This window comes from Dendropsophus ebraccatus, chromosome 8 (assembly GCF_027789765.1).
Source record: "Dendropsophus ebraccatus isolate aDenEbr1 chromosome 8, aDenEbr1.pat, whole genome shotgun sequence".
Classification (NCBI taxonomy): Eukaryota; Metazoa; Chordata; class Amphibia; order Anura; family Hylidae; genus Dendropsophus; species Dendropsophus ebraccatus.
This window is the reverse complement of record NC_091461.1, coordinates 46,803,167-46,930,801: the sequence shown is the minus strand read 5'-3', so window position 1 is coordinate 46,930,801 and position 127,635 is coordinate 46,803,167. Positions and strand designations below refer to the sequence as shown.

At 45.0% G+C, this 127,635-nt stretch overlaps 2 protein-coding genes across 4 annotated transcripts; one reads left to right on the top strand and one right to left on the bottom strand.

The window, feature by feature from the left end:
• The first annotated feature begins 50,090 nt into the window (after positions 1-50,090).
• CISD1 (CDGSH iron sulfur domain 1) lies at positions 50,091-57,696 on the top strand. Its single transcript, XM_069979078.1, has 3 exons — positions 50,091-50,243; positions 56,313-56,515; positions 57,303-57,696. The coding sequence occupies exons 1-3, from the start codon at positions 50,219-50,221 to the stop codon at positions 57,390-57,392; spliced, it is 318 nt and encodes a 105-aa protein (XP_069835179.1). The 5' UTR covers positions 50,091-50,218; the 3' UTR covers positions 57,393-57,696.
• Positions 57,697-80,991: 23,295 nt separating this feature from the next.
• Positions 80,992-104,464, bottom strand: UBE2D1 (ubiquitin conjugating enzyme E2 D1). Of its 3 annotated transcripts, none has more exons than XM_069980317.1 (8): positions 104,221-104,464; positions 90,976-91,039; positions 90,850-90,881; positions 86,685-86,762; positions 85,087-85,192; positions 83,557-83,650; positions 81,346-81,441; positions 80,992-81,157 (listed from the first exon to the last, which is right to left on the bottom strand). In XM_069980317.1, the coding sequence occupies exons 1-8, from the start codon at positions 104,242-104,244 to the stop codon at positions 81,109-81,111; spliced, it is 543 nt and encodes a 180-aa protein (XP_069836418.1). In that variant the 5' UTR covers positions 104,245-104,464; the 3' UTR covers positions 80,992-81,108. The 3 variants fall into 3 exon arrangements, with proteins under 3 accessions (XP_069836418.1, XP_069836419.1, XP_069836420.1); XM_069980318.1 differs by lacking the exon at positions 104,221-104,464 and adding an exon at positions 103,713-103,758; XM_069980319.1 differs by lacking the exon at positions 81,346-81,441 and having other exon boundaries at positions 104,221-104,456.
• Positions 104,465-127,635: the final 23,171 nt, after the last annotated feature.

Genomic DNA, 127,635 nt, shown 5'->3' with positions numbered 1-127,635 from the left:
GTACAGCAGAAGACATTATATACCTAGTGACTTCACTGGACATGACACCAAACAGCAGAATTGCTGTTACAGTTTGGTGTCCTATGGGTGGAAAAAGGGGAAGGAGGTTGCCGGAAAAGTGCATAACCCAAGAAATTTGTCTGGCAGGTTGTGAAGAGGTTATGAATTGTAGCTGCAATAAATCATCATGGTGGTCTGGGCCAGTTGGAGAAGAAAAAGGAAATGGACACCTTTAACCCCTTAGGGACCAAGCCTATTTGGGCCTTAATGACCAGGCTCATTTTTCAAAATCTGACCTGTCTCACTTTATGCGCTTATAGCTCAGTGATGCTTTAGCGATTCTGAGATTGTTTTTTTGTAACATATGGTACTTTATGTTAGTGGCAAAATTTGGTCACTGTCTTGTGATTTTTTTGTGAAAAACATCAAAATATCATGAAAAATTAGAAAAATGTGCACTTTACAACCTTTAAAATTCTTTGCTTCTAGAAAAAAGAAAGTCACATGACAAAAATTAGTTTGTAAGTCACATTATGAATATGTCCTCTTTATTCTGGCTTCATTTCGTAAACATATTTCAATTTTTAAGGGTGTTACGGGGCTTAGAAATGTATCAGCAAATTTTTTTAGGCACAAATTCTTTTTTTAAGTTGATTTAGGAGGCTTGTATACTGGAAACCCCCATAAGTGACCCCATTTTGGAAACTAGACACCTTAAAGAATGAATCTAGGGGTATAATGAGCATTTTAACCCTACAGGGGCTGGAGGAAAGTATTCACAATTAGGCCGGAAAAAAATGGAAAATAGAAATTTTACAATAATATATTTGTTAAGATTAAAGTATCTCATTTTCATAAGCAACATGAGAGAAAATGCACCCCAAATTTTGTAACGCAGGTTCTCCTGAGTACAATGGTACCCAATATGTGGGCATAAACCACTGTATGGGCACACAGCGGGGCTCAGAAGGGAAGGAGCGACAATTAGCATTTTCAGTTCAGATTTTGCTGAAGAATTTTCTGAGCGCCAGGTGCGTTTGCAGAGCCCCTGTAGTGTCAGCAGAATAACCCCCCCCCCCCAAAAGTCACCCCATTTAGGAAAGTACACCCCTCAAATAATTCATCTTGGGGTGTGGTGACCATTTTGACCCCACAGGTATTGGAGGAAAGTATTCAAAAGAAGACAGTAAAAATGAAAAAATAGAATTTTCCCAATAATATGTTCCTTTAGTTTGAAATTTCTCAATTTCACGAGGAACAGGGGAAAAAACTCACCCCAATATAAGTAACGCAGGTTCTCCTGAGTAGAATGGTACCCCATATGTGGGCATAAACCACTGTGTGGGCACACAGCCGGCCTCAGAAGGAAGGGAGTGCCAATTAGCATTTTCAGTGCATGATTTTTCTGAAGAAGTTTCTGAGCGCCAGGTGCGTTTGCAGAGCCCCTGTAGTGTCAGCAGAATAAAGCCCCCCAAAAGTCACCCCATTTAGGAAAGTACACCTCTCAAAGAATTCATCTTGGGGTGTGGTGACCATTTTTACCCCACAGGTATTGGAGGAAAGTATTCAAAACTAAACCATAAAAATAAAAAAATTGAATTTTTCCAATAACATGTTTAGTTTGAAATTTCTCAATTTCACGAGGAACAGGGGAGAAAACTCACCCCAATATATGTAACGCAGGTTCTCCTGAGTAGAACGGTACCCCATACGTGGGCATAAACCACTGTATGGGCACAGAGCAGGGCTCAGAAGGGAAGGAGTGTCATTTTAGTTACAGGCAATATGTGGGTGTTTACTGGCTATCTGGGGTGGTAATGGACAATCTCAGGGTGTTTACTGGCTATCTGAGGTTGCAAAAGGGAATCTGGTGTGGTTATGGGCAATCTGGGGTGGTTACGAGCAGTCTGTGCCAATCTGGGTAGGTTATGGGCAATCTGGGGTGGTTACGGGCAATCTGGGGGTGTTTATTGGCTATATGGGGGGGTACGGGCAATCTGGGGGTCTTTACTGGCTATCTGGGGTGGTTACGGGCAATCTGGGGGTGTTTACTGGCTATCTAGGGGTGTTTACTGGCTATCTGGGAGTGTTCACTGGCTATCTGGGGTGGTGACGTGCAATCTGGTGGTGTTCACTGGTGATCTGGGGTGGCGAACGGCAATCTGGGGTGGCGATGGTCAATCTGGGGTGGCGTCAGGCAATCTGGGGTGGCGATGGGCTGTCTGCGATGGTTATGGGCAATCTGTGGTGGTTACGGGCTGTCTGCGATGGTTACGGGCTGTCAGGGGGGGTTACGGGCAATCTCGGGGGATTACGGGCAATCTAGGGTGGTTACAGGCAATCTGGGTGGTTACAGGCAATCTAGGGAGGTGACAGGCAATCTGGGGTGGTTACATGTAATCTGGAGTGGTTACAGCTTATCCGGGGCGGCTTTTGACTTTGGTGACAGGGGTAAAAAAGTGTCGGCACCATTTGGAACAAGCGATCAGCGGTATATAGTATATACCGCTGATCGCTTGTACTGGGACCACACACCGGTTGTTCTCCGATCATTGCCCCATGCTCTCTGCCACCTCCGGTGGTGGAGAGAATGGAGCTTTGATCATTTTTAGGAATCCATCACTGTGAACAGAGTCTGTTCACAGTGATGGCGGCGGCCATCTTGGATCAGATGGGTGCCCTGGGAGGGGAAGGTCAGTGACCAGGTCACTAGGGTTAATTCTGAGGACAAGGGGGGGACATGTTTTCATCTCCTCTCACTGTGGATTCACTGTGAGAAGAGATGAAAGCGTTCAGCTGCGCTGGCAATGCCTGTTACCGGTGGCCGCCGTTATACTGGTAATAACGGCGATTGCCAGTGAGGGGACTGGCCGGGACTGACCCCACATTCTACCCCAACCCCTCAGCTACCTCCGATAGCTGAGAGGAGGGGGCTGCAGGCATTACCGGCACTGCTGCACTATTCTGCGCCATCGCCATAAAGAGCTGAGGGCAGCAGAATAGAGCCCATTAGTGATCGCCGTAAAAATCCGTATCGGCGGTCACTAATAACATAATACATGTATTCTCTGGGTCGCTACGGTTACGGCGATACCACATTTGTGTAGGTTTTTTTTAACTATTACCGCTTTGGCGCAATAGAAACTATCTTCCTAGCAAAAACCCACAAAAACTGTCGCCACATTGCAAGATCCATAGCGTTCTTATCTTTTGCGCGACAGAGCTGGTTTTGGGCTAATTTTTTGTGGGAAGATCTGTAGTTTCTATTGATACCAAGTTTTATATGTATATGACTTTTTAATCTCTTTTATAACGTATTTTCTAAAGCAGATTGATAAAATACAGCTATTCTGGTACTGTTTTTTTATTTATTTTTTTACAGCGTGTGTCGTGCGGTGTAATTATTGATATAGTTTTATAGATTGGGTCGTTACGGACGTAACAATACCAAATATGTGTATGATTTGTGTTTTTGATCACTTTTATGTCACATTTTATTGTGTATGGGGAATGTAATGCATCTTTATTATTGGGGGGGGCTGGGGGGGCTGTGTTGTGTGCACACTTTTTTCACTTTTTTTTTAATTTTACACTAGTGTACATTACTGTACACTAGTGTAAAATACTTTGGTCACTGATACAATACATTGCAGTACCTGATGTACTGCAATGTATTGTATCATGCCTCATGCTGACTGGCAATAGCCACGGCCACCCCTGTCAGCATGAGGCATCTCCATGGTGACCCCGGGGACCTTCATTAGGACCCCGGGATCACCATGGAGACATGGGAGGACCGGACGGCATCGCGGGACATCGCGATCGCGTAAGTGACCTGCGGCGCCGACCGGGACACACCGGCACCCGTTAGATGCCGCTGTCATGGTTTGACAGCGGCATTTAACGGGTTATTTACAGGAGGGTGTCAGCGGTCACACTGACCGCTGATCCCCCGTCCTGCAGCCGCCGCCGGGCGGTAATTTATTCCGATGCGCCCGCCATTAAAAGGCGTACGCATCGGAATAAAGCTTATTAGTGGCCGTCGTGAATATGCGTGCGGCGGTCACTAAGGGGTTAATCAAAGAAGACGTCACCTGTGAGAGTCACTGAATGAGGTTTTTGTATTTAGCAGAACATTATCTGCGGGGAAGGGGGGGGCTGCTTTATCAAGATTCCAAAATACTGAAAATGCACCACTACACCAGATTCATTCTACAACTTCACCTGTGATACATTCAGGAAAACATTTTAACCATTGGGTGACATCAACCCTTGCTGCTATCTCAGTCATGCTGCTTTCAGCAGAGGAACATGATGGGAAATTTCAGCTTATGAGTATGTATTGCTGGAGGTCTTATGCCAAAGAACTTACTGACAGGTTCCCTTTAAACTGAATACTAAATGTATGCCCTCTAGTGGTGACTAGAAACAGCCAGAATTTTAAAATTCAACGCTATGGGGCTAATTTACTCATGTTTTTTACCGTTTAGTGTTCCAGCATATTTACTAGAGGTGTAATTTTGCAACCCATCATTTTTCTCCAAAAACCCTTTAAAACATCACACAACCAACAGAATTATTAAGTAAACTGTCATTTTTTTTATAGGTTTTCTATTATAAATATCAGCCACTTCTAGTGTAGCGGGATGGTCAGGTTTTAGTTTTGCCATGTGAAAAACCCTCTAGAATAACTAGAGCCCCTATTACACAGGGCGATCAGCGAGCAAGCGAGCACCGTCACTTCAGGTCAGCGCTTGCTTGCTCCCTGTTCCCCGCTCGCTACCGGGCGGGAGCTGTGGGGGGGCTCCCTGGATGATCTTTACATCATGCGGGGAGCCCCTAGGCGATAGCACCGGTCTGCTACCACCACTCGTATGGCACAGAACGACGGCAGCAGTTCGTTGCTGTCGTAGTCATTTGTCTTTCAACATGTTGAAAGACAACAAAAAACAACGATCAGCCGACATTGTGAATGTTGGCTGATCGTTGCCTTTTTTATACCAAGCGATTGTCGGCCGCAATCGACAATAATCGACCAAATACGGCCAATAATTGCTTTGTGTAATAGGGCCTTAAGGGCAATGAGACTAGTGAATTTGCTGTGAAAAACACAGACACAACCAACAGCAAAACAGCTTAAAAATGATGGATGGTTAGTAAATGAGGTCCAATATCTTTGCAGAAGATGTGCGTCAGCTCAGACCACTATAAAGATATATCAAAGCATTAACCAGCTCACAATGTTGGACCTAAACTTGTCATATTGTTAAATAGGTGGACATATATTATACTGGGATATTCCTTCAGCACCCTCACTTAAGACCGACGACAACCATGTATCCGCACATGTACCCACCATCTGTCATTCACCGGTGAGGGGGAATAGGATATGATGATGGCACAATCCCCATATGAATATGACAGTCTCATAGTTTTGTAGCTTGAGCTTATTAACAATGTTACCATGAATCCACTGTATTCTTCTTAGTTTATATTGGCCACATAGCGCAGTATTGTTCTGTGATGCTTAGTAGGAACTCCTTAAACAAGAATCACGGTGTAATCAGGTGAACAAACACTGTAAGTCCTCTATGTTCCGGGCCTCACTGCTTGTAAAGAAGCTTATCTGTGCATTTCTTACTTTCAGCAGAAGGAATTTAAAAAAAACATTTGGAGGAACTATAAAACCACAAAAACGATGTAAATGAACTATAAATGACAAAAAAACCTGCCTAATACAGTAACTAAGATACTACAAACCTGACATGAAAAAATAATTGCATATCTCATAAAGGTTTATAACAAAGTAACTTCACAGGGCAAGGAATTGTTATTCAAAGTTGCCGAGTAGTTGCTATGAATATTAAATCCTTCCAAAATACCTGTAACCCAGGAACACACACAAGGATGGAAAAAAAACTACCTATCTTTGTTTGTTTTGTATATAAGATGGATAGTCAAAATAATAAATTTATTGTTCCTTTTTTTTTTTATCTTGTGACCTTGGACCCCTTCCGAATGGTTGGTTCACATAACTTACATTCCTATTTTATGACATTGCTGCTGTTTATACCTGATTGCCTTTGGAGTGTGCCTACCCGGTTTGTCGTTCCTCCTCTGTCTGTCCATAAAAGTTTATATAAATAAAGAATTTATAAAAAAAAAAAAATAATAATAAGCAGATGGATAGGGCTCAAAGGCTGTGTATTCTAGGCATCAATAGGGGGATTATTCTAGGTCCATGGGGGTATTTATCAGCATATAGGCTCCTATCAGCAGGAGCAAGCACGCAGACCTGTCAGATCAGTACTTGCTTTCTCCTTGTTCTCCGCGCACAGCCGGCGCGATTACATGTGCCGACAGCGAGCAGGCAAGAGCAATGGGGCCGCGGGGAGCTGCGGGAGGAGCTCATAGGAGATAGTGGAATTTAGCGTCTCTATGTTACCTTGTAATGTTGGAAATCATGCACCCAACTTTCCCCAAGTTCTGAATTATCCCTGGTTGTGTGAGATATATTCTTATGTATATTATTTATCATTCTTCTGTCTTCTATTGCAGAGATATAAAGAAAGAAAACATCATGCTGCATAAAGAAGGACTCATACGCATCGTTGACCTGGGACTCGCCCAAGATGGGGGTCACCTCCTCCAACAAGACCAACGGAGTGACGGGAACGTTTGTAGACATGGCCCCAGAGGTGCTTTGGAGGATGGATTATGACAAAGCCGTGGACTGGTGGAGACTGGGGATTGTTGTATAAATACACATACTATACACAGTAAAAGCCATCATGTAGCCACAACAGGTAAAGGTGACCGATCACTCTTATGTGTTGCAGGATCAGCCCGTGACCACTGCCCAGAGCGCTGTGCCCCCTGACCCATGCCTCTGCTGCTCTATAAGACCTCTGCTCGTCTACAACATCCTCTCTACCATCTGTATGCTGAGAATTTCTATTAAGTTGCTGCCCTGGACAACATCTTGGCATCTGGTAATATCTGGCTGGCATCAAACATCGCTGCCTCCCAAAGACCCTCGGCATCCCAGGAGCGGCCTGTGCTGGATTTGCCTGCGGTGAGTTCTATTATCCTTGGATTCCCTGACATCTAGTAACATCTCAGCACAGGCCAGGTAAGTAACACACCACACACACTAGGATCACACACATGTAGGTAGATAGCGGTAGTATGTACACACACATTCATACACACAGACATTCTAATCGCTACATTTGGGGTTGGGAAGGAATTTTTCCCCTTATTCCTCAGGAGGGTTTTTGCCTTCCTTAGGGCCCTATTCCACCGGACAATTATCGTTTGCATAATCGTTAACGATTTCAAACGACCGCTATTGCGAAAGACCTGAAAACGTTCACTCATTTCCATGGAACGATAATCGATACTTATGATCGTAATTGCGATAGTTTTTCTTCGCTATTTATTCGCTATTGCGTTCGTATCTATTGCGAATGACCGAACGATGTCTTATTCAATGCGAACGATCTGCGAACATTTTGCGAACGAGCAACGATAAAATTAGGTCCAGGTCTTATAAAGCGATCAATGATTTCTTGTTCGGTCATTAATCGTTAACTGCATTTCAAACGAACGATTATCGTTTAGATTCAAACGATTTAACGATAATCTGAACGATAATCGTCCGGTGGAATAGGGCCCTTAGGATCAACTTCAGCCCTTAATAGGGTTAGTGTGATTATCCCCCAAATAGCATCATAGATAAATAGGCTTAGATAACACATAGATAAGTCATTCACACTACATGGATTCCCCTTTAATTTTATATAAATAAAATGATTTTTTTCCTCGATTTACATCATTGTGCCTGTGTCTTTATTTTTATTGGATGATCATATAACATAATTAAAGATGAGCGAAGCGAATCTGACGAATTCCGATTTGCAGCGAGTCGGGCGTTTAATTCGCCTCACTGCGGTTCACAAATTCGCCAGATTTGCTTTGCAAATTCGCTAAACATGGCAGCCGCAATAGCAACCGCACATGTTAGCTTATACTGACCCATTTGCGAACGTTGCGCAGTTGTGTACATCATGAGATAAACAGTCGTGTGTTTGAAAATGATTGTAATAACCATTCCAATCATTGAACAAATTGTATCAGCGAACATGAACAATTTGCAGAATTTTTGTACGAACATACAAACATTTACAAACATGTTTGCTTTCCACTATTTTTAATGAAATTCTTTTGTGTGCAATTTAGTAAAAATATTCACAAATTCGGACGAATACTCGCGAACTTTGCAAAACGAATTTCCAAATGATTCGCTCTGCTCTAAACGTAATAAATGCAAATGCATAATATACATTGGTATCTGGAAACTCTCCCAGTTTGATCGGGAAGGAATCAGTTAATGGAGTCGGCAGGTCTCATAGAAGCTTCATAGCAAAGGATCAGAGGATCAGACGCTGCTCAGTTCTTCCCTAGAAATGGGCAGGGGGAGTTGTCTGTACAGTAGAACAGTGACTAGGACATAGTAGTAGTAGTAGTATGTTCAGGTGACTGAAAGGGGGAGGTGGTGCAGCTCACAGGTCTAAGTGTAAATGACTGAGGTTAAAATATAGTCTGCCCCTACCTATAGTGGCATATAAGTACCAAGAAGTGTAAACAAAAATTATATAGTCCTCTAAGTCACAGCAGCCCTATGTGATAGTATTGAAACATAATAAAATAACAATATAAAGTGCTGATTTAATTAGAATATATAAATTAACATATAATAAATAAATAAAAGGACAAAGATACTAGTAAAAGTGCCGCCAGGCCCTGGTGGGAAAATAAATAAATATTTGGATAAATGAGTAAAGGTACCAGGTCTGTAATGGGTGATGTCCGAGCAGCAATAGGCAGAGTAGCTATAGATATAATAGGCAGCTATGTGCTACGGAGTTTGCTGGTTACAGTAGTTCAGGTGCAATCACGTAGTTGTGGCGGTTTGTGCTCCCCAAGGTAGCAACCTTGTATCAATCAGCAACAATAAAAGTTATGCTGGATAAACAGATAGCAATCCATAGATAGTCTATAAACAACAGTAGAAAATCACAAACTAGATATTTATCAGAATTCTTAGTGACAAGCTGCTGCCAAAAAACTGCTCTGGAGACATGAGTAGGTGAGTATCTGCAGTATGTTTGTCAGTATACTGGTACTGAAATGGCTGGGATTGCTGGGATCTGTAGTGTGTTTGTCAGTATACCAGCACTAGAATGACTGGGATTGCTGGGATCTGTAGTTCTATACAGTGCCAGTCCAGGTACATTCTACAGACACATGCTTATTTGTATAGGGTGGAGGTTGTGTAGTAGTTTACGTCTGGTGTCTGTGACACCTTTCACCCGTCCCGATGGAGATACAGCAGCAGAAGCGATCAGGGCCAGCCTGTGGCAATGCGTCCTTGTGTAGTGGCCGGAGCAGATCACACACTCTGAGCGGCCGTGCTCTGGATGCTCTCACCGTCCTCTTGCTGTAAGTGTCTGATGCAGCAATATTCAGGTATAACCAGCAGTTTGTTTGGAGAAAATGGCATATGTTGAATGGGGCCCCAATAGTTAAATGGTGTACAGGACTTGCTCTTACACATGTGTGGGAGCATAATGTTTAGCCATACGCGTTTCAGAGTGTCAGGTTCACTCCTTCATTAGTGCCGACCAAATTCTCTAATTTGTCTTTACTCTGATATGGTTTAAGAGCTAACAAAATGAAGCCTTAAGGCTTCTATAAGACACATATTTTGCTTGCATATTTTAGGGGCTTAAAAAGTGGCACAAAAAACAGCTAAAAACTACCAGCAGTTTTTTTTTTTTGGTGTTTTATTTCTGAAAACAATACTGGTGTTTTCTCATTTTATTGTAAATTGGTATAGGCATTTTTTTTTGCCTTTTTTTCCTGTTAACTTTTTTTTAAATTAAAAAGTATGTGATTCTTTGATCATGTTATTCCAGGATTTAAAATTTAAGAAAAAATGTCGGCAGCCCCATAGACTAAGGGCCCTATTCCACAGGAGCGATAATCGTCCGAATCGGCCCCGTTCGGCCCGATTCGGCCGATTTTCGCTCCAGCGCATCGCTACGGTTCAATAGCGGTGCGCGGCAGCGACCAATGATTTCAGCAGAACCATACATTACCTGTCCGGGCGCAGGTCTTCTTCTCCCGGTCCCGCGCGGCAGCATCGGCTTCGAAGCGGGGCTGTCTGAACTTACAGACCGCTCAACCAATCACTGGCCGGAAACGCCGCTTCCAGTGATTGGCTGAGCGGTCTGTCAGTTCAGACAGCTCCGCTCCGAAGCCGATGCTGCCGCGCGGGACCGGGAGAAGAAGACCTGCGCCCGGACAGGTAATGTATGAAACAAGGGCTGCAAGGACATCAGTAACAATGTCCTTGCAGCCCTTGTTTCACGATCATCGGGGCCGTGGAATAGGCCCAGTAAACGTTTACATTGTTGCTTGGCCCGTGGAATAGGGCCCCTAGAATGAGCTGTCTAGACTGAGATCGATGCACGGTGCACTACTCCCAGCTCGTCCTCCTGATCAGAGGGAATTTCAGCAGTGGGGATCCCAGTGACATGTCAAAAGCTACGTGATGGTGTTCAGAGAAGGGTCATGCCATGACCACACTCTGAACGGTACGGTTCCCGGCAGCTAGGGTGGGCCGTTCGCTGCGCCTGGCTTAATAACTATTTAAATGCCGCTGTCAAAACTGGCATTTAAATGGCTTACTAACCACATCCATGGTGGTCTAGTGGTGGTCCACTTGAAATTCCTCGGTATTCGGTTGTCTGAACATACCCTTATAGAAAACAATATTAGAATTTAAAAAAAAAAATTCCGCTTTTCAGATTGATATAATTGTCATTTTTACAGTCTGTAAATCCAACCTAGCACCATAAAGGACTTCTGTGACTACTTAGTGGACAGTAATGTAAGGCTTTGCCTAGGCTTCTAAAACTGACCACATACAAATGATAGCTGATGCACTATTATTGAGGCAGCTTGATCCAGATTTCATCTGGATATAGGAAATACTCAGATTTAATTGCTACTGAGAAGCAGGTGCAGAATAAGCTGTCGGAGCAGCATTAAACCAACAAAGGCTTCCATGCAGAGAACTAAACAGATCCGCTAGGAATTGAATTTATGTGGAAGGACTAGGGCAAAGTATCAGGTTGAGCCTGCATTAATGTTTTACACAAGGTGACAGGCCTGGTTCTCTAATAGTAAGAACACTTAACCCTTTAAATAAGCCGTCTGCAGTGCCCTAAATTATTCCTCATATTTGTTATTCGCATTATCCAAATTTCCATAAGAGCTCTCTTCTTCATACAAGATACAGATAGATGTAAATGCGTCTGTGTAATTTCTATCCTGAAAAAAGTTTATTGATTAGAACCAATGTGTTGCATAAAATAAAATACACTGTTAGGCCATGTTTACACAACGTAAGTAAAGTATTAATCACGGCCTCTGTTGCCAATTTGCAACACGGCCGTGATTAATACTTAACTTACATTGTGCTGCAGCTAGAGGGAATCCCGGTCGGAGTGTATAAACATAGTATACGCTCCGGTCGGGATCACTAGCGGCTATGCAAAAAACTGTCAGTTTTTTGCAGCTGTTGCTATTCAGTGAATAGCGGCCGCAGAGAACCTGTTACTTGACGCAATGGAGCATGCGGTTCCGGCCACGCGGTCCATTGTGTGCAGCGGGGAATTTGGATGCAGGCACACTCTGATGCCCCTGCATCCGAATTCATTAGTAGTGAAGATCATCCGGCCGGTACTGCAGTGATCTTCAGTAACACTGGCCATTCTGTGATCCGGCTGGGTCACAGAACAGCCGGTGTTATACATAATGTGAACATGGCCTTAACTATTAAAAGTCTATCTGATTTGATCAGCTTATTTGGAGATTTGACCATCTGCATTACTGATAACTGCAAAGCTATGGTCATTGTCCTAGCCATATTGGATTTTTCCTTCATGTCATATCCAGCTGTTAACAGTGTCCAGGTCTATTGGATACAATAGCCATGGTCACCTATAGTTGGCATTTGGGATATTTCTTATATAAACGCCTGGGTGACTTATTACACAGCTGGGTTTTGTCATGCTGTCATTGTAAGCAAAGGTTTAAGCTGTAGCGATGCTAACAACTCACTTCAAGGGGGGTGGTCGGAAGATATAACTGAGGGACGAACAACTGTTCGGCCATCAGTTTTAAAAGCTGTAAGGCCCACTTATGACGAATGCTTATCTCTGATCTGCAGACTTTGGATGCAATTTACAGTCCACATCTGACATCTTTGAGCGGGCTTCTTAGGGTCATTTTAGATGTGGCTACTTGTCAGCCGTGGGGCAGCAAGATTAGCATTTGTTTACAGTGCCTTTACATGGCACAACAAATCAAGGGACCCGCGCGGCAAAAACAATCTTTGTATCGTTCGCTGACAGCACAGATATGTATATACAGTCTCTGTGCTGCCAGTTTAACCCCTTAAGGTCAAAGTCTATTTTGGTTTTTGCGCTTTTGCTTATTCCATCTTAAGTTTAAAAGTCCATAGCGCTTGCATTTTTTCACCTAGAGACGTATATGAGCGCTTATTTTTTGCGAAACCAATTGTACTTTGCAATGACAGGCATTATTTTTCCATAACATATGCTGCGAAACCGGAAAAAAATCATTTGCGCTGTCAAATTGAAAAAAAAAACGAATTTGTTTTGATTTCGGGGAGTTTTGCATTTACGCCGTCCGTCCTATGGTAAAACTGACTTGTTATGCATGTTCCTCAAGTCGTTACGATTACTATGATATATAACATGTATAACTTATATTGTATCGGATGGCCTGTAAAAAATTCAAACCATTGTTAACAAATATAACAAATTCCTTAAAATCGCTCCATTCCCATGCTTATAGCGCTTTTATCCTTTGGTCTATGGGGCTGTGTGAGGTGTCAGTTTTTGCGCCATGATGTGTTCTTTCTATCGGTACCTTGATTGCGCATATACGACTTTTTGATCGATTTTTATTACATTTTTTCTGGATTTGATGCGACCAAAAATGCGCAATTTTGCACTTTGGAATTTTTTTGCGCTGACGCCGTTTACCGTGCGAGATCAGGAATGTGGTTAATTAATAGTTCGGGCGATTACGCTCGCGGCGATACTAAATATGTTTATTTATTTATTTATTTATTAATTTATATTTATAAAATGGGAAAAGGGGGGTGATTTGGACTTTTATTAGGGGAGGGGATTTTTTATTAATAAAAACACTTTTTTACTTTTTTTTTTACTGTAACTAGAAGCCCCCCTGGGGGACTTGTATATAGACAGCACTGATCTCTCATAGAGATCAATGCTGTGTATATACACAGCAAAGATCGATTAGATCGGTCATAGATTACTATGGCCTGCTGCAGGCCATAGCAATCTATTGCCGAGCCGGGATCAGCGCGACACGGGCAGAAGAACGGATCTCCCCCCCACGATCGCATCGTGGGGGGGAGATCCGTCCCACTAGACACCAGGGACGTGAGGTCTGAAGCCTCTAAGTGCAGCTGTCAGGTTTGACAGCTGCACTTAGAGGCTTAATTAGCCGGCGCTGCAACCGGACCCGCGCCGGCTAATAGAGGCACTGCCCGGCTGCACGTGTCAGCCGGGATCAGCGCCGTTCAGAGCGGGGTCCCGGCGGGACCCCGCTCTGAACACCCCGAGCGGCACCATGACGTATCAGATACGTCATGGGTCGCTAAGGGGTTAAAGGGGTATTCCACTCAAACACAACATTTCATATGTTGCTGCCCATGGTGAGACTAATAATTCATACCATACTTGTTATTATCTTTTCAGTCTTTTTCCCCAAGTTCTGAGCTGCTGCTTTCTGCTGAAGACACAAAAAACTGTGTGAGCTTTTATCTCCGTCTCCTCCTCCTACCCCTTCCTTACTTGTAAAGTCCCTGCACCTGCAGGCTGTATCTGCAACTTTTTAGCTTCTTTGTAATGCTGGGAGGGCTAATCTGAGGTCAAGTTGCTGATGAACTTATTGTGGTGAATCCTCCTGGCATTACAAAGTTGCAGATAAGGACTTGTTTACATCAGCCTCTCCAAAGGGAGGGGGGAGGAGGAGGTTAAGAGCAGAAAAGCAGGATGCTCAAAACTTGGGAAAGGAGATTTAATAGATAATTACAAGTATGGAATGAATTTTGTCAGATCACAAGCAGCACAGATTTAAGTATAAACTGTTGCCTGTAATCTTTAGGCTATGTTCACACAACGTAAAAATAAGGGCAAAATACGGCCGTATTTGGATAAATACGGCCAGAAATAATGATCGTGTTTTTTTATTTGTGGACCTATTTACCCAAATATGGCCGTATTTCGTCATTGTTTTTAAGTTGTGTGAACACAGCCTTTAAGTGACAGCATTTGTGCGTATATATATATATATATATATATATATATATATATATATATATATACTGTATATGTTACATTCTGTAACAGTAAATTCCTTCTGGTAATAACACTGTAATCTGCACTGTGCTGCCTTTATGTCTGATAATAATTCCCCCATATAAATTAAATGAATATGACCAGAGCTCTTATAATTCCATCAGACCCCTAATCTGAGTAAACTTCCCTTTTTAAAGGACATTTCTATACCAAATAGGGCAGCATTTTAGATAGGCAAACATTTTACTTGCAGACCAAATTGTTGATGTTCCTGATTAATACAATGTAACACATTCATATACAAGAGGAGTGATGGGCTGTTTACATTTTATATATACATTTGGAACATGCTGCATTACTTCCCCTACATCCTGCTTAAGCGGAGGAAGAAGTATATATTTCAACAGACATCTCGCATTAACTATTTGTTGTCATTGAGATTATATAGTTTTACATAATGGCCACAGATCCTGAAAGTCCACAGATTTAGCGCCCTATTACACAGAAAGATTATTGTGCCATAAATCGCTGTATTGTTTGAATTTAAGGGATAATCTTTCTGTGTGTATGGCTGCAATAATTAAACAATCCATTGTGCCATTGATCCCATCTTTTGAGCTGACCATAAAATGATTGTTAATCGTCTGCTAATCATTCAGTGTATGCACACATCGTTCATTCGTAATTATGATCGTTCATATATTAGAATGTATGAATGATCATAATTATGATCATAACTAATGACTATTGTTCTGTGTATTATGGCGAATGATTCCCAAAAGCTTTATCGTTAATTGGTGGAAAGGAAAATCCATTAATCTAATAGAACCCTAAGAAAGGCCGTAATAGATTTTACTAGGCAAAGGTGCTTCTGTCAGGCTGGGGCCCAGAGAAACAGGACAAGTGATGCCCTATCGCTAGCACCCGCCCCGCTGTCCCTTCCTTTAAGAGTTGTCGGCTCCCCAACCTGAAGACTGACCACTATGCTGATATAAGTGGAACACAAGATGAAGACAAGACAATAACACACAGTAATAGAATAGTCCACTAGCCAAGTCAAAACCTAAACAGTAGTCTCAGTACCAAGTCAGAAGAAGAAAGGGGTAGTCAGAAAGCCAAGCCAAAAGATCAGGAAACCAGAAATACCACAATCAGGATACAAATGCTAGCTTAGTCACACTCAAAAGAGGCTCTATTGCAGGCAACTAGTCATGATGGGGCTAGTTGGGGTTGATGGGGTTAAAAGGAGGCCGGAGTCCCAGCCCCAGAACATGATTGGGGCGGAGACTCCAGCCCCCAGCTACAGTACCAAGCTGACTGGCAGTGCTGTCTGTCAGTCAGTGCAACAATCATTACCCACACCTGGGCCATCCAGCCGTGGCGAGAGACACTAGGGCCGCCGCCGATGTACCCCTAGCAACCGGCCAGCGGTGCGCTCCAGCAGTGTCAGGAACCATCTATACCACCATATAGAAACCATCTATATCAAACAAAATAGCTAAAAAAATAGCCTGTGTACACACTCAGGCCCGGATTGGTAATCTGGCAAACCGGGCAAATGCCCGCTGGGCTGCCAGGATTACCAATCCAGGGGCCGCCGGTCCTGGCCCCCATGTGCACCGGCCATCAGCAGTGGCTGCTAGAATAGCGCAGCCGGCCGCTGCGCTATTCATTCAGCCTCTGCAGAGGGCCGGTGCCCTGGCCCTTTAACTGTGAGCATTCAAGATGAACGCTCACAGTTTGCAGCGGCCGCGCTCTGACTGACAGAGCCAGGGAGCCATTGGCCCCCGGCCCTGCCAGTCACTCTTGTGGCATGTGCCCCCCGGGCCGGTCTTCGCGGCTGAAAGTTGTCAGGGCTGGCCCGGGGCCGCAAACGTGCAGCGCGCAGGCACGTCTGCAGGCACCTCTGCCAGGCCCCCAGCGGCTGACGTCACTTCCCTGACGTGCCGATGAGGGCCTGTGAGGAGAGACGCCGCCGCGCTGCAGCATAGAGAAGAAGTTGCAGACTGAAGATCCGGGACCAGGAGGAAGAAGCTGCTGGGAGCGAGGTGAGGTGAGAATGTTCTTTTTTTTTTTTAACCCCTTCACATGTGGCCATATGGGGGGGGTCTCTAAAGGGGGGCTATTCTATATGGGGGATGGCTGTCTGGGGCTTTACAGGGGCTATTCTCTATGAGGGGATGCAAGGGGGCTATTATTTATGCGGGGATGCAGGGGGGGGGGTGGCCGTCTGGGGCTTTACAGGGGGGCTATTCTATATGGGGGGGATGCAGGGGGGCTACTCTCAATGAGGGGATGCAGGGGGGCTATTATATATGGGGGGATGCAGGGGGGGCTATTCCATATGGGGGGATGCAGGGGGGCTATTCTATATGGCAGGATGTACAGCAGGGGGGCTATTCTATATGGGGGGATGCGGGGGGGGGCTATTTTATATGGGGGGATGCAGGGGGGCTATTCCATATGGGGGGATGCGGGGGGGGCTATTATATATGGGGGATGCAGGGGGGCTATTATATATGGGGGGGTGCATGGGGGCTATTATATATGGGGGGTGCAGGGGGGACTATTCTATATGGGGGTGCGGGGGGGTATTTTATATGGGGGGTGCAGGGGGGCTATTCTATATGGGGGGATGCAGGGGGGGCTATTATATATGGGGGGATGCAGGGGGGGCTATTCTATATGGAGGGATGCAGGGGGGGCTATTCTATATAGGGGGATGTGCAGCGGGGGGCTATTCTATTTGGGGGGATGTATAGATGAGGATGTTGCTGGAGCAAGAAGCCTAAAATGTCTGTCTGACAGATCCCGTGGAGAGGAGTCCTGGCCATTTATGATGGCCGGAGCCAGATGGAGAATAAAAGGAAAAGTGGACGTCTCTTCATGCAGAGAAGACGCCTACTGTGAGTCACAGGATGTAACTGCACTACTATCACTTACAAAGTCTGCAGAACCTTTATACAGCTGAGATCTACCTCTATATCGGGGTGTCAAACTCAAGCCCTCCAGGTGTTGCAAAACTACAATTCCCTACATGCTTTAGCTGTCCAGGCATGCTGGGATTTGTAGTGTTCTAACAGCTGGAGGGCCGGAGTGTGACACCTGTGTTCTATGGTCACTACTGTGGTAGAATATTGGTCTTTATATAGTGGCTATTATTTGATGACAGTATAGTGGTATTGTCCAGTCACACTATGGTGGGAGTAGTGGGCATGGTGTGATGGTATAGTGGTATTATCCAGTCACCGTATGCTGAGGGTAGGGGGCATGGTGCGATGGTATTACTCGTCCTGTGTATTCTGGTATTATTGGTAATATTAGTGTTGTACATAGTGGATTGTATTCAGTTACAGTGTAGCGGTATTAGTCATTATGTGGTGATAATGGCAATGCTCATGGTGTGGTGATATTATTTGTTGCTTATATACTGGTAGTATTGGTAATATTGGTGGGTTTGCTTAGTAACAGTATGACAGCAACGTGTACAGTGTGTTGATATTTGCTTACTGGTGTTATTAAAGGACAACTCCGGCGGGACCCCCCCCCCCCCAAAAAAAAAACACAGACACACACAGACACCATACTCACCATCCCTCCGGTGACGATCGCTACTCCATTCGCCTGCCGTCTGCCTCACCGTCACCTGCGTCCGCCTTCCAGCGATGTCTCTTGCTTCCGGGTCCATGAGAGAGAAAAGGCTGCCAGTGCGCTTGCGCACCGGCAGCCTTTTCATTGGCTGGAGCGCATCACATGGCTTCCAGCAAGCTCAGACAATCAGGGCTGAGCAAGCTGGAAGCCATGTGATGCGCTCCAGCCAATGAAAAGGCTGCTGATGCGCATGTGCACCAGCAGCCTTTTCTCTCCCATTCACTCTCAATGAAGACGCCGAAGAGGAAGAAGACCCGGACCGCCCCCAGCTGTGACGTCACCCGTCACCAGATGCCGCCCGGGAGAAGAGGACCGTGACGACCGTAATAGGTAATGTATACATTCTTTAACTTCCGGGGTGGGGGGTCGGGAGTCGGAAAGTGGGGGAAGGGGGCCAGACCGGGTATTTAACCACATTACAAAGTTATATAACTTTGTAATGTGTGTTAAATAAGCCAAAAATAATTTTCGCCGGAGTTGTCCTTTAACTATGAGAGTATCATGCACAGAAAATTCTTACCTATGTTTCCAATATGTATCCTAAAATTTGTCCTAGATAGATAGATAGATAGATAGGAGATAGATAGATATCCAGTAGGAAATGGCTATCTAGCAGCTTATTATGTAGCTTTGATTACGCATGAGATCACATCCAGCAGACACATTTTAATAATTAAAACCTTACTACTTATACCACCATTATATGGGGTGCAGACATAGTCAGGATAAAAGGGATTTAAAAAATATAGTAACTTTTGTCCAAAAACAGCACCACCCCTGTCTTCAGGTTATGTGAGGTATTACAACTTGGCTCCATTCACTTCAATGGAACTGAGCTGCAATACTTTACACAAACTGAAGAAGAGTGTGGCACTGTTTCTGGAAGAAAGTGGCCATGTTTTTCTCCTTTAAAGGGAATCTGTGAGGTCCATACCAGGTCTAGGGCTGTAGATCTCAGCAGACAGGTGTGAACTTTAGTCCAGTGTAAACTTTTATAATTGTCCTTTTCATTACTAACTAAAGTTTCACAACAGCAGCCGCAGCAGCAGCACCCTATACGTCCATCAGTCAGGGCAGGCAGGGGCGGGGCAGAAGGTGCTGCTGTGGCTCCGCCTCTGTGACACTTCAGCTGGTAATGAAAAGAATGATTATAAAGGTTTACACTGGACTAAAGGTCAGGTCCCCGATCTGTACGCTGGGATCTACAGCTGTGTACCTGGTATAGACCCCACAGGTTCCCTTTAACGGCTAAATGAAGCAGAATTTGCTACAGCGCGTATTTTACATGGCTATCCATGATATGGTATGTGGGCTGCTGGGGTTTGATTGCCAGGGCTGATTTTAAGTCCCAGTCTGGCCCTGTACACACTCATTCATTGAAAAGAATAATCTGTGCTGATCAATCCCCATCACGGATTCGTAACTACTACGCATGTGGGTATGTTGCCAAAGAAGTCAATGGGTCCACAATCAGAAAACATTATATTTTATGTTTTGCAAAGAATTTATTCAACTTGAAATATTGTCCAAGTCTCCACACATGATTCATCAATGTGACTCCATAGCATAAGTAATCAGGATATAAAGTACATTCCTACAGGTCCACTAAGAATCCAGACATTTCTGTCCCAATGGACCCTCATTGGTGAGGTATACTAGGATGCGCAAGAAATGATAGGTAGTGTAGGGAAAAGGCATTAATGTTCTCTATTCTGTGTGGATAGAGAATAGAAACAAAACATAACAAAACCTAAAAAAAATGTGTTTTCTGATTTCATGTAATATTTAAAGGGTACCTATCATTTAAACAAACAAATCATAGCGACATGTCAAAAGTTTGTATCGGTCGAGGTTTGGGTAAAATAGCTAAAGCTAATAGCTAAAATAGCAGTCAGTGCATTTATAATGGAGCCCTATGGAACATCTGGTACAGCGACTGCTATTTTAGCTGTCAGACGAAGATGCAGAGCATGTGCTGCTGTCCGCATTAGCCCCTTAATTTTAGCGATAAGCGGGAGTTATCTGGGTAGGTAAAGTACATGTTAAATTATTTCCCCTCCTGGAGACAAACAATTCATTCCATACTTGTCAATACCTTATCAATCTCCTTCCTCTGCTGCTTTCTGCTTGACATAGAAAACTGTGTGTGAGCTGTTCTCCCCCCCCCCCCCCCTTCCCCCTTCTGAGACGGCTGATGTAAGCACAGCTCCATGGCCAGCTGTATCTGCACTCTGTAATGACAGGAGCATTAAAGTGTTACTGTCATTTGTTAAACCGTTTCAATATATATATCATAGAGAAATGTCAAAAGTCTTGATCGGTCTGGTTTTCAGTGTTCAGACCTGTACCAATCGGGAGAGCGACTGGGGAGAAGACTGTGCTGCAGTCTTCTCCCTGCTTACTCTCCCAATAAGTTTGTGTCAGAACACTTAGCCCTTGACCCATCAAAACTTTTGACATGTTTCTGTGACATGTCAAAAGTTTTTACAAACGATAGGTACACTTTAATCTGAGGTCAGTCTGTTGTAGACCTCACTTTGATTAACCCTCCAGGCATCACAGAGTACAGATACAGCTGGGCAGGGAGCTGTCTTTTCATGAGCTGCCTCGGATGGGAGGCAGGAGGAAGGGAGACAGAGTGACCAGCTCACATACAGTTTTCTATCTCTTAAGCACAAAGCAGCAGGCTCAGAACTGGGGGAAGGAAACTCATAGGGTTAAGGAACAAATTGTTAGTCTCCAGGACGGCTGATGATTCCATATGTATTTTACTTAACCATATAACCCCTTTAAGTCCTTGACCCACCACCTTTGCCTCATTACCAGTGGCATAGCAACCACGGTCGCAGCGGTCGCCGCCGCGACTGGGCCGCTACCCTGCGGGCCCCCCCTTGCCACCGCACAGCCCCCCTCCCATTCCCCCTTGTGACCGCAAGCAGTTTTGCTTGCAATCACAAGATGGAGGCTGGGACGGCCCCCGGCTGACGCTCCCGTCTTTGTCTGCTCCCGTCCCCGGCAGCACATATTTCAGTGATCTCTGTGCGCGCGGAGGAAGTACTTCCAGCCAGGGTGCGTCGATAATAAGCGCCCCGGTGCCAGAAGTAACATCCCCGGCGCGCACAGAGATCACTGATGTATGTGCTGCCGGGGATGGGAGCGGACAGAGCCTGGAGCTGCACGTCAGATGACAGATAGACCGGACTGCAGGAGGAGAGAGACACAGCGGGGGAGCGAGTTGTCAGGTGAGTTGTGTTGTTTTTTTGTTTTTTTTCACAGACATGGGGGACCATGGGGGATACATGGGGGGGCCATCTATAAGGGGGATACATAGGGGGGACCATCTATAAGGGGGATACAGGGGGGGGACCATCTATAAGGGGGATACAGGGGGGAGATACCATCTATAAGGGGGATACGGGGGGACCATCTATAAGGGGAATACAGGGGGGGACACTTTATAAGGGGGATACATGGGGGGGACATCTATAAGGGGGATACATGGGGGGACATCTATAAGGGGGATACAGGGGGGACCATCTAAAAGGGGGATACAGGGGGGACCATCGATAAGGGGGATACATGGGGGACCATCTATAAGGGGGATACAGGGGGGAACATCTATAAGGGGATACATGGGGGGACCATCTATAAGGTGGATACAGGGGGGGACCATCTATAAGGGGGATACAGGGGGGAGAGACCATCTATAAGGGAATACATGGGGGGGGACCATCTATAAAGGGGATACATGGGGGGGACCATCTATAAGGGGGATACGGGGGCCATCTATAAGGGGAATACAGGGGGGACCATCTATAAAGGGGATACATGGGGGGGACCATCTATAAGGGGGATACGGGGGCCATCTATAAGGGGAATACAGGGGGGGGACCATCTATAAGGGGGATTCATGGGGGGACATCTATAAGGGGGATACAGGGGGGGCCATCTATAAGGGGGATACAGGGGGGTCCATCTATAAGGGGGATACAGGGGGGACCATCTATAAGGGGGATACAGGGGGGAGAGACCATCTATAAGGGGGATACAGGGGGGGACCATCTATAAGGGGAATACAGGGGGGGAACCATCTATAAGGGGGATACAGGGGGCCATCTATAAGGCGGATACAGGGGGGAGAGACCATCTATAAGGGGGATACATGGGGGAGACCATCTGTAAGGGGGATACATGGGGGGGACCATCTATAGGGGGATACATGGGGGGGACCATCTATAAGGGGGATACAGGGGGGAGAGACCATCTATAAGGGGGATACAAGGGGGGGACCATCTATAAGGGGGATACATGGGGGGACCATCTATAAGGGGGATAACATGGGGGGCATCTATAAGGGAGATAACATGGGGGCCATCTATAGGGGGTGATAACATGGTGGGCCATCTATCTGGGTGACAACACAGGGGGGCATCTATAAGGGGACTACACGGGGGGTGTATGCAATAGAGCATGTACTATAGTGGACCACACAGAGCGGGCATATACTAGGGGGGGTCACATAGAGTCAGCCTACCCACTAAATGAGGGTGTAAAGGGGCCAAGATATGCAGTGTGTATAGAGATGAGGATGGTGCTGGAGTGAGGAGTCTAATATGTCTGTCTGGCAGATTCTGTGGATTCCTGGCTCTGAGAAGTTTTCATGACGGCCCAGGACAGATGGAGAAGAAGAAAAGGGAAGAACTCCGATCAGAGAAGACGTCCCCTGTGAGTCATTAAATATATCTGCACTGTGATGTATATGGAGTAGAGAACCTGTGTGTAGCTGCGTCCACCTCTATATGACTGGATAAGGTGATAGTGATCTGTGTACAGTGGATTATTCAGTAGCAGCAGTGACATTAGTCAGTATGTGGTGGTGTTATTTGTTACTTGTAATCTGGTACTGTGTTTTATTGGATTTAGTATACTGGATTTGGTCAGTAACAATATGGTGATGATAGTAGTGGTTGTGGTGTGATGGTTATATTTCCCCCTTGTGTACTGGTATTATTGGCAATATTGGTCTCAGTATTCAGGGTTTGGTAAGTGACAGTATGGCGGTAATATGTATGGTGACAATATTTTCTATATACTGGTATTATTGGTAATATCAGTCTTGAGATATATATATATATATATATATATATATATATATATATATATATACACAAATAGCATCGCTTGGCTGAGGAAGGGGGGGTCCAAGTTGACCTCTTGCACCAGGGCCCAGGAGACATTAGCTACGCCCCTGCTCACTATGTTAGTATTTGTGTGTGTGTGGAGACATATTCCTTTGATCAGTATTTTACTGCCTGCAATTATGAATTTGTAACAGTATAGTACACTTTAATTTCAATGGATCCTCCGTATGGACACATTCTGTATGGTTGCTGTCGCCACCAACAGAAGTTTATATATAAACAAAAGAGTACACATTTATTTATATTAAGTTATAAAATAAAAAAAAAGTTTACTCTGTGGAGTACCCCTCTAAACAGTTTTTTCCCTTGATAGACTTTTGCCACACATCCAAAAAGAGTCATGTTACTTTTCGTGAGCCAGAAATAGTAGAGCAGGCCATGCATGTGGGAAGACTGTAATATGTTCTGTAGGTACGTGATAAATGTTTTGGATTAGCCTTATAGGACTGACAATGTTTTCTCATTTATGGGTAAAATGACCATTATGAACAGTAACAAAAAAGTAATAGGGGTCTTGTCTACACAAAATGTCCAAACACACTTAGCTGATATTAACTGCTTGGAGGTCACAATGTTACTGTGATGTTTCTTCTCCAAAGAGAAGTTTTAATAAACCATCTAACATTAACCCTACAGTCACAAATCACACAATAGCTGCTACTTTATCTCATACTTCATCTACATTTTCCTACATGTCATGATGCTTTTTTTTCAGATCTTGTAACACAATTAGACAAAGGCAACCTAGGTGATGACCAGTTGCCTTACTGGAAGCTAGGGTGGCTTTAAATGGGCCCAGCCAGCAGAAAAAAAAACCATTTGATATGTCATAGAGACATATCAAAAGTTTTTATCAGGAGAACATGAAGGGAGAATTGCACGCTTATTGCATTCTCTTCCTTCTCTGTGTCATGTGACTGAGATGCCTGCTTAATGTAATTCTATGGGGCCATCCTGCTCACAAAGCGAGGACCACTTGGGAGCGTACTGTAGCTCTCTCCCTGCTGATTAGTTGGGGTGTAAACACTCAGACCCCAACCAATAAAAACTCTTGGCAGGTCTCTGTGATATGGAGTGAAGAAGGTCCAACAGCATCCATAGAGCGGATTCACAGGTTTATTTACATAATCCAGTACAGTAAATGCAAAGTTTTGACCCTACATAAGTCTTTGTCATCTTTGACAAGCTAGAGCCCGTCACACTTTTAGTTCAGTGTGCCGGGCTCTGGTGAAGAATGAAGACGTCTGTGGTGAGTATTTACACTCCCCCATTCCTCCCCAGCACTGCTTCCATCTGAGCAAGGAAGCGGGGCACTTAACCCCCTTTGTTGCTGGGATGGGTAATGTGTAAGATCAATCTGGCCCCCATGAAGTGAGATGCAGTACATCCTCACTTAACTTTCAAGAAGAACTCTGAGCTTTCTGATTAACCTGTTCATGTGCTGAGGTTACTAAAGAGACTATGATAATATGTTCTGAGACTGCTAATGTGCCCTTCCAATCCCCCACTAACTGTTATAATGAGGTTAATTTACAGTAACACTATACTGGAAATAGTTTCAGGAGTTTAAAGGGGTATTAGACTAAGAAATCTATAAAAATAAGAGAAAACTAATTTTCCTTCCCCAATGCCATCTACGTACTGTTGTGATGACTTATGGTCCTTGCCACAAACAGTTGCTTTCTGGCTCCTGTGACATGTAGTACCTTCATATACTGCCTGCTCAGCCAATCACTGACTGAGATGGGTCACAGCTGCCACCAGTAATTGTCATGTGGGGTTTAAGAGCTCCCTGTACTGGGTGGGAGCGCAAGTGGAGGAGGGGCATGGTCTGCATAGCGGGGTCTACAGCACTGTACTCTGACCCAGGAAGTCTCCCTCACCTTCCAAATCATAGCAGATCTACTTCAGGCTGGGGTTTACATCAGGGGACAGGACTGTGGGGGGGAGGGGGTAATCTCTTCATAGCTGTAACCCCTCTCTGCCTGGACAGAGAGTACTGCTATACTGTGCCCACATCTACCCTGCTCATTCCTTTATGCTCCCTGCAGTCTCTGTCAGCCCTTGTGTTTCCCATCCTCTCTATTACTGTACAGTAACTTATAATATCGCATATTCTGCTGTTTCTGAATGTTTGTTTCATTTGTTTTACATGTTATTCAGAATAATAAATTATTATTTTTAGATTGTAGAACCAATTGTCTACATTTCTATGATTTCTTATAGGAAAAATTGCTTTGGTTTAAGAGTGGATTTGGATTACAAGCACGGTCCCGGAACAAATTATGCTCGTTATCCAAGGCACCACTGTATATATATTTATAGAGACATTAGGATATGCCTATGATGTGGATGCATGTAATACAGCATTCTACAGCATTCGTCTTGGTTATTTGTTTGTAAATATTTCTTGTATGAATACACTGGGATAACAATAATCTAGTTTTTCTCTGTAGCTTCTCTATAACTGAAGCTGGTTTTAGTTTTTAAGCGTTTGTCTTTTTTTAGCCTTTTAAGGTTTTCAGTGCTGAGAGAAGTAGCTAGATTAATTTATTACCATGTATCATCTGACAAGTCCCATGTCTTGTGCCAAAACTCTTCATTGAAGAATATAAACAGTGGAGCTTCTGAAGTGACCTGTACAGTTTTCAATCCTTCATGTTCAAATTAGAATTTGTTTTCACTCTTTAGAATGGAAAGGATTACATTTTTAACAAAAGCTTCCTTACCATAGCCACTCAGATTCCTTATCCTTACCATGAAGGATTTTTTTTACTTACCACAATACAGGTGTGGCAGCTTAGAAGAAGTGCAGATGGAAGGATGCCTGTGGAGATGCTAAGGTTTTTCGAACACCTTCAGGATCACTATGAGGGATTCTTGCAGTCCTTGAGCTGGCACGGTGAAAGGGAGGTTGCACTTACCTGAGGGTAGTATCTGTAGATCCCCTAGGGCACTCCCTGTGGCCGATGGTGTTTGGGGTTCCCTTGGTGGTTGTGTACTGTAGATTCCCCATGCTAACCTCCTCCTTATTATGTCACAGGACTACTGTGAAGAGCTGGGTAGCAGCAGGTACAGACCTCCAGAAATGCTGTGTTATGCCTGGGGTGGTAACAGGCTGGCATTATTAGGCTTAGGAAGACCAATGTAAATGGCTCTTCCCATCCTGGTAAGGGCAGACTGTCACTACTTGTTTGTGGCTGGTTATGGATAATAGAGGGGCACCTATTTTTCTTTCATAAATAAAAATCAATTTAAAGGAAAAGCGTCAGTAGCATTGGCTTGCTGTTCTGTAGTAATAGTAAGCTTCTGGAATGTGAGTGGGTCTAGCCTTGGGAGTCTATTGACAGTAAAATAGAGTTCCATAAAGCATCCCTAGCTTACTATCCCTATTGTATATCCCACTCTAATAGTGTAGGTCATCATGGAAAAGGTCTGACATAAGTGGAATTATCATAATGAGGTATACTCAGTCCGAGTGCCTTGGGTATCGCAAACCGTAAATATGGCCTGATCACACCATAGCAGAAAATGCTACCAATATGTGCACAAGACCCTAGGGCAGCTGAACAAGCTAACATGGTGATCTTGTCTACCATCCCTATCCTGCAGATTCACCTTACCACATTAGTTTCCCTGATGTTAAAGCTCCTTAGAGCCCCCCCTTCACTGTAAGATTACTGGAGTGGACTGCATCTCAATGTATTAAAAGTGATTTTGGAATTGTGATGATAAGCTGTATGTCTGGTATCAGGGAGCTCACTAGGTATCTTATTCTCTATATAAGCACAGTGGCGTAGCCACCGTGGTCGCGGGGGTCGCCGCCGCGACCGGGCCCGCCACAAGGGGGGCCCGCTGGGCCCCCCGATCAATCACTCTTGTGACCGCAAGCATTGTTTTGCTTGCGGTCACAAGAGTCGGGCTCCGTCTTACCCCCGGCAGCGCGCGCATCCCAGAACTCCCTGCGCGCCTTGGGCCCTGACTTCGGGTTCCGGCGCGCAGGGAGTTCTGGGATGCGCGCGCTGCCGGGGATAAGACGCGACACCCCCGGCAGCCGCGCAGCAGTCGGGGACAGACCAGGAGGAGTGAGAATCAACGTGGGAGCGCGATGTCAGGTGAGTTAAGTTCTGTTTTTTTCATGTTTTTTTTATCAGCCTGTACGGGTGGGGGGAAAGGAGGGGGGCATCTATGAGGGTGGGGGGAAAGGAGGGGGCCATCTATGAGGGTGGGGGGAAAGGAGGGGGCCATCTATGAGGGTGGGGGGAAAGGAGGGGGCCATCTATGAGGGTGGGGGGAAAGGAGGGGGCCATCTATGAGGGTGGGGGGAAGGAGGGGGCCATCTATGAGGGTGGGGGGAAAGGAGGGGGGCATCTATGATGGTGGGGGGAAAGGAGGGGGGCATCTATGATGGTGGGGGGAAAGGAGGGGGCCATCTATGAGGGTGGGGGGAAAGGAGGGGGGCATCTATGAGGGTGGGGGGAAAGGAGGGGGGCATCTATGAGGGTGGGGGGAAAGAGGGGGCCATCTATGAGGGTGGGGGGAAAGGAGGGGGGCATCTATGAGGGTGGGGGGAAGAGGGGGCCATTTATGAGGGTGGGGGGAAAGAGGGGGGCCATCTATGAGGGTGGGGGGAAGGAGGGGGCCATCTATGAGGGTGGGGGGAAGGAGGGGGCCATCTATGAGGGTGGGGGGAAGGAGGGGCCATCTATGAGGGTGGGGGGAAAGAGGGGCCATCTATGAGGGTGGGGGGAAAGAGGGGGGCATCTATGAGGGTGGGGGGGGGAAGGGGACCATCTATAAGGGAGGGAGGAAGGGGACCATCTATAAGGGAGGGAGGAAGGGGACCATCTATAAGGGAGGGGGGAAAGGGGACCATCTATAAGGGAGGGGGGGAAGGGGACCATCTATAAGGGAGGGGGGGAAGGGGACCATCTATAAGGGAGGGAGGAAGGGGACCATCTATAAAGGGGGGGAAAGGGGACCATCTATAAGGGAGGGGGGGAAGGGGACCATCTATAAGGGAGGGGGGAAGGGGACCATCTATAAGGGAGGGGGGGGAAGGGGACCATCTATAAGGGAGGGGGGGAAGGGGACCATCTATAAGGGAGGGGGGGAAGGGGACCATCTATAAGGGAGGGGGGGGGGAAGGGGACCATCTATAAGGGAGGGGGGGGGGTGAAGGGGACCATCTATAAGGGAGGGGGGGGGGAAGGGGACCATCTATAAGGGAGGGGGGGGGGGAAGGGGACCATCTATAAGGGAGGGGGGGGGGGAAGGGGACCATCTATAAGGGAGGGGGGGGGAAGGGGACCATCTATAAGGGAGGGTGGGGGGAGAGGGGGCCATCTATAAGGGAGGGTGGGGGGAGAGGGGACCATCCATAAGGGAGGGTGAGGAGAGGGGGGCCATCTATAAGGGAGGGGGTATAGGGGGCCATCTATAAGGGAGGGGGTAGAGGGGGCCATCTATAAGGGAGGGGGTAGAGGGGGCCATCTATAAGGGAGGGGGGCAACATAGGGGGAGAGGGAATACACAGAGGGGGGCATATATTATTAGGAGGTCACATAGAGTCAGGGCTACCCACTAAATGAGGGTGTAAAGGGGACAGTACAGATGTGCAGTACAGAGAGATGGAGATGGTGTCAGAGTGAGGAGACTAATATGTCTGTCTGGCAGATTCTGTGGATTCGTGGCTTGGAGAAGTTCTCATAACGGCCCAGGACGGATGGAGAAGATGATGAAAAGGAAAGAACTCCGATCAGAAAAGACGTCTCCTGTGAGTCACCTGATATAACTGCACAGTAATGTATATGGTGTATAGAGCCTGTGTAGAGCTGGGGCCACCTCTATATGACTGGATGAGGTGATTTAGTATACTGGATTTGGTCAGTAACAATATGGTGGTGATGGTTGTGGTGTGGCGGTAATGTTTCCTCCCTATATACTGGTATTACTGGTAATATTGGTCTCAGTATACAGGATTTGGTCGGTAACAGTATGGCGGTAATAGGTAATATCTGTCTTGGTGTGTGTGTGTGTGTGTATATATATATATATATATATATATATATATATATATATATATATATACATACAGTGGTACCTTGGTTTAAGAGTAACTTCGTTTAAGAGCGTTTTGGTTTAAGAGCTCACAGTTTTTCAAAATTGTGACTTGGTTTAAGAACATTGCTTTGGTTTAAGAACTTCCTGTATCGGGTGGGAGCGCGAGTGGAGAAGGGGCATGGCCTGCATAGCGGGGTCTACAGCACTGTACTCTAAACACCTTCCAAATCATAGCAGATCCCCTTCAGGCTGGGGCTTACATCAGGGGACAGGACTGTGGGGGGAATCTCTCCATAGCTGTAACCCCTCTCTCCCCGGACAGAGAGCGCTGCATGTATGTGCCCACATCTGCCCTGCTCATTCCTTCCTGCTCCCTGCAGTCTCTGTCAGCCCTTGTGTTTCCCATCCTCTCCATTACTGTACAGTACAGAATAATAAATATATTTGGGGTGCGGAACCAATTGTCTGCATTTACATGATTTCTTATAGGAAAATTTGCTTTGGTTTAAGAGTGTATTTGGATTACAAGCACGGTCCTGGAACGAATTATGCTCATAATCCAAGGCACCACTGTGTGTGTATATATATATATATATATATATATATATATATATATATATATATATATATATACACAAACACACACAACAATAGCATCACTTGGTCGTGAAAGGAGGGGGGGGGGGGGCCCAAGTTGGCCTCTCGCACCAGGGCCCAGGAGACATTAGCTACGCCCCTGTATAAGCAGTAAGAGTCCTTCCAGGCTTGAGTTATGTTCTCAATAAAAAGAGAGAAGCTCTTTAAAGGGGTTCAGTTCTTCTTTATGGGCAGCAAATGAGTTGGGATGCAACTACTAATATGCCATCAATTTGGATTTTGGCTTCCTATACCAATGCTATAAGTTACAGGAGACAGCACCGCAGACATAGGAGAGCACATCCCATTCTGGGGCTTCTTTACATGAACGCTTTTTCTGCTTGCTTGCCAGCTGCTTGTTCCTTCCTAAATGATTTCTAATGATTGCTGAGTAGGTGATCATTAGAAATCATTATGTGTGACAGTACATCACACTTGCATTCAGTTACCTTCATTTTTCAGAAATACTTTATATATTACTGTGAACACCTAGTAACCATGTGATGTCATGTCCCTCAGCAATCAGCCCCTATATGTTTTTAGCAGTATAGGGTTAGGTGCACTAATATTATATTGTGATTCATTTTGGAATAGGAAAATCTGTATTAAATTTGCACATCATATATTTGCCCATATATCATCCATATGGCTAATACTGTAATCTGCTGTTCTGCAATCCAGTGTATTGCTTTGCCACTTCTGTGGTGCTGATAGAGTGCCAAAAAAATACAGTGGTGCCTTGGATTACGAGCGTAATTTGTTCCGGGACCGCGCTTGTAATCCAAATCCACTCTTAAACCAAAGCAAATTTTCTCATAAGAAATCACTGAAAAGCAGACAATTGGTTCCACACCCCAAAAATAATGATTCTGAATAACATGTAGAACAGATGAAACAAACAATGAGAAGCAGCTGAATATGTGACATTATAAGTTACTGTACAGTATAGCAATCAGCATGTGGAGTATAATGTATAGTAAGTGCATAAACCTGAAAAACAGCAGCAGCTTGTAAATACAGGATGGAACTGCATAATACATAATTCCCATAATGCAGTAACATAGTACAACAGGCTAGAATAGAGAAGCAGGGATGCTGTCAGAGGTCTGTGTGGTCACATGACTGCAATGAGTGTATAGCTGAGAGTAAGTGCAGGCACATTATAGCAGCAGTGTGTATAGCTGAGTGTAAGTGCAGGCACATTATAGCAGCAGTGTGTATAGCTAAGTGTGAGTGCAGGCACATTATAGCAGCAGTGTGTATAGCTGAGAGTAAGTGCAGGCACATTATAGCAGCAGTGTGTATAGCTAAGTGTAAGTGTAGGCACATTATAGCAGCAGTGTGTATAGCTAAGTGTGAGTGCAGGTACATTATAGCAGCTGTGTGTATAGCTGAGAGTAAGTGCAGGCACATTATAGCAGCAGTGTGTATAGCTGAGTGTAAGTGCAGGCACATTAAAGCAGCAGTGTGTATAGCTAAGTGTGAGTGCAGGCACATTATAGCAGCAGTGTGTATAGCTGAGAGTAAGTGCAGGCACATTATAGCAGCAGTGTGTATAGCTGAGAGTAAGTGCAGGCACATTATAGCAGCAGTGTGTATAGCTGAGTGTAAGTGCAGGCACATTATAGCAGGAATGGAGAGGATAGGAAACACAAGAGCTGACAAAGACTGCAGGGAGCATAAAGGAATGAGCAGGACAGATGTGGGCACATAAATACATAACTCTCTGTCCGGGGAGAGAGGGGTTACAGCTATGAAGAGATTGCCTCCACAGTCCTGTCCCCTAATGAAAACCCCAGCCTAAAGTGGATCTGGTATGATTTAGGTGAGGGAGACTTCGTGGGTCAGAGTACAGTGCTGTAGACCCAGCTATGCAGGCTATGCCCCTTCCCTACTTCCGCTTCCACCCAGCACAGGGAGCTCTTAAACCAAAGCAATGCGCCTTAACCAAGTTACAACTTTGAAAAACTGTGAGCTCTTCTTGCAAAACGCTCTCAATCCAAGTTACTCTTGAACCAAAGTACTACTGTACTTTGAGGAGCAGGGTCTCCTGTCTCTCTCATGTACACTAAGCAGTAAGGCTTACATTGCCTGGATGCTCAGTTGACATTCTTAGAACGGTAGCAAAGCACCTGGCCCAGCACATGTGTCAGCCCACCCAAAGGTATGTTACCAGTGCTCTGAACAGATGTTAATGGAGCTCAATATGCATCACCAGTCAGTACCTCCAGGAGTCCAAGCTCCTGTATGAATCCACATTGGTCATTGAATCTAAACTGAATCTGATGTCCAATGCAAGCAAATCTTTGGCCCACTCATCTCTGTTGCTGGCAGACAAAGTCAACCCTTCCCTTTTATTGCAAACAATTAATTTACGGGAGGCACAAGGGCTGTGCAAACCCTAACAAATATGCAATCATTTTGAAGTTGTTCTTCCACAACTATTGATAGAACTCGATCAATGGCACCAAAATAGGTTTGATAAATGTCAGCTCATGTCTGACACCTAGTGATCATAGTTGATATAGACTTGGAAAACTGACATTTCATGAATAATAATTCCTTAAGAGGTACAATAGGCATGCTGATGTACTTTGGAACTGTAGTAACAAAACTTTTTCTGACCAATTGTGGACATGTTACATACCCCTATGTTACTAATTTGATATATCCTTGGGAGACCAGCTTTTTTTATACTTTTACTATATGAATAGAAGGCCAAATTGTGACCACCCCTCTAAAATAATATAATAATTCAGTGGAGATGTTTGTTTACTGCGAGCTTAAGGTATAAAGTGCATTTGGATTGGAGAAATATGTACTCTACTATTGTATTTTCTATTGTGCTGTGTGTACTTTTTAAAGGAGAATTGTGTCCAAAATGAAAAGTCCGTTATAGGCAGCGCGGTGTAGGATCATAATAAAGAATATATACTTAACAGTCCTTGTGCCCCTGCATTGCTGCATCACAGCTCACACCCCCCACCAGCCTGCTCCTGCAATGTCACAACCAAGTCAGGAATGCCTGCTCAGCCAGTCAGTGACTGGGAAGGGACACCGTTGCCGTCACTTACTGGCTGAGGTTGTGACAACACCGCAACCCAGGAGAAACTGGAGCCCCGCAGCAGTCAGTGAGCTTGTGTATGGGGCTGCGGGGGCATGGGGAGGGCCGGGCCGGTTTTAGACAAAATGTGGCCCTGGGCAAAACTAAAGTGGGGCCCCAAAAATACATATGTACATCCAGCAGGTATTGTGCATAGTGTGCAGCAGCATATCCCCAGGCGCAAATTTTTATGCAAAAAATTGCACGTTAAATTAAGTTTGCCTGCATTATGCAATTTTCACTCAACAGGCGAAAGAAATAACAAAATTTGCTCATTCCTGTGCAATTAAGTGAGTGCATGCAACTTAATAATACAATGACCCATTGCTCCCCCCACCCACCCACATGTATATATGCAGGCCCGGATTGGTAATCTGGCAAAGCGGGCACATGCCCGCTGGGCTGCCAGTATTACCAATCCGGGGGCCGCCGTTCCTGGCCCCCATGTGCGCCGGCCCTCAGCAGTGGCTGCAAGAATAGCGCAGCCGGTCGCTGCGCTATTCATTCAGCCTCTGCAGAGAGCCGGCGCCCTGGCCCTTTAACTGTGAGCGTTCAAGATGAACGCTCACAGCTTGCAGCGGCCGCACTCTGCCTCTGACTGACAGAGCCAGGGAGCCATTGGCTCCCGGCCCTGCCAGTCACTCCTGTGGCCGGCCAGTCTTCCTAGCTGGAAGGTGTCAGGGCCGGCCCGGGGCTGCAGACGTGCCGCGCGCAGGCACGTCTGCAGGCACCTCTAACAGGACCCCAGCGGCTGACATCACTTCCCTGACGCGCCGCTGAGGACCTGTGAGAAGAGACGCCGCCGACGCGCTGCAGCAGGGAGAAGAGGCTGCAGACTAAAGATCCGGGACCGGAAGGAAGAAGCTGCCGGGAGCGAGGTGACAGGTGAGAATGTGTGGGTTTTTTTTTTAACCCCTTAACATGTGGTCATGGTGGGGGGGGGGGCACAAGGGGGGGGGGTATTCTATATTGGGGGGGATGCACAGGGGGGGGCTATTCTATATTGGGGGGAGGCACAGGGGGGCTATTCTATATTGGGGGGAGGCACAGGGGGAGGCTATTCTATATTGGGGGGAGGCACAGGGGGGGACTATTCTATATTGGGGGGAGGCACAGGGGGAGGCTATTCTATATTGGGGGGAGGCACAGGGGGGACTATTCTATATTGGGGGGAGGCACAGGGGGAGGCTATTCTATATTGGGGGAGGCACAGAGGGAGGCTATTCTATATTGGGGGGATGCACAGGGTGGGCTTTTCTATATTGGGGGAGAGGCACAGGGGGGGGCTATTCTATATTGGGGGGGGATGCACAGGGGGGGCTATTCTATATTGGGGGGAGGCACAGGGGGGACTATTCTATATTGGGGGGAGGCACAGGGGGAGGCTATTCTATATGGGAGGATGCACAGGGGAGGCTATTCTATATTGGGGGGATGCACGGGGGGGCTATTCTATATGGGAGGATGCACAGGGGAGGCTATTCTATATTGGGGGGATGCACGGGGGGGGGCTATTCTATATGGGAGGATGCACAGGGGAGGCTATTCTATATTGGGGGGATGCAGGGGGGGGCTATTCTATATTGGGGGGATGCACGGGGGGGCTATTCTATATTGGGGATGCACAGGGGAGGCTATTCTATATTGGGGGGATGCGGGGGAGGATATTCTATATTGGGGGGGATGCACAGGGGAGGCTATTCTATATTGGGGGATGCACAGGGGGGCTACTCTATATTGGGGGATGCACAGGGTGGCTACTCTATATTGGGGGATGCACGGGGGGGGCTATTCTATATGGGGGATGCACGGGGGGCTATTCTATATGGGGGATGCATGGGGGGGCTATTCTATATGGGGGGATGCAGGGGGGGCTATTCTATATGGGAGGATGCACAGGGGGGCTATTCTATATGGGGGGATGCTCAGGGGGCTATTCTATATGGGGGGATGTTCAGGGGGGCTAATCTATATTGGGGGATGCAGGGGGGCTATTCTATATTGGGGGATACACGGGGGGGCTATTCTATATGGGGGGATGTACAGCAGGGGGGCTATTCTATATGGAGAGATGTGCAGCGGGGGAGGGGAGGCTATTATATATGGAGGGATGTATAGATGAGGATGTATAGAGGAAGATGTTGCTGGAGCATGAAGCCTAAAATGTCTGTCTGACAGATCCCGTGGAGAGGAGTCCTGGCCAGAGAAGCCTTCATGATGGCCGGAGCCAGATGGAGAAGAAAAGGAAAAGTGGACGTCTCTTCATGCAGAGAAGACGCCTACTGTGAGTGACAGGATGTAACTGCACTATAATCACCTGTAAGGTCTGCAGAACCTTTACACAGCTGGGATCTACATCTGTATCAGGGTGTCAAATTCAGGCCCTCCAGGTGTTGCAAAACTACAATTCCCATCATGCTTTAGCTGTCCAGTCATGATGGGATCTGTAGTTTTGTAACAGCTGGAGGGCCGGAGTGTGACACCTGTGTTCTCTGGTCACTGCTTTGGGAGAATATTGGTCTTTATATAGCGGCTGTTATTTGGTGGATAGTGGTATCCAGTCCCCGTATGCTGAGGAGGTAGTGGGCATGGTGTGATGGTATAGTGGTATTATCCAGTCACCGTATGCTGAGAGTAGTGGGCATGGTGTGATGGTATAGTGGTATTATCCAGTCACCGTATGCTGAGAGTAGTGGGCATGGTGTGATGGTATAGTGGTATTATCCAGTCACCGTATGCTGAGAGTAGTGGGCATGGTGTGATGGTATTACTCGTCCTGTGTATTCTGGTATTATTGGTAATATTAGTGTTGTACATAGTGGATTGTATTCAGTCACAGTGTAGCGGTATTAGTCACTATGTGGTGATAATGGCCGTGCTCATGGTGTGGTGATATTATTTGTTACTTATATACTGGTAGTATAGGAAATATTGGTGGGTTTGCTTAGTGACAGTATGGCAGTAACGTGTACAGTATGGTGATAATATTTGCTTACTGGTGTTATTAACTATGAGAGTATCATGCACAGAAAGTTCTAGATAGATAGGAGATAGATAGATAGATAGATAGATAGATAGATAGATAGATAGATAGATGGGCAATAGATAGATAGATAGATAGATAGATAGATAGATAGATAGATAGATAGGAAATAGATAGGAGATAGATAGGAGATAGATAGATAGATAGATAGATAGATAGATAGATAGATAGATAGATAGATAGATAGGAAATAGGAGATAGATAGATAGATAGATAGATAGATAGATAGATAGGAAATAGGAGATAGATAGATAGATAGATAGATAGATAGATAGATAGATAGATAGATAGATAGGAGATAGATAGGAGATAGATAGATAGATAGATAGATAGATAGATAGATAGATAGATAGGAGATAGATAGGAGATAGATAGATAGATAGATAGATAGATAGATAGATAGATAGATAGATAGATAGATAGATAGATATCCAGTAGGAAATATCTATCTACCAGCTTATTATGTAGCTTTGATTACACATGAGATCACAACCAGCAGACACATTTTAATAATTAAAACCTTACTACTTATACCGCCATTATATGGAGACATAGTCAGGATAAAAGGATTAAAAAAAATATAGTAACTTTTGTCCAAAAACAGCACCACCCCTGTCTTCAGGTTGTGTGAGGTATTACAACTTGGCTCCATTCACTTCAATGGAACTGAGCTGCAATACCTCACTCAAACTGAGGTATGGCACTGTTTCTGGAAGAAAGTGGCCATGTTTTTCTCCTTTAAAGGGAATCTGTGATGTCCATACCAGGTCTAGGGCTGTAGATCTCAGCAGACAGGTGTGAGGGAGATATCACTGACAGGACCTTTAATCCAGTGTAAACTTTTATAATTGTCCTTTTCATTACCAACTAAAGTTTCACAACAGCAGCCGCAGCAGCAGCACCCTATACGTCCATCAGTCAGAGCAGGAAGGGGCGGGGCAGAAGGTGCTGCTGTTGCTCCACATCTGTGACACTTCAGCTGGTAATGGAAAGAATGATTATAAAGGTTTACAATGGACTAAAGGTCAGGTCCCTGACCTGTACGCTGGGATCTACAGCTGTGTACCTGGTATAGACCCCACAGGTTCCCTTTAAGGGCACGTTCATACCTAATCCAATGCAGATTTGATGCTTCTGATTTAATCAGTTGAAATGAATGCATAAATATGCCGCATCAAATCCACAGCAGATTATGTTATAGCATTATTTTTAGGTGCTGATGGTGGGTTTCACATGTTTAAAGGGAACTAATAAGCCCGTTTGAGCGGATATGACTTTTATTCCCCGGCTCGTGACTAGATACAAGCGGGGAAGTAGTCATGGTGGTCGGCTCCCCGCTCGTATCTAGTCACTGCACTCTGCCTGTCAGCGCGCTCAGAGGGGATGATTGACAGGCAGAGAGGTCCGTTACTGGCCTCTCTGCCTGTCAATCATCCCGCCGAGCGCGCTGACAGGCAGAGCGCAGTGACTAGATACAAGCGGGGAGCCGACCACCATGACTACTTCCCCGCTTGTATCTAGTCACAAGCCGGGGAATAAAAGTCATTTTCTCCGTTATAAAGCACCTGCTGCGGCCGTGGTCGTTACTTGTCGCTGCCGCTCCAGGTGCTTTATACAATGCTCCAGGGAACTGATCGGTTGATTGTTTCCCTTTAAGGGAGTAGTGGGGGACATGGCTAAATGAAGCAGAATTGATATACCATGATATGGTATGTGGGCTGCTGGGGTTTGATTGCCAGGGCTGATTTTAAGTCCCAGTCCGGCCCTGTATATATGGATAGATAAGCTACAAGATGACAGAGCAGGCACTACGGCTTCCTGGGCTCCGTGAACACAGCGTACTGTGTGCAAGGTACTCGCTCACGTGTTGCTCATTGAGACAGCAGTAGGTCCAGCAATCATATTAATATCCAGTAGAAATACAGCGGCACTCACCGGTATCAGTGAAATCGATGCTTTATTCAGGGCCGGTTTTAGACTAAATGTGGCCCTGGGCAAAGTTGAAGGTGGGGCCCCATATGCTGAAATATTGTAGCAACAATTTAAGGTCCCCATACATTTTACACTTTTGTTGCTGGTACCTGTTGTTCCTGGTGGGTTCGGCCATCAGTGTAAGGTGTATGGGGCTCTCTGGACAGTCTGACAGATGATATCAGTGGACATAGGGGGTCGAGCTTGATGGAAAATCAACGCCCAACCTCTTTGTTCTCAGAGAGATAAGCCGCCATCAGATCTGTATGGCTATGGCTTTCCCCTCTCATAGAGAACACAAGAACACTCAGATGTGGCAAATTTCTGTGTATGGGGAGGACTGGACGGATTGGGAGAGATAATTGTCAGCTGAAGGATTGTTCAGCCAGCAGTTATTGGAAGTGTACGGCCACTTTTAAGGCCGTATTACACTGCCTGATATTCCGCAGAAGTGAGCGCCAATCTGGTAGAATGGAGCTCGCTTAGAGAGCCTACTACATGGCTCTTTTATGATGTCTTTTACATGTCGGGACTGCCGCTACATGCCAGGACTGCCGCTACATGCCAGGACTGCCCCTACATGCCAGGACTGCCCCTACATGTCAGGACTGCCGCTACATGTCAGGACTGCCACTACATGTCGGGACTGCCGCTACATGCCGGGACTGCTGCTACATTCTGGGACTGCCGCTACATGTCAGGACTGCCGCTACATGTCAGGACTGCCCCTACATTCTGGGACTGCCGCTACATGGCGGGACTGCTGCTACATGGCGGGACTGCCGCTACATGGCGGGACTGCCGCTACATGCCGGGACTGCCGCTACATGTCGGGACTGCCGCTACATGTCAGGACTGCCGCTACAAGTCAGGACTGCCGCTAGTGGTGTAAACACAAGAACTATTTATATGAATTGCTTTAAAAAAAAAAAAAAAAAAATCACTATAATCAGGACCAAATATTACCTCCATACCGTTTATTAAGAAAATACACTATATATAGGTCAATATTACCACCATAAAGTGACCGCCCCATAATGACTCTATATATACAGACCAATATTACCGCCATAAAGTGACCGCCCCATAATGACTCTATATACACTATATACAGACCAATATTACCACCATAGAGTGACCACCGCATAATGACTCTATATACAGACCAATATTACCGCCATAAAGTGACCGCCCCATAATGACTCTATATATACACTATATACAGACCAATATTACCACCATAGAGTGACCACCGCATAATGACTCTATATACAGACCAATATTACCGCCATAAAGTGACCGCCCCATAATGACTCTATATATACACTATATACAGACCAATATTACCGCCATAAAGTGACCGCCCCATAATGACTCTATATATACACTATATACAGACCAATATTACCGCCATACAGTGACCACCGCATGACTCTATATATGGACCAATATTACCGCTATAGACTGACCACTGTATAATGAATGACTCTATATACACTGTATACAGACCAATATTATGTGGCTGTCAGTCTATGGCTGTACTATTGGTCTGTATATAGTGTATATATAGAGTCATTATGTGACAGTCAATCTATGGCAGTAATGACTCTATATATACGCTATATACAGACCAATATTACTGCCATAGACTGACCACCACATAATAACTCTATATACATACTATATACAGACCAATATTACTGCCATAGACTGACCACTGTATAATGACACTATATACAGACCAATATTACCGCCATAGGCTGACCACCACTTAATAACTCTATATACACACTATATACAGACCAATATTAACGCCATAGATTGACCACTGCATAATGACTCTGTATCCAGACCAATATTATGTGGCGATCACTCTATGGCGGTAATATTGGTCTGTATATAGTGTGTATAGAGTGATTATGTGGTGGTCATCCTATGGTGGTAATATTGGTCTGTATATAGTGTGTATAGAGTGATTATGTGGTGGTCACTGTATGGCGGTAATATTGGTCTCTATATAGAGTGATTATGTGGTGGTCACTGTATGGCGGTAATATTGGTCTCTATATAGTGTCATTATGTGATAGTCAATCTATGGCAGTAATGACTATATATACACTATATACAGACCAATATTAATGCCAAAGAGTGACCACTGCATAATGACACTATATACAGGCCAATATTACCGCCATACAGTGACCACCACCTAAGGACTGAATACCACCTTATTTTTTTCTCAATAAAATACACTGTACTGCCTTATATACATAGGAGCTGCAGCCAATCAGCGGCCTCAGTGGTCACCTGCAGCAATTACATAGGACTGATGAGGCCGGAGAATGGCTGCAGCTCCTATATACAGTACATTCACCTCAATACTTGGAGTCAGCAGTGCTAATACACACACACACTTATATATACACACACACACTAACACATCCATGAAAACACATACAGATCCAAACCATCCAGTCCACACACTACACACATGACATGTAACACACACTGCATTCATCCATTATACACATAGCATTCATACACACACTACATGTACAGTATACTTACCCCCTCTAGCATGCTGGGTGTAGTGGTGAATCCCCCTCATGCTCCTTGCAGCAGCAGCAGGCTGTCATCCTCGCAGCCCTCTCCTCCATCGTCCCGACAGCTCCACACCAGAGCAGGAAGTCACGTGCAGTAAGAGGAGTTGGAGGGAGGGGGAGCAGACACCAGCCCAGCGCAGCAGCCAGGGATCATTCCCAGACGCTGCAGGACGCTGTCTGTGCTCTCCTCTCCACTGGAACTGCGGGAGGGGGCCCCTGGGGGATGGGGGCCCTGGGCATTTGCCCTGCTTGCCCCCCCCCTAACGCCGGCCCTGGCTTTATTACTGGAAGAGATATACAACAATAGCAGGTGCGTTCCACAGAAAGGAGGTGTGGAGCGCTATTGTTGTATATCTCTTCCTGTAATAAAGCATCGATTTCACTGACACCGGTGAGTGCCGCTGTATTTCTACTGGATATTATTACATATATGGATAGACTGACAGATAGGAGATAGATAGATAGATAGATAGATAGATAGATAGATAGATAGATAGATAGATAGATAATGCAGGCTCGGACTGGCCTACAGGGGAATCCCCCGGTGGGCCCTACCTCTTGGTGGGCCCGTGGCAGGAGGTGAGCCTCCCTCTCTGACTCTTTCTACCAAAAAAATAAAAACAATTTCTATGCTATAGAAGCACAGACAAATATATGTAAGGTACCATGTGTCTTCTTGACCTAACAGCATCTAACAGTGTCAGCAGTTTGGAACGCGAATTACAGCTGACAGAAGTCTCGTAACAAATGATAGTCAGGCAGTGGAGTATGGGAAGATAATAAAAACTATACTCACCAGTCCCTGTGCCCCTGGACCGCGCTCTCTCCCACAGCTGCTGGAAGTTTTTCAGTCATTTCGTGTATGTCACGGCCCCAGTTCAAAGTCACATACTCGCCTGATGGATTGCCTGCTCAGCCAGTCAATAACTGCTGCTGTGTCCATCCCCAGTCAGTGATTGGCTGAGCGGGCATATTAAGGAAGAGCTTCGGGGGCACAGGGATGGGAAAGTATACTTTCTTTGTTATGTTCCTGCACCCCCCTGCCTACCTGAGATTTGTTTCATAGGACTTCTCCTTTCAAGAAACTTAAGTGGCGGGTTATGCTGTTCGCATAGACTGACTGAAGAGTTACTAGTAGTGAGCCAGCATCGCTGGTCACATACACAGCTCTGTGCAAGGTCACTATAGTAATGTGAAAGGTTTGGTGCTTATTATATCTGGTGTGAGGTATGGTGGGCCCCAAGAATCAAATTCCCAGGTGGGCCCAAGGTGGTGCTCCCCCTAAAATCCATAGGATGGGGATGTCAAGCTAAGAAAAAAATCTTTCAAATCAACTGGTGTCACAAAGTTATATAGATTTTTAATTTATTTCTACTAAAAACGCTCAAGCCTTCCAGTACTTATCAGCTGCTGTATGTCCTGCAGGAAGTGGAGTATTCTTTTCAGTCTGGCACATTGCTCTCTGCTTCCACCTTTGTCCATGCCAGGAAGTTACTTTGGACAGTTACTTACTTTGGCAGCAGATATTAATGTGTCAGACTGGAAAGAATAACCACTTCCTGCTGAACATACAGCAGCTAATAGGTACTGGAAGACTGGGGATTTGTTTGATAGAAGTAAAGTACAAATTTCTGGCACCAGTTTATTTGAAATCATTTTTTTGCTGGAGTACCCCTTTAATACTGTGGGCTATTTTACTTTTAAACAACTTGACAGCCCCTTTTGTACAGTCAGTGCAGTTTCTCCATTGATCAACTAATCGGGTGATCACCGATTTCCTATGACAGCCTGGGGAATGTAGTAATACTCTTTGGCTGCCCTTTCCACATACAACGAAATCAGATTGTCAGCTGTCTCATTCATGTTAACAAATCCGCCGTATATAACTGTATACCAGTGGTTGTCTAAACTGTGTATAGAAATGTCTGTGAACCACAAGTGTCCCTCCAAAAAGTTGGGAGGTATGGAGGAAGGGCTGACTGCAAAGCATTATGGGGAAGCTTGATGTCATGTGTTTTCAGTCATCATCATCATCATCATAAGATTTTACAGCAATGGAGACAAAACACAATCTGATTCGCCTATAGCAACCAATCACAACTCACCTTTCATATATTAACAAGCTCTTATAAAATTGAAGCTGAGCTTTGATTGGTTGCTATGGGCAGATTAGACTGTCTAAATTGTGCATGGCAACCAATCACAGTTCAGCTTTTATTTTACCAGAGTAATTTGAGAAATGAAAGCTGAGCTGTGATTGGTTACTATGGGCCACATCAAACCATATTATTTATTATTCTTAGTGTGGCCTTACCATAGGCTGTTTGCTTGGTCACAAGTGTGTTTAGTGACCTCAGCAGTAAAGCACATCGCCAGTCATTAATGGGTTAATGCTTCAGATGTGTTTACCTGCAGTAACCATGGCAACCATGCACTATGATGACAAGCGCTTATGTCATAAAGAAGGTTCCATAAAGCCATGCACCGCGCCCTAATCAGTGCCATCTTGGATGCGCCAGAGGACCTTGAGCTTGACTAATTTACTGCCCCCTACCCTTGATGAAATTTGGAGGTTCTAGCAGGGGACCTGGATCTGTGAAGGAGAAGAGATACAGCCGCCTAGCCATCAATAAGGTGACAGATATTGCAGCCTCATCTCTCTCACATCCAGTTTATTATACTTATAGTATGGTATTACCCTCTAAGCCCAGGGGAGGGGCAGCTCTCCAGCCATGGCTCCCTCGAGGTTTCCCCCACAGGGGTTTTTTCCTCGCCTGAGTGCTGGAGGGTGACTCTTTGTGAGTCGGGGGTCTGCCATTTTCAGTGTCATGTAATTTTAAATAAAATTGGGACCCTTTGACACCTGATTACAATGTGTTGTGTCTTTATTTTGCGTTCTTTGGTTTACCTTGGGGGAGTTGGGAGTCCATCACATATTGCAGAGTCATAAAGCTGGACATCTGCCTGCTACACAGATCTATCACCTGCACAATGCGCAAAAGTAGTATAGAGCGGTGGCTGGAGGAACTCCTGCATGTATGTGCAAATCCCTGGATTAAAGGAACACTCAAAAACATGTATCACAAGGCTTACCTACATCTACAAGGCTTGGCAAAAGGTTTTATCAAGTGACAGGGTCACACCAATCATAGCAACACGGACACCACCATAAATATACATCGTATATACATAACCCAGTGGCTCTTGTGTGTGTGGGCAGGATCAGGGGCAAGGCAGAGTATTGTGCCCTCACACCTATACATGCAGGTGTGGGCTCGGTAGCTGCCCCCTCCCCCTGCAAAATCCACAGGATAGGGGATATCAAGCTGATTGTTGGGGGTCCCACTGGTCACGAGAATGTGAGAAACATATCCCTCTCAAATAAACAGTGGGGACTGTGCTCCATTAATTCTCTATAGGTCTTGTTATCCCTTATCCTGTGAATAACTAGGAGAGGGGTATGTTCTCAAGTACTATATGGCTGGACCAGGGCCGATTCTGGGGTTTCTGCCGCCTGAGGCAAACCTCAGGCGGCCGCCCCCTCACAAATCCCCCCCCCCCGCCGTAACCGAATCACCCGCACCCCCCCCCCCCCCCACTGGGCCGGCCCTGCAGCCACTCACCTGTCCTGCAGCAGCCGTCCCGTCCCGCTTACCGCTGTCCCTCGCCGACAGTCAGCAGCTGTCATCGCCGCCAACGCTCACCGCTGTCTCCCGACCCTGCAGCTGCTCACCTGTCCTGCCGCAGCCGTCCCGTCCCACCAACGCTCACCGCTGTTCCTTTCTGCGCTCCAGTGCCGTCAGTCAGCAGCTGTCATCGCCCTCCAGAGAGTCGTGAGTGCCTGGGGTCAGCGGGGGCATCGCGGCCCCCGCTGACCCCGGGCACTCACGACTCGCTGGAGGGCGATGACAGCTGCTGACTGACGGCGCGGGACAGCGGTAAGCGTTGACGGCGGGACGGGACGGCTGCGGCAGGACAGGTGAGCGGCTGCAGGGCTGCTGTCTGCCGCCCCCTGCAGGGGCGCAGAATCTGCCGCCTGAGGCGGAATACTCATTCCGCCTCATGGCAGAAACGGCCCTGGGCTGGACTCAGACTAGGCGTTTTTCAGAAATATGTCATATGCCATTTTTGGGGTTCAAAAACGCAGAGACCAGATGTTAGTCAGTGGGGAAAATCGAAACACAACATCTATAGGACATTTTTCTGCTATGGTGGTTTTTTTTGTGTTTTGCCACAAGCTTCTATAGGGGGGGATATTGTCATGTCTATATGGAAATTAGTGTTTTTTTCCCCAGTTCTTCAACATAAAACCTGGAGTCACATGATAAAGAATCACATGATTTGTTCCGAAAAAAACCCCACAGGGGATAAAATTAGAACTAAACTTTACACTAAAATGAGAACATGGCAGAAGAAGTGCCAGAAAAAAACACCAAAAAGCAGGAAGATGTGCAACAGTCTCATGGTTTACACAGAAAGATTTATCTGACTGATTTATCTGATTTTGGAAGCCAAAGCCAGGAATGGATTTGAAAAGAGGCGAAATATCAGTATTTCTATCATGACCTGTTGTCTGTTTATAGTCTGTTCCTGGCTTTGGCTTAAAAAATCTGTCAGATAAATCTGTCTGTGTAAACGCACCACTAATCTTGGTTCACATTTGTAGTGAATTCAGTAGAATTAAATTGGTACTTTTTTTTCTTTCAAATCAACTGGTGTATAAAAAAAAAACAAAAAAAAAAAAAAAACAGTACTTATCAGCTGCTGTATATCCTGCAGGAAGTGGTGTATTCTCTCCAGTCTGATTCAGTGTTCTCTGCTGCCACCTCTGTTTACGACACAAACTGTCCAGAGTAGAAGAGGTTTTCTATGGGGATTTGCTACTGCTCTGGAGAGTTCCTGTCATGGACAGAGGTGGCAGCAGAGACTGTGCACTGTGTCAGCCTGGAAAGAACACAGCACTTCCTGCAGGACATACAGCAGCTGATAAGTACTGGAAGACTTTTAAATAGAAGTAATTTACAAATCTATATAACTTTCAGACACCAGTTGGTTTGAGAAGAAAAATATTTTGCCAGAGTACCTCTTTAAATTAAATAAAAAAGTCAATTAGCTTGACAGTGGAAACTTAAACTAGACAGTGTAAAAATGCACCATATTAAGGTCTCGTTCACACAACGTTTTTATTCTTTTTGCTCCATGACCTCCATACCTTCCCATATACTGTAATTATGATGGAGGCCACTTTATACCATCTGTTCTACATAGACTCCCAAAATTCATACTGAAATACCTCCCATTCTTGCTTTTTTTTTTAAAATCACCTCCCTTTTCCTATTTTATTATTACAAATAAATAAATCAACATATTTGGTATCGCCGCTTGCATATTCTGATGCAGACAGGGGGCAGGGCGTGATGTCCCAGGAGGCGGGGCTGGATCTCCCAATCCCCTGAGTGATTCACCATCTCTGACCAGCCAGAAGCAGGTGTTGCACTGATTTCTCTAATTGTGCAGTGAAATTAGGGCTTTGTTCACACATGTTGGAGTATCATTGCAGTAATGCAGCATATTCACAAAAATGATGCAGTAACACATGTAAATGATGCTAAAAGGCAGAGAGGATGAGAGCCTTATTGTGGGGCTCAACTTCAAAGATAAAAGATGCTTGATCATAATATGTGTGTGAAAGTGAAAAGAAAAAAAATTTCAAAAAGTTCTTTACTTTATACCAATATCAGCGTTACAGGTAGAGAATACAGTGTGCTGTGTGGTGTTACAGGTAGAGAATACAGTGTGCTGTGTGGTGTTACAGGTAGAGAATACAGCGTGCTGTGTGGGGTTACAGGTAGAGAATACAGCGTGCTGTGTGGTGTTACAGGTAGAGAATACAGTGTGCTGTGTGGTGTTACAGGTAGAGAATACGGCGTGCTGTGTGGTGTTACAGGTAGAGAATACAGCGTGCTGTGTGGTGTTACAGGTAGAGACTACAGTGTGCTGTGTGGTGTTACAGGTAGAAAATACAGCGTGCTGTGTGGTGTTACAGGTAGAAAATACAGCGTGCTGTGTGGTGTTACAGGTAGAGAATACAGCGTGCTGTGTGGTGTTACAGGTAGAGAATACAGTGTGCTGTGTGGTGTTACAGGTAGAGAATACAGCGTGCTGTGTGGTGTTACAGGTAGAGAATACAGCGTGCTGTGTGGTGTTACAGGTAGAGAATACAGCGCGCTGTGTGATGTTACAGGTAGCGAATAGAGCGTGCTGTGTGGTGTTACAGGTAGAGAATACAGCGCGCTGTGTGATGTTACAGGTAGAGAATAGAGCGTGCTGTGTGGTGTTACAGGTAGAGACTACAGTGTGCTGTGTGGTGTTACAGGTAGAAAATACAGCGTGCTGTGTGGTGTTACAGGTAGAAAATACAGCGTGCTGTGTGGTGTTACAGGTAGAGAATACAGCGTGCTGTGTGGTGTTACAGGTAGAGAATACAGTGTGCTGTGTGGTGTTACAGGTAGAGAATACAGCGTGCTGTGTGGTGTTACAGGTAGAGAATACAGCGTGCTGTGTGGTGTTACAGGTAGAGAATACAGCGCGCTGTGTGATGTTACAGGTAGAGAATAGAGCGTGCTGTGTGGTGTTACAGGTAGAGAATACAGCGCACTGTGTGATGTTACAGGTAGAGAATAGAGCGTGCTGTGTGGTGTTACAGGTAGAGAATACAGCGTGCTGTGTGGTGTTACAGGTAGAGAATACAGGGTGCTGTGCGGTGTTACAGGTAGAGAATAGAGCGTGCTGTGTGGTGTTACAGGTAGAGAATACAGCGTGCTGTGTGGTGTTAAAGGTAGAGAATACAGCGTGCTGTGTGGTGTTACAGGTAGAGAATACAGTGTGCTGTGTGGTGTTACAGGTAGAGAATACAGCGTGCTGTGTGGTGTTACAGGTAGAGAATACAGCGTGCTGTGTGGGACCACAATGAAATCATAAATTACTGCAAATAATTCAGTAACACAATGAAACTGCAATGTGTGACTACAGCCTAGATGTTCTGCAGCAGCTTTGGGCGGGGAATGTGCAGGGTGGGGGACTGTGATGAACAGCTGAGGGAAAGCATTGCATTCTGGAACCTGTAGTACTGTGTACAACTTATAAACCAGGAAGTGCAGAAACACAAAACAGAACAAAACCCCCCAAAACAAATGGATTTTTGGTAGTTTCAAAAATGGAATAGATAGGTAAGTAATCCTTTATTCTTCTGCAGAACCTTCTGCAGTACCTCTACCTGGAGTTCCCCTTTAATGGGACTTCTCCTTTCTAGATACTTATGTGGCATCCTATACTAATAGCATAGAGTGACTGACAAGTTACCAGCAGTGAGCCAGCATTGCTTGTCACATACACAGCGCTGTGCAAAGGTGGGGATGGGGGTGGGGGTGGTGGGACACGGGGAAGGGGGCCATTCACAGACATAACATACATTACAAAGTTGTATAACTTTGTAATGTGTGTTATTCTGTGAATAATTTTTTATCGCCGGACAACCCCTTTAAATTCCCTGGTCGGCCCAAGGTACCCCAGTCCGACACTGGATAATAGATAGATAGGAGGGAGGGCTGGCAGTCTCACTTGTGTGCAGAGGTTTGCACAATATTGTCCCTCCCTTCTTCCTGTCGTTCCGACTGCTACTGAGCTGCAGAGCATCACATGAGGGGAGAGGAGGTGGGTCCGATGTGGCAGCACAGACTGTGTAGTACACACAGAAAGTCTGTCTGCATCATAGAAGTGTGCTGTGGAGTCAAAAATCTCTCATTAATAGGTACATTACCCAAAAGAGGCCTCCAAGAATCTTTTTTTTTATTTTTTTAAAGGGAAGTAGGGGAAGCACTTTTACATCCTCTTGTTGGAAGATCCAGTGTCTTATCACAGTACACTCTGATCATAGTCCCCCCCCCCCCTCCCAAGTGATCAAGCACCTATCCGCTAAGCTTTCAATAAGGGATACATTCAGTTTCAATGCTCTGGTCCTCCAGGCCGGATTTGTTTTCATGGCTGCCTGTGTATCCTTGTCTCTGCTGCAGCCGGTCACTGGCACACAAACTCTGAGGCTCAGTTGTTATAGCTGAGCTATTCTTCGCTTAAAGAATAGATTCACTTTTCTGAACTTGCACTATATCTTTTACCTTGGCAAAGGTAGAGTGTGTTTTTAGTACTCCCTTGGCACATTGATCCATACTCTCTAAGGGTGCCTTCACACCTACCGTATCGCAGTAGAAAATCCGCTGCTGATCCGCAGCAAATCCGCAGCAGATTTAACTAAATGAATGAACACAGCATTAAATACGCACTGTCAAATCCGCTGCGGATCCGCAACAGATTTGTAAGTGCGGATTTAATGCTGTGTTCATTCATTTAGTTAAATCCGCTGCGGATCTGCTGCGGATCCGCAGCGGATTTTCTACTGCGATACGGTAGGTGTGAAGGCACCCTAAATATTTTAACAATGCATCATGAAGTGTGTGCCGGAATACATGTGTAGCAGGCCCCCTGTGGGCACCTGAAGTTGTTGCTCACATTTTTACTTTTGGCATCTTAGAGGGAATGCAGGATAATAAAACCAAGAAATCAACCCCTTGGAGAGAGTGCCTACATATAAATCTGCAAGATCTGGAAATTTAAATCTAACCCCCATGATGACTGCCGGCCCGCAGGGAATGCGCCCTAGTGCATGGAATGTGCAGCCAATTCCTTTTTACTTTTTGTTTTGTTTGTTTTTTTGTGGTGAAACAAGTGGCCAGCATGGAAACTTGAATTTGTCAAGATTTATTTTATGCAAATTGAACCAAAAAAACAAATACATGAAATCAAATAAATAAAATAATAAAAGTTTTTAATAAACAGAGTTTAAATAATAGTTTATTTTCTCATCAACTGTTCCTTGTAGGGCACGTTCACACCAACTGCTGATTGTATAGTCTGTTCAATTATACTAAAAATAAATCACTATATATTATAATCTGCCGTATATATATATATATATATATATATATATATATATATATATATATATATATATATATATGTCTAGAAGTGTACTGTTGTCTCCTTCTCATGAAAGTTTCTCTGTTTTCTGTGCCCTGCCCGAACTTCCAATGGCCACAAGAGCGCGCACCCTGCGTACCCAGCATTCCATGTCCACGCGACGCCAGAGAACAATGACGTTGACGCCATTTTGGTGTAGCCAAAACAGCTCTTTCAATCTCAGTAGACGCCGTTGGAGGCGTCGCATAGACTGTGGACATATTGATGTTATGTATGTTACCTAACGGCTTTCCCTCTTGTGCTGTCCTTGTAGTGATTAATGATACCTCTTCTCCGCCTGAAAGGTAGTGCCGAGCGGAGGAGACGTAACCAGACCCCTGTGTCCTTGAGACTTCCCCAGTGTAGAGCAGAGGGCGGCCGGAGACATGAGCTCTAACCACGGAGTGCGAGGTAAGAGGTCAGCGCGGCCCCTGCTGTCTCCTCCGGCTTACTGCAATGTCTATGATTTATGCAATCGCATTGTATGATATAAGAGCGGCTGGACGCCTGTGTGTCACCCTGCCCTAGTGCGAGAGCAGCGTGCACGGCCACTGTCCCCCTGCCCTATAGTGGGAGCAGCATGCACGGCCACTGTCCCCCTGCCCTATAGTGGGAGCAGCGTGCACGGCCACTGTCCCCCTGCCCTATAGTGGGAGCAGCGTGCACGGCCACTGTCCCCCTGCCCTATAGTGGGAGCAGCGTGCACGGCCACTGTCCCCCTGCCCTATAGTGGGAGCAGCGTGCACGGCCACTGTCCCCCTGCCCTATAGTGGGAGCAGCGTGCACGGCCACTGTCCCCCTGCCCTATAGTGGGAGCAGCGTGCACGGCCACTGTCCCCCTGCCCTATAGTGGGAGCAGCGTGTACGGCCACTGTCCCCCTGCCCTATAGTGGGAGCAGCGTGCACGGCCACTGTCCCCCTGCCCTATAGTGGGAGCAGCGTGCACGGCCACTGTCCCCCTGCCCTATAGTGGGAGCAGCGTGCACGGCCACTGTCCCCCTGCCCTATAGTGGGAGCAGCGTGCACGGCCACTGTCCCCCTGCCCTATAGTGGGAGCAGCGTGCACGGCCACTGTCCCCCTGCCCTATAGTGGGAGCAGCGTGCACGGCCACTGTCCCCCTGCCCTATAGTGGGAGCAGCGTGCACGGCCACTGTCCCCCTGCCCTATAGTGGGAGCAGCGTGCACGGCCACTGTCCCCCTGCCCTATAGTGGGAGCAGCGTGCACGGCCACTGTCCCCCTAGTGCGGGAGCAGCCTGCACGGCCGCTGTCGCCCTGCCCTAGTGCGGGAGCAGCCTGCACGGCCGCTGTCGCCCTGCCCTCGTGCGGGAGCAGCCTGCACGGCCGCTGTCGCCCTGCCCTAGTGCGGGAGCAGCCTGCACGGCCGCTTTCGCCCTGCCCTAGTGCGGGAGCAGCCTGCACGGCCGCTGTCGCCCTGCCCTATAGTGGGAGCAGCCTGCACGGCCGCTGTCGCCCTGCCCTATAGTGGGAGCAGCCTGCACGGCCACTGTCGCCCTGCCCTAGTGCGGGAGCAGCCTGCACGGCCACTGTCGCCCTGCCCTAGTGCGGGAGCAGCCTGCACGGCCATTGTCAGGGTCTGATCCTTATTTCACTTCCATAGACACATATATATACACAGTATGAATGTGCCAGCAAACTTAAAGGGGTATTCCTCTAAAGTAAGGACATATTGATGGAATATTCTGTAACTTTGCATAATGTGGGGGATCTGAGCGGTTACACCCCCATAATCCTACACCAGCCGGAGAGCTACCGCTCCATACACATGTATAGCGCCCCCCGCACAGCCTGGTGTATTGATGCCCATAGTCACCGACCTTTACACCAGTACTGATCTCATCTCTTCACTGTACTTGGGCAGACGTCTCCCATAGAGCAGAATGTATTCATCCAGTGTTGGCGGGGTTTGAAGTGAAGCCTTGGAGTCTACTTAGGATCCCTTGTGAGATGAATAATGTATCACCATCGTTGGCACTTTTACTATTAGACTGCTCTCTGCTGAGTTGCCTTATGTTTACTCACTGTTGGTTTGTTACATGTTACTTTGTTCGCTCTCAATTATTAGACATGGGACTGAGACATTGATACCCTCTAATACTCCTCCTGCATTATAGTGGGTGACCAGGGAGCATCATGGAGACATTATACAGATATACTCGCAGATGTACAGCTCTGCAGCATGTATGGATCCTAATGCTGACCATACCCATGAGATAATACTGCCTTTAGCTATACTAGAAACCTATAGAAATACTATGGATAGGCAGCTGTCAGACAGGTGGCGGTGCTTATACATGTAGATGAAGTATAGTATGACTAGTGTCAGACATTTATGCTGGTTTCAGACACGGCAGTTTCTTGGGAAACTACCACAGTGTTTAAAATAAAATTAGATTCTTTCATGCAGAAACAGCGCCACACCTGTTATCAGGTCTTGTGGGATATTACAGCTCTATTCACGTCAGTGGAACTCGGCTGCAATAAAACCAATAACCTGAGGGCAGGAGTGGTGCTGCTTGTAGAAGAAGAAATTTAATTTGTTATTCATCAATATAGGGACATGGGAAACATCACAGAGTAACCAGACAGGCTGGGAAGGAGGGGTGGTAATCACTTTAGGAGCTGTGATTGCAGCCATGTTGGTTGTCAACCAGCTGACAACTTAATTGTTTTTCTATTATTGATGTATTTAGTGTCCTCTGGTCAGACTTATCCAGTTTACTGCAGGGAGGCTGGTTATGTATAGGATGTTAGGATTTGGTGGCATATTACTTGTACATTACAGAAAGTCATTGTTGTAAGAACTGGGTGTAAAGTCACATTCCTTCCACCCGGCCTATACTGCTTGCCTGTAATCTTTCCTCTGGGCTGGGTGTGCACAGTAGACGCTGGCGGACATTGTTCCTATAATGACAGCTTGTCAGGTATTACATGAAGAATAATTCATACCTTACAAGTCATCAGAAGAGCCTAAATCACATGTTCCATAGGCTGGCTGTGGCCACGGACCTGTATGGACGGCCTATGGAACTGCATCTGTTCGGCTGCATTCAAACGTCCGCAATACATAGACCTGTTCAATGGAGAATAATTGCGATTGTGGGTCCATACTAGGGCCTGCCCTTTCTTCTTGTTGTTTTTTGGACGACAGCCCCGTAACGCATACGGAACGTGTATGGGGCCCTTTAAAAGGGTTATTCAGCGCTACAATAACATGGCTACTTTTGCCCCACTCTTGTCTCCAGATTGGGTGGGGTTTTGAAACTCTGTTCCATTGAAGTAAATGGAGCTTAAAGTGACTGTACCACCAGGCCCAGGCTGAAGCACTGGAGGCAGGCCAACCCACCCTTAGTGGGAGGAAACCCTAGCCCCTCTGATAGGGTTCCATTGATTCTAAAGGCGTCACTTCATGGAGGGGCTGGAGTTTCTTCCCACTAAGGGTGGGTCGGCCCGCTTACAGTGCTTCAGCCTGGGCCTAGTGGTACAGTCACTTTAAATGGGTTATCCAGTGCTACAAAACCATGGCCACTTTCTTCCAGAGACGTGTTGTCTCCAGTTCAGGTGCGGTTTGCAATTAAGCTCCGTTTACTTCAATGGAACTGAGCAACAAAACCTGCCCAAGCTAAAGACAAGAGTGGGGCTGTCTCTGGAAGAAAGTGGCCATGTTTTTGTAGCGCTGGATAACACCTTTAAATGAGTCCGTAGTGCTGCCTGTAACTGCGTGTCCACAATTACAGGCGCACTATGGAATGTGTGAATGCAGCCTAAGGCTATGTTCCCACACAGAATTTTAGTCAGTATTTTGCCGTTATTTTAAAATAACACCAATTATTTGTTATTAAACGACGGCCATCCACTCACTTGCAGCAGTGTGGGAACATAGCCTTTCTGTGTGTTCAATCCACTCCGGGTTAAGGTAGCAAAATACTAAGCAAAAATACTGTGTGGGAACATACCCCAAGGAGGTTCTGTGCATTGGACTTGTTACTTGGACTGTGCCTACTTGTTAGAAGGGTCTTTTGACAATACGCTGATCACTATGGGGGACATTTATCAACCAAAAGTTGTATATATTTTTTGGGCGGAAAATGGGCATTTTGCGAATAAATTTTTGCATCTGGCCATTTTCCACAAGCTTTGCCAGGAGGGCGTGGAGGGGGTGAAACGCACAGGATTTATGTAGAGGCAGTGCACCTCTACATAAATCAGAGAAGTGTTGGCAAATTATTTTTAAGGCCGGGGCAGAAAACACCAGACTTAAAGGGGTTATACAGTGCTACAAAAACATGCCCACTTTTTCCCCTACTGTTGTCTCCAGTTCAGGTGCGGTTTGCAATTAAGCTCCATTTACTTCAATGGAACTGAGTTTCAAAACCCCACCCAAACTGGAGACAAGAGAGGGGAAAAAGTGGGCACGTTTTTGTACCGCTGGAACCCCTTTAATAAATGTCCCCCTATGTGTTCTTTGCTGGGTCCCAATACACTTTGTTAATGTTGTCTCAATCCGCTGATGGCGTTGGAATCCGCTTTCTGTGTAAAACGTATGGGGCTCCTGCGTCATATTGGTAGAAAAATGGTTTGAATGTAATGGAATTTCACTGCCTGATCCCTTTTATTCTTTGAGACATAAGCCACTGCCAGAGCTAACTGGCTGTGGCTTACCCTTCATCATAGAAAACGTAGGAATGTTTGGCCGTGCTGAACGTTTATGTGTATGGGAGGAAGAGGTAAATGTCTGCTGAACTATTGTTTGGCCACTAGTGGTTGAAGGCGTATAAGAACTTTTATCCATATGATTGGGACAATTGCTGATAATCATGATTTATCAAACATGGTGTAAAGTGAAACTGGCTCAGTTACCCCTAGCAACCAATCAGATTCCACCTTTCATTCCTCACAGACTCTTTGGAAAATGAAAGGTGGAATCTGATTGGTTGCTAGGGGCAACTGAGCCAGTTTCACTTTACACCATGTTTAATAAATCTCCCCCATAGTGTATTCCACAGCAGTGGGACCTGTGGCAGCTGGAGGTAGGATGGAGGAGCACTCGGGTGTATCTATAGAAAGTGCTGTCTCATGCTTACTTGTGAGAAGTGCGGCTTTGGGTGAAGCAGGTTTCACAGGGAAACTTCAGCACTGAACTGATCTCGGCTCCAGACAACCGGCAGCTTTGTAAATGTTTGACTTGTGTCTTGTTACTTGAATACAAAGCTATATTCTGAATTATCATATTGTTATCGGAGCTAAGTGTTCAGCATCATTACTGTAGAGGGAAAATGCAATGGATTTGTGCCAAGGGGAGATCTGCCGCTTCTGATCTGCACCAAATCGGATTTGCCACCACAACGATTCCAGTCACTTATAGAGGGCTATAGAGGATAAGCCTTGTGTATGCATTCACATGTTCTGTACATACAGTCCATGCTATGTAGAGACGGTCTGTATGCTATGGACTGAACCACATTATGATGTCGGGAGCTCAGAGACTGTTTAAAGGGGTAGTCCACTCAAACATAACTGTTATGTTGCTGCCAAGGGTGAGACTAACATTTCCTTCCATACTTGTTGTTATCTATTTAGTCTCCTTCCCCCAGTTTTCAGCTGCTGCTTTCTGCTGAAAACACACAAATCTGTGTATGAGCCTCTCTCTCTCTGTCTCCCCCCTCCATTCTGAGACAGCTGATGTAAACAAGTCCCCACAAGTCAGGTACTTGTTTACATCATCTGTCTCGGGAGGGAGGAAGGGGAGACCGAGAGAATAGCTCACACACAAACTTTTGCGTTTTGATTAGAAAGCATCCACTGGGAACTGGGGGAAGGAGACTGAATAGATAATAACAAGTATGGGATGAATTGTTATTCTCACCATAGGCAGCAACATATCAAATGTTATGTTTGAGTGGAATACCCGTTTAAATCTCCCAGCTGTGTCAGTACAGTAGCATGGAGATTTAACAGTACCCCTTCATTTAAAAAATCTCCAATCTGGAAGTGGTGGATTTTTTTACCAGTCTGACACAGTGCTTTCTGCTGCCACCTCTGTCTGTGACAGGAATGTTCCAAAGCAGTAGCAAATCCCGATAGAAAGCCTCTACTGCCCTGGATGGTTCCTGACACAGACAGAGGTGGCAGCAGAGAGCACTGTGTCAGACTGAAAAAGAAACACCACTTTATGCAGGGCATACAGCAGCTGATAAGTGCTGTAAGACATGAGATTTTAAATAGAAATGTATACATATTTGTAAATTTTTTTCTGACACCAGTTGATTCGAAAAAATTGTCAGGAGTACCTATTTAATACTAATGGCAGAGCAGTTCCGAAGCTTAGACTGTATGGAAAATGAAATAAAAAAAAAAAAAAAAAAAGACAATTATATCTAGTTCTAATCAGTAAAATAGTCTAGGTAATGCATTCTCTATAAAGGATTGTATCTGCATTTGTCTCTTTTCCTGTTGGCAGAATATGGTTGTGCTGCCGCTTTGGCTGTTGGCGCTGTAGCGGTCGGATACCTGACCTACAGAAGTCTCTATTGCAAAGACAAGTGCTGCAAATCCATGGTAAACCAGGATATCCAGAAAGACAATCCTAAGGTTGTACATGCCTTCGATATGGAGGACTTGGGAGATAAAGCTGTGTACTGTCGCTGCTGGAGGTCCAAAAAGGTAACCAACAAAACCATTTACCCACTGCCATCCAGCTAACCTTCTCTATTTGTGATTTGAGCTGTCCATGTATCATATACTCAAGATACATAGGATGATGCTGGACTCCATAATACCATAGTTTCTTAATATTTGCCATCTACCTAGCTGTGTAATACAGTGACATCACGTATATTCATGTGAGGCTGCAGCCAATCACAGGCCTTGCTTGTGTCATCCTGTTAAGTGATTGGCTGCAATGTCAGATGAATACTGTACATGACCTCATCACAGCAGGCCCAGCCTTTGGATCAGTGGTGGTGCTGGAGGGGTAGAATGGCAGTAGTGGTGGTGGTGCTGGAGGGGCGGCAGTAGAATTAATTGCAGGAAACCCCTTTATTTAACATGGGCAGAAATGCAGAATAGCTTAGAGGTAAAAAATATGCAAGAATTTTTTTAAAAACCTGAACACGCTGCATTTGATTACCAGTGGCTGAAGAAGATGGATGCAGCCCTAGGGAGTCCTGGAAAACATGGATACAGCCTATGACTGTTTCCATGTTTTCCTGGCAGCCACCGGTAATCAAATGCAAAGCGTTCGGGTTCGGCTAAATTTGAGCGTGCTCGAGATTCGCCCGTTTCTAGTCTGGATACATTTGTGTACTTTTTCCAGGAATTGATTGACTGATCACTAGAGGTGTTTTGGTGACCAGGCTGCTTATGATAAATATTAGTCATTCTTACAAGTAACTTTTATAGGGATGATCTTATTTAGTTTTAGAGCTTCATCCATTTCTTTATCTTCCAGTTCCCATATTGTGATGGAGCGCACACAAAACACAACGAGGAAACCGGAGACAACGTTGGACCTTTAATCATTAAGAAGAAAGAATCCTAAACCCTGAACAACGACATTAATAATACACTATGAAACCACAGTAACTATCACTGCTCTATAAGAGAAATCTCTCCTTCCAGAAATCCCCACCGGCTGTATCTGTCATCTGCCTTAAGTGTTACCCTGCGCTGGTGGAAGGTCTTGTGTCATCTGGCAGGGACATAGGAACTTGTTCTGTACTTGTCTGAAACCACTGTACAAGCCGTGTTCATTCCTCAGGTGGACATGTGCTTTTTCCTCTTGTGAAATGCTGACATTGGAATGTAAAGCCAATACATGGACATTAAATATGTACAATATCTGATGTGACTCATGTTTATTGTGTATAGGTGGGCGTCTAGGTGGGGTTTAGCAGATATCTGCATTGACTTACAGGGTAGCTACCTATGGTAGAGAGACAGTCTCCTTCCTTCTGGAGGAGAGCTGATTTGCATCCTTCCAAGGTAGCATTGCCTGTACGACTCCTTACACCCCGGGGGGAGGACTATGAGACAATCTGGGCTTTTGGATCCCAGTATAGCCCAGGGTCTGAAAGTAATTGCCACCCATTAGGACATACATAAGGTAAGAAGTGCTTAAAGTGTACCAGTCATTTGTAGATTGTTTAGACCAATACAGTACCAATCGGGAGAATGAGCAGGAAAGGACGCGCTGCAGTGCAGTTCACTCCTGCTCTGTGTTAGAAAAAAAGAGTCAGGCTTATACTGTTAGTCTTTGGAGCTTGACTTTTTTTTTTCTTTTTTTTCCTTTCTTACACGGAGCTGCAGCGCAGTCCTCATCCTGCTTGTTCTCCCAATCCGTACAGATCTGAACACCCAGACAGCTCAAAACTTTTGACATGTCTCTGACACGTCAAAGGTTTTTACAAACAACAGTGACACTTTAATTTCTAGGCTTTATAAGAGCAAAGAGCCTTTGTTTTCTTGCTCTTTCTTAGCCAGGAGTCTCTCTTCTTTTGGGATACATAGGTGCACAGTGATGTTACGCACAATGGGCATGTGCATCCTGTATGGTATGAGGCTCCTGGCTCTGCAGCCTAAAAGCAGGGGAAACTAACAAGTCATTTAACCCCTTCACGTCAGCAATCTTTACTGCACATACCCTGTGCAGTAGGAATGTGTATATATACGTTCCTGACTCTGTGTCTGTAGATGTGTGTGGGACAGCTGCAGCCAGGAGCCCAGCATAATGACAGGCAGCTGCGATGCTGCAGCTACCTGTCATTAACCCCTTAAACACCACAATGCACAGCGATTGCAGCGTTTAAGGTAGCTGGTGACAGGACAGGCTCCTTTCATGACTGATCGGGACCCCGATCAATTGTACCGATAAGCGGGGGTAAGTCAATTAACTCTGTCCTGTCGGAGTAGCGCTCTGTGCATAGTGTCTGTTCTCAGGCAGGCTCTATACACAGATCGCCAATAACACTGGTCTATGCTATGCTATTGCATAGCATAGATCAGTACATGTTTTACTGTAAAATAAAATTGTAAAAAAAGGTGTAATTAAAAAAAAGTTTTTAAAAGTATTGAAAAAACCCTTATAGAACCCCCCAAATAAAAGTTTAAAATACCCGCTGCCCTTTATAAAAACATTATATATCTGTTAAAATATAACATTATTGTTCCTGCATGGTAAACGGGGAAAAAAATACCAGCATTGCTGATTTTTCAAAATTATATATCAGAAAAAATTATAAAAAGTGATCAAAATTTTTCTTTTACACCAATATGATATTAATAAAAACTAGAGATCATGGTGTGAAAAATGACACCCCAACCAGCCCTGTAGGTGGAAAAATAACAGCGCTATGGCTCTTAGAAGGCAGAGAGGAACATTGCATTAATTTGACCCGGACATCCGTGCATCAAAGGGCTCCGTCTTGAAGAGGTCTCTATGGGGAAAAGTCAACTAGCCAAGTAAAGAATGGTTTCAAATAGAGCTAGAGCTGTAACCCGCAGTATTACCAACTCGTCACTTATAGACACAGATAAGACAATGTATCAGGATTATAAGCCTGGATTTAAGGGCTGTTTTATTATGGTAATCACATTTTATAGACAGAATATGGGGCGGTACTACTGATGCGTAGTGTATTCATATGAAATATGTAAGTATTCAATACAGGCGGGGTTCCAAGTCACAAGACACATACATGTCACACTCTGATAGGTCAGTCCATAAATGGTAGCAGTTTCCTGTACTGCGCAGTCAAGCTAGCACAATGTGTTATTATCCATAAATTGTTTATAGATTACTGGCTTTTTTTCCCTTGTGTATTGTGACTACAAATGATAATTTTCAAGGAGCTGTGCTCATTGATGTGCTGCCAACATTCCTTTTCTTCTTCCAGACCATCTCTCTGTCACCCTCTGATCATCTCCTAATTTAGAGGGCAGTATATATAGGTGTAGTCATATAGGTATGGTGCAAGTAGGTAAAATCACATCACCTAGCCTTATGGTGCGTTTACACGTAACGATTATCGTGCGAATTTGCGCAATAATGATCGAATTCGAATGATAATCGTACGTGTAAATGCAGCGAAGGATCAAACGAGAAATCGTTCATTTTGATCTTTTAACATGTTATCCAATCGTCGTTCGCAAAAAATTCGCTGTTCGTTCCGTGTAAACAGTCGTCGCACGATAGTCTGGCCGCTCGCAGCCCGGCCCCCCGCTCATCCGCAGCCCCCTGCACCGGCTAGATCGCCACCCCTGCCGCCGCTCTGATTGCCGCCCCCGCCACGACCATACGTTACCTGCTCCACGTAACAGGTCTTCGACATCCCCGGCTCCCCTCTTCAGTGCACTGATTGGCTGAAGAGGTGAGCCGTTTGAAATTCCCGGCTCCCCTCTTCAGCCACTCAATGCAAGGCAGCACTGATTGGCTGAAGAGGAGCCGTTTGAAATTCCTGACTCCCCTCTTCAGCCAATCAGTGCACTGAAGAGCGGAGCCGGGGATGTCGAAGACCTGTTACGCGGAGCAGGTAACGTATGCTCGCGGGGGGGGGGGGGGGGGTGGATTCTCGAACGGAGCGGCGCCGGGTGGCGATCGGGGCAGCGCAGGGGGCCGGGCTGCGGGCATCGCAAAATGATTTTTCTGTACGATATATCGTACCGTCTAAACGCTGATCGTTATGAAAAAAAAAATCGTTACTCTGACATCGTTAATCGTACGATTGGGCCAATTATCGTTTCGTGTAAACGCAGCATTATCAGTAGTCACTTTGTAATGCTGGGAGGGTTAATCTGAGGTCAGGTTTGCTGATGAATTTGTTGTGGTTACATCTCCCTTCATTACAAAGTTGCTACAGTGTTGCAGTAAAAGCACCTGGGACTTGTTTATTTCAATCATGGGGAAGGAGGGGGTGGAGAGCAGAGGTGTACTCTGAAGGCAGAAATGGTAATGACATGTATGGAATGAGTTGTTAGTCTCCAGGAGGGGGGATGGTTCAACATATACAGTATTTTACTTAACCAGATAAACCCTTTAAACAATCCATTACTTCTGTCCCATATGCTACATTCAGCTCAGTCTTAGGACAGGGTGTTGATGTATAATAAAGTACAAGTAACTGCAGTGGGATGGGTTTATTACACCTGATATGGTTCCCTTGAGCAATGTATAAAGTTCCTGCAGCAGCTACGGCACATACCAACCGCGGCTGCAGCAGGAGCTTTATAGCGGGAAAAAATGACTTGCAGGACTGCAGGAGCTTTATACATTGCTCCAGGGAACCATAACAGCCCAATTTGGCTGATTGGTTCCCTTTAATACTAGTTTGCTTCATTCGTATAATAGCAATGTTCCCTAACTGCGGTTCTCCAGTTGTGAAACTACAACACCAATTCAATATCGAGGCATAATAGGAGTTGTAATTTTGCAACAGCTGAACAACACTGTTCTAAATGTGCTTAGGTTGTCCAGAGAAGGAAAGGTTTTCTATTGGGATTCCCATAGAAACCCTCTCCCACTCGGCCAGAGATAGCAGAGAGCACTGTGTAAGACTGAAAAAAAAAAACCATTTTGTGCAGGACATACAGTAGCTAATAAGTATGGGAAGACTGGAGATTTTTAAATTGAAGTAAATCACAAATCTATATAACGTTCTGACACCAGTTGATTTAAAAGAAAAAGATTTACACTGGACAACCTCTTTAAAGAAGTAAAATCTATTTCAAAGAACCGAGTTTCCATTTTTGCTATTTGGCCTTTTGGCATTTAAAACTGCATTCCCACCAGTGCCCACTAGGGGTCATGCTAAGTCCACATGTTACTCATGCACACACAGCTAGTTATAGATTTACATTAAATAAGGGAGCCTTTACGCACACAGATTTTTTTTTATTGTCCAGTTATTGAAACTAAAGTTGGTCATACATTTCAAAATAGCTGGCAAATAAACCCTCAATTGTCCAATAGTTATCTTCCCTGATCCCCTTCATGCATGCTCAGCCAAGAATACATTTACTCTGAAAGGGAGAGGTGGTAGGCTGCTGCCAGACTAGGGGAAATAAAAGGATCTGACATGCTTGAGGCTAACCACTCAGTAGATATAGCCGGGAGAGAATTATTAGTGAGCAGCCAGGGAGTAGATCATGTTGCCATGCTCTCTTTGCAGCTATATCTCCTGATCACAGCAGGTCTCATCAGTGAGATGTGGAAAGTTATTTCTAATGACCCTTTAATGGCTATGTGTGCAGGCACCCTTAATATTTGATAAATCAGATTGAAACTTATCTGTCAGATTAATTTTGACTTGTAAACCGCTTCTGACAGACAACTATATTATGGGGAATAACAAAGCTCAAAACTAATCAAGCAAGACAAAAAGCAGCACCTCCAAAATTGTTCCTGGAATAAATGTATCCCATTCCATGTTCAACGCCGTACAGTGATTCTGTACACGGCTGGTGAACATTTCCAAGTCCAGTGCCGGCAGCTGAGGCCATACAGGTGTGGTCCACATTAATTTATTACGAGAATGATTGTGTTTCCATTCTCTGGGGATCTCAGCACTGGGACCCCAACTAATCTGCTTGTTATCCCCTTTATAGCCTGTGAGATCTTTTATGTTGTCTCCTGTATCTGTGCTAAGCTGGCCCTCACCACTTGGTACAAGTGAACAGGCTGACTCGGATTTCCCTCTCACATAGTGCACACAGTGTGACCACTAAGGTCTTATTCACGTCCCGCAAAGTTGTCAATGATTGCGGATCTGCAATCACGAATCAACTTATTGCCCATTGATTTCTATTGGGCTATTCACACAGTCCATTTTACTGTGGATCTGCAATCCATACCGCAAAAAAAATAAATAACGTCCTAGTGCGGTTTGTGATTATGGTACAGATTACCAATAGAAGCCTATGGGATTCATTGTGAAAAATGTGGAACAAATCTAAGCAAACAAGCAAATTTTTTTTGTTTACTGGTTCAACATTTTTGCAGATATGGATGCACTTATGGACCATAATTTACCAATCTGGGAGTACAAATAGCGGACCTGTAAAATCACTGAAGGTGTGAATGAGGCCTAAGAGGAAGAAGACTGCACTCATCTTATGAGTAGCATTACCTATACAACCAAGTTGTTAGGAGAAGGATGAGATTGTAAGTTCTCAGCAGGATGTGCCTTTATTACACTAGGATGTGGATGCTGAAGGGAGGATGAAACCAGCTATGACTCATAATGCATTGTAAGCTCTAAATAGCTCTATTTTCCTCTCAGCATATACCCCCTAGGCCGCAGTGACTAACCAGAACAGGTTGCATGCCTCTTCCATTCAGATTCCACTTAGTGTGGATGGCTACATTTACATTGGCCATTTCTTAAGTTCTCAAATCAGGGACCAAATTGTAGTAGAAAGGGTAAAAAAAGGTAAAGGTTTAGGCTGGAATAAAGGCATACAAACTGCAGGGCTGAGTGAGCCTGGTTATAATTCACTGTAATATGGCCATATGCCCTAAGTAGCTATCAATACCAGGGGAGGAGAAGGTGTTAATTGGTTAAGCCCTATGCATGTGGCTGGTGAATTGAACCTCACAACTTGTAGCATTACCAGGTTGTCTTCACAGCCAAGATGCTTTTTAGCAATAGACAGTATATGTCATGTCAGAAACAGGACTAGGCCCATCCAAGTAAAGCAGCCATCCCTTTCCTTGCACAGTTTGACAGTTTTCTTCTTGTGTTATTTGCTTTGGCAAGAAACATATAGGTCTAACATGGCAAGAAAAAACATCAGTCCAGGGGTGAGGTGGTTCTAGTATAGCCTTAGGCCCCCTTTACATACACTATCGTTCAAAAGTTTGGGGTCACATTGAAATGTCCTTGTTTTTGAAGGAAAAGCACTGTACTTTTCAATGAAGATAACTTTAAACTAGTCCTAACTTTAAAAAAAATACACTCTATACGCTGCTAATGTGGTAAATGACTATTCTAGCTGCAAATGTCTGTTTTTTGGTGCAATATCTACATAGGTGTATAGAGGCCCATTTCCAGCAACTATCACTCCAGTGTTCTAATGGTACAATGTGTTTGCTCATTGGCTCAGAAGGCTAATTGATGATTAGAAAACCCTTGTGCAATCATGTTCACACATCTGAAAACAGTCTAGCTCGTTACAGAAGCTACAAAACTGACCTTCCTTTGAGCAGATTGTGTTTCTGGAGCATCACATTTGTGGGGTCAATTAAACACTCAAAATGGCCAGAAAAAGAGAACTTTCATCTAAAACTCGACAGTCTATTCTTGTTCTTAGAAATGAAGGCTATTCCATGCGAGGAATTGCTAAGAAATTGAAGATTTCCTACAATGGTGTGTGTGCTACTCCCTTCAGAGGACAGCACAAACAGGCTCTAACCAGAGTAGAAAAAGAAGTGGGAGGCCGCGTTGCACAACTAAGCAAGAAGATAAGCACATTAGAGTCTCTAGTTTGAGAAACAGACGCCTCACAGGTCCCCAAGTGGCATCTTCATTAAATAGTACCCGCAAAACACCAGTGTCAACATCTACAGTGAAGAGGCGGCTGCAGGATTTTGGGCTTCAGGGCAGAGTGGCAAAGAAAAAGCCATATGTGAGACTGGCCAATAAAAGAAAAAGATTAAGATGGGCAAAAGAACACAGACATTGGACAGAGGAAGACTGGAAAAAAGTGTTGTGGACGGATGAATCCAAGTTTGAGGGGTTTGGATCACAAAGAAGAACGTTTGTGAGACGCAGAACAAATGAAAAGATGCTGGAAGAATGCCTGACGCCATCTGTTAACCCTAGAATGCATGACCATAAAAATCTACACTTTCACATACCTGGGGCCTTTTAGGCCCGTGTGCAAATAGCATGGAATAACTCAAATAAAAATACTTTTCAAAGTTTATTTTAAAATTGCAAAGTAAAGATGCATTCCCACTAGTGCTGGTGTCTGCCAGGAGGGGATCTGTAATGGAACTGACCTCCTGGTGACCCCAGCTAAGGCTGGTAGAATCTGGGCATTCCGGCAGCCTTAACTGGAGTTACCAAGAGATCAGATCCATTACGAATCACCTCCTGGCAGACACCAGCGCTAGTGGCAATGTATCCTAAGATGTGAATAAAACATTATTACGTGCAGAAAAACAAAAAAAAAGTAACTGAACGGGCTTGAAACGCCCAATATACACATTCAATATAACTCTTTATAATAACGTTTTTTGGCTAAAAGTTGCAGTAAACATGCTGCATGAATATCTCTTTTCAAAGTTTCCTATTCAAATTTACACACCTATCACACGTTATCTGTTCGGAAGAATGATCCTTGCAGACATTTTGTCCACAAGTAGTACAGACACGCTCCTATTTCCTGTCCTTCTTTGCTGGACAAATGTAACATCGCTTTCTTTTTTTTGTAATCTCTTGGCTCTGGATGTTCCGGAAAACGTATACCACATCTGATCATAGCTTCTGTTGTTTGCCTTGGCAAGCATTTTCTGCTGCTTCTCTCCATCATGGTAGGCATTAAAAGTTCATAGCAAAGTTCCGTCAAGTATAGACGTCTCTTGTCCTTTCTGTTGGCATGGAATTCTGGATGAGTCTCACTATAAACAATATAGGTATTGAGGGCTGACACATCTAGCATATTATAAAAAAGAACTATAGGCCAACGTTTTGTCTGCCTCTTGCACGTATACTCTCCAATCATTTCGTCCATCTTGTCAACTCCTCCTTTGGTTTTATTATAATGCAAGATTATTTCGGGTTTCAGTTCCTGTTATTGGTGTCTATACTTGCATCATGGTGCATTGTACTCGGTAATATCACCGATTTTTCTTTCTTAGCTTTATAAGACACCATTGTCGCTTGATTATAGAAGCCAAATACACGATCATAAAGTTGTCGATGTTGATTGTGCTTCATGATTGGAGGAATTTCTCTGCGGTTTTGCTTCATTGTACCAACAAGTGTAATTTGTTTTTGAAGCAAAAAATTGTCCAGTTCTAGATTGCTGAAGTAGTTGTCCATTGTTATATTTTTTCCAGAATGGAAAATTGGTTTAGCAAGTGTTTTTACTACGTCAGAACATAGGTCCTTCTGGACTGGAGCGTCAACATCTTTGCCACAGTAAATCAGACCATTCATTCCATAACAGCTTGCAGCATCACACATCCAGAAAAATGTAATACCATATTTAGCAGGTTTGCTGGGCATATACTGAATGAATTCGCAACGTCCCCTAAATGCAAGAAGTTGCTCATCCACTGTCACATTTTCACTAGAATGGTAATGCTTAGTACAGTTCTTGATAAAAAGATTCCAGATGTAGCTAATGGGGGCAACAGTAAAGACAAAAAGAAGTCGGATCACATGTAAACCTAGTACGGGCCTAAAAGGCCCCAGGTATGTGAATATGGGGTATTCACAAAAAAGAGTTGTTATACCGAATTGCCTGTAACATAAAAATATATGAACAACTGGAAATGACTAACAACTATATACCTGAGGAATACCTAGAGTTTCAGAATTCTAACTAAAGTAATCTTGCAGTAAATAGAAAACAATTGACAGAGCGGGCCTGCGAGGCCCCAGGTATGCATTCTAGGGTTAAGCATGGTGGAGGTAATGTGATGGTCTGGGGTTGCTTTGGTGCTGGTAAGGTGGGAGATTTGTACAGGGTAAAAGGGATTCTGAATAAGGAAGGCTATCACTCAATTTTGCAACGCCATGCCATACCCAGTGGACAGCGCTTGATTGGAGACAATTTCATCCTACAACAGGACAATGACCCTAAACACACCTCCAAATTGTGCAAGAACTATTTACAGCAGAAGCAGGCAGCTGGTATTCTATCGGTAATGGAGTGGCCAGCGCAGTCACCAGATCTGAACCCCATTGAGCTGTTGTGGGAGCAGCTTGACCGTATGGTACGCCAGAAGTGCCCATCCAACCAATCCAACTTGTGAGAGCTGCTTCTAGAAGCGTGGGGTGCAATTTCTCAACAGATTAATAGCTAGAATGCCAAAGGTGTGCAATGCTGGAATTGATGCAAAAGGTGGATTCTTTGACGAAAGCAAAGTTTCATGTAAAAACAATGTTATTTCAAATACAAATCATTATTTTTAACCTTGTCAATGTCTTGACTCTATTTTCTATTCATTTCACAGCGTTTGGTGGTGGAGAAGTGGGACTTTTCATGGAAAACACAAAATTGTTTGAGTGACCCCAAACTTTTGAATGGTAGTGTACATCCGGAGGTCCAGCTGTTTCCTTCATGCAATTTGCTTACGTTTGAACTGGGCCTATTCATTTGAATGGGACAGATCATAATATCCAGTGTTTGAATTTGGATGCCAGACGGGGCAATGCATCTTGCAGCTTTCCTCCATCTGTCCGGTCCAACAACTGATGGCATCCGTTGTCAACAGTTTCTTGTAATAGGAGGGAGTTGGAACTCCTGATATACGTGAACCCGGCCTAAATCTGACTCCCTGCTTATTATTCCAGGCATTGTGACATAACTGTGTTTATTATCCCTGTAAAATGGCATCAGAGAGTACATTATCCCTTAGATTTCTTCACACTGTTCATTATGCTTGTAATGTGACATTGCTGTTTATTGTCCCTTAGCTTTTATTGTCCCTCTAGTGTGGCATCACTTTGTTCCCTATGCCTGTATATTATGTATCTAGTGTGGCATCACTTTGTTCCCTATGCCTGTATATTATGTATCTAGTGTGGCATCACTTTGTTCCCTATGCCTGTATATTATGTATCTAGTGTGGCATCACTTTGTTCCCTATGCCTGTATATTATGTATCTAGTGTGGCATCACTTTGTTCCCTATGCCTGTATATTATGTATCTAGTGTGGCATCACTTTGTTCCCTATCCCTGTATATTATGCATCTAGTGTGGCATCACTTTGTTCCCTATCCCTTAGCTTTTCTCACTGTATATCCCTCTAGTGTGGCATCACTTTGTTCACTATGCCTTAGCATTATCACACTGTTTATGCATCTAGTGTGACATCACTGTGTTCACTATCCCGTAGCTTTTCTCGCGCTGTTTATTACGCATCTATTGTGACATCACAGTGTTTTCACTATTCCTAGACCATGACTGCTACGTGCACAACATCTGTCTTATTATATATTTATTTTCCTTGTGCGGTAACATTACTGCTATAATGTCATTGCTCAGTATTCCTACAATGTGACATCACCGTGTTTACTATCCCAAATCATAAAGAAACCATAACAATATTATAGAGGTATTGTACCGCAGGAACATTGCTTCTAGGAAAAACAAGGTAGAAGAATATAAACACTGATCACTGTGGCCCTCCATATAGGCTGTGCACACAATATTACCACATGTATAGGCCATAAATGTAATCCCCATGGCCTTACTTTTAGTTTTGTATAGGGATACATCAGGTATCTACAGATCAGTGGTCCTGGTCCTTCTCTTTTCTTATAGAAAATAATAAGAAATAAAATAATAATTATAAATAATATTTTGGTAATTGTTGCAATTGAAATTCTTCTATTTAAATCTTTATCTATATGACTAGTAGACAATACAGAAGCATATCTGCAGTTTACACAGCTATTCTGGGCTTTAGTCCTTATACAAGTACTGATTCACCTGCCTAGAGCTCACAGATAATAATGACAAGTCATTTCCACGCCAGACTCTGACATTTCAAGATATAAAGTTTAATAACACTGGGCATTCTATTGGGGAAATGATTTCCAGTGAGATCAAACACTAATGATATTTAATAAACATAACTGAGTAAAATTACTTCGTATGGATCAAAGACAGCTTGTGAGATGGCTGTGATGGATCCTCTGCACTACAAACTATTTACACATGGTCTCCATTTTAGTAATTTCTTCTGAGAATAGGCCATCAATTGCTAAATCCTGGAAGATCCCTTTAAAAGGTTTCAGGGCAGAAGAACAGTATTGCAGAAATATGGGCCTAATACATAAATTGGGTCCATATTGATATCCATGTGCATGCTCTGTAGTTAATGTAGTCACTAAAGCATATAAAGGTGAACTCCGGCCAAAATCTATTTTTTTAATATGTTATTTCTTAAGCAAAGTTAGAAAAATTCCTAATGTACACTAATTATGGGAAATGCACATATAGTGCTATTTCTCCCAATTTAGTAGATCAGGCTGGCTTCAATTTAAAAAAAAAAAAAGTGACGTCATGCCAGTCTATACCTGAAGGGTCCAGCAGAGAGTGCAGTATATGTAGAAATTACATATAAAAAATAACGGCCCTTCCTCTGTTTTTATCTGCATGGCACAAAATTCAGCTAGGACTCCCATCATGCCTGGCATGATGGGAGTTGTAGTTTTGCAACAGCTGGAGGGCCAAGGTTCCCTACACCTGGTGTAGTGGGTTGGGATATAAGAAGACATAGCATGAAGGTGTTAGTGCTGGCTTAATGTTCTGCTAGAGTATCCATCAGGAACAGGAAGCATGGATATTTTTGTCATTGAACTATCTTTATCTCTAAACCATATGATTGACATTTACTGTAGCTTCTATAATATTATCCCATATATGAAGCATTAGACCACACAGAGGGGCATATCATTTTGTATTTCTATAAGGCAAACCAAACAGGAAATACAAACCATGGCAACAGTGACGAATTGGTTCTGATAAAGGTTCTTATGTAACAATTGAGTACAAGTGAGCCAGTGCAGTGCAGCCATATAGACTCCAGTGCCAATGTGACTATGTAGCCTTCACTCCCATCCTCCACTCCTTGGACAGCACATCTGTTATAACAGTGACAGCAGAAAACTGGTGCAATGCAGTAGACAGAGAGTTCACAATATTATAAGGATCGGCTATGTAAATCATGCTCATCCACCGCTGATTTTACAGAACACAATCTAATCAAGCCCAATAATACGTACCAGACTGCATTGAGTGGGAGGGAAAGTACCTTGTCAATGCAGTTATTTTCTAACACCACTTCTTACAGGCACCACTGCTCGATACAAGCGAGAAAATAAGCTTCTCAGCTGGATATAAATGCTTCACTGTTATGTTAGTTCTGCATATTTGCTTTTTTTCACCTCTCAAGATTTTTCCAGACATCGTGACCTGATTTGAATTGTCCTTCACCGCATTTCTGTAAGTAATTGGCATTTTTGGAGAACAATGTAAGACTAAAATCCGTATTACATAGCGCAATATTAATGAGAAAGCAAGCGCCGACCTGTCAGCTCAGCACTCACTTCCTTCTCGTTTATCGCTCACTGTCTGTGCTATTACATTCACAGACAGGAGCTGGGAGGGGCTGCACAAACAATCCTTAAGATTGAAGCCTGCAGCCATTTGGTGTATTAGGGCCTTAAGGACATATTTTATATAAAAAAAAACAATTATAAAATGTAGATTATGTGTAAACAACAAGTTAAATGAGGTTATCTAGGATTAGGAAAAGCACAGATACTTTATTGCAAAAACAACGTCACCAGTCCTCAGGTTGTGTGTATTACAATTCAGCTCCATTCACTTGGAAATGAGCTGCAAAACTACACCCACAATAAAGTAAAGAGTGGTGCTGTTTCTGAAAAAAAAAAAAAACGGCCATGTTTTTGTATGGTCTTTAACCCCTTAACGACATCGGGCGTACCCATACGCCCCCGTTGCCTGGGCTTTAACGCAAACGGGCGTATGGGTACGCCCGATGTTTCCCCGATCGCTGCGTGTTCACACACAGCGGTCGGGGAAGATGGCCTGCTATAAATCATAGCAGGCCATCTTAGCTTCACGGCACGGTGGGTGGTTAACACCCCCCGTGCTTACGATCGCCGCTATAGGCTGATCAATTCAGATCAGCCAATAGCGGCGATCGGAACCTTTCCGGGTCATCGGTGACCCGATGACCCGGAAAAAAATGGCGGTCGGTGCTGTCCGAGGACGGCACCGACCGCCATTACTGTAAAAAGTAATGGTGGTCACCGTGCCACCGGCCCGATCGCCGTGAACGGCCGGCCGTTCACGGTGATGGGGCCGGTGGCACGGCGATCAGAGTCCCACAATATAGTAAATACCTGCCCTGGACCCCTCAGCTAGGTAGCCGAGGGGTCCAGAGCAGGTATTTGTACATTACTCACCTGTCCCGGGCTCCTGATCGGCGTCTTCCGGGTTCGCGGCATCCTCGTCTTCGTTCGGGTCTTCGGCTTCCTCCGTGACGTCACGTTCGGCTTCTCTCGGCTATTTTCGGCTCCAGCGTCGGCTTCTTCCGTATTTTGCGCTCTGCTGCCCTCTAGCGGCTGATATGTGTAATACACTTATCAGCAGCTACAGGGATGTTCAGAATGTAGAAAAAGTTGTTTTTTTTTTTTTCAAATTTTTTTTTTCTATTTTCCGCACCCTTTCGCCGCTGAGTGTTGATCAGCATCGCACGAAAGTGCGCTGCTAATCAGCAACTCCTCCTTTTTGGCGTAGGGTGTTTTTTTTCTATATTCTACTGCCACAGTCTGCTAATAAGTGCCGCACATAAGTGCGGCATTTATCAGCAACTCTTTTGTTGGCGTAGGTTTTTTTTTTTATACTTACTGTAAAAAAACACGTAAAAAAACACTACATTACACCACACTACATTGAATAAAGTTTGACACTACACCACTATATACCCCATATACTAATCCCCGTATAAAGATGGCCCCCAGGGTGTTTTCGGCGTCAGAGGGATACGTTATTATTACCTCCAACACCGAAACAGCCAGTGAGGATGAATGGGGGATCCTTCTTTCCTCCAATCATCCTCATCATCCAGTGACGTGTCTGGGGGTAGCGTAGCGTACGCTGCCCCCCAGACACGTCTTTTCCGCCAGTACCGTCCCAATAAGAGATCACGGTATGGTGTGAAATTCTACACACTCTGTGAGCGTACCTCTGGGTACACTTACAGATTTTCTGGTACGTGCACACTGCGGAATGGCGAAGGATAACCCTTTGTGCATTCCGCAGCTGGCACCCACCGGCGGACTGATGCGGGCGCATGTCTCTACCCGTGTCATAGACTCCATTCTATGCACGGGCGGAATCCGTCGTCCATCCAAAGAATGAACACGTTGGACGGAGAGCGGAATCCGCCCGGGCATAGAATGGAGTCTATGACACGTGTGGAGACGGCGGCCTGCATCACTCCGCCGGTGGGTGCCAACTGCGGAATGCACGAAGGGTTATCTGTCGCAATTCCGCAGTGTGCACGTACCCTTAGAGTGTATGTAGGAAGGGACACCCGAATCCAGCCCCCAGATGCCCCCCCCCCCCCATCCTCGGAGTTAGTGGGAAGATCGTCCGGGAACTGATCTTCCCACTGCTGGATAAAGGTTACCACCACCTGTACGGGGATAACTTTTATACCAGCGCCCCCTCCTCTGGTCTCTCGCTGCCCTGTAGCTTGCGGCACAATCCGAAAATATCAGAAGCAGTAATAGAGCCCTAATATTTAGCAGCCATGGAGCGGACCCAGCGCTTCTGGATATGAAGGACCCCGTATCGCACCAGGGCAACATTTTCCAGGTGACGTCCCCCACGCTGGAGAACAGGAGACCCCAGAAAAAGTGCAGAGTGTGGCGTAACAGGGGGATCAGGAAGGACACCATTTTCCCGTGTGACACCTGTCCTGATCGCCCCGACCTCTGCATACTGGATCGCTTCAAGGCGCACCACACGTCATCGGGGTTCTACATTATCTAAATTCTGTCCCTTATTCCTATTTCAGGGGTCACGTTGATCCGGGGATTATTCTGATCGCCATTATGGAGTCAGGAAGGAATTTTTCCCCTGTGATGAGGCTACTGTCGTCTGCCTTACGAGGGTTTTTTTTTGCCTTCCTCTGGATCAACACAGGTTGAATTTGATGGACACTTGTCATTTTCAACCTTATAAACTAATAATTGGCCTAATACCCCCAAATAAATTAGAATTGTCCCTTTTCTCCAGCTAAGTAGGTATGGCCGCCATTCCCATTAGAGGATGCCATGATGCAATTACAAAGCCTCTGTGCGGCCAGGACAGTAGAAACCCCCCACAAGTGACCCCATTCTGGAAACTACACCCCATAAGGAATCTAAGAAGGGGGGCAGCGGGGATATGGCCCCCTGGTGACGGCCACATTTGGGACGTGAAAATGAAAAAAATTGTATTTTTTATTTTCTCGGCACATGTTCTACGTAAGTGCCCGTCACCAGTGGGGTCCATATGCTCACTGCACCCCTTGTTAGATTCCTTATGGGGTGTAGTTTCCAGAATGGGGTCACTTGTCGGGGGTTTCTACTGTCCTGGCAGCACAGGAGCTTTGTAATTGCGACATGGCCTCCATCCTCCATTCCAGCCTCTAAATGGCGCTCTGTCCCTTTGGTGACTTGCCCTGTGCCCATATGGCACATTATGCCCACATGTGGGGTATTTTCGTACTCAGGGGACACTACCCTACACGTTTTGTGTTCATTTTCTTTTTTAACCCCTTGTGGAAATGGAAAAAAATCAAGGCTAGACCAACATTTAGTGTAATTCTTGTAAAATTTTTACTCTAAATTATTAATCTTGTCATGTTTTTTCATTTTCACAAGGGGTTAAAAGATAAAAAAAAACATTTAATGTGTAGAGCAATTTCCCCTGAGTACGGAAATACCCCACATGTGGACATAAAGCGCCATGCGGGTGCAGGGTAAGCCTCCGAAGGGAAGAAGCGCCATTTGGTTTTTGAAGGCTGGATTTGGATGGAATGGATTTCGAGGGGCCATGTTGCATTCAAAAGGCCCCTGTGTTGCCAAGACAGTTGAAACCCCCCACAAGTGACCCCATTATGGAAACTGCACCCCTCAAGGAATGTAACAAGGGGTGTAGTGAGCATATGGACCCCACTGGTGACGGACACAAATGTGGAACAATGTGGCGTGAAAATGAAATATTGCATTTTTTACACTATAATGTTGGTTTAGCCTTGAATATATCATTTTCACAAGGGGTTAAAATAGGAGAAAAAAAAACAAAATGTGTAGCGCAATTTCCCCCGAGTCCGTAAATACCCCACATGTGGACATAAAGCACCATGCGGGTGCAGGGTAAGCCTCCGAAGGGAAGGAGCACCATTTCGTTTTTGAAGGCTGGATTTGGATGGAATGGATTTTGAGGGGCCATGTTGCATTCAAAAGGCCTCTGTGTTGCCAAGACAGTTGAAACCCCCCACAAGTGACCCCATTATGGAAACTACACCCCTCAAGGAATGTAACAAGGGGTGTAGTGAGCATATGGACCCCACTGGTGACGGGCACAAATGTGGAACAATGTGGCGTGAAAATGAAATATTACATTTTTTACACTATAATGTTGGTTTAGCCTTGAATTTATCATTTTCACAAGGGGTTAAAAGAGAAAAAAACACACAATATGTGTAGAGCAATTTCCCCCGAGTCTGTAAATACCCCACATGTGGACATAAAGCGCCATGTGGGCGCAGGGCAAGCCTCCAAAGGGAAGGAGCGCCATTTGGATTTTGGAGGTTGGATTTGGCTAGAATGGATGATGAACGCCATGTCGCATTTACAGAGCCCTTGTGCTGCCAAGACAGTGGAAACCCCCCACAAGTGACCCCATTCTGGAAACTGCACCCCTCAAGGAATCTAACAAGGGGTGCAGTGAGGATATGGACCCCTTGATGACGGGCACATTTGTGCCATGAAAGTGAAAAAATGAAATTTTTCCCTTTCACGTCACATTGTTCCACATTTGTGCCCGTCACCAGTGGGGTCCATATGCTCACTGCACCCCTTGTTAGATTCCTTGAGGGGTGTAGTTTCCAGAATGGAATCACTTGTGGGGGGTTTCCAGTGTCTTGGCAGCACGAGGGCTCTGTAAATGCGACATGGCGCTTGAAATCCTTTTCAGTGAAATTCAGCTTCCAAAAGCCAATTGGCGCTCCTTCCCTTTGGAGGCTCGTCCTGCGCCCCCTTGGCGCTTTATCGCCACATGTGGGGTATTTCTGTACTCGGGAGAAACTGCGCTACACATTTTTTGTCTTTTTTTGCCTCTTATCCCTTTAAGAAAATGAAAAATTGAAGGCTAGAACAACGTTTTAGTGTAAAAAATAAATTTTTCTTTTTTCACGCCATATTGTTGGGAAAATCTGTGAAGCACCTGTGGGGTCCAGATGCTCACCGCACCCCTTGTTACATTCCTTGAGGGGTGTAGTTTTCTAAATGGTGTCCCTTTAGGGGTGTTTTTTAGGTTTTGACACCCCAGAGCCTCTGCCAACTTGAAGTGGTACAGTCAAAAATGACCAAATATAACGGAGGCGTTGAAATTCACTAGGCGCTCCCTTATATCTGAGGCTTGTGGTTGCGTCAAATAGCGCAATAGGGCCACATATGGGGTATTTCTATAAACTGCAGAAACGGGGCAATAATTATTGGGGTGCATTTCTCTGGTAATAGGTTTATAATTATGAAAAATATTGGATTACAATAAAATCTCTGCACAGAAAATTAAAATTTTCAAATTCCTTACACACTTAGCTTTTATTTCTGTGACTCCCCTAAAGGGTTAAAACACTTTCTGGATGTGCTTTTGCAGAGTTTGGGGGGGTGCAGTTTCTGAAATGGGGTGCTTTGTGGGGCTTTCTAACATACAGGCCCCTCAAATACACTTTAAGGCTAGGTTCACACTATGTATATTTGAGGCTGTATTTGTGAGGCTGTATAGCAACCAAAACCAGGAGTGGATTGAAAACACAGAAAGGCTCTGTTCACATAATGTTGTAATTGAGTGGATGGCCATCATTTAATGGCAAATATTTGCTGTTATTTTAAAACAACGGCTGTGGTATTGAAATAATGGCCGTTATTTACTGTTATATGGCGGCCATCCACTCAATTTCAACATTGTGTGAACAGATCCTTTCTGTGTTTTCAATCCACTCCTGGTTTTGGTTGCTATGAGGACCTGACATGAGGACCAAATACAGCCTCAAATATACATAGTGTGAACCCAGCCCCTACCTGAACAGGTCCCTAAAAATATCTGATTTTGAAATTTTACTGAAAATTTGGAAATTTGCTGCTAATGTTTTAAGCTTCCTATCGTCTAAAAAAAATGAAAGATAGTTTAATAAATGCCGCCAACATAAAGTAGACATGTTGCTAATGCTATTTAATATATAATTTATGTGGTATAACCACTTTCTGTATACGCAAAGAAGTTTCAAAGTTGGAAAAATGCATTTTTTCACATTTTTTCACATTATTTGGGTTTTTTTCATAAAGATTTGTTATGAGTATCGACTCCAATTTACCAGAAATGTAAAGTACAATATGTCCCGAGAAAACAATCTCAGAATCAGCCGGATAGGTAAAAGCATCCCGAAGGTATTAATGACTAAAGTGACACTGGTCATATTCATAAAATTTGTCTTTGTCATTAAGGCCATTTCAGGATCTGTCTTTAAGGGGTTAAAAGGGACCCTGTTATGTCTTTCATGCTGCCCAAACAAGTCAACAGGGTGGGGCCTTGGGCCAGCCTTGATTAATAGTTTCTCCCTATACTTGAAAATAGGAGGCTTCTATCAAAGATGGTGGGCGGAGAAAACCCACCAGGGACCACCCATAATTCAGGTAGCATAAAAGTAATGATAGGTATACCAAAAAGTGTGAACACACAACAATGTCTTTTGTCGGCTCACCGTATAAGAAGTTTTAGTCCTGGTTCCTGTATTGGAGCTGGTGTGGTGTACACCTGGTGCCAACAGGCGATGAGTACAATCGGCAAACAGCAAGGATGATCCACCGCTCCAAGGAAAGTTACAATGAAATCTTTATTCCATAAGTCTAAAACATGGTACAGTGGTAAATACACACGCCGACACATTTCGGGGCAATCCCCTAATCATAACAGTAAACAAAAACTCTCTCAATGTAAATGCTCCAAAAGACTTAAAGTGACACTGTCACCCCCTTTGTGCATTCTGACATGTCTACACAGGTGTAAAGGGTAAATTTAGCATTTTTCATACCTTATTTAATATCATACGTCATGGTGTTTGTTCAAGTAAAAAGTGTCCTTTTATCAACTGCAGATTGTATTAAGCGTCACTTAGCCCCGCCCACAACGGCACCGTTGGCTCCACCCCCTCACCCGCCATTGGAGCAGGCTGGCTGAAAGGTCTAGACCCCACCCTCTTTACGTCAGCCAAGCAATGGGTGTCAAGGGGGGGCGGGCCCAGATAAAAGGACACTTTTTACTTGAACAAACACCATGACGTATGATATGAAATAAGGTATGAAAAATGCTAAATTTACCCTTTACACCTATGGAGAGATGTCAGAATGCACAAAGGGGGTGACAGTGTCACTTTAAGGATTTTGGGGATACAACTCCCAAAAGGGTGAGACACTAGGTCATGTGTTCCCAACACAAAAGGTGTTAACTTGACCCTATGTGACCCATGACTTAAAATATTCCAGTAGCATAACATACACAATATAAACAATAAATAGCTGTACATATGGCTCACATCGACAATACAGGAACATAATATAAAGCAAATTTTTTTTTTTAGGTTCAAACCTGTGGGGAACCTGGAACATAAACTCAAGATCCAGCCGGCCTCATGCTAATGCAACAAGTGTGTCCTGTCTTCACCCCTTTTTTCACTATTTGTAGAGTAGACATGTCTTCCTGGTGTGCTTCCATAAAATGCCTCAATAACTGACATAGCGTTTGGTTAGTAGAGTTTGCCAGATGTTCTGCAATCCTAACCTTAAGTTTCCTCTTAGTGCTTCCCACATATTGCAGGTTGCAACTACTGCATGTGGCCAGATATACTACATAAGCAGTGTTATGTGACCTGGTGTGCCAGCCTTTGGAAGGTGTATCTGCATAATCCATAAGTCTTTTGGAGCATATAAATTGAGAAAGTTTCTGATAGTTTACTGCCATGATTAAGGCGAACCCCCCGAAACACGTCAAAGTGTGTTTTTACCATTGTACCATGTTTTAGACATATGGAATAAAGATTTTGTTTTAACTGTTCCTGAAGCAATGAATCATCCTTGACGTTTGCCGATTATGCCCAGTAGTTTACCAGGACTGGATCCAGCTTTTCTCAGCATTTGGGGAGGAGCAGCAGTCCGTTAAATAAAGCAGGCCGATGAGCAGATATCAGAGATAGTGCTTGTCTTCATTATTACTGTAATTTCCCTCATCTCTAAATGGTATCAAGGATTTTAGCTTTTCAGTGCATGCAAAGAAAATAAAGCCGTATACTGACTTTGTTATGTTATGGTTGTCAGAAAAGAAAGCCTACTGCTTAATGCAGTAGGCCAGTATACATTAGGCATCAATTTATTTATGGTTAACAAAACCACTACTTGCTGCCAATTGTAATCTTTAAAAGGTTTGAAGTCAATCCTGGCTATAAGACACACACACACACACATGTGAGGAACTATAAGGATGCCTTCAAACACACACACCGGATCTGCAGCAGATCCACAGCAGATTTGATGCAGTGTTCAGTTATTTAGATCAAATCAGCTGCGGATCCGCAGCAGAAAATCCGCTGCGTTACAGTGTGTTAAGCTACCCTAACAGTCTAGTTAGAGCTGTGTCTTGTAATGAGCCATCATCCCTGTGTCCATCACATAGCCTGGGCAGAATTTTGAAAGTAAATTAAGGCTCCTGCTCAAGAGGTCTTAAAAGATAACTAAAACTGTATAGAATTTCATTAAAGGGGTACTCTGGAGAAAAATATAAGTTTTTAAATTAACTGGTGTCAGAAGAAATAAACACATCTGTATAATTTTCAATTTACAAAATCTCAAACCTTTCACTACTTATCAGCTGCTGTATGTCCTGCAGTAAGTGTCCAGTCTGACACAGTGCTCTCCGCTGCCACCTCTGTCCATAACAGGAGTTGTCCAGAGCAGGAAAGGTTTTCACTGGGAATTTGCTGCTGCTCTTGGCAGTTTTTGTCAAGAACAGAGGCGACAGCAGAGAGCACTGTCAGACTAGAAAGAATAAACCACTTACTGTAGAACATACAGCAGCTGATAAGTACTGAAAGGCCTGAAGTCATTTAAAAATCTGTATAACTTTCTCACACCAGTTGTTTTAGAAATACTTTTTTGGAAACCCCCTTAAATAATGAATAAGAACTATATGCAGAATCCAGGAAACCCTTTTAGCTATTGCCGTATTCTGCAATTCAGCTAAAAAATAATGAACAAGCAATAGAAATAGTAGAAAATGCACTTTTATTTGTATGGAAAAAGCAACAGTAAGATTTGTAAAAGATTTGTGATTTGTATTATATTGTCCATATGAAGATTAAAAATGCAAAAAAAAAAAAAAATCAAAACAAAAAAAAAAACTGGAAATAAAGACACGTTTCTTCTCAGCAGAATAAGTTGTGTTCACATTGCATTTAACTGGTCAAGTATGGAACAGAATTAAAAAAAAAAAAAGAAAGGAAACCAGGAATGAAAAGGAACAACTTCGCCCATGACTAGAGAGAGGGTGAAGAATTATAAGTGCAAAGATCATTTGGAGTTTTTAAGAAATCTGCAATCATTTCATGTGGAGTCTAAACAGGTCAGATAATTTCACCTTGACATGTTTAAAAAGAAAAAAACCTAAACTAAAATTTAGAGTTTACTTACAAAGTTAAATAAAATTCAGTAAAAAATACAAATTAAATACTGAGCTAACAGAACAAAATCTAAAACACAGACTTACAAAAAAAAAATTAGAAGATGCAGAAATACAGGTGTCTTAAAAACAGCATTCAATGACTTTTGCAAAGTACACAAGCTATAAGGTAGTCATCATTCAGAACTTTTACTACAGAAATGGGTGTAGATTGGTCTCTTAAAGGAAATGTTTGCCTTTGCAGCCAAACTGAAAAATGAAGGAACTTTCAATTAATCTTGAGTATCAATTTCATACTGTTCTGTCTACAGCTACTATGAACACCTCTATTTGTCTCCATGGTAACAGACTACAAACAAAGCCTGTGTAGTCTCACCCTGCAGTCTGTTTCATTTGTCTTTTGCTTATTGTTAGCTTAAAGCAAGGGACAAATCAAAAGAATAATCACTACAGGATCAGACTACACAGTTTTTGTAGTCTGTTACCATGGACACACAGGAGCTGTAAGTACAGAACAGTAGCAAAATTTTAGATATATTTCGCCAATTAATAGAAAATTGGTGTCAAGGTGTACATTTCCTATGATGTACTGTCCTAAAGGCTAAATCCCTTACTTCATCCGCAAGTAGCCATAGGAACCTCTAATGGCAACTTTGGATAAATAACTGGAGAATGGGGTGCGGGCCTCATCTGAGAACAGGACTACAATACATTAAGTGAATGATTCTAAATCCATTCCTTTAATAAAAATACAAATGATTAACACTAACCTAGAAGAGAGCTTTCACATTTATAAGTTAGGGTACATTAGCACTGGCACCTCAAGTGTTAAAATCTTTTAATAATGAGACTTTAGAACCTGGACCCCAGGGATAGATCTCAGAGGTATCACCTGGCTTTATTTACACTGTAGCATCCATGTTCATGGTTTTAAAGACAGGCTGCACATAATGAGCTTAAAGGGGTTATCCAGCGCTACAAAAACATGGCCCCTTTCCCCCTACTGTTGTCTCCAGATTGGGTGGGGTTTTGAAACTCAATTCCATTGAAGTAAATGGAGCTTAATTGCAAACCACACCTGAACTGGAAACAGTAGGGGGAAAAGTGGCCATGTTTTTGTAGCGCTGGATAACCCCTTTAAAGTAAGGAGCTCGTCCTTATAGGACAGGGATGGGGAAGCTTTGGCCCTCAGCTGTTTTAAAACTACAATTCCCATCATGCCTGAGCAAAGCTTTAGCTTTCTTATAACGGTGGCAACAGGTGTCCACAGCATGAAGTACGGCAGGCAAATACTCTAAGTAACTAAGCCTGTTAGTTTAAAATGAAACTGGTAACACTTCAAGTGACAAGCCTAATGGGCCCTAATGTAAAAAAAAGTGAGAATCCCCATATACATATTTTGGAACGTCTGAAGTAGTAACAAAATGTATAAACTCAAAAATGTGGGTTTTTATTCGACATCTGGAACAGTAAACTGTGCCTGGGATTCCTCTAATCTTGAAAAGCCTAGAATGTACAGTACACAGGACTATAGGAAAGGATAGCTTCACACGCCTGCATATCTCTGAGTCCAGTCTTTTGCTATTCTGTTGTATCTGTAATGAGAGAAGAGGGGGAATTAACTTAATATAACCAAGTATTTTGACATTTTAGGAGCTTTAATTATTGTTATACAATAACTAAACTCAAAAACATTTAGGCATTACTGTCATTTCAAAAAGTTTTGACAATTCACACTGACATGTCAACAGTTTTGAGTGGTCAAGGTTTCTAGGATACCCACCGATCTCTAGATAAAGCTGGGAGAAGCACACAGTTGTATGTTTCACTCCCTAGCTTGGCATCTAGTCCATCTCCATCCAGTTTCCTGAGCTCCAAGCTGGGGAGTGAAAAATACTGCTGCTATATCTACAGACCGCAAGGTTATCAGCACTGGAGGTCAAAACTTTTTACTTATCTACGCGACACGTCAAAAAGTTCTTGGAAATTACAGTGATGCTCAGTTTAAAGGGGGAACTATCAGCAGGTTAAACTAATCTAACCTGCAGATAGCCCTCTGTTGCGCACAGGGCACCAAGGAGCGGGCACTTTGTGTTTGGTCCTGTTATATTGGGGTTACAGGGCCTTTCTATGGCCTCCCTTGCCTGCTTGCAGTGTTGAGTTAGTGTAAGGACACAATTTGGAGACTGAACCAGGGGACCTGCACGTGGTACATGAGGCAATATGGTTTGATCTAATTATATACCAACATCCTAGAGTTGGTTTTTAAATGTGGCCGAGAGGCATTAGTGTCAGCCATAGGTGTGAGGTGCAGAAGCTCTTCTCTCTCCATGTCATATTTATTCATCGCTTCCATGCTACAGGGTGGTCCCCAGTGACTTCTTCCCATCCCACCAGCCTTAATTGATAGATCTTCTTACAGGGTATAGGGAGAGATTAATCAAGGCCAACAAAACAGGCAGACTAGACTGCGGACCGCCCTGATGACTCCTAGTTCAGGCAGCATAAAAGATTCTTTGTAAAGTGCTTGCAGTCTGACTTCTAGCAACCCTGCCAGTCACCTTATTGAAGAGGCCATGGGGTTCATAAAAACCCTGCAACCTCTTCTACCAGTCACAGCTCCTTGCAGAAGAGTAACTTCTTACAGTTGCATATGGAGCCCTCACCATGAACAACCTCCTAGCATATGCATTTAGTTTATGTTGAATATCAGGTAGAAAAAAATAAAATAAAAATATTCCTTTAACCCTGGTTCAACTGCACAATAAAGAGGGGAATACTTAACGTTATAACTGTGCAGCATTTTTTGAAAAAGGAGCTGTCCCCTCTGCCGATACATCTGTTTCATTGGGTACTTATTTACAGACTTAAAAAGGGGTTGGCCACTTTATAGTAAAATTGCTCAGTGTACAGTATTAGTAAGTGTACTCATTGTACTGACAGCAGCTCCCTGTGTACCTCAGAGCTAAAATCAGGCTCCTCCAGGCTGTGCTGTCCTGCTTTGTTGTGTTTCTGCCCATAAGATGGCCGACATGGAGGAGCATGTAACCATGCTCCGCCCCCCAGTGTTCACCCTAGGCATATACAGGCTCAGTGGGGGGAGACTGGGGGTGGGGCATGCTCACATGCTCCTCCATGTCTGCCATCTTAGGGACAGAATTAACAGAGCAGGGCAGCACAGCCTAGAAAAGTGAAGTTTGATATTAGCTCTATGAGGTACACAGGGAGCTGCTGTCAGTAAGTGTAGCGAGTACAGTTACTAATACTGTACACTGAACAATCATACTATAAAGTGGCCAACCCCTTTAACTTATGGATCATCTTGTCTTCCTCCTGAGAATAAAACTAAATTGATAAATGACCTTTACTATTACCCTACCCTACGAGATGCCACCATACTGACAGGGGAGCAAAAAATAAAATAACTCAATTATGAACGTATTCTGATCTCATCTATGCATTTCTAGAAAACATTGTTTTATTATAATAGAGAATAAAGTAACTATTAAATGGACATGTCCGCAGATCATCCGGCCCTAAGTATTGTGCGGGTAATACCAGGGTCACATACTATGTAGTTGCTGAAGGATCCCCGTAATAAATATTCCTCTTGGTCCACAGTACTAGAAAACAGACGCTTCTTGGCAGTGCTCATCTATCTTATTACTTCCATCGTTTAGAGCCTGAGCCACTAACGTCTGGAAAAAACACTATGCAACAGTGACCACTAAATTATTAGTGATCCTGCTCTTTAATACAATACAGGTTGGGGGGGGGGGGGATTTCATATGTATAAAGCCACAGACTAGCTATAGGCTCAGTAGTAACATGTACCTGCTAACATTAGTAGTATATTAAAAGGATAAAAGGTCATGCAGGTCAGCAAACAAACAGTAATTATTTCCCAAGTAGTGACTCAGTCCGGGGTGTAACACAATAAGAAAGTTTCCATGATCAAATCCTGTTAGGAGAACAGAGAAAAGAAAAAACTTACTTTTCCTTGTCTGTCTTGTAGATCTGTGCAATGTCCGGTACTAACGGATCATCTGGGTTGGGGTCACAGAGTAAGGAGCATATGGACAACAAGACTGGGGAGGCAAAAAAACAAAGTTTATGACTGCTCCATTACTACCATATAGTGCAAGCCTTTATCCTAGCAGGCAGATTACCTTTTTACCAGGATGTCAGCTGTAGTAAATTTCTGACAGGGCTTCCAGTAGCTGTATACAGGAAGCTCTTTGCTCAGTTTAATCTTTAATAGGCATATCACAGAGGCCCCTCTATAATGTTTCTATATTATGTCAGTGGGACATTAGGAGACAGTACACATACAGTGTCTGCTGTGGGCTGCACACTGTTACAGAAAGTTTTTACATACACAATTTCTGAAAACCTAATTTTTGTGACAAAAGGGAATAAGTGCAAATGTAATTCCATCTACTTCACAACAGCACCACATGTCTGGATCAGTAAAGGACAGAATTATGTTCACACACTGCAGACAAAAAAAAAAAAAAAAAAAAATCTACATGGGGTTTCTTTGCAGCATGTGCATGGATTTCTGCAAGTCCCATTTAGTTAGTACAGATGTAGAATATACAACAAGGCTATTACCCATATTCCTCTTTAATTTTGTTTTGGGCCCCTGACTGCAGCATCTTCAGGATTGGAGGCGGTTCCCGGGTACACATTGGGTCTATTCAAGTCATAAAATTCATAACAGGCTCAGTCTTGCAAAAACGCAGACGTTTGGGTGCAAACAGCCAGACATATTTAAGACTAAAGGCCATATTACATAAAACGATTAATCGTCCGTACTCGTCCGATTATCAGCCTTTTAGGCCAATCAGTTTGGTAAAATAGGACATGTTAAAAGGCTGTGATTAGCTGACATGCAAGATGTCTTCTGACAGTGGTCTTTTAGCATGTTAAAAATCCTGATCATGTCAGTGACAGTCTGCTGCTCCTCACTCCATGTAACAGGAGCTGACGCTGACTTCAAAGGGCAGCTTGAATGATCTAATGATTGTTTGGACAGCCCCCGCTTGCTGTCTGCACATGCAATAGCACAAGCAGCAGGTGGAGAACAGGGGGGAGTAAGCGTCAACCCAATAGAATGCCACTTGCTTCCCCTTTATTGTGCCATAGAATACAGCCTGGCCTGGTCCGATACATAGTCTGGACTCTAGACCATGGCATCTAGGGAGTATTTATTGGTGCCAGTCTTGTCTGGGGTCAACCATGAAGGCCTCAATTGTTGCCATATTTGATCTCCTACTAATCCCTGCTGTTTCATAAGACATAACATGGTAAAATGAAATGAAGGATGCAATTAAAAAGTAAAACTGGTCTTGAAACAAATAATCCCTTGTACATATCATATGGCCATGTTTTTCTTTTTTGGCCCCGATTACCACCAACTAACTTTGCTTTTCCCTCTTCAAACTTAAAAAAAAAAAAAAAAAAAAAAAAAAAAAACACAACACTTGCTTTGAGAACTATGACCTTAATAAATGTTGTTTACCTTTAGATATAGTCAGTGCAGGAGACCACTGTGACCTCAGAATATCAAGACAAATGCTTCCATTGCTGTTTATATTTGGATGATATATTTTTGTTGTGAATGCAACCTAGGTCAAAAAGAAAAAAAAAAAGTGATCAGTGCCAACCTGAAAACAAAAAAAAAAAAAAAAAAAAGGTATTAAGTGCTCATCTATGAAACAGGGACCGCTAAGGACTTGTAATACAGGCAATGGAGTGAAAACAAGTGAAACCAAGTAAAATTTTAGTTAACTCTGCTAAATGCATTCAATGTTTAGCACATGTGTGCCTTGGAGCACTTTGACATAAAACTTATTTCAGGTTGGGGTACTGTGCTTAACAGCATAAACATGTACATAAAATGGCTATTTGTTCACCCTTTTTGAGTGGAATCTGGGCTCTGTGTGAGCCTATGTAACGGAGGACTGCTCATAACTTTTCCCTAGACCAAAAAAAAAAATATATATCTCTATCTCAGCATTGATTGCTCATTTATGTTTACATTATTTTCAACAATTGTTTGATTACTGGTCACTGAGATACTTGGATGCAGTCCTAGGGAATCCTGGAAAACAGAGGCGGCCATAGGTTGTATCCATGTTTTCTGGGCATCTTTAGGGCTGCATCCAACTTCTTCAGGCACCAGTAATCAAATGCAGAGTGTGTTCAGGTTCGGATAAAGCGTGAGCGTGCTTGAGATTCGCTCATCTCTAATAATTACATTTATTCCTATTTTTGGCTATTTATCTAGCCACTGATGTCGCCATGCATAACATTTTTTGATATCCTGTCCACCTACCTTGTTGTTCTTTTAGGGTGGAGATTGTTTACTAAGCCTATTACACACATCGGTATTGGGCAGCCATTTACTTCTCTCATTCATTAGCCGTAGGTGCTCTATTCCATGTTGGGGCATCAAAGGATGCTTGTTAACCTGTCAAAACCCTGTGATTAGCCAACAAGCAAGAGTTTGCTTATTTATTGGCTGATTGCTGGGCCTATTACACAGGGAGATCATTGGCCTATTCATCTACTAATCCCCCCATGTAATTGGGCTGTAACTACTTCGTGTATGTTGTACTTACTGCAGTTCAAACTCATCTCTGCTTCACAGCTGACACCATCTTGCTTGTTAGACATCATACTGTTTTTTTCTTCCTGCTAGTGTTCCCAAAGCCCAGTCCTAAAGAACCAACAGCTCATGTTTTGAGGATTTCCTTAGCATTTCACAGGTGATATAGTGTATCAGTGCATCAGGTATTATCACAGCTGTTCTTTGTATGGGATATCCTCCAATCCTGGGCAGTTGGTGGTCCTTGAGGACTGGAGCTGGGGAACACTGGCTCTAGGCTTGCAATCACATGATGCCTCAAAAATTACTACATGAGCAGCTAGAGCCAATACCTTCTAAGAGGACAATGTAATAACCCGCTCTTCTATATTCTTCTTAACTATACAGCCAGGCAGGCTAAAACAAATCTTTTCTTTTACAACATTTTGACAGACACCTGACACTTATATTCTTCACTGTTGTCAGATTGTGTTATGCTTGTGATCTTCTGGCTAAAAATGTATTCCTACCTTTGGTGGCTTAAATGGATAATCTGTTGGGAACTGGATTGAGAGATAGAAGACACCACCTTGATATGGACTGTCAGACTGAGGGGGAAAAAAAAATGATAAGAATAAGCTCATTACATATGAATCTTTAAGAGACACAAGGGTAAAAGAGAGGTATTCCCAACATAGACAGTTACGCCATACACAAAGTATATGCTATTTATTTTCAATAGGCGAGACTCTTAACCCTCTCTGGTTAAAAGACCATCAAGGTGACAAACATCAATGTATGGCTATTTCTATGGGTGTTAACTATTAAAAATAAAGGCAGAGAGCTGTACACATGCCACCTCTGCCTTTACTGACCAAGAGCCCTCCATTCTGGAGATGGTTACACTTCTTGGACAAGCACCTCTCAGACACTTACGGCATACTCTGTGGCTAGAATAGGAACATTCCATTAAAAAAACTAAATACACATATTACAAACTAGGGATGCACGATGCACCGAAATATCGATACTACTATCGATATTTCGGGCAAAAAAACGATTCGGTACCAGGATTTCCTGGTATCGATACTTTATGTTAAGCTGCCTAATAACGCAGCTTAACATAAAGTATAGAGCAGAGAACACGGCCGGCGGCTAGCAGAGCGCCGGCCATGTTCTCTGTGTGCCGCCCCCTGCCCCCACTTCCTCCTCCTCCTCCTCCTCCTCCTCCTCCTCCTCCTCCGCCCGCCCCTTCCTCCGCTCACTGCAGGGAGAAGTTATAGCCGGCACACAGCGATCGCATGTGCCGGCTATATAACTGTGCAGAAGCCGCTGTTACAACTGACAGCGACATCTGACCCATCCTGAGCCTCTCCAGAAGCAGTGGGGGTCGGCTACTATGTGTAACAGACCCCCGCTGCTAATGACCCGCAGCCCGTCACACCGCAGCCTCCTGTACCTCCTGGAATGCAGCCGGTGTGAGGAGCTGCGTCTAGGGCTGCACTCAGTGTGAGGTTGGTGAGACTGACTGATGCCGGCTCGCCCTCCGTCCATCCCCGGCGCTGTTCCTATGCATATTCATGTGTGCACACTCTGGGTGGCTGCGCTTCCTGACCGGCCTGAGTGTGCACACATGAATATGCAGGAGGAACGGAGGTCCGACAGCTGGGGGCTTCCCGGAGCTGAGGGGAGGGGGGATTTGTAAAGGGAGCTAATTTAAGGCGGAACAGACAGCCTGAATCTTGGCCAGCAGCAAAGGTTAATCTTCCTGCTGGCCGAGGTTCAGGTTGTCTGTTCCACCTTAAACTCCCTTTACAAATCCCCCCTCCCCTCTGCTTTGACAAGCCTCATGCTTTGAGTGGTACCGCAGTAAGTGAGAGCAGGGGATGTGTGCAGACATTGCAAACATCCCTGCCCTCTGGTGTGCCCCCCACATCCCTGCCCTCTAGTGTGCCCCCCACATCCCTGCCCCTCTGGTGTGCCCCCCCCCCCCACATCCCTGCCCCTCTGGTGTGCCCCCCCCCCACATTCCTGCCCCTCTGGTGTGCTCCCCCCCCCCCCACATTCCTGCCCCTCTCGTGTTCCCCCCCCCACATTCCTGCCCCTCTGGTGTGCCCCCCCCACATTCCTGCCCCTCTGGTGTGCCCCCCACATTCCTGCCCCTCTGGTGTGCCCCCCACATTCCTGCCCCTCTGGTGTGCCCCCCACATCCCGGCCCTCTGGTGTGCCCCCCCCCCCCCCACATTCCTGCCCTCTGGTGTGCGCCCCCCCCCACATCCCTGCCCTCTGGTGTGTGCCCCCCCCCCACATCCCTGCCCTCTAGTGTGCCCCTAACATTCCTGCCCTTACACCCCTGCCCTCTGACAGGAACTGACCTGCCAGGCAGAGTAACCCTCTCTTGTCTGTCCAGACCTGGCAGCCTTCACCAGCTCCCTGCAGTGTGGGGGTTGTAGTCTGTACCCAGTGGCGGATTAAATGTACCCTGGGCTGTTCACCCAACCTGGATCCCCCCCCCCCGTCAATCCGCCCACTACTGCCCCCCCCATGCTGTCCCCAATAAACACAATGTTTGGTCCCTTGCTGCACAGAGGATGTCAGGAGAGGAGGGGGCTGATCTTATAGGGGAGGTCACAGCAGCACAGAGGATGTCAGGAGAGGAGGGGGCTGATCTTATAGGGGAGGTCACAGCAGCACAGAGAATGTCAGGAGAGGAGGGGGCTGATACTATAGGAGAGGACACAGCAGCACAGAGGATGTCAGGAGAGGAGGGGCTGATCTTATAGGGGAGGTCACAGCAGCACAGAGAATGTCAGGAGAGGAGGGGGCTGATCTTATAGGGGAGGTCACAGCAGCACAGAGGATGTCAGGAGAGGAGGGGGCTGATCTTATAGGGGAGGTCACAGCAGCACAGAGAATGTCAGGAGAGGAGGGGGCTGATCTTATAGGGGAGGTCACAGCGTCCCAGCAGCACAGAGAATGTCAGGAGAGGAGGGGGCTGATCTTATAGGGGAGGTCCCAGCAGCACAGAGGATGTCAGGAGAGGAGGGTGCTGATCTATAGGGGAGGTCCCAGCAGCACAGAGGATGTCAGGAGAGGAAGGAGTGTGCTGATCTTATGAGAGGTCACAGCAGCACAGAGGATGTCAGGAAAGGAGTGTGCTGATCTATAGAGGAGGTCACAGCAGCACAGAGGATGTCAGGAGAGGAGTGTGCTGATCTATGGGGAGGTCACAGCAGCACAGAGGATGTCAGGAGAGGAGTGTGCTGATCTATAGGGGACGTCACAACAGCACAGAGGATGTCAGGAGAGGAGTGTGCTGATCTATGGGGAGGTCACAGCAGCACAGAGGATGTCAGGAGAGGAGGGGGCTGATCTTATAAGGGGGGGGGGGTTGTATTTTTTTTCGAGGTATCGAACTGGTATTGAGTATCGAACTAAAAAATCAAGTATTGGTATCGAACTCAAAATTCTGGTATCGTGACATCACTATTACAAACCCTGCTTTGATACTCGTTACATACCGTAAGTGTTGCTGAATTTGTTACTACTTAATTCTAACTGGAAGAGAGTTGTTTATGGGAACCCTCCTTTAGGCTGGGTTCACACTGCGTTTTTGCAATCAGTTTTTTGCAAAAAACGGATGAAAAAAAACTGATGCATTTGTGTGCATCCGTTTTGACCCGTTTTTCCATTGACTGCCATTGTAAAAAAAAAAAATAAATAAAAAATCAAAACGGGTCCTTTTTTTGACGGACACAAAAACGTAGCTGAGACTACTTTTGCGTCCGTTTAAAAAACTGATCCGTTTTGACACTTTTTTTTACAATGGAAGTCAATGGAAAAACAGATGCACACAAATGCATCCGTTTTTCATCCCTTTTTTGCAAAAAACTGATGAAAAAAAACACAGTGTGAACCCAGCCTTAGGCTCCGTATGCATCCTTTGTTTAGCATGTACATTGTAAAAAGTTCTTTGTATTATTTCTAATGTATCTGTAAGGCTCTTATTAGCTGGCAGAGGCAAGAATATTAATTTTAGCCTCCATGGGGCAGATATATATTATTATAACTTTTCTCAACTATGTAGGAAACTGCCAATGCATTCTTATAACACAGACTATGGTAGGGGTGTCCTTTTAGAAATCTTTCAAATGTATACCACTGACAAAAGGGTCATCTATAGTGTGCAATGAGCCTCATCATTTAACAAACTGTCATGTCTGAACATGATTACTAGCACTATTTCTGGCAACTAATGTGCATATTGCAGTTGTCACCAGTTTTCCTATCTGAGCTAGTGAGAGTAGACCAGTTCTAAGATGTCTACATTACACACCGAGGGGGATCACCTTCTTCCCCATATCCCTATAGCACACCTGCAGAAGCATCCGCATGAAGAACATTATAATGCAGTAGTGAGCAGTGTAAGCTGTGAATTCAGAACTGTGGTGAGATATAACTAGAGGTGTCAGCCAGGCCTTGATGTCACTGTGCCACCTCCCCTTCTTAGACTTGTGGCCTGATGAGATAATAGTCTGACTTTTTTTTTTAGCATATTTTAAAATGAATGAGTAGTTTAGGAGTAAAAGAGCCTGTTAGGGGGTCTGGGCATTGGAGTGCAGCACAAAGGCTGCTATACAGATCTGCAGCCTAGATCCATTGTGTAGTCTGTGCACCACTGAACTACATACTCACAGGTCCCATAATTGTTGCTTGCCATTGAAACACTGCAGGAAAAAAAAAAAAAAAAAAAAAAAAAAAGTTAAACATTACCCTAGTACGTGGATAAGCATAAAAAAAGCGTAACAGCATTCAACTTACAGTCATCTGCAGCTGGCCCTGCCGAGCACTGAGCAGGGGGGTCACGCTGCAAGTCAGTCAACTCCTAGAAGAAGAAGAGGGAGGAAAATTTAATCCATGGCTACAGGAAAGGCTGAAATTCAGGTTAATAGCTTGTTTTACACAAATGTATTGAAATCCTGGAACAGGGGGCTTTCGGTCCATGGTGGAAACCAAAACGGAGCTCATGTCTGCCTGTAATGTCCTCTGCTAATAAAATACACAGTACATTTATCATGGGGCTCCTTTAAAGAAGAAAAAAAAAAAAAAAAAAACTGTACAATAAAACCTTAGACATCTCTAGGCTAGTGTAATACAACTAAGAAAGGAAAATCTAACCAAAAGACTCTCCGCATGACATTTCACATCTACAAGCAATGAGGTGGGAAAAAAAGCTATTAGCGGCTTCACACTTTACAGCCAACACATGAAGCCTGAAAATATATGCAGTGCTGAACTCCTACAGATGGCGGAGAGTCACATCACAGAAAGGAAGGACCTTTTCATAGAAGGCTTTATGTGAACATTGATTCCTGACTAAGATACTTCCACAAAGAACAACATGGTTTGGGTAGTAAACTGCACAGAGATGTGGCTTTCCCCATAGCATATATTATATGCAGGAGGAATAAATTATCCTGGGGCTCTCTGCATCCATCTATGCCTGGTGGGACAAAGGTGTTAAGACTGGCACGCTCCATGTGGATGCCATGAATATCACAGATTGGCACCATGTTATGTCAGGGGGCAGGGAAGGAGTCTATAGCCATATTACACACAGTCTCTATATGCCGGGCCCCTCCTCACACCTCCTTCTCTGTAGCCTCATTCATTGGGTATATATTACAAGGCACTCCATGTTAAGCCTGTGTAAGGCTCTCTTTGCAGCCAGTCTCTACTCTACTCCAGCAAATATTAGCTCACACCCCAACTCCTAATGAATTACCCCACAGACAATGGCTTCTGGCATCAGTGTTTTTATACCATGCTGGAAATGGATCATCTTATATATGGGAATAAGAGTATATAATCTGATCCATACATTGACTATGCACAGTGCTGCAGAAAGTCTCCCCGTGGAATTCAAAGACCACTCAAACAAACTTTAACTCAAACTTTAGCAGCTGCCTGGGCTCTTCTGTATAGTAGCCACATAAAGGAATACGAACGTGCATTGTTGGGTATAGAACCAAGGTAAATAGAAAGCCACCAGCAACAAATTCCTACTCAAAAGGACTACTGGGATTTCCTATCATCTAGCCATTACACAAACCACTTCTTTTACAAGAGAGATTTGAGTAAGCATAGTCTACATAGGCAAAAAGAAAAATGTTACATAACCAGTTTATATTCATAGTTGTATCTGGAAAATATTTAGTTTGAAGATAAGACATCAAGTGTATAAACAATGAAGAACAAACATCACATGCTCCCATCTTAAGCTTACGGCAGTGGCACAGCTCAGGTATTACGTACCCATTACTGAGTAAAACTAGCCGTACAGAGATCCTGGCAAATAAGACTGAGTGGCCTATAAGCTGGGGTTACTTAAAGGGGTACTCCAGCAGGGGAGGGGGGGGGGGGTCACTTTTTTGCTGGGATCGGGGAGGAGGTGGCAGAGGGAAAAGACGTCCACTCACCTCCCCGGTTCCAGCGGCAGGTCCCGCATTGCGGCGCTCCGGTGCCCGGCCGCTTCCGGGTGTCTGACGCGGGCACGAGAGGATACATCTCAGGTCCGCTCAGCCACTCAGTGACAGAGGCGGGATCTGAGCGGACTTGAAACGGATCCCGCCTCCTTCACTGAGTGGCTGACCGGACCAGAGACGTCACGCCGCTGGAACCGGGGAGGTGAGTGAACATCATTTTCCTCGCCCACCTCCTTCCGGTCCCAGCAAAAAAAGTGCCCCCCCCCCCTGCTGGAGTACCCCTTTAAAGGGGTATTATGATTAAAAGTAACCTAAAGGAAACCAGTCATCATAAAAACGCCACCTAGGCTATCGGCATGATGCTATAGAGAAGACCTTTTTTTTCCGTTTAAAACTTTATTTGAAGTGGTGGTGCCATCTGTTACAATGCTTGGTATTTTTTTCAAGTTTTATTTTTTCCTCTTAATACAAACATCAAACATTAAAAATTCACAGACATCAATCTGATAAAATAAACATAGCAGAAAAAGGGCTACACAACCTTGTTAAGCAGCTGCTCCCTTTCGGTTAATGGCATATGCTATATAAACCCCTAACACACACACACACATACACCACCCACCACACACTGCCTCCCCAAACCCCCACCGAGCGAGCAAAAAATAAAAAATTAAAAGACAAAACATTGAACCATCGAGAGTCCATCCAACTTAGTCTGGATTCCTATTTTCCCCATTTAGTCCAGGTCCTGCAGAACCAAACTAACCCTCTGCCAGATTGTCTTTTGGCAAGAGATTTTTCATATTTATATACTCTCTCCGCCAGACTTTCCCATTCTTGAAATTAAGGCGAAGATGCCCCCATCCAATAGCGGGAAAGGAGTACTTTTGCTAATGCAGTAAGTTTATTGGTCAATCTTCCATCTACTGAGTCATTCGGATATGCTCCCATCAACATGGGGAACGTCTCTTCATCAATAAGCAACCCAAGGGAATTGGTCAAATACCTTATTATTTCCCCCCAAAAAACCTGGACAGACGGTCAACCCCAGATTAGATGAAAAATGTCTGCCTGATCCCGTTGACATTTTGGACAACAGGAATCTTCTCTACATGGCAACTGGGCCAACCTTTGTGGGGACAAATATACTCTGTACAAAATTTTTAGCACAATAAACTGATGGGAGGCACAAATAGATACAGATTTAAGATTTTTCTTCACCTCCCATTGGACATCACTTATATCTTCTATTCTAAGTGCCCATTTTCCTTCATTTTTGCTAAATATGGATTGCGCCTCTCCCGAATCAAATCTCTATAAATGCCAGACAGCACCTTCTTCCCCTTTGAAAGATTCCTTAAAAAAAAAAATAAATAAAAAAAAAGTGTGCCTTAGTGCTCCAACTACAACCGTCTCTCGAACACATATGCATCCGAGAGTTGTAAATACCAAAACAATTGGGAATCCACCAGATTATATCTTTTACAATTCTCAAAACTAAATTAACGTTCCCTCAACCACTAGCTGATTTACATACTTCAACCCCCTACCAAGCCAAAATTGTGAATCTGACATTTTTAAAAATTCTTTAAACGCTACATTTCCCCAAAGTGACGAAAATTCATAATTCTGTTTGCAATTACTTCCAAGTGTTACAATATTTATTAACTTGTGTTAAGATTTTACATCCACCAAACCCTGCGTCTACTCCGACCAATACATTATATTTCCAATGACAGTGCTTCATAATAAATTTTAATACTGGTGAATCCAAACCCTTGTGCAAATCTTGTGCTCCTATTGCTAAAAAGTAAATAAAAAAATCTGGAAGTCCAAAACCACCCTCTGCCAAAAGGGGAAGTCCAGCTCTTATCAAAGGAGAAGACCTTTGATATATATCTTTATGGGAAAAGATTCAGTATAACTTGAATTTAAAATCTCTGATGTTTCCATTCTAAAGAGTCCAGTCCATTGAGTGACACCGCCCACTGGACTTCTTATCACAGAATGAGACGGGATTTCAAATCAACAAGTTACAAGTTAAGCCCCTATGACACGGGGCAACTGAGAGGTGCAAACGAGCAATGCCAGCGCTTGTTTGCTTTGCATTCCCCGCTCGCTGCCGCCGCTATTACACGTATCAGCAGCAGGCGGGTAAGTACAGGCGGGGAGCGCTAGGGACTAGATCGTCCGGGCAGCCCATAGTGGATTGCAGTGGTCTGCTACCACTGCTCCTATTCCACGGGGCGACGCCAGCAGATCGCTGCTATCCTAGTCGTTTGTCTTTCAACATGTTGAAAGACAAGCGATAGCAACGATCAGTAGTCTATTACACCAGACGATTATCAGCCGATAACTTAGTTTTCTCAAGCCTCCTGAAAGACTTCCTGACCAAATATCAGTGTTTCCTGGCCATAAAAACAGAGGAGGGAGGGGGAGGGGAATCACAGTCTCCCCCTGGAGGCTGCAGCCTCACTCATCTCCAGCTTATCCTTTGCCCTTCTGGTGCTGCGTGTGGTGGGGTGACATCACTTGTGGGCCACAACGGGGGGGTGCTGGGTAGACAAAGCAAGGTAGCAGCCTCTTGTTGCTGGAGGTATAATGCTGCCTCCCGCCACAAGAGTGATTGACAGGGTCAGGAGCCAATATGGTATATTAGGAGTATACACAGGTAAAGGGCCAGCGTAAGCACTTGCCACGGCTGCCTGCAATGCATCCAGAGAGGTCCATAATTCTGAATGCCTCTAAGATTCCTAAAAAATCCTGAAGGGTGTCCGTACCCAATAGACTTTTTTTAACCAGAATACACTCATGACATGGCCATGGCCCATTAAACACTGTGAAATGACAATTGTCTAACAGTTTTGTTTTGCCTTTGTAGTAGAGTTCCTCCAGCCTCTGCTCGCTCCAGCTAATCGCTATATCTGTATTGTATCCTCTGCAAACAATAATTTTAGCTTTTTGCATCCATACAAACATTATGCTAGGTCCAAATAATTTAAAGATCTTAACTTTCTGTCAAAGAATGGAAATGGTACAGAGATTTTACATCATTTTTGACAGCGGTTTCAAAAACTAAGTTTTAGGGATAAACAGGAGCAATGATGGAAACCCCACGTGTGAACAAACCCTTACCACTCTTCAGGATAACATCTCACAGCTCAGCTTTTGTGTATTGGGCAGAAGATCATAGTACAGTACATGGTGGACAAAAGAAATGAGATAACAGTTCTTCAAACTACAAAGCAGCAAATCTAAAAATCTACACCCTAAGCCACTGCCTGCATATGAAAACAAGTATACCTGGTTATTGTTTTGGCTGCAAACACACCGTGTTCTAGGTGAATGAGCAGCTATCCATCATCAGGACTGTAGAGGTGGGCTGTGTGCCCAGATATAAGTGCGCCAGGCAATTGTGCATTTGTTACACTCTGTTTCAGATTAAGGAAACATTGACTGATCCATCTATGATAACCACAGATGTAACCATAGAGTGTGTTTAAGGAAATTCTTCATAGAAGAGGCTTGGGGGGTCTTGGAAAAGCATTCTGAACAATCCCCTAATATACTGTTTCTCCTACTTGGCATTGCTCCCACCTAGCCAGAATCCTGCTCCACACTGATGAGGGGCAACCCCCTGAAACAGCTGTTTGTTGATGGATACCTGGCCTTGGTTCTTCCCTGGCCATTACACTGACTTATAGGGCCACTTAATATGGTGGTTTTTGTGGTTTCCCTAAAGGACCACCCCATGGCTGGGTCCTTCCCAGAGGGATATCTGGCTAGTCCTGTGTTTCGAGACTCTTCAATGAGGCTCCACGGGCTCTTCTTTTGCATATTCATGTTTCCCAGGGGGCAATGCACCTAGGATTTCACTGCATTGAGCGCTTTAGCAGCCGGCAGTGTTATCATTTGGCTGGTCTCCCTGAGATAAGCGATCTGTTTCTCCTATTGTATAAAGATTAGACATGAGCGAACCGGGTTCGGGTTCGAGTCTATCCGAATCAGAACGTTCGGTATTTCATTAGCTGGGGCTGCTGAACTTGGATAAAGCTCTAAGGTTGTCTGGAAAACATGGATACAGCCAATGACTATATCCATGATTTCCACATAGCCTTAGGGCTTTATTCAAGTTCAGCAGCCACCGCTAATCAAATGCCAGAAGTTCGGGTTCGGATCGACTCGAGCATGCTGGAGGTTCGCTCGTCTCTAATAAAGTTGTGATAGGTGCTCACCCAACCAATGGGAATCCCCTACTAGTCCAAAGTATAGAGTCCTGGGCAACAGTATTCAACACGTGGCTGACAGTGGGCAAACTGTATTGGTTTCCTGGTAAGAAACCTTTAATGAGAACCTGTCATCAGTTTCATGCTATCTGAAACATGGGCAACATGAAAAACTGACAGCCCAAGCACTGTACAATAACGCATGATTCACTCTGAAACACCATAGCTTAGGTAGCTGGGCAGGAATGGATGTCCGAGTCACCGGGTGGTCTCTGGGGGCTTTGATTGATAAGTCTCCTTTATCACCAGCATTGTACAAGGTTTATTAAGTCTCCTTTATCACCAGCATTGTACAATGTATACTGAAAGACTGCTTATTGTATGTGTTGGACTCCAGGTTAGGTTTAGTGCACCTTGAAGGGACAGTTCAAATCACAATATGCTGACACATTCTGCGTATATGTTGGCATCCTGTCAATGTAGGATGCAGACATGTATGTAAATGTACAGGCAGGAGCCCCACTGACCTCAACGGCCAAACAGTCGGCTGGTGACTATATACCAATTGCCCATGTCTGTACATTTATATAACAAGATGCTTACGTACCTGTGCAGCCTGTCAGCAAATCATGTTGTGAACACCGGCTCATACGCTGGAGTTCATACACAAAGTCATGGATACTGTATGCTGAAGCATAGCACCTCCATGAGATATGCATCCGGGAGAAAATACCTCCATAATACAGGATACACACCATAATTTTTTAGAGTCATACACCAGTACAGTATGATCTCAATAGTAATCTATTATCCTACAGATGCATACATGATTATATAGCTGTGTCCCTAGACAAAGTCTGCTCCTTTTCTGCAAGTATAGTGGCAGACTGACCCCTTTTATAGCCTTATCTGTACCTACATAACGTGTTTCCTCAGTCCTCACCTTCCATCCCTGCCTCCAGCTCAACAATGTTCCTTATGGCTCATTGACTCACAAGCTGTTCAATACATTTCTGAAAGTTCTTCATCCAGGAAAGTCTTCTCTTTCCAGGACTGTGAATCACAATCAGCGCTTACAAATCTATAGATGGATGGATCAGAGCAGATCCCCGGCCAGTCAGGGGTTACTCACCCAGCGAATCACATGAGCAGCACCAGTCATCACAGCAGGGAGACTATAATAGAAGTCAGCTATGTAGTGCTACATTACTACAGAGAAGGGAAGCCCTGCTCTACTTCATAGACACTAAGGGCAACTGCATTAGAGAAAGTATGGTTAGCACATATCCACCCCTCTGAACAGATATCAGCTACATTACCTGTGTGTACAGTAATGCTAGACGTGTGTGTGTCATCTACTCCCATAAGGGGAACTCCAGGGAAGCTCTGATGATGTAACTGTCCATATCATCAGAGTTTCCCCAGGGGAGGCCAGCCAGCTCTTCTCTCCGCCCCCCTGAGCTTAGTGCTGCTGACAGCTATCCAAAACGCGTCAGCAGGATCACTACACAGGTGGGAGCTCAGAAGGTTAAAACGATTACACCAGCAGGTGCATCACTAAGTTCTTTACATTAATAAACCAGCGCGGAGATGCTGGTGCCGCGGCCCAGTTCCCACGCACGACACCAGTCTATTCCCAGTCACCAGCCCGGCCTGAAGCACTGGAGGCAGGCCCGCCCACCCGCAGTGTGATGTTCTGCCCTCCCCTCTGCAACATGGCACCAGTCACGTGGTAAAAATCTTGCTTTAAGAGGAAGGAAGCTTCTAAAAGTTAGACGTGGTAATCCATTTAAAGGGGTTTTCCACACAGGGAGGTATTTTTGTTTCTTTAAATATCTCAAAATATGCTCCAATTCTGTTCTTATAGTACCCAGGTAAATCTATCTTTTCCCCATGTAAATCTCTGGTCATGTTGGTCTAAGAAGTCAAGTAGGCAGTCCTACTCATTCAATGAAAACTTTCCTCAAGTTATCCTGAAACTTTTCCCACAAAACTATCAATCTGCTCAGCCCCTCCTGTTCCATAACATGCCGCTGGCAGACTGAACTGCTTTGTCAACAGGTTTCCAGGGGGTTTAAAACAAATTACATTAAACATTTAAAGAATTACTGGCGTTTTTTACATAGTCTCTCCATGTTCGCTGGCTCATAAGGAAATACAAGGTTTTTAATACCATTAAATAACTGGATGCAATTACTTCGTAACTTAAGACTCACCCCGAGCATGTGGTTCATCACTGTAAAAACAGGCCTTATAGCGCCAATCCGGCCCGCTCCATTCATTATCATTAGAAAGGGGTGGCTGGTGCTATAGAGGTGGGCAGTGCTCATAACAGGTGCTACAGTGCTCCTGTCTCACCAGACCATGGAGCACAAGGCGGCGCTGAGGAAAAAGGTAAGAGACAGACCTTCCTCCTGAGTCTTCTGTGCAATAGGGACAGACAATAGGTTAGACAATTTTAACCTGCTGATAGTTCCACTTTAATCTTGAAGGTATAGTTTGGGAGCTGTTCAGTGCTTCCCAGTAGTAGTAGAATCCATGAACCACACAGTCTATATTTACCCTTCTTCCATTTGCGTCGACTTATAATTTTTTTCCTCTTTGACTCCAAACTGTTTCACCAGGCACTGCCATGGGTATCATACTCCCACCTACCTATGCCAACCTCTTCCTGGACTGGTGGTAAGACAACATTGCTTCTGGGGAGTCAATAACCACTATCACTTTTTGTGTGTGTGTGTGGTGTGTGGAATTCATGACGGATCTCAATGACAACCACATAGGCATAAGGCCTCATTCACATGTTAAGTGTTTTTCACAGAGCGTGATTTTGTCCGCTCTGTGAAAAACACTGAACGTCTGTTTATTGCATCCGTGCGCTGGGTTAGAAGTGGGGGAGTTGGAAACAGAGAGCAGGTGACAGCAGCAGGGGAAAGCATGCGTCCCGCCAGCCACACCATAACCCATCCTATTTTTTGATGGCAAGGATCATGGCACGGATGATGTGAAAGCCTACATAAAATTTTATGGGTCCTAAAATTGTTTGTGGTCGCGGATCTGTGACCACGGACAATTTTACAGGACTTGTGAATAAAGGCCCTATTACACCAAAAGATGTCTGACAGATTATTTTACAGATTTTTTCAGCCAAAGCCAGGAATGGACTTGAAAAGAGAAGAAATCTCAGACTTCTCTTAACGACCTGTTCTGTTTATAGTCTGTTCCTGATTTTGATAAAAAAAAAAAAAAAAAAAAAAAGTCAGATAATCTGTCAGACATAAGAAATTAACCAATCTAATCAATCTTTAGAAAATCCACAGCTGGCAATAGCCTACTTTGATGGGAAAGCCACCACCGAACATTATGAAGAAGCTTTTCCAAAGGTCAGGAGAAATTGTTTGTCACTACAAGAATTTAAGAGGCAGATCAACTAAGAGTTAGATTTCGAGAACAGGACTATCCCCACAATGTTCTGAAATAGAGTATGTGCACACTGCTGAAAAGTGACAAAAACTCTGTCGCGTAATCCGCCACAGGCGCGCACGTCACCGCCCGTGTCAGCCACCATTCTATGCGCGGGCGGATTCCTTCCTCCATCCAAACAATGATCAAGTTCATTTTTTGGACTGAGGAAGGAATACGCCCGTGCATAGAACGGAGTCTATGACACGGGCGGAGACGCGTGCCCACCGCAGTCCGCGAGCGGCGGATTACGCGACGGAGTTTCCTTCACTTTTCAGCAGTGTGCACATAGCCATAGGCCTACCTACACACTCTGAGACAGAACAGAAGGAACCTACTGAGACCACAATTGAGAGATCAGAAAGACTTGTACTATGCAGCCCACAAATCCTTACTGCATTCTGGCCTAATTTGAATTTAGATGGCCTAAGAGCAGGCCATGTAGGGGGAACACCCACAGACAACATACAGGAGAGGAAGGAAGTTTGATGATCCGCTTTTCAGCAGCCATTGCACATTGACATTTATGAAACAAACCTGGGTGGAGAGGAAGGTCACACGGACATACAGATGCAGGGCCTGTAAGTATACTGCAGTGTTCAAGTGGCTCCAGATGGGCATGAAGGTACTATATATCACAACTAGCAATCGCATATATAGGAAAACCACATCATGGATTTATATAATGCATATCGGAACACATTGGGCATTACAGGGACAAACTGGTAACGAATCATATGAGAACAATATACATCTCCGATCCCTGAGAAGCAAACACACCTGCAATCTGATGGTCTAGAATTCAAAGGGATTATCAAGCGCAATAAAAACATGGCCACTTTTGCCCCACATTTGTCTCCAGTTCAGGTGTCGTTTGCAATTAAGCTCCATTTACTTCAATGGAACCTATTTTCAAACCCCACCCAATCTAGAGACGAGTGGTGCAAAAGTGGCCTTGTTTTAACTGCGCTGAATAACCCCTTTAAAGCAACTAGACGCTCTTCATATATATATATACACACACAAGTGATTCATCTTCTAAATACTTTACAATAAAGGGGCAATAATGATAGTGATTGATCACCACTCCAGGACCCCTGCCGGGCTCCAGGATCTCCTGTGCTGCCAACGTTATGACCAGGTTGACAGACGCCGCTCCAGTCACTGATGGGATGAGCAGGCTGTCCATCAGTCAGGACGGGCATTTTCCGTGTCGTGACGTAATCACAACTCAGGGGGAAAATGCCTTCCAGCAGGGGTCCTGTGTCCGGTCAGACCGCGCATCACAGGTACGGGGAAAGGGAAGCAATGCTTCATTGCTATAGTCTTGCCTGTCAAATATTGAAAATGCCCAGATTGCTCCTTTAATCCCTCAAGTATTCTGTCTTCTTGTCATTTACAGTTATTGTTTTTATTTATTGTCCATGAGTGAGAATATATTAATTACGTTTTTACTATTAAACAAAATCATTCTTTGGACGGACAACAGAATCTGTGCGCACCCTCTACAGTCTGCGAGCGGGTGCACGCTGCGAAATGCACAACGTTTTCCGTCGCGATTCCGTACCCTTAGGGTATATGCACACTGAGTAATTCTCGCTGAATACTCTGTGCGGAATCCGTCGCTCATCCCGCTTGTCATGTCAATTCTTTTGGTGGACAACGCAATCTGCCCCAGCATATAATAAAGTCTATGGAGCCAGCGGGGATGAGCGGCGGATTCCGCACAGAGTATTCAGCCAGAATTACACTTAATGCCAAAGTTCAGGTCCCCATGGCTGCAAAACATGCCAAGAGACTAATGTGTATGTCCAATGCGGGGGGCGTTATGGTCTCAACACGTTTGTAGCCATGTAGATCCAAACTTCTGAATTAACAGAGGAAATCACTGCTGATACGGCTGGGGGCTGTTATGAAGAGTACACTTCAATTGCCTGTGTATACATGGAGGGAATATAATCAGATACTCAGCTCCCAAATTCCCATATTTTCTACACTGATATATGAAGATCCTTATTTCACGGCCACTCAAAAAATGATCTACAGTCTACAATCTGTACGAGTGTGATATATTGGTGTTAGAGAGGGGTGAATTATTATGGTTTGTGGTCTCCGTGCACATGGATTCACCAGGTTAGGCTGTGTTCACACTGTTTTTGTTGTGTAAAAGCACTTTTCTGTTTTGATCATGGAACTCACCGAGATGTGAAGGATCAAAACAAAGAAAATGCAACAGAAACACAGTGCGAACAATCGGAGCTCTTCAGCAGTTCAAGCAGAGAAAAAGAATTTATTGTTACCATAGCAGCATATATAGCGTGTGTAAACAAACCCTTAAAGGGGATTTCCAACAATGAAACCTATTTCCAACTGTCTAATACATAAACATATGCTGTAGTAGTTATTTTACTACCTTCCCGTGGTCTCATGCGTTATTTCTGCTTGAGATGTAAACTGTCTGTCCTGTTGTCTCCATTGCCCACTTCCTGCCTGGTGGACATCATGTAACAGAAGGCCTGTTCCTGCTGTGCACTCTAGCTGGGGATTTAGCCAGCTCTCTCCCTATCTTACTATGTAGGACACTCCTGTTGTGTAGTAGGCAGGGTTAAAGAAAACCTTTCACCCCAGCTCCCAGAGCAGAGCCCACCGACCCCCCCCCCCAGTAGAGCCCTGATTACTTACCCTGTCCTGCTCCAGAAGCTCATTTGGCGCAGACCGCCAGGAGGTGATTTCTCCACGGTGGGACCGGCTTCTGGAGCAGGGCAAGGTAAGTACTCGGGCTCTTCCGGAAGGGGGGGGGGGGGGGGGGAGTTGGGTTGTGGGGCTGGTCAGACAGGCAGGTCGGGATAAAAGATTGCCTTAAACATCAAAATGTAGTGGGAAAGAGACGTTGGCTGAATTCCCAGCTAGAGGGTACAGCTGAAACAACATCAATTACAGAATGTACACTAGACAGGAAGTGGGACAGCAGAGCAACACCCTACACAGTTTAGCTGCAAAATTTGGCCATTGGGTCGAGTCAGCAATGGCAGTGGCAAAACCATGAAGCTATTAAGAATCAATCACAAAACCACATGACCATGCAGCCTATGAGACCGGGCCCTAAATGACATTACCAGCGAGTGGCTACATACTGGGCTGCTTCAGAGCTCTTACCAGTAAGTATTCCTTTAAGGAAGCAGCAACCTGTGGCTCTCCAGCTATTGCACAACGACAACTCCCAGCATGCCCACACAGCTAATGGTTGTCCGTGCATGCTGGGGGCTGTAGCTTTGGGATGGGCAGCGAGCTGCAGGTTGGGGGGGGGGGGGGGGGGGGGGGGGGGGGGGAGGGGTCACAGTCCCTGGGTACTGGAGAAGGTCCTGCTGCCCCCTAACCCACTCACCAGGCTAGATAGCTGGCACCACATTGTGTGACCTCCATGGACAGGCTGGATATACAGGAGGAGATTTATCAAACATGGTGTAAAGTGAAACTGGCTCAGTTGCCCCTAGCAACCAATCAGATTCCACCTTTCAGTCCTCACAGACTCTTTGGAAAATAAAAGGTGGAATCTGATTGGTTGCTAGGGGCGACTGAGCCAGTCTCACTTCACACCATGTTTGATAAATGTCCCCCATACTCCCCCAGTTACTCTGGGTTACGTCACATGGGGACCTCTCAGCTGCCAGGACGGGAGCACACAGCAATAAGAAGCCTATGTGGGGCCCGATACAAGCAGCCAGTCCTATAGACACATCCACATCAGCGCCATAGAATACATAGCACTGCGCAATGTACAGGGAAGACACGGAAGTGCTCGGCCACAGGGGGCGCTATAGCTGTGGAGATGGATGGAGATGACAGAGCAGCACAGCAGGCGGCCTCCATTGTTTCCCCGTAGTCACACTTACTTTCTTTATCCTCTTCAGCGCCATGGAGCAGCCGGGTAGGAGAGCGGAGGCTCGGACAGGACGCCGGGCTGTGCAGGAGGGCTGGGGTGACGCGGCCTGTCACTGCGGCTCTTCTGCGCTCAGGAGGAAACGAGTCACTTGCGATAATTGCCGGCGCTTCTCCTTATTCACTGTGGGCGGAGCCTGGCGCTGAGGGGCGGGGCACTTTTTACATTACTTTCTGGGTTTTTTCTTTCCGCCTTTGGTTGATGACGTCAGGCGCGGCATCTCGGGAAATGTAGTCAGCGAGCTTTTTTTTTTTTTTTTTTTTTTTTTCATTTAACTAAGTTTTATTGCAATAGAACAACGAGGAAAATCAGTGTACACTCTGTAAAAGTGTTAATCGCCCAACTAATAGACCTTGTACCATTTTTTGTTTTTAAAATCACTCAGTATTGGTTATCAAGAAAAATCATCCCAATCATTTAGCTGTCGAGTATAGAAAGACTGACTCCTCTTCTCAGACAATTCTTTTACATGTCATTGCAACTGGGAACCAGGTACTAACCTGCAGTAACCTGCACTAGTGAGTATAGGGTACCTTTAAAGGGGGTTATCCTGGATTTACAAATATATATATATATATATATATATATATATATATATATATATATATATATATATATATACACACACTAACGTTCAAGTTGGGGTCACCAAAACAATTTTGTGTTTTCCATGAAAAGTCACACTTCTTCACCACCATACGAGTCAAGACATTGACAAGGTTAGAAATAATGATTTGTATTTGAAATAACATTGTTTTTACATCAAACTTTGCTTTCCTCAAAGAATCCACCTTTTGCAGCAATTACAGCATTGCACACCTTTGGCATTCTAGCTATTAATCTGTTGAGGTAAGCTGGAGAAATTGCACCCCACGCTTCTAGAAGCAGCTCCCACAAGTTGGATTGGTTGGATGGGCACTTCTGGCGTACCATACGGTCAAGCTGCTCCCACAACAGCTCAATGGGGTTCAGATCTGGTGACTGCGCTGGCCACTCCATTACCTATGATAGAATACCAGCTTCCTGCTTCTGCTGTAAATAGTTCTTGCACAATTTGGAGGTGTGTTTAGGGTCATTGTCCTGTTGTAGGATGAAATTGGCTCCAATCAAGCGCTGTCCACTGGGTATGGCATGGCATTGCAAAATTGAGTGATAGCCTTCCTTATTCAGAATCTCTTTTACCCTGTACAAATCTCCCACCTTACCAGCACCAAAGCAACCCCAGACCATCCCATTACCTTCACCATGCTTAACAGATGGCGTCAGGCATTCTTCCAGCATCTTTTCATTTGTTCTGCATCTCACAAACGTTCTTCTTTGTGATCCAAACACCTCAAACTTGGATTCATCCATCCACAACACTTTTTTCCAGTCTTCCTCTGTCCAATGTCTGTGTTCTCGGCCTCCCACTTCTTTTTCTACTCTGGTTAGAGCCTGTTTGTGCCGTCCTCTGAAGGAAGTAGTACACACCGTTGTAGGAAATCTTCAATTTCTTAGCAATTTCTCGCATGGAATAGCCTTAATTTCTAAGAACAAGAATATACTGTAGAGTTTCAGATAAAAGTTCTCTGTTTCTGGCCATTTTGAGCGTTTAATTGACCCCACAAATGTGATGCTCCAGAAACACAATCTGCTCAAAGGAAGGTCAGTTTTGTAGCTTCTGTAACGAGCTAGACTGTTTTCAGATGTGTGAACATGATTGCAAAAGGGTTTTCTAATCATCAATTAGCCTTCTGAGCCAATGAGCAAACACATTGTACCATTAGAACACTGGAGTGATAGTTGCTGGAAATGGGCCTCTATACACCTATGTAGATATTGCACCAAAAACCAGACATTTGTAGCTAGAATAGTCATTTACCACATTAGCAATGTATAGAGTGTATTTGTTTAAAGTTAGGACTAGTTTAAAGTTATCTTCATTGAAAAGTACAGTGCTTTTCCTTCAAAAATAAGGACATTTCAATGTGACCCCAAACTTTTGAACAGTAGTGTATATATATATTTTATTATTTATTTTTTTCCTCCAAAAAACATCACTACCCCTGTCCTCAGGTCTTACAACTTGGCTCCATCCACTTCAGTGTTCTGCAATATCACATACAGACTGAGAACATGAGCGGCACTGTTTCAGAAAGAATAACTCAAGGTGACTGTAGAGGAGTAGATGAATATTCATAAGGAGTTGCTCAAAGACAAAAGATGCTTGATCATAATATGTGTGTGGAAATTTAAAAAGATCATTGCTTTATTCCAATATCTCTGTAACAGGTAGAGAATGCAGTGTGCTGTGTGGTGTTACAGGTAGAGAATACAGCGTGCTGTGTGGTGTTACAGGTAGAGAATACAGTGTGCTGTGTGGTGTTACAGGTAGAGAATGCAGTGTGCTGTGTGGTGTTACAGGTAGAGAATACAGTGTGCTGGGTGGTGTTACAGGTAGAGAATACAGTGTGCTGTGTGGTGTTACAGGTAGAGAATACAGTGTGTTGTGTGGTGTTACAGGCAGAGAATACAGTGTGCTGTGTAGTGTTACAGGTAGAGAATACAGCGTGATGTGTGGTGTTACAGGTAGAGAATACAGCGTGCTGTGTGGTGTTACAGGTAGAGAATACAGCGTGCTGTGTGGTGTTACAGGTAGAGAATACAGCGTGCTGTGTGGTGTTATAGGTAGAGAATACAGCGTGCTGTGTGGTGTTACAGGTAGAGAATACAGTGTGCTGTGTGGTGTTACAGGTAGAGAATACAGCGTGCTGTGTGGTGTTACAAGTAGAGAATACAGGGTGCTGTATGGTGTTACAAGTAGAGAATACAGCGTGCTGTGTGGTGTTACAGGTAGAGAATACAGTGCTGTGTAGTGTTACAGGTAGAGAATACAGTGTGCTGTGTGGTGTTACAGGTAGAGAATACAACGTGCTGTGTGGTGTTACAGGTAGAGAATACAGCGTGCTGTGTGGTGTTACAGGTAGAGAATACAGTGTGCTGTGTGGTGTTACAAGTAGAGAATACAGGGTACTGTATGGTGTTACAAGTAGAGAATACAGCGTGCTGTGTGGCGTTACAGGTAGAGAATACAGTGGGCTGTGTGGTGTTACAGGTAGAGAATACAGCGTGCTGTGTGGTGTTACAGGTAGAGAATACAGTGTGCTGTGTGGTGTTACAGGTAGAGAATACAGTGCTGTGTAGTGTTACAGGTAGAGAATACAGTGTGCTGTGTGGTGTTACAGGTAGAGAATACAGTGCTGTGTAGTGTTACAGGTAGAGAATACAGTGTGCTGTGTGGTGTTACAGGTAGAGAATACAACGTGCTGTGTAGTGTTACAGGTAGAGAATACAGCGTGCTGTGTGGTGTTACAGGTAGAGAATACAGCGTGCTGTGTGGTGTTACAGGTAGAGAATACAGCGTGCTGTGTGGTGTTACAGTAAGAGAATACAGCCAGCTGTGTGGTGTTACAGGGAGAGAATACAGTGCACTGTGTGGTGTTACAGGTAGAGAATACAGCGTGGGGTTACAGGTAGAGAATACAGCGTGCTGTGTGGTGTTACAGGTAGAGAATACAGTGTGCTGTGTGGTGTTACAGGTAGAGAATACAGCGTGCTGTGTGGTGTTACAGGTAGAGAATACAGCGTGCTGTGTGGTGTTACAGGTAGAGAATACAGAGCGCTGTGTAGGAAACAACACAATTAAGTTATGCAGGACTGCAAATGATAAAGTACTGCAATTAAATAATTCAGTAACACAATGAAAATGCAACATGTGAACACAGCCTAGATGTTCTGTAACAGTCTTGGAGGGGGAACTTACAGGGTGGAGGACTGTGATGAACAGCTGAGGGAATGCAATGCATTCTGAAACTTGTAGCACTGAGCAACTGCTCAACTAGGTAGCACAACCAGACACTACAGACCTAAGACCCCCAAAACAAATGGATTTTTGGTAGTTTAAGAACTGGGTAAGACAGTTAAGCAATGCTATTTGCTTCTGCAACTGGTTTATTTTATTTTTTTACTTTTAGATGGACTACCCCTTAACTCAGGCAAGAAAATGTTCCAACTTGTAAAACACGCTTTTGGACAAAAACATTGACCATAATGGGTGACCAGACAAAACACAACTGTATAAAATGAGTTATTAACTTTCCCAATGTATACCTTGTAATATAAGTTCCTTAAAGGGGTTATCCAGCGCTACAAAAACATGGCCACTATCCCTCTACTGTTGTCTCCAGTTTGGGTGGGGTTTTGAAACTCAGTTCCATTGAAGTAAATGGAGCTTAAAGGGGTACTCCCCCCAAGAGCTAAAAAAAATGAAAGGCTCCCAAACCTAGCTGGTCTTACTCTTCAAGTCCCCCTGAGTATTTTGAGCCGTCTCCCATCTTTCTAGCTGCTGCCGTTCCTGAGTTACAAGTTTTTCTAAAAGCCGATCTATATCCAAGATAGGAAACTACATTTCAAATCATGCAATGCTTCTGCCTGATGATGGTGAAGTAGCAGAGCTGAGACAATGAAGGAGATGATGACGGTGTAGCAGAGCTGAGATGGCGGTGTCGGTGTAGTAAAGCTGAGTTGGAAGTGACGTTGACGCAGAGCTGAGTTGGAAGTGAAGTTGACGCAGAGCTGAGTTGGGGATGACTGCGTAGCAGAGCTGAGTTGGCGGTGACGGCGTAGCAGAGCTGAGTTGGCGGAGACGGCGTAGCAGAGCTGAGTTGGCGGTGACGGCGTAGCAGAGCTGAGTTGGCGGTGACGGCGTAGCAGAGCTGAGTTGGCGGTGACGGCGTAGCAGAGCTGAGTTGGCGGTGACAGTGTAGCGGTGCTGAGATGGCAGTGTAGCAAAGCTGAGTTGGAAGTGACGGTGTAGCAGAGCTGAGTTGGGGGGTGACGGTGTAGCAGAGCTGAGTTGGGGGTGACTGTGTAGCAAAGCTGAGCTGGCGGTGACGGTGTAGCAGAGCTGAGCTGGCGGTGACAGTGTAGCGGTGCTGAGATGGCAGTGTAGCAAAGCTGAGTTGGAAGTGACGGTGTAGCAGAGCTGAGTTGGGGGGTGACGGTGTAGCAGAGCTGAGTTGGGGGTGACTGTGTAGCAAAGCTGAGCTGGCGGTGACGGTGTAGCAGAGCTGAGCTGGCGGTGACGGTGTAGCAGAGCTGAGTTGGGGGGGACAGTGTAGCAGAGCTGAGTTGGGGGGGACAGTGTAGCAGAGCCGTGAACGATTGGGGGGGGGGCAGAGCTTGCTGCGGGCGATGGGGGGCGGAGCTTGCCGCGGGCGATGGGGGCGGAGCTTGCCGTGGGCGATCGCGGGGGGCGGAGCTTGCAGCGGGCGATCGCAGGGGGCGGAGCTTGTCGCGGGGGCGGAGCTTGTTGCGGGGGCGGGGGGGTCCGCGGGTGAGTGCAGCGGCTATGCCTCGGGTGAGTGAGGGATGCCACGGGTGATGGGGCAGGGGGCTGTGTGCTGCAGGTGAGTGCTGGACACAGGGGGTGAGCTCTGGGCTGGGGGTGACCTGGTGGCTGCTGTTAGAGAGGGATGCTGTCACAGCTGCGCTGATCACTGTCTCCCTCTGTAACAGCAGCCACCCCATCAGTGTTCTCAGTCACCTCACTGTGCTAAGACTGAGGACACGTGATGCCGACACGGAGGGTGGGGGCCAGGAGCAGGGAGCGTGTCGGGTTGGACTGAGAGCTGATGATTCTATGCAATCCGTGGGGGTGAGTGCTTCTAGATAACAGCAAAACTGTGCAGAATCCGTAATAACTTTATATTGGAAAGATGGAAAGCTACGGGTGGGCAGCGTATTAATGCAAAAATAATTTGGGGGGGGATTACCCCTTTAATTGCAAACCGCACTTGAACTGGAGACAACAGTAGGGGGAAAAGTGTCCATGTTATTGTAGCGCTGGATAACCCCTTTAAAGGAAGACTCTGGGCACAAGAGTGGGTGTGACATGACACAGGGATTCTCTTTGTGGTGTTAAACATAGAAGACTGTCGGCAAAAAAGACCACTGGGTTCATCTAGTTTGCCCTTTTAGTATTTCCCTTCTTATTGTCTTAGGATAGATATATGTTTATCTCAGGCGTGTTTAAATTCTGGTATTGTAGATTTACCAACCACATCTGCTGGAAGTTTGTTCCAAGTATCTACAACTCTTTCAGTAAAGTAATATTTTCTCACGTTACTTCTGACCTTTCCCCCAACTAACCTCTCACTGTGTCCTCTTGTTCAGTTTAAAAACAAAAAAACACTTCCCTCCTGAACCTTATTTAGTCCTTTACCATACTTAAAGGTTTCGATTTAAAATCACTTTGTCACCCGCCTCTTCAGGCCCTAGATATGTGTTGCCTGGAGTGTTCCTTGTATGATGTTATGTATTTCCAATGACCAGAATAACGAGTCTGCCAGGTTATACAGCAGAGTCAGGAACATAACTGTCATGAGCCTGCGGCTTCCTTAGGCCGTGTCGCTTCCTGGTCGGATGCTCATGTAGAAAATCAAGAATTTGTGGTACTGAAGGATCTTCAGGATCAATCTAGAATAGCACCAAGACTGGAAGACACTTCTGACTCTAGAAAAAGACCTGTTGGTTGCCAACTTCCAAGCTGGTATGACCGCTATCACTGAGGCCTGGTCTTGTCTGATCTTCAATAATACTTTAGGAATCATGGCAGTCGGTGGCAATATGTAGGGTAGGTTGAAGTTCCAAGGGAATCACATCACATTTGTGAAATTTGGTCAGTCCGACTGATAAAGGGAACAGAATCTTGTCACCTTGGCATTCTGGCTGGTAGCCATCAAGTCGATCTTTGGGGTCCCCCACTTCCTGGTGATCTGTGTAAAGATTGTCTGACTTGTCTGTCTATATCTGTTACTCCTTTGTTCCATGTGTAAAGGACTTCGGCTTCTAATGGTTTCATGTGCCATAGAGCCCAAGGAACTGCCTACGCTGCTAAGGATAGAAGACGAAGAAATCGCATCAAAATCCTGAGAGAGACTTAGCGAGGGGCTAGCAGGAAATGGCGCCCTTTTTGAATCCTCAGTTTTCTTTCTGGAGTGAGGAATAATTTCATCTCTTCTGAATCTAATATGAACCCTAGATACTTCTTGAAAAGCTCGTGGAAAGCTTGTGAAAAGCTAAAGATCTGACTTTTCCATATTTACTACCCTTCTCAGAGAGGAGATTAGTTCTAGGGTTCGAGATTCGTAGAGATACAGACCTCTACAGATATCTAGTTCTAGATATGGAATAATATTGATGGCCTGTAGTCTGAGAACATATACCACATAAGCCACCACCTTGAATACAAATGGGCTAGAGGTTATCCCGAACAGCAGTGCCTTAAACTATAGATGGTGTAGTCGGCCCTTGATGTACACTGCAATAGGTAGGAACTTTCTGTAACCTTCGTACTTCGGAAGTAGGCATCTTTTAGGTTCAAAGATGCCATTAGATCTCTTCTGTTCAAAATCATCTTCACTGACTTGATGGTTTCCATCCTGAAATGATCCTGTGTCATAAATCTGTTGAGCAATCTGAGCTCTATTATTTAACGCCATTTGCCTGGCACCTTTGGAATCCCGAATACTGGGGAGTATCCTCCCGTACCTCTCTGGCTGAGAGGTGCCAACTCTAGGGCTGACATATGAATCAAGTCTAGTGTAGATTCTTCCAAAATTTCTTGTTATATTTGAGACAGACAAGATGATATCACAAATCTTTATGGAGGAAGTGGGTGAAGGGGAAGCATATAGCCTCTCCTTAAAATATTCAGAACCCACTTGGATCATCCCTTCCCAGGCGGACAGTGAAAAAGGCAGGCGACCACTGACAAGAGGGTTGGCATCAGAAGTCTTTCCTTTTTGGAGAGGACTTCTCATTCTTTGATGCACCTCCTTGAGTAACCTCCTCTACCTATGCCACAAAATCTGTATTGTCTTCCTCTTTGAGGAGACCTAAGCTGTTTCCTGTAATGAAAGAAACAACGGCCCTGAGGTAAAGATTTACCCTTCTTATTTAAATGTCTAACTTCTTGTCTCCATGTCAGGGATGCAACCAGAGAGCTCTCCTGACTGCCAAGGAAAGGGCTGAGGCTCTAGAGGCCAATCTGGCCTGGTGAGAAGCTGAGTCACACATATAAGCCAGACACACCCTGCTAATTCCAGAGTCTATGTTATCCTGAATTTTTACTAACCACTTTCTTAGGGATTTAGACACTTCATGATTCGCTACTGCGAAAGAAGTTTGTGCAGCAAAATTATTGTTAATGTTGATTAAAGGGGTAGTGCGGCGCTAAAAAATTATTCACAGAATAATACACATTACAAAGTTATACAACTTTGTAATGTATGTTATGTCTGTGAATCGCCCCCTTCCCCGTGTCCCACCAACCCCGCCCGTGTACCTGGAAGTGTGTGGTGCATTATACATTACCTGATCCGTGTTGAGGCTGTCCGCCATCTTGTGCCAAACGTCATCTTCGGACAAATGGCCGAATCGCTGCCGCTGTCCCCCTCCGCCGCGTCACAACTGTGCTCAGCCAAGATTGGCTGAGCACAGTTATGCTCAGCCAATTGTGGCGGAGCAGCTGACGTTTGGCACAAGATGGCGGACGGCCTTGACACGGATCAGGTAATGTATAATGTACTACACACTTCCGGGTACACGGGCGGGGGTGGTGGGACACGGGGAAGGGGGTGATTCACAGACATAACATACATTACAAAGTTGTATAAATTTGTAATGTGTGTTATTCTGTGAATAATTTTTTAGCGCCGCACTACCCCTTTAATGTTGACTGTGGCATCTAGGGGATTAGACAACCACTGATGGTGAGTGTCAGATGTATACACCAAATACACCTTCCTTTAACCCAATAGAGGCCAAGCGTCCTTTCGACTTGTACAGTTAACTGTTGATATATCATCACCCACTTCACTTTAAACATCCCTATGGGCCCGTTCACACTTAGCAAAAGGGGCAGAACTTTAAGCAGGCAAATTCCGCCTGTTTCATTATTTCAATGGGATTTCTTGTGCGCCTCCTCCGCTCAAAGAATTGACATGCAAGAAATCCTATTGAATCAATGGGACAGGGGGAATTTCAAGCGGCATCTGTGGCGAGGGCTCCAATTGAAATTCCACCACTTTTGCTCAGTGTGAACGGGTGCTATAGTTGTAATGTCTATTGTAAGGCCTGATAGATGGTCTTTAACCCCTTAGCGACCCATGACGTACCTGGTACGTCATGGAGCCGCAGGGGGTGTTCAGGGTCCCGCTGCCGCGCCGGCTAATTAAGCACTTCAATTGAAGGGCTTTATACACAACATCCCTGGTGTCTAGTGGGTCGGATCTGTTCCGTTCTTCTGCCCGTGCCGGGCCTCAGCGTTACACAGACGCTGATCCCGGCTCGGCAATAGATTGCTGTGGCCTGCAGCAGGCCAAAGCAATCTATCACCAATCTGATGGATCTTTGCTGTGTATATACACAGCATTGATCTATGAGAGATCAGTGCTGTGTATATACAAGTCCCCCAGGGGGGGGCTTCTAGTAATGTAAAAATAAAAGTAAAAATTTTTTCAATAATAAAAAATCCCCTCCCCTAGTAAGAGTGCAAATCACCCCCCTTTTCCCATTTTATAAATAAAAAAATAAACAAACATGTTTGCTATCGCCGCGCACGTAATCACCCGAACTATTAATCACATTCCTGATCCCGCACGGTAAATGGCGTCAGCGCAAAAAAATTCCAAAGTGCAAAATGGCGCATTTTTGGTCGCATCAAATCCAGAAAAAATTTTATAAAAAGTGATCAAAAAGTCATATATGCGCAATCAAGGTACCGATAGAAAGAACACTTCATGGCGCAAAAAATGACACCTCACACAGCCCAATAGACCAAAGGATAAAAGCGCTATAAGCACGGGAATAGAGCAATTTTAAGGAACATATATTTGTTAACAATGGTTTGAATGTTTTACAGGCCATCAGATAAAAGAAAAATTATACATGTTACATATCGTTTTAATCGTAACGACTGGAGGAACATACATAACATATCAGTTTTACCCCAGGGTGAACGGCGTAAATACAAATACTCTCCAAATAAAAGAAATGCGTTTTTTGACACAGAGACATAATTTTTTTCTACTTTTTATTAAAAATACACTTTCCACGTGATGCTAAAACTATTCCTTATATTATGTAATCTCATATCATGGAAGAAACAATGTAGATGGTGGAGGCTGGCCTGGGGGTGGAACCCATGGTTCATATTTGTGATGGCACTTGGGATGTGTCATGGCTCCAGCTCAGAAGAAATGTATGTCCCACCCATATAAACAGGACACATCCTAACCTCTAAAATACAGACAGAGATCCCAGGCCTGATCTAACCTTATAAAGAATCCAACATCCCCTTGTGTCATGCATGTGCTCCCATAAAATCTTTAAAGAGTCACTGTCGTAAAAAAATTTTTTGCAGAAATCAATAGTCCAGGCGATTTTAAGAAACTTTGTAATTGAGTTTAATAGGCAAATATGCCATTATCTGCATTTAAAAGCCTTTTCCCAGGCCCCCCTCCTCTCCTTTCTGTCATCCACTGCTCAGAATCAGGAAATCTCTACTGTTTTTTTTATCAGTCGGATCCTGTCTGAGCTATGGAGAGGGAAGGGGGGAGGAGGAAGGAGCGAGATTAGCGGGCAGCTGAGAACAAAGGATAACACACAGGGGAGCTATTCAGAGGTCAGAGAGGTCAGTGGTGACTGCAGAGGAGAGAGCCTGTGATGTGAACTTGTCCAGTTTTCTTGGTATATGAGAATACATCAATGCTTGAGTTAATATAAACTACTCATAAACATAGATTTATTTTATAGGATTTTATTTAATGATTTAGAAAACTGGAAACTTTATAATATTGTCCCTCACAGTATAAAGATAACCTATGGGATATGACAGGGTTATGGAGCATAGACAATATAGCAGCTAAAGGAACATGGAGAGATAAATAGAGAATTTTTTTAATAGTTAAAAGCGACTCCGTACCCACAATCTGTCCCCCCCCCACCACCACCACAAAAAAAAAAAAAAACCACTTGTACCTTCGGATAGCTGCTTTTAATCCAAGATCTGTCCTGGGGTCCGTTCGGCAGATGATGCAGTTATTGTTTTAAAAATGACTTTTAATCCTGCAGCGCTATGTCTAACAGCCGGGGCTTACATTAGTATATGCATTAGGCTGGTACCACCTCTCTGTCCTTCCTCCCCACCCACCCCATGAATAGGAATGCTCCAGGCAGATTGCTTCCTATTCCCCTTCTGTGTGCATAATGAACATGGGCTGGATCGTTAAGATACCTGGGCAAAGCTCAAACAGCAGTAAATGTTCCTGGATCATTCTGAATGCTGAGGAGGGTGGGGAGGAAGGACAGAGAGGTGGTGCCAGCCTAATGCATATACAAATGTAAGCCCTGGCTGTTAGACACAGCGCTGTAGGATTAAAAGTTGTTTTTAGGACAATAACTGCATCACCTGCCGAACAGACCCCAGGACAGATCTTGGATTAAAAGCAGCTATCTGAACGTACAAGCGTTTTGGGGGGGGGGGGTCAGATTGTGGGTACAGAGTCGCTTTAAATTAACTCTTTGTTGTCCTGTTTTGGGGCCTCTACTTTCTCTCTCCATAGGAGAACAATGAAGACAGGGGGGAGAGCTTCAAACTGCTTTTTCATGATAAAAATTTATTTTTCGGCTAATAAACCCAATTGCAAAGTTTCTTAAAATCGCCTGTACTATTGATTTTTGCAAAAAAAAACCTTTTTAACGACAGTGACACTTTAACCTCTTAAGGACCCATGACGTACCGGTACGTCATGGATCACTGTCACTTAAGGACCCATGATGTACCGGTACGCGGGTCCTTTAAGAGGGCGGCGCGGACCGGCCGCATGCGATCGGGAGAGATGGCCTGCAGAAATACACTGCAGGCCATCTCTCCCTGTCGGCATGGGGGGTTGTTAACCCCCCCCATGCCGACGATCGCCGCTATTGGCTTATCAGTTCAGATCAGCCAATAGCGGTGATCGGAACCTTTCCAGGCCATCGGTGACCCGATGACCCGGAAAAAAATGGCGGTCAGTGCTGTCCGAGGACGGCACCGACCGCCATTACTGTAAAAAGTAATGGTGGTCACGGCGATCAAAGTCCCCAAAAGTTATAAATACCTGCTCAGGACCCCTTAGCTAGGTAGCTGAGGGGTCCAGAGCAGGTATTTGTACATTAGTTACCTGTCCCGGGGTCCTGATCGATGTCTTCCGGGTTCACAGCGTCACAGCGTCACAGCGTTCACAGGTTTTTTTTTGTTTCCACATTTTTTTTTTCTATTTTCCGCACCCTATCGCCGCTGAGTGTTGATCAGCATCACACGAAAGTGCGCTGCTAATCAGCAACTCCTCCTTTTTGGCGTAGGGTGTTTTTTTTCTATATCCTACTGCCACGGTCTGCTGATAAGTGCCGCAACACCAGTAACACTATTTTTGGCGTAGGTTTTTTTTTATATATACTTAAAAAAAACACGTAAAAAACACTACATTACACCACACTACACTACAATGAATAAAGTTTGACACTACACCACTACATACCCCATATACCAATCTCTATATAAAAGTGGCCCCCGGCGTGTTTTCGTTATCGGACGCATACGCTTTTATTGCCTCCGACACCGAAACAGCCAGTGAGGATGAATGGGGGGATCCTTCGTTCCTCCATTCATCCTCATCCTCCAATGACGTATCTGGGGGTAGCGTAGCGTATGCTGCCCCCCAGACACGTCTTTTCCGCCAGTACCGTCCCAATAAGAGATCACGGTATGGTGTGAAATTCTACTAACTCTGTGAGAGTACCTCAGGGTACACTTACAGATTTAGGGTACGTGCACACTGCGGAATGGCGAAGGATAACCCTTTGTGCATTCCGCAGCTGGCCCCCGCCGGCGGACTGATGCAAGCGAGTGTCTCCACCCGTGTCATAGACTCCATGTTATGCATGGGCGGATTCCATCGTCCGTCCAAAGAATGAATACGTTGGACGGAGAGCGGAATCCGCCCGTGCATAGAATGGAGTCTATGACACGGACGGAGACGCGCGCCCGCATCAGTCTGCCGGTGGGTGCCAGCTGCGGAATGCACAAAGGGTTATCCTTCGCCATTCCGCAGTTTGCACATACCCTTAGAGTGTATGTAGAAAGGGACACCCGAATCCAGCCCCCAGATGCCCCCACAATGCCCCCCCCATCCTCGGAGTTAGTGGGGAGATCATTCGGGAACTGATCTTCCCACTGCTGGATAAAGGTTACCACCCGTACAGGGATAACTTTTATACCAACACCCCCTCTTCTGGTCCCTCGCTGCCCGAGCTACTGTAGCTTGCGGCACGATCCAAAAATATCAGAAGCAGTAATAAAGCCCTAATATTTAGCGGCCATGGAGCGAACCCAGCGCTTCTGGATATGAAGGACCCCGTATCGCACCAGGACAACATTTTCCAGGTGACGCCCCGCACACAGGAGAACGGGAGACCCCAGAAGAAGTGTAGAGTGTGGCGTAACAGGGGCCTCTGCATACTGGATCGCTTCAAGGCGTACCACACGTCATTGGGGTTCTACATTATCTAAATTCTGTGCCTTATTCCTATTTCAGGGGTCATGTTGATCCAGAGATTATTCTGATTGCCATTATGGAGTCGGGAACAAATTTTCTCCCTGTGATGAGGCTACTGTCGTCTGCCTTACAAGGGTTTTTTGCCTTCCTCTGGATCAACACAGGTTGAATTTGATGGACACCTGTCATTTTCAACCTTATAAACTAATAATTGGCCTAATACCCCCAAATAAATTAGAATTGTCCCTTTTCCCCAACTAAATAGGTATGGCCGCCATTCCCATTAGAGGATGCCATGATGCAATTATAAACCCTCTGTGATGCCAGGGCAGTAGAAACCCCCCACAAGTGACCCCATTCTGGAAACTACACCCCATAAGGAATCTAACAAGGGGGGCAGCGGGTATATGGCCCCCTGGTGACGGCCACATTTGGGACGTGAAAATGAAAAAAATGGTATTTTTTATTTTCACGGCACATGTTCTACACATGTGCCCGTCACCAGTGGGGTCCATATGCTCACTGTACCCCCTTGTTGGATTCCTTATGGGGTGTAGTTTCCAGAATGGGGTCACTTGTGGGGGGTTTCTACTGTCCTGGCAGCACAGGAGCTTTGTAATTGCGACATGGCCTCCATCCTCCATTCCAGCCTTTAAATGGCGCTCTGTCCCTTTGGTGGCTTGCCCTGTGCCCATATGGCACATTATGTCCACATGTGGGGTATTTTCGTACTCAGGGAAAATTACCCTACACGTTTTGCGTTTATTTTCTTTTTTAACCCCTTGTGGAAATGGAAAAAAATCAATAGTGTAATTTTTTTTTAATTTTTACTCTAAATCATTGATCTTGTCATGATTTTTTCATTTTCACAAGGGGCTAAAAAATAAAAAAAAACACAAAATGTGTAGAGCAATTTCCCCTGAGTACGGAAATACCCCACATGTGGACATAAAGCGCCAGGGGGGTGCAAGGTAAGCCTCCAAAGGGAAGGAGCGCCATTTGGTTTTTTGAGGCTGGATTTGGCTGGAATGGATTTCGAGGGGCCATGTTGCATTTAAAAGGCCCCTGTGTTGCCAAGACAGTTGAAACCCCCCACAAGTGACCCCATTATGGAAACTACACCCCTCAAGGAATGTAACAAGGGGTGTAGTGAGCATATGGACCCCACTGGTGACGGGCACAAATGGGGAACAATGTGGCGTGAAAATGAAATATTACATTTCTTACACTATAATGATGGTTTAGCCTTGAATTTATCATTTTTACAAGGGGTTAAAAGAGAAAAAAAAAAAAATGTGTAGAGCAATTTCCCCCGAGTCCGTAAATACCCCACATGTGGACATAAAGCGCCATGTGGGCGCAGGGCAAGCCTTCAAAGGGAAGGAGCGCCATTTGGATTTTGGAGGTTGGATTTGGCTAGAATGGATGATGAATGCCATGTCGCATTTACAGAGACCTTGTGCTGCCAAGACAGTGGAAACCCCCCACAAGTGACCCCATTCTGGAAACTACACCCCTCAAGGAATCTAACAAGGGGTGCAGTGAGGATATGGACCCCTTGATGACGGGCACATTTGTGCCGTGAAAGTGAAAAAATGAAATGTTTCACTTTCACGTCACATTGTTCCACATTTGTGCCTGTCACCAGTGGGGTCCATATGCTCACTGCACCCCTTGTTAGATTCCCTGAGGGGTGTAGGTTCCAGAATGGGGTCCCTTGTGGGGGGGTTCCAGTGTTTTGGCAGCACGAGGGCTCTGTAAATGCGACGTGGCCCTTGAAATCCATTCCAGTGAAATCCAGCTTCCGAAAGCCAATTGGCGCTCCTTCCCTTTGGAGGCTCGTCCTGCGCCCGCTTGGCACTTTATGTCCACATGTGGGGTATTTCTGTACTCGGAAGAAACTGCGCTACATGTTTTGTGGTTTTTTATTCCTTTTATCCCTTTGTGAAAATGAAAAATTGAAGGCTAGAACAACGTTTTAGTGTAAAAAATACTTTTGTCTTTTTTCACGCCACATTGTTCGGAAAATCTGTGAAGCACCTGTGGGGTCCAAATGCTCACCGCACCCCTTGTTACATTCCTTTAGGGGTCTAGTTTTCTAAATGTTGTCCCTTTAGGAGTGTTTTTTAGGTTTTGGCACCCCAGAGCCTCTACCAACCTGAAGTGGTACAGTCAGAAATGACCAAATATAACGGAGCCATTGAAATTCACTAGGCGCTCCCTTATATCTGAGGCTTGTGGTTGCGTCAAATAGCACAATAGGGCCATATATGGGGTATTTCTATAAACTGCAGAAACGGGGCAATAAATATTGGGGTGCATTTCTCTGGTAATAAGTTTATAATTATGAAAAATATTGGATTACAATAAAATCTCTGCACAGAAAATTAAAATTTTCAAATTTCTTACACACTTAGCTTTTATTTCTGTGACTCCCCTAAAGGGTTAAAAAACTTTCTGGATGTGCTTTTGCAGAGTTTGGGGGGTGCAGTTTCTGAAATGGGGTGCTTTGTGGGGCTTTCTAACACACAGTCCCCTAAAATACACTTCAAACCTGAACAGGTCCCTAAAAATTATCTGATTTTGAAATTTTACAGAAAATTTGGAAATTTGCTGCTAATGTTTTACGCTTTCTATTGTCTAAAAAATGAAAGATAGTTTAATAAATGCCGCCAACATAAAGTAGACATGTTGCTTATGCTATTTAATATATAATTTATGTGGTATAACCATTTTCTGTATAAGCAGAAAAGTTTTAAAGTTGGAAAAATGCATTTTTTCACAATTTTTCACGCTATTTTGTTTTTTTTTCATAAAGATTCGTTATAAGTATCGACTCCAATTTACTAGAAATGTGAAGAACAATATGTCACGAGAAAACAATTTCAGAATCGGCTGGATAGGTAAAAGCATTCCCAAGTTATTAATGAATAAAGTGACACTGGTCAAATTCATAAAATTTGCTCTGGTCCTTAAGGCCATTTCAGGCCCGGTCCTTAAGGGGTTAAAGCCACATTCTGACCCCCCCCCAAAATACTTGTACCTTCAGATAGCTGCTTTTAATCCAAGATCTGTCCTGGGGTCCGTTTGGCAGGTGACACAGTTATTGTCCTAAAAAACTACTTTTAAACTGGTAGCCCCATGCCCAACAAGCATGGCCTCGATTGTGTATGCATTAGGCTGGCACAACCTCTCTGTCCCTCCTCCCCACCCTCCTCATCATAGGGAATGCTCCAGGCAGATTGTTTTCTATTCCCCACCTGTGTCAGCACGGCACATGGAATGGATTGTTAAGGAATCTGTGCAAGGTTCAGACAGGAGAAAATGTTTTAGTGGCATTCCTAATGATGAAGAGGGTTGGGGGGAGGGATGGAGCGGTGATGCAAAGTTAGGGCACAGATACTCCCATAGGGTGCGGGGCTGCAAGTTTAAAAGTTGTTTTTTTAGGACAATCACTGCATCAAACAGACCCCAGGACAGATCTTGGATCAAAAGCAGCTATCCGAAGGTACAAGTGTTTTTTTTTTTTTTTTTGTGGTGGTGGTGGGGGGGGGGACAGATTGTGGGTACGGAGTCGCTTTAAACTATTAAAAAAATTCTCTATTTATCTCTCCATGTTCCTTTAGCTGCTATATTGTCTATGCTCCATAACCCTGTCATATCCCATAGGTTATCTTTATACTGTGAGGGACAATATTATAAAGTTTCCACAAGTTTTCTAAATCATTTAATAAAATCCTATAAAATAAATCTATGTTTATGAGTAGTTTATATTAACTCAAGCATTGATGTATTCTCATATACCAAGAAAACCAGACAGATACAGCAGCGTGCCCATAGACAGTAAGCTTATTGGAAGGATCCCACAGTGTGAACTATGCTGGAAATTGCAGTGGACTGTACAATACAACCGTATACAAAAACAGAGAAATACGCTTGTCATACATCTGTTATAATGGCCGCCTATGGCCAACTGTCTGCAGCACTCACATTCATCAGAAACACTGAACCTTAAGGGTAGCTTCACACGGGCGGGCTCGCAGCGAGATTCTCGCTGCGAGCCCGGCAGGTCCTGGCAGTTCCCATAAACTACATACTTGCTGCGGACCGCAGCGAGTATGTAATTGTACCGCGCTTAACCCCTTCTACTCCCGCCGGCTCCCCCGCTGTAAGCAGCATACATTACCTGTCCTTGCTGCTCGGGTCCGGCGTCCTGCTCTCCCGTCCGGCCAATTAGTGTGTTGCCCAGCCGCAGCCACTGATTGGCCGGGCGGGAGAGCAGGACGCCGGACCCGTGCAGCAAGGACAGGTAATGTATGCTGCTTACAGCGGGGGAGCCGGCGGGAGTAGAAGGGGTTAAGCGCGGTACAATTACATACTCGCTGCGGTCCGCAGCAAGTATGTAGTTTATGGAAACTGACAGGACCTGCCGGGCTCGCAGCGAGAATCTCGCTGCGAGCCCGCCCGTGTGAAGCTACCCTAAAAGTGAAGTGAGACTTTACACAGGCAGAGCAGCCGAGGAGCGAGGCCATGAAGTATCAGATATTATCATATTTTAGTATAAACCATATTATAATATGGCTGCTGAGAGGGTAGATCTCTACTTTGGGCCTTATAACAATATACATTTTATAGAAAATAATATATAGAATGAATATATACATTTTATGCCAAGTCATTTTTTTTATTATGGAATAAAATAAACAAAAAAAAAATAATAGTACTAATACAGTACTAATAATACTTTTCTTGGTTGTGTCCAATGTAAATATGTCAATAAAGTCTTATCATGACATCATGACAGAATTCTGTATCAGCCGCTGCCGACCGGATTCTGATGTGTAAGTATCATCTCTCATTGGCTCTTCATTATTTTTCGATATTTTCTATATCTTATTTTCTATATACATTTGTGGATTTCAGTTATTTACAGAGGATGAATGTGGATCAGGGCCACCCCCTGCAGGAGATGGACTATCCACTTTTTTTTCTGGATTATGTAAGTCCAAATTTACCATCCAGTATAGAATTGGGGGGAGTAGGGGGTGGGGGAGGGAGGTGATAGGGGGTGGTATTTTAGGATAATTTCTCGAATAAACTGTAATGTAGTGGCCATAATATAGTCTAAGTAATCCCCAGCCTGTGCTGTACTGTTCCAGGTCTTTATATAGGAGATTATAGCAAATAGAGAACACAGTGGGCTGTATATGTAGAGATGAGATTGTGCAGATGTATTAGAAGTGTATAGAATTCCCCCCTAGTTACATTATATTATACTGGAGACCCCTACCTATACTAGACCAGTGGTGATAGGAGTGAGATCTGTACAATGGGGATGTATTATTACCTTATACTGCTCGTCAGTTGTTTCCCATGTATTTCCTATAGGGCACCGTCCCCAACTGTCACTCCTCCATCTTTCCTGCACTCTATGGCCCGGCTCATGCACTGGGTGTGTGTCATGTGATCTTCACCTTTTCTTAAAGAGTCACTGTCATATTTTTTTTTTTTTGCAGAAATCAATAGTCCAGGCGATTTTAAGAAACTTTGTAATTGGGTTTATTAGCCAAATCTGCCATTATCTGCATGTAAAAAGCCTTTTCCCAGGTCCCCCCCTCCTTCCTCTTTTTCATCCACTCTGAAAAATCTGAATATTGTGACTTGTTGCAGGAGTCGTACCCTGTCTGTTCTAGGGAGAGGGGAGGGGGGGAGGAGGAAGGAGGGAGTTAGCCAGCAGCAGAAAGCAGATAACAGAGGATTACAGGCACGGAGCTGGGTGACAGCTGTAATCTGAGCTCAGACAGGTCACTGGTGACTGTCACAGGAGATATCCCGTGAGGGATTTGTAGATTAACTCTTTGTTGTCCTGTTTTGGTCTTTTCTTTAGCTCTCTCCATAGGAGAACAATGAAGACAGGGGGGAGAGCTTCAAACTGCTTTTTCATGATAAAAATGCATTTTTCGGATAATAAACCCAATTACAAAGTTTCTTAAAATCGCCTGGACTATTGATTTCTGCAAAAAAAAAAAATTCACGACAGTGACACTTTAAATGGAAGAAATATAAAGGGAAAGCATATAGCAGACATAAGGCATGAGCCTGGTCTAAGATGTGATCAGACTGACATCCACTGCACTGTGCTGACTGTGTATCTGGATAACGGTCTCTGAAAATTAATGATAATGGTAATAAATATCTTTAGTAACAAAGGGGAGGGGGTGTTTTGAAGAAATATAAATTAAACTTTACTGTAATTATAATAAATCAAAATGTGAAAACTGTGCTGAGGATGAAGGTAAGAAAGTAGGTAAGTTAGAGCGGAGCCTGGAGCGGGTCCAGGTAAGTCAGAGTAGAGCCTAGAGCAAGGGTAGGTAAGTCGGAGCGGAGCCTGGAGCGAGGGCAGGTAAGTCAGAGTGGAAACTGGGGCGTGGGCAGGTAAGTCGGAACAGAACCTGGAGCGGAGGTAGGTAAGTCAAAGCGGAGCGTGGAGCGCAGGCAGGTAAGTGAGAGCATAGTGGAGCCTGGAGCGAGGGCAGGTAAGTCAGAGCAGAGCCTGGAGCGGGTCCAGGTAAGTCAGAGCGGAGCCTGGAGGGCAGGCAGGTAAGTCGGAGTGGAGCAAATCGTGAGGGAAGTTAAGTCGTAGCATGGCGTGGAGCCGGGCTAGGTAAGTCGGAGCGGAGCCTTGAGTGCAGGCAGGTAAGTCGGAGTGGAGCCTGGAGCGGGGCCAAGTAAGTGCGGAGCCAGGCTAGGTAAGTCGGAGTGGAGCACTGAGTGCAGGCAGGTAAGGCAGAGCGGACCCTGGATCAAGGGCAGGTAAGTCGGAGCGGATAGGAGTTTGGAGCCATGCCAGGTAAGTCAGAGCGGTACCTGGAGCGCAGGCAGGTAAGTCAGAGTGGAACCTGGAGCATGGACAGGTAATTCGGAGCGGAGCCTGAAGCGCGGGCAGGTAAGTCCGAGCGTAGCGTGGAGCGCAGGCAGGTAAGTCTAAGCAGAGTGGAGCCTGCAGCGAGGTCAGGTAGGTCAGAGCAGAGCCTAGAGCGGGGCAAGGTAAGTCAGAACGGAGCCTGGAGTGCAGGCAGGTAAATCAAAGCAGAGCGTGGAGCGCAGGCAGGTAAATCAGAACAGAGTGGAGTCTGGAGCGAGGGAAGGTAAGTCAGAGCAAAGCCAGGAGCGGGTCTAGGTAAGTCAGAGCGGAGCCTGGAGTACAGGGAGGTAAGTCGGAGTGGAGTATGGAGCGAGGGCACTAAGTTGAAGCGTAACCTGAAGCACAGGCAGGTAAGTTGGAGTGGAGCAAGGGTGGTTAAAGGGGTGCTCCAGCGTGGGGGCACTTTTTTGGGGGGACCAGGGAGGAGGTGGCTGAAATAAAAGACGTCCACTTACTTCCCCGGTTTCAGCGGCGGGTCCCGCATCACTGCGCTCCGGTGCCCCGTTCATGGCCGCTTCCAGGTGTCTGACGCGGGCCCGAGACGTGACGTCTCAGGTCAGCTCAGCCACTCAGTGAAGGAGACGGGATCCGTTTGAAGTCCGCTTGGATCCCTCCTCCTTCACTGAGTGGCTGAGCGGCCCTGAGACGTAGCGTCTCGGGCGGCGTCAGACACCCGGAAGCAGCCGGGAACCGGGGACCGGAGCGCCGTGATGCCAGAGCGGAGCCTGGAGCGTGCACAGGTAAGTCAGAACGGAGTGGAGCTTGGAGCGAGGGTAGGTAAGTTGGAGTCAGAACAGAGTGGAGCTTGGAGCAAGGGCAGGTAAGTCGGAGTGGAGCCTGGAGTGCAAGCAGGTAGGTAGGAACGGAGCCTGAAGCAAGGGCAGAGCCTGGAGGGGGGTCAGGTAGCTCAGAGTGTAGCCTGGACGGTGGGCAGGTAAGTTGGTGTGGAGCCTAGAGTGGGGCCTGGTAAGATCAGAGCCTGGAGCGAAGGCAAGTAAGTCGAAGCGGAGCGTGGGTAGGAAAGTAAGAGCAGAGCCTGGAGTAGGGCCAGGTAAGTCACAGCGAGGCTATGTAAGTCAGAACAGAGCCTGATCCGCAGTCAGGTAAGTCGGAGCAGAGCCTGGAGTGCGGACAGGTAAGTTGGAGCAGAACCTGGTGCGCAGGCAGGTAAGTCAGAGTGGAGGCTGGAGCGCGGGCAGGTAAGTTGGAGAGGAGCCTGGAGTGAGGGCAGGTAAGTAAGAGCCGAGCCTGGAACTAGGGCAGGTAAGAGCGGAGCCTGGAGCACAGGCAGGTAAGTCAGAGCAGAGCCTGGAACTAGGGCAGATAAGTCGGAGCAGAGCCTGGAGTGCAGGCAGGTAAGTCGGAGCGGAGCCTGGAGCGGGGCCAGGTAAGACAGAGCGGAGCCTGGAGCGAGGCCAGGTAAGGTATAGCGGAGCCAGAAGCAAGGGAAGGTAAGTCGTATTGTAGCCTGGAGCGAGGGCAGGTAAGTCACAGCGGCGCCTCGAAGTAGAGAAGGTTTGTAATAGCGGAGCCTGGAGTGCAAAAGGTAAGTAGTAGCGGAGCATGGAGTGAGGGCAAGTAAGTCGTAGTGGAGCCTGGAGCGCGGGCAGTTAAGTTGGAGTGGGGCCTGAAGTACGCGCAGGTAAGAAGTCATATTGGAGCGTGGAGCACAGGCAGGTAAGTCGGAGCAGAGCCTGGAGCGCGGCCAGGAAAGTCAAAGCAGACCCTGGAGTTTGGACAGGTAAGTCAGATTGGAGCCTAGAGCGAGGGCAGGTAAGTCAGAGCGGAGCCTAGAACTAAGGCAGGTAAGTAAGAGTGGAGCGTGGGCAGGTAAGTAAGAGCAGAGTCTGGAGCGCAGGCTGGTAAGTCAGAGCTGAGAGTGGAGGGTGTCAGATAAGTCAGAGCAGAGCCTGAGCCAGTTAAGTCGGATTGGAGCCTGGAGCAAGGGCAGGTAAGTCAGAGCGGAGCCTGATTCGAGGGCGGGTAAGTTGGATTGGAGCCTGAAAGGCGGGCAGATAAGTCAGAGAGGAGTCTGGAGCGAGGGCAGGTAAGTCAGAGCAAAGCCTGGAGTGAGGGCAGGTAAGATAGAGTAAAGTGGAGCCTGGAGCTTTAGCAGGTAAGCCAGAGCAGAGCTTGGTGTGAGGGCAGGTAAGTCAGAACGGAGCCTGAAACTAGGGCAGGTAAGTTGGAGTGGAGCCTTGAACGCAGGCAGGTAAGTCAGAGCGGAGCCTGGAGGGCGGGCAGGTAAGTAAGAGCGAAGCCTGGAGCGAAGGCAGGTAAGATAGAGCAAAGTGGAGCCTGGAGCGAGGGCAGGTAAGTCAGTGCAGAGCTTGGAAAGGGGCCAGGTAAGTCAGAGCGGAGCCTGGAGCGAAGGCAGGAAAGTCAGAGCAGAGCATGGAGCGCGGGAAGGTAAGTAAGAGCGGAGCCTGGAGCAGGGCCAGGTAAGTGAGAGCAGAGCCTGGAGCACAGGCAGGTAAATCAGAGCGGAGTTGAGCCTGGAGCGAGGGCAGATAAGTTGAGCTTCAAGCGGATCTTGAAGCACAGGCAGGTATGTCAGAGCAAAGCAAGGAGCATGGGCAGGTAAGTCAGAGCGGAGTCCGGAGCGTGGCAGGTATGTCGAAGCAGAGCCTGGAGTGAGGGCAGGTAAGTCAGAGTGGAGCCTGGAGCGGGGCCAGTTAAGTCAGAGCGGAGCCTGGAGTGGGGCTTGGTAAGTAAGAGAGGAGCTTGGAAGAAGGGGCAGGTAAGTCAGAGCAGAGTCTGGGGAGCGGACACGTAAGTTGGAGCAGAGACTGGAGCGCAGACA

Bases quoted from the DNA above. Each gene is read 5' to 3' on its own strand.
- CISD1 (XM_069979078.1), top strand. From the start codon at position 50,219: ATGAGCTCTAACCACGGAGTGCGAG. The intron at 50,244-56,312 runs GTAAGAGGTCAG...TCCTGTTGGCAG, and splicing joins CTCTAACCACGGAGTGCGAG to AATATGGTTGTGCTGCCGCT. The intron at 56,516-57,302 runs GTAACCAACAAA...TTTATCTTCCAG, and splicing joins GCTGCTGGAGGTCCAAAAAG to TTCCCATATTGTGATGGAGC.
- UBE2D1 (XM_069980317.1), bottom strand. From the start codon at position 104,244: ATGGCGCTGAAGAGGATAAAGAAA. The intron at 81,442-83,556 runs GTAAGTTTTTTC...TTCACTCCCCAG, and splicing joins TACAAGACAGACAAGGAAAA to CTTGGAGCTCAGGAAACTGG. The intron at 81,158-81,345 runs GTGGGTATCCTA...CTCTCATTACAG, and splicing joins CCAGCTTTATCTAGAGATCG to ATACAACAGAATAGCAAAAG.